The sequence below is a fragment of the Argopecten irradians genome, chromosome 10 (genome assembly GCF_041381155.1).
Source record: "Argopecten irradians isolate NY chromosome 10, Ai_NY, whole genome shotgun sequence".
Lineage (NCBI taxonomy): Eukaryota > Metazoa > Mollusca > Bivalvia > Pectinida > Pectinidae > Argopecten > Argopecten irradians.
The window spans coordinates 39,845,543-39,989,721 of record NC_091143.1 but is presented as its reverse complement, the minus strand read 5'-3'; the positions used below and the strand labels follow the sequence as shown (position 1 = coordinate 39,989,721).

Sequence of the window (144,179 nt, the reverse complement as noted above, 5' to 3'; positions counted from 1 at the left end):
ATATATTTCACTGGTAATTGCCAAAAATGAATGATATCAAACAAAAAATGTAATATATTTCTATGTCTTTGCTATCCTATGCAGTAATAATTATTACTCAGAAAGCTTACCATGTTCAGAAGAAATTAGATCCCTCAAAATTTCAATCTTGCCGAAAGATAAAACAATATTCCACTATAAATTTGATGAATGAATATAATGTTCACATATACTGCATAAAATGAAATATTAGTGTGTACATTTTTCGTGGTTGGAAGTGTTCAAACTCGTTCGTTTTATATAATCAAAGTTCAAAAGCATCCACGAAAACAATCGATGTCTTTGCACAGTGTACATTTCATTATATACAATAGAGCAAGTTCAGATTATCGGACTTTAACCATAAATTACATAAATAGCTATCCTTATATTAATAAACTCAAAAATTGTTAATCACAGACTTACCTAACGAAGGAGTCTTGTCCGAGCAGACAACAGAGGCATATGTGCCGCTTTCGCAGAACCCGATCCCCTTGTCTGAAGGACAGTCCGCCAGACTCGCTTCTCGTCCAGTGCACTGGATGTTGGTTCTGGCAAGCATGAAATCTACATCGCCGAACGCAGAGCAGCACATGCTTACCCCGACACTGTAGCCCATGTCTCGACAGGCCACTGTGGCATCTAGGTCGTCGAACCCGTCACTGCACACCATGCCGTGAGTACTCTCAGTTCGGATCTGAAGACCACCGTAGTCTTCTCCCGGGACGCTGCTTACTGAGGTAAAAAGTCAAAGTGAGATTCAGTAATTATTGCGCTGTTATGAGCATTGAATCTTTTTCTTCTCAGTTTTTACGTTTACATCACAGCAACTTTTAGTAAATATTGTACACATGTAATGTTTAAGCTACGTTTGTGCGTTCTATATTTGAGGGTTTTTTTAAATTGGTACTTTATTAGTGCTCCTACCTGGCCGGAAACAGAAGGCGCTAGCGTCGTGTCCGTGTTGCTTACAATAGTACTGCGCGTTGTTCCATCCCTCACTGATACAGGACAGTAAGGAAGGTTCAGAACTGTCACAAAACATCCCAGACAGGTACACAGGGCCCGTACCAGGCCCATAGTGCGACTGTTTGAAGGAGCGGCCGTCTGGAAATCCAAGCTGTCTACACAGAACCCTGGCATCATACTTAGTCCAGTCGTAATCACAGATGGTGCCCCAGGTCCCGTCGTAAGATACCTCCACCCGACCGTAGTGGCGCTTTCCACCCGCAAGACGAACTTGTACCCCTTCAAAATGAGAGTATTGATTTTAGTAGCATCATCTCAGATACTATACTATTAAACACTAATTGTATTTTGTCATCACAAATGCAGAAATGCATGTACATTAGGAATTTTTATATATTATAACTGTTAAATTATATATATATGAATGTATCTGATTATAAATGGCCAAATCTACTGACGGTTACTTTTTATAATAATGATGCTTATGGCAATATTGGAAATAACATTTTATTTATTTAATGTACCTTTTTTAAATCAGTGTCTCGTAAGTCTTTTCATGCTGGATATTTTAATTATCTTGTATGTACATAATGTGATGTTATGTATTATTGTGTTTAAAATATGTGACACTATAATAAAATATATCTTATCTTATCTTAATACGTATATGATTTATCGATCATGCGAAGAGAGTCAGCGGTTATCTTTAAATAGATATAACGCAAATTGCAACAATATTTATTTAACCAAAGGTATACTTCCTCTCGATGGCTTTTATCGTTTTAAAAATATCAGTATTCATCACAAGACACAATAAGAAAGAGATTATTACCTGTTCCGTTGTAGCAGAGTACCCCAGCGTATTTGATGGAATTAATACATTTCAAAGGTACGGTCGAATTAGCGGCGCAATCCGTCAGATCCTTTTCCTTTCCGCTACACTGGTAGTCATTAAACCAGACCGGCATCCCTCGTGATGCGTAGACATCAGACGGCCCTAAAACCACGCCCCCGGCGTACCCGAAGGACCGACACGTCACGTTCGCGTCGCGTTCGTCCCAGCCGTCCACACATATCGTACCGTTGATACCATATTTCTCCACAAGGACCATCCCATGATAGCCGTTTGTCAGATGTACTTTGGTGCCTATTTACGGGGGAAAGAAAAATGCACATCAATAAACGATCTTATATGAGTGGCTAGGTAATATGACATTTATTGAACGAGTTAAATAACTAGATATACCACGAACCTTTAAGCAAGTGACATACCATATTATTTAAGAAGTTTTAAAAGTTTAATAAATTCCTTATCACATAGCCACGAGTGTTAGATTCTATTTATCATAAAACCAGTATTTATGAAAATATAGACAAAACTTTTTAATTTCGTTTCTATATAAGAGAAGACGTTTCCGTCAACCGAGACAATCGTGCAACGTCATAATTTGATCATGACGTCATTATTGCTTGTGATGATGTCAAAAGAGTGTTATTAATTGTGTCTTACACGTAGCATGCAATGGACTGTGAATTGTGATGTGGATAAGTTCAATGAAGAATTTCTTCTTGCTCCTATTCCAGCATACAAGTAAGATGCTTTGTAATTTTACAACTGATCAACGTGTGTTTCTTTGTCCTTAATCACTCTCAATTGCCATGCTTTTCTGAAGCTTGTTTATTAATCTATCTATTTTTTTTAAAGATTTTTTTTTCCTTTTTTTATACATATGGCTGAGGATGAAATAGTGAAAAAGATATTTTAGTGCGATTTTCAAAGAGTGGTCGACATTTCAATTTATACTTCAAGTACAGGGGTGAGTGAGTATATTTGAATGTACTTGTACCGAATTACTAGTTATATCTGTATATAATTTGACTCTTTGGAAAAATAAAATAATGTTTCTTTATTAGACTAAATTATTATTTTTGTGGTGTCCGATAAAAAAGCGCCACTTTATAGAACGGTAGCAATGAAAATCTCTGTTGACGATAACCATTTCAATATCTCAAGACCTAGTTGGTAATATGGCGTATTAAAATTGGCAAATCCTCTTTAATACACTTCACTGATAGCAGAACAATTGGTTTCAAGAATTGGGGTTGTTAAGCGTTCAATATATAGATAATAACGAGGTGTAGGATAGTACGATTAAATGTAGCTACCATACAAAACAACTGTAGGATATGGGGTTCTCCACCAAAATTAAGGAATCTATTTCAAAACATTCAGAGATGTAACATTACCTGGATCTGCTCCGTCTTTGGTACATATCACACTAGCGTAATTCAAGGAAGGAGACACACACATCCCCTCTCTGTTCGCGGAGCAGTGTTGAAGCGAGTCCTCGGATCCATTGCATTTCACACTGGATATGTAATACATATGTTTGATGGAACCAAACGACCCTGGGGCCAGGACTTGAGCAGAGCTGAATCCTATCTCACGGCAGACAACGTCTGCCTCAGCTTGGCGGAAGCCGTCTGAGCAGATGCTAAACCATGTGCTTGTGTTTGCAAGCTTCATCTCTACTCGTCCTGCTAGGAATGTCGGTGTGTTTTTGCCACCAACAAGACGAACTATGGACCCAGAGAAAAATTTGGATATATGTTATTTTTAAAAAATTAAAAAATTTAAAAAAAAAATAAAAAGTACATATAGATAGAAAACTGTATTAAATACCTTGACTTTGAAGATTTTCTATCAAACCACATTTAAAAAAAAACAAATTTAAACAACAATTTCTAAATTTGTAGTGATCACATACGTTCCTCGACTCTTTAAACAAATTTTCTCCTCAATTTTCTTTGAGTGATAATATAGACTCTGTTCTTTATGTGAAAATGAATTTTCGGTTTTCGCGCTTAAATTGTAACTGACAAAATTCACTGTATGTTATAGCAGTAGTTGTATATAAATAATCTAGCTGATAGAGTTACTGATCAATGTCACGGACAAATACTGTTATTCTCAACATCTAAGTTCAACATCTATATGTTTATAAATATAATATATATATTTGTAATATTCAATTCAGTCCGTGCATTTATGAGTATAAATCAGTCACTTACCATTACCGAAACAATAGACACCGACGGATTCGTACCCAGTACCACAAGTCTGTTTGTCGGTTGAGCGCCAACCACTGGAAAGACACTCAATCAGTGAAGCTTCTGTGCCTGTACAATATACGTCTGATAGGAAAACTTCCCCTGTGGCAGGGGCCACCCTGTAACAGATAACATCACAAAATCGTAGTGACTGAAAACAATATACCATGCCAACTCTAATTGATAATTCTGTAAATGCATGCCACTTTGGATATGCTAATAGACATTATCCGTAGCCTAAGTACCCTTACTATGATGTTTAGAATGTCAAAAGACAGCACAGCAATATTTCTTTAATACGGTTTGGTTAATTCTGTGAAAAACCATGTTAACATTTAGCGATTGGAGTAATCGGATAACGATCTCCATGGGGTCAGTACCTTGCAACTGCTCAACGTGGGTTTAACAACTGCATCCCTGAGATGGCAAGTTCGTGGTTATTTATTAGATAATATTTTCTCCAAGGCAACCTCAGTATTAAAACAAAAACATCTATGTCCACAGCACGTCTAAGCATGCCGATCAGTACCTTTTGTAAAATAGGAACTACAGAAGCTTACTGGTATGGTTCCCCGCTGACGAAGCCGAGTTGTCTGCAAACAACTTCCGCTTCCTTTTGGCCCCAACTTCTATCACAAACAATGCCTTCTTCGTCATCTATTGTTAAAGCAACACGTCCAAAATAATGATCTCCGCCAACTAGCTTCACTGCCAAATCTGTTAAGGCAAAGGCGACATTTTAAACTCAATAACTCAGAAAATATCTTTTGGAGTTTTATTGATAAAAAGGGTCAAATATGTAAAAAAAAAAAACAAACAAACAATGCGGATAAAGGTATTCTAAAACTCTGATATTCGAAGTACAAATAAGCATCATACTGCTCCTTGCATGTTCAAAATATTTCTTAGCACAATGCAATGCAGACTTCTAGTCATGATCTTTGATATTGTAACCAAAGTTATAAAATTTGCAAACAGTATCTTTATGCTATTGATTTTAAATGACACCCGTTGATAACAAAATATGCCTACACAGCTCCTTACCATATTGGCTGTAACAGACAGCCCCTGCGACTGTGTTACTGTAGCAGATTCCCATCTCTTCCTTACACTCCGCGAGCGAAGATTCCGTGCCCTTACACATGAAATCTGTGACAACAATAGGTGCACGCTGGTCCCGTTGGTAGTTCGTGGCTCGTCCACCCTTGTAACCAAGGCTACGGCACAGCACGTCCGCATTACTGTCAACCCAGAACGAAGAACAAACATGACCGACCACGTTGTATCGGGATACAGACACTCGGCCATAACTAGCTTTTCCCGGCTCGCGCGACTGAAGTGAAATCACGGCTTCTGAAAAAACAACAAGTAACATCATTTAATTTGGCCATGACGAGAAGGCTAAACGAAATACAACGATGGATTATTTTTCATAATGCTTGCTTAAGATTTTTCTCCATAACAAGTAATGATTTTATGATCTGATCTGAAGTGACCAGGAAATAATATTGAGTCTGGTCAAAGAAAAAAACAAAAACGAAAACACACAAACCATGGAATACATGTTGATTGTTTGATCAATAGATATCTTTCTTTACAAGTTTTTGTATCGTTTATATATGTATCTCTTTACCCGGTTTTGAGCGTATATTGTTAATGCCTGACAGGTATAGTACAGAAGTGAACAGTTGGTGGTTTTAATAATTGTAAGCATAATGCAACAATAAAAAAGAATTATTAATAATATGAATAAATTATAGTGTCTTCACAATAACAGATATAACTGAATTCTTATGTAAACAGACTATTTGCTACATATTTAAAAAGCGCTTTGTATCGTTTGTTTATTATCAAAATATATCATCTATCATATCAAATAGCAGTGAATTTGTTCTTCTACACATAAATACACAAGAAATTTACCGTTCAGTATCATTCATACCTTGCGATGCTGATCCGTTGAAACAGGAAACAACAGCATATCCATGGTAACTGTTGGCACAGACGGTACCCTTTTTGTACGGACAATCTAGGATGGACTTCTCTTTACCAGTGCAGTTGATACCCGCCCGGATGATCATGAAGTAAAACTTTCCATAGCCTCCCTGTGGCAAGGCCTTTCCATTGTTATATCCTAACTGGCTACACACTACCCTGGCGCTGGCGTCAGAGAAGCCTGATCCACAGAGGCCGAACCAGGATCCATTCTTGTAGACCTCGACGAAGCCGACTGACTCCGACATGAGACGACTGAGACGGACTGAAAGAAAGTGATATGTTTTATGAAATTCGCTGCATGGAATTTGTATGTCACCACATTCGATGTACAAGCCACCACAATCAATGTGTATGTTACCATATTCAATATATATGTCACCATATTCAAGTTGTATGTCACCATATTCAATGTATATGTCACTATATCAAATTTGCATTTCGTTCTTCCCTGACAGATTTAATTTGAAGATTGAACAAATTAAGGTTTATATTGTATAACGTTTATTTTAAATGTCAAACTTGCTCATAGAAATAGATGAGCCGTCTTTGCATTTTTCTTGCACTATTGAATGACTCGTTTCATCGTAATCGCATGAATAATGACTGAAGTAATTGTCTTGCATTAGAACGTTTATTTCTCAATGAAAATCATACTAGATTGTCTTGCATTAGAACGCTTATTTCTCAATGAAAATCATACTAGATTTAAATTTCACAGGCAAAGAAACCTTCACGTGTATCAGTTTGAACCAATAAACAGGTTATGTTTTAAAAGCAGCTTATTCATTGGTCAGTATTGTTGACAACAACGTGACCAAAAAAAAGGTCAAAGTTCAGATAAAATTGAAAACATATTAGTTACAGACAGTGTTGATGCAATAGTACTGAGCGTAAGCGCAGTCTGTTGTCGTTTTGTGGTTAGAGTTATCTTTCTTTGTTAATAACTCTCTAATACTTACTGTGTCTGTAGCATTCCACGCCAACGTCAAGAGCATGTGTATTACACTCTGCATCTCCAGATGCTTGCCAGCCTGTGTTGTTACACATAAATATGGATTTCTCTGTACCTTTACACGACAGCGAGGACATATAAATGTTCCCTTTGCCTTTTGGCACACTTGCCAGGGCGTGCCCGTCTGCGAACCCTTTTTGGCGACACAAAACGGCCGCTTCTTTGTCTGTCCATCTATCCGTACCACATATAGTCCCTACTTGGCCGTCAAAAGTGATATCCACCCGTCCAATGTGTGTGTCCGTAATACTTATCTCGGGACCTGCAATGCAATTAGGGTTCTGAGGGTTCAAAAATACACAACAAAATGCAATTACAACAATTTAACATCCGAGGAAAACGATAAATGCATTCATTGAAATTATACTATATCTGTCATTGATTCGCGTGGTATGGTAGCTGTTCAAATTTGTGTTCTTGTTATGAATCTTATTAACAACTATGATCACCAGTTTTGCTTGCGGAACGACTTTCAAAGACCTAACGGTATGTTTGTAACCGGGAAACTGATTTCACGGCCCAGATTAGGAAGGCTAGTGATAGAACAATATCCCACCGCTGCCACCATTTGATGTTATCGGTGAAACATAGCATTTATAACAAACGAATTCCTCGTCTATTTCAGAAACAGAAGAAGCACCTATTACTATGTAACAGAATATGAGAAATGTAGTGGGCAGACCGGGTTCGACCCCGGGACCCCGAGACCTCGCGACCCCGGATCATTAGTCGGGTGCTCTACCGATTAATGAGCTACTGTACCTTGTTACCAATTCTCGACATAGTCAACTTCCGCTAAACATGTTTAAATAACTTTTTAATATGTAGGGAAAGCACGGGCACTTGCCGGTGTTATCATTTTATCTGACTGTTTGCAATATATTTACCTGACGTTTTGAAACACAGAACGGACGCTGCCTTGCAGTTAAACACTGGTGTCCAAACGCCTTGCTCATCCCCAAGACAAGCCGCCAAAGACTTATCGGTGGGATCACAATTACGATGTAATGTCCATCCGATCTGGTCTTGCGTCTGGTTACTTCCATACACCACACCCCCTGCATAGCCTCGTTGTTTACACGCTAGTGTTGCCTCTATCGGTCCCCAGTCATGGTTACAAACGTGCCCCCACTCCCCTAGGTGGCGCACCTCAACTCTACCATAATGGTCGTTCGATATCCGCATGTCAAATGCTGAAAAGTCAAATGTTATAAATATATTTTATCAACTAAATATGGAAGACATATTGTATAACCCCCAACCATCTTTCATTCCAAAGAAATATTGCAATCGTTCATGCAATGATCTAATTAATTCACCATTCTTGGACCATGTTTATTTCAGTGTTCTTATATTTTGTGTAAACGATTAATATCTGCCTTATATCAGTAAACAAACCGAGATCATTTTGATCTGTCAATAGAATACTGTTTGTACGAAAGATCAGCAGTTACAACAAGACAAATACAATAAATTATTTGTTCATTAGTATCGAAAACATCACAACTTGAAAGTTTTTAAATGTTACACGACAATGAACTTACGGTGCTGACATCCGTGAAAATTCCCATATTGTTATTACATGTATATTGGTTTGTTCTTATTCTCATTATTTTGTTGTCGCATATTAACATAGGTATTGACCGCTGGTCGATGGTTTTTCTCCGGGAACTCCGGTTTTCATCCACCATCTCAGTCTGACACGTCCTTAAATGACCCTGACTGTTCATATGAAGTTTTATTGATAAAACTAAGAAATTCAAACCAACTCTTTAGACAGAATCTTGCACTTACTAATGCATGATAGAATACTGACTTTAGTCGGTGTTAGACAAAGCCTTGTAATAGGCGGTGCCATGTAAACGGTAATTAAGTAACTACAAAATTCCGCAATCGGGAACCTTCGGCTCTTTCCGTTTTACTAAAACTACCTTAGGTTCTTGATTGAAAACATTCGTCTTGTATTTTTCTTTTTTTTTCTTTTTCTTTTTTTTTTTTTTTTGTGTAATCCTGAACTAGACAATAACATGTATAAATCTTAGACTGGGTTACCTGTCGTAGTATTTCTACCCTCCGCTAGTAGTCGCTCCGAAAATGCATATATAAGCGCATCCTAGCGAGAGAATTGGTACTAAGGCAGGTAATCCATTCTATCATAAATATACTTACTATTGTTGACCTGTTCTAGTGTAGTATTATAACATATTACTCCCGCCATAAAATTATGGTGACACGTTGATGACGTAAACTTTTTTCTCCTACAATCCAGCAATGACGTCTCATTTCCAAAACAAGTAAAGTTATAGTAGGCTTTCTTATAAAGAATCCAGATCTCGTATTCCGGTGAGTCTTTAGACGCGTTAGATAGGGCGCGTCCCGAGGTGTATCCGAGTTGACGACACACAACGCCTGCGTCGGTATCATCCCAGGAACGATCACTGCACACTTCCGCCCAACGGTGGTCCGAAAATATCTCTACCGATCCAACATTAGGCTGGAGTTTCGCATTGGTCAGTCGAACTGGAATACAAAAAGAGTGTGATTTTTGTTATATATGCCACAACTGGGCGAAAAATTTGACATGTTCCTTTTTTCATTAGTGATATATATTATTTTTTAAGCATAAGGTTTAATAAATAAATGGGGAAATTATAGAAATGGTCAGACAGACATAAATGATGCTTTATTAACGTTAGTTACAAAACAGATATAATGCAATGTGATATTCCTTTTTTTATACCTTATGTATGTTTAGATACTATTCCTGCAGAAATCAATTTACAAATACTCATAATACTGCACGAATGTGAAGTGAAATTGTCGACCACAACTTGGTGTCGTGGTATGACCGTATGTACTCATTTTACTGCAATGTAGATGTAATATAACGATTTTTGGCAGTACCGCCAAAAATCATTTTCTGTCTTTACTGTACAACTTTCACCTGTTTTGTTATGTGTTCTTTTCCAAAAAGAAACTGCTAATAGATGAATTTTAATCTCACCTAGTGTAGAAAGTTTTTTGTAATTTTAGAATTTGTTTACTGTATGTGTCAAGTATATTACATGTGTTTATCTAGCTTGCAGAAAGAGTTGACGTACACCTTCCATTTTCTTTGTTTTTTTTATCAAGTATTTCATCCATTAGTATTAAAAGTATGACCAACAATGTCGGCATTGTGATGTAGGCATTGCTAAATCGGTAGTGCCAGATTCGTCTTAGTGTTATATGTATTTGTGTCACATTGAAAGGTTATATAGGACATAATTAAAAGTCTGTGTTGTGTTTAATTAATCAAGCGTAATATGACTTCATCTTGTTGACACAGCTGTTGTATACGTATTAAATTTTATGGGTTTTTTTTCCTTTTTTTAATTTCTTATCTGTGGTATAAACAAATAAGGTCTGCACTTTTGCTTGAATATAGTTCTCTTTTCATCCAATGATTACACTGTGCAACATGAACCCTTTTGGAATTTGTAATTTCTAATCTCATTCTGCAGGTACCACGTTTCATATTAGCAAGTACACTTGAATAAAGACTTTCTATTTATATCTTTAATTAACTCCATTTCATATTTCTGACATCGATTCAGAACTTTTAATCATAAAATGATCAAATTTAATTAACATTTTTGAATAAATCAATATCTATTATTATCTTCATTCAAATAAATCCCCCCCCCAAAAAAAAAAAAAAAAAAAAAAATAAGTACCATTAATTATCATATACAACAGTAGAAAAGAAAGTTAAAATGCATACTCTTTTTTTATTTTAATTTATTCGTAATTAATTCTAAATTGATATTCATTTTAAACGTTTACTTCCTTCTAGCACTAATAAGGAACTTACGATGTTAACTTTTTTTTTCATTTTTATTTTGTATTTGCATTTTGTTTCAATGTCTTCAGAAAACATTTCACACCAAATATATAAATGTTATCAAATGGCTCTTTTCTTTAGTGTAGAATTTTATAACCTGAATTTGATTAGTCTTTGAAATATTAATACAATATTGTGTCTGTTTTCCAGATATAATTTATAACAGTAATTATGAATCTGTCATCTGGAATTGTGTTTAATTGCATATAAATATGCATATGTAATGTTGTTATTGTCTAGGATATCTTTAATTATAGTTATATTGCTTGTGTTGAGTGTGATATAGCATAAGGCAAATGTTCATACTGCAGGTATAAACATGTTCTTGATATAGGGAAGTTTATGAGAAAAAATATTATTTCTTCAAATATTCTCAAAATTCAGAAAATTGTATCTTTAGAATATATTTTCAAGTGACGCTGAACAAGGGAATGCGGTTGACATTCTGTGTGTAGGCTTTTTTTTTATTTTATTTTATTTTATTTTTATTTTATTTTATTTTATTTTGGGGGTGTTTGTTTCTACTTTGTGATCAGGAATAATTGATTAGATATACGGCCTCTTCATATGCGGTGTTTTTTCATGTGTGCGTGTTTTGGGAGACTGTAGTTAGTTCGTGTTATAACCCTTTGTTATAGCGATATACTCCATGTATACTAAACGGTAACAGAAACTACCATTTTTATAGACTTTATGGTTTTCTTGGCCAATACAGAACGTCAGGGCATGTCAACCAAGAAAGTAAAAAGAAAACAAACGACCTTCCAAATAGCAAAGCGGATGTAAAGGTCTGCATGGTAACCTTTCTATTTCAATGCCACTCATCTCGTATTTAATTTAGTATTTTTTACATTTGCACTATCGACGGCTCTTTTTTAAATAATACGCAACTACATCTTATGCTTACAAGGCACCTCACTCTATTACGGTTGTGGTATTTAGAAACACCTTCATCTTATCATTAAGTTGATGATGCCCGCGTGTTTACTGCAATATTTGAGACGTAACATTTACTAGACTCAATTATTTAGAACAAGATCATTTTAAATCAAGACTTGCATTTATGATTCAAGGTATCTTTGTCCATTCCACGTCTTCAAAAGGCCTATTTTTTATTTGTACCAAACAATTTTTTGAATATATCTTTGTAATTTTTGTTAGGTAGTCGATCACAAATACACAATTGTAATTAAATAACCGGTTATCAATTTCATTTTAGTATTTGTTCCAATGCCTCATGCACACCTTAGTTAAGTCACTGAAGGATATTATGAATATGTAGTAACCGCTGGTTTCCCTTTGTATATATATATTTTTGCGTTAAAGTGGTAATTTCCCTTAATAGACTATTTGGTGATATTTATTATTACTTAGTTCCATACTTAGTTCGCTGTCATATCTAATCAATTTATTATCTTTGTGAAAAATGTTCTTCAGGTTTGGTAAGGAATGCTCTATAAATGGTCATTTGAAACATTCATCGAAATAATTACTCGTGACGTTTCGATAAACACACTGTTATCTTTATCAGACATTAAAGGGCCACTACCTTTCCGAAACGGCTTTTAATTTTTAAATTAGGAATGTAAAACGAGATCAATAATTTTGTAGAGTCGCAGAAGTTATTAACTATACGTTTACAAGCAAACTTATCATCGCCTTCAGAACTATTTAATTAGAATAAAAAAAAATGTTAATTTTCATAACGCGGGTCGTTTTATGTTTCCCGCCGTCGTCCTAAATGCCGCGCGGTAGTTGACTATCACTGCGCCAGACGACAAAACAGCGAAATTAATCTCCACTGTTATCGTACATTAGACAGGAAATCTTGCATATTTTTGGTGTTGTAACCTCATCTTAAGCCATCGATATATATTTTCTTTTGTTATTAATGTTTTTAAGAAACCTTTAAATTTTGCTCCGGAAAGGTAGTGGGCCTTTAATGTAATATTGCACTGGTCATTTACGTCTGATGTCGTATGTAACGTCGCTTTTGATTGGCTAAAACAACGGGTTTATCATTCCATAGAAAAAAATTATTCTTCAATGAATTTGGAATTTTAAAGAGATTATCTATAGTGAATTAGGTTTAATTTGAATCGATTCCTACGTTATGAAGATATATACACAAAGTCGGAGTGTAATCTATATAATCTACAAAGCACTTTATGATGAGTGTGCCTTCAGATGTTTTGTGTTTTATCTCCATAACAAAACAAAAATATATTCAACGTAATCCTTATAATTCTTGGTTTATTGATGGGCTCTTTTTCTTTTAGAAATTATTACTCTGTGTATTAACCAATCAAATGTGACGTTATAAACGGTGACGTCATTTTTACGTTATGGGCTGATAAAATAATTGTATGCCAATGAAAATGATTGTTATAAGAAAGATTTAATTATATCGCAATAACAGTGAAAATATATTCAAATCGTCAGTAATTGACGCATGACGTAACGCTATGTTACAGTGTTATTATACCGTAATTACTCCATGCATATCCACGTAGAGAGCGTAATCTACATACATTTAGAGATGTGTTCTGTAATAGATTTGTTTACTGTGACAAATATCACATCTGTGCATACATCAAAACCTTCTGTAAGCATGAAGGTTAATTTAAATGTGACTATTAAGGCAGACGTTACGAATGCAACTCTCTTGATGATATGATATAATAATCATAGTAATTGAACCATTAAAGATATATAACGTTGCATGCATGACATTGAATTCGGTTAACAATATTCTTTATTGGGTTGATAAATTCAGGAATTGTCCTCAGTCAAAAGCTATAGCTGTATGTAGGTGATATTACAGTTACACGTATTTGCACAAACCGTGCGCATTTTGAAGTCGGTTAACAATAATCTTTACTAGGTTGATAAATTCTAGAATTGACCTCTGTCAAAGACAATATTTGTATGTATGTGATATTACTGTCATATTCATGGATGTGCTGTATAGATGAGAAAGTTTGTATGATGAAAAAGTTTTTGAGAAGATTTGTCAGAATGTCAAATTATGGTATTAGTTTTATTAAACATAAGAAATATGACAAACGGACATAGAAATTATGTAGTTCGTAAATATTTTTTTTTTAAACAGAATTCAAATTGTTTGACCGGCACGACATTTTCAGCCTATCATAAGATCGGCAAATGACGTCACTTTGCTTATATATTACGGAAGTGGAGTGATTGTATTCCCGGAAAACCGCAATTGAAAAAGCATTAGTACTGTATATTGAATATTCCGAAATAACATATAGCGCAGACAGGTAGTATATATATATATGTACCAGTAAGAGTTATTACAGACATAGCTTATAAATATTCATTTGACATAACTTATAAATATTCAACAGAGATAACTTATAAATATTCATCAGAGGGTTGTCAGACACTTTTTTATATATACATGTCGATTCTGACGAGGGATAATAAATATGGGCTCTTTAGTATCGTAGATGTCCCTGTCAATATATATACGTTAATCAAATTATTGTGCATAAAAATATACATTCATACTATATAGAAAACTAACAGTGCAAATTAAATGTATGAGTATAAAGAAATGTATTTCAAGTTTAATTATCGTCGTAAAGTTAAGGTATTTCAATAATCTTATTAAACATGTATATATTAAAATAACTGATCGTAAAAAAATTAAATCCAGTATCCTTTACATATTTGATTGATTGAATGATTCTAGTTCTTTTGTATTTCCTTTAGATAAGTGAATCAGTAATCCATAGTTTTTAATAACCGCAGTTATACTGAATACATTACATTCTTTTTAGTAAATTTAATTATCACACAAGCGAATAGTTAATTAATCAATCAGTTAGAAATAAAAATTCACATCTAAAGTCGATCAGAGGTTTTAGATTGAACCTTATAAACTATACATGTACACTATAAATATGTCTACATTTTAGCGGTCATAACGTTCAGCGCTTTTCGCGCCAGACCATTTACGACAGACTATGTCTGCGCTATATTGTCAATTGTTAGGAGTGTTTTGTTATGTATATCGTTAGAATCGAATCAATTACAAATGCGCAAACTTCGGTTCAAATCCGTTTTTTCCAATTCAATTTAATAGCGGCAAAATGAATCTGATATTCGCAAATAAATATGAAACTTTATTCTGTTTATACATTTCAAATACTCATAATGAGGAAAAACGGTATTAAACTAGTTTATTAATAATCCGAAATAAAAGGCCAAAATAAATTCAAAGTAAAATCAAAATCATTTCTATGGATGTATTTCAAATACTGTTTCCATAGTTATCTACCCTTGTGGGTAGGTATTGATTGTAATGTAATGTGTTTGTGAACGTAACGTCATACTTTTCGAAATAATGACGTCACAATGGATACCTACATGCAAGGGAGGTAACTCTGTACTATGCAATGCTGGGATACACTATGCCTACCTTTATCTTCGAAACACGAGACACCTGCGTCTTCTTGATGGTTACAGTTGTTCTGACCCCAGGGATTAGTCCGACACTCCAGCAAAGACTGCTCAGATCCGGCGCAGATGACTTCGTCTAATACTATAGGTAGATCATGTCGTCCGGGGCCAAAATAAGCAAGAGGGTGAGCCATCTATCCAAATAAAAGAAATAAAAACCTCTCGGTATCAATATGTTAAGTGAAAACGGCACTGAAATTCAGGCATAATGAGTTTCTGGTCTGACATATTCAAAGGTGGTAAATGCTACTGTTCGCGGATTATCAAAATCATATAAAATTTACTAATGGACGTTAGACGGATTTATCAGGTCTGATGTACTCCAATGTGGTACATTTGTATTTGCTCCTCTTCGCTGATTATTAAATCAGAATTTAAAAAATTTACTAATGGACATTAGTCGTATTCACTTCAATGAATCCTATATAATCGATCAAATGGATTTAATTAAATAAAAATGAATAAATGAAAATAGAAGTGAAACGGTCATAATATACTTGACGCGTTTATTTCAGTGCTAATGCAATATAATCCAATTGCATAAGTTACACTCATTTCTTTGGTTAGATCTTTGAGGTTATTTTTCCATAGACCGAAAGAATTGTACGCCAAGACGTATAATGACGTCATACATAAAGAACGTTTTCGCGGGATATTTAAATAGCGGCACATTTACTGGCCAAACTGAACTATTGGATAAGATATAACAGCGCTACAAATCAATTTGATTTATTGGAAAAGATATTAATGTCTAATTAGTATCTGAATGGGTTATTTGAATTAAATAGTATAAGCATTATCTTGATATCTTTGGGTTTATGAATTCATGGACAGAAATTGGGCGGACATTCTTTTTCATAGACACTTCGCGCCTGTGAAGAATGTCCATCCGTTTTTTTGTTATTGTGAATAACGTTTACATAACTACTTACACCCCAAGATAGCCCTAACTGTCGACACACTACGTCGGCCGCCGCGCCGTCCCAGAAATCGTCACACACTGTCCCCCACGTGATGTTGTCCTTGGATATCTCCACTCGACCATTCGTTCGGTCCGTTCCATCTCGTAATCTGAGATATAGCACTGAAAAGGGAGAAAGACAAATGTTTAATTAAAACAATGCAGGCCAAAGTTTACACTAATATAACAGTATATAACCATTGTAAATTTTATTTCGGATGTTCGCATGTTGGGAACAACAAACCGATGATAATATAAAAACTTTACCTATTCTTGCATTTTAACAACTCTAATCATGTATTCATGTTAAATAATGATACAATTTGGTCATACATTTACAAGGTATTTCATCAAAATATCGTCCATGAATACCACAGACTATTGTTATATGTAACGTCGACATCTTAAGTTGCCTTTGAAAACTACTGAATGAATCGTATCAACGCGGTTTTTTTGTTATATTTGTACATTGAGGAAACTATCATCTGATCGAGACACACCAAAGTCCAGAAAAGTGGTAGTTTATGCTCCTACTTATATTAGCGCTCAGAAGAAAGGGGTGTGAGACGATTGGCTCGCCCGTTGTCAGTATAATGTGACCGGCTGGGGTATGTTGCTTGGTGTCTTCGGCATCATGCTTCAGTGTTATAGCACTATAAAAAGGGCAACAGTTCCACTATATAAGAGGACACAACACGAACATACCGCAGTCCCCCAAAACACACACCTTGCACTACATACACGCTACACATCGCATACTAGGCCGTCCTTACATAATCGTGGCTGGACAATTTTATTTCACATTTTTATAGTATTTCTACTAATATTGTGAAGTGATTCATGCAAGTATGTTTCCATCTAAACATACACAAAGCATAAAACCATGAACTTTACAATGCATAACATTTTTGTTCTAACTAACGTTTTAAAGGCATCATATACGTTTGTCTCTCCATTGGAATGATTTTCGCAGCTTTATTCATCAAAACAGATGGTTTTTAATAGATTACTGAAGAAAAAATAGCATGTCAAATTTTTTGTCCAGGTTACGGCACATATAACTTTAAAGTTCCATTTTTTGTAATGTTCACCATCACAATGTGTCATAAAACATACAATATGTGAATATGAATGCTTATATATGATGGTTCAGACCAATGAAAAAACCAATACACTATTGACATTGTGGTAAGTGTCGATTGAATATCACACGTTTTGAAGGAACCGCCACAGTCAACGCTATGTTTCAAACTATCGGGTAATATTGGAAACCGAGTTGTATCATGTGACCAACATCAATAATACTCGTTTAGATTTGAACTTTCCAAGTCATTTCACGTGACCAACATCGGCAATATCCGTACAGATCAGGATAGATCGGAACAGTTCGGAGATTTCCGAGCTATTTTAAACGTGTACATCAATATCAATATCAATAAAATCAATATTTAAACTTAATTATTTGATAATTTTGCGACTACGAACTTTACAAAACTCGGTATATATGGGAAGTTTAAAACTTAGAGAGGCGAAGAAAAATATGTAGAACGCTTAAATGGTTTTTCTATGACAAACTGAGAAAGGAGTTATAGACCATACAACATAACATGAACCAGTTTGGTTATGAAAATAATTAATAGGAAGCTGAAAAGTTATTAAACATAGTGAGTTTTTGTTGTATTTTCAATTTTTAGGGACTATTCTTTATCACATTGACCTTGGCTGTTAAGGTGAAATTGCTGAAGCGGAAGATTTATGTGTTCACTTGCATCTAAATAATGTTTTATTTTAAAATAGAAAACAAAATGTAAATGTAACAATTAACAGGCGCGGTGAATATTCATCTGCCACCCAGAATGCAGCTGCATCTCCAATAAATGTAATCTAACAATCTTTTCATTGTTAATTAGGGCCTTAAACCCGGGGTGGTTAAGATTTCCCGACATATCACCACAAATTCTTTATTTCTGGGTTTCCAGATATGATCCGATATGGGGCAGTTTCCAGATACTGACTGCAGTTTGGTGGCTTTCTCTTGGTACTCCGGTTTTTTACATTTACTAAACCTGACAAGCACTTAAAAAGCTCTGGTTGTTTTATAGAACGCTAATGTTAAATCAGGCAAATCCAACGAAATACTACCGATTATGTACATAGACTTGTACAAGTCCGAGTGTCTCCATACCGGAGGGGTTTTCTAATTGCTCCGGATAGATCCGGACCTGTCTCTTCTTTCAGTGCACAGGTGTTGGCCACTCCGATAGAATAATAGAGCATCCTAAGGAATTACGTTCATAAATAATTAATCTTTTATTTCCCTATCCAGCATCAAGATAAACTAGTCCGCAACAATAGCGGACATTGGACACGGGCAATCGGTATAGTCGTGGACCCAATTATAGAGACGACAGGATATCTTATTTTATACATTCCTTACAGAATATTTTACAAACCAATTAAGATTAAAACAAAACCTACAATATTCATCACATTGCCGGGCGGGTCCATTGATCAGATTTTGCCCCCTGCCGAGCAACAAAGCTACATTGGAATCTCCGCATGCCTCGCCAATCCGATCGACTCTGTTAAGGATGTGTTACAGAGTGTTGTTGAAGCGAGAGTTCTGACAGAAATACAAACAATCCACGGTTGGAATGAGAGCTCAGTTCAGACTTAGACGGGACCTAAAGTTGAATGTAATTAGTAGTGTTTTAAATATCGGATGCTGCCAAATTATTAACTGTTTCCTGTCTAGGAGAGGGTCTCTTGCATACAGTGGCATGGTCGTGACCTCGAGCTTGATATATTCGCTGTTGAAATCGCGTACAAATATGTACGACTTATGTGGAATTTATCTTACATGATATAGAGAAGATATTTTAATCTGAGATATATGATTCCTCCAGAAATTATCTGAAATCTCTACTTTTTAATCATGGTTAAAAAGTCAATTCATTGTTTTAAGACCCTACAATATACCAAACGACGCCATTTTTCTGACGTTGATCGACTGATCACAAAGAAAACCATTAACAGTAAATGTTCCAAGTCACCAGGTCTTGACGTTGCAATAAACAGATGTTACATGCTATCAAAATACCATGAGCATATTCAGCAATTACGGCATTTGTAGGTTCTTAAGATTCAATGTTTGTTACAAGAGGTCATAAAAGAAGAAAACAAGTAGACAAAGAATAAAGAAAAGTAAACAAATAGTTTGACAGAGGTGAATGATGACATTCTGTAAGTACATGTAAGTGAAGACAGCTATTTCAATTGATAGCATTGAAATTCAATGTACAATATGTACATAAGTATATATAGAGAGAATAGCATGCAAAGGCGAGTATCGTATGAAAATGTGAGTATCGTTTGAAAAGGCGAGCATCGTATGACAAGTTGAGTATCTAATGAAAAGGCGAGCATCGTATGACAAGTTGAGTATCGAATGAAAAGGCGCGCATCGTATGACAAGTTGAGTATCGAATGAAAAGGTGAGTATCGTATGAAAATGTGAGTATCGTTTGAAAAGGCGAGCATCGTATGACAAGTTGAGTATCGAATGAAAAGGTGAGTATCGTATAAAAATGTGAGTATCGAATGAAAAGGTGAGTATCGTATGACAAGTTGAGTATCGAATGAAAAGGTGAGTATCGTATGAAAATGTGAGTATCGAATGAAAAGGTGAGTATCGTATGACAAGTTGAGTATCGAATGAAAAGGTGAGTATCGTATGACAAGTTGAGTATCGAATGAAAAGGTGAGTATCGTATGACAAGTTGAGTATCGAATGAAAAGGTGAGTATCGTATGACAAGTTGAGTATCGAATGAAAAGGCGAGCATCGTATGACAAGTTGAGTATCGAATGAAAAGGTGAGAATCGTATGACAAGTTGAGTATCGAATGGAAATGAGAATAACGCATGAAAAAGAGAGTGTCTATTGAAGAATCTTGGCAAGCTGCGATGCACTCTAAAAATGAACAGTTTTAAAATAGAAATATCCCGGAGTTCTCTGAGTTCATATTTAAGGTTTCTGTCAATAGCTAGAAATGACAATGATGGACTATCTGTTTGAAGGATAACTAAATATTAATTAATATAAATGATGATACGGACCTAAAAGTTAATTGACACGGTTATTAGTTGATATAAGGCCACCTAGCGGCAGAGTGTCGCCCGGAGCCTAGTCTCCATTAAATCATCTTTTAGCGACGATGGTGACAGATAGATGATTGACAGTAATACAATGAGACGAGACGGACCAATCAGTGATGAATTGTAAGGTCACCCCAGACGGGTCATCTCGTGTGATCTTTGACCTTAGAACGACAACACGCGACAATTTACGTGCTTTTCTCACAATCTGCTGATTCATTATCATGTTATCAGACAAATCAATTACGTATTATTTTTTTCTGATTATTTACTCGTTGGATTATTTCACTAATTATTCAATGATTTATTTATATTTATCGATATGTACTTATCTATTTGTTTATTTATTTAGAATTTATTTATCATCAACTGATTTGTATTTTTTAACTTACGTTTATCCGTTTTTTCAAGTGCAATATGAGTTTTATTTTTGGTACTCAGTTTATTCTATTTCTTATAAAGCATCGTCGTTCTGAATTTCTTTGTGATTATTCAAGTTACAATTTTGACCGAGGACAGAAAATACCTTACAATATGACTAGCACCAAACAGGTATGAATTTTGATATAAATACAGAATAAGAATCATTAAATGCATGTTATTTTAATTAAAATAAGTTCTTAGTGCGCCCCTGACACTATCTGCATACATTTGTAACAAATTAAGAATTAGGATCTACATTTTAAACAGATTACATAGAAATATATGTATATGTATTTTAACAATTGTAAACGTTGTTATGGTCTCTATGGCAGCAAGATGAATAGCAGACAAAATATCCTCGAAACCGAATCAACACCAATCAAATGAAAGCTAGGGCGTTGAGAATTTTCATACTGAACCAACATTATACATTCCAATACATCATTGTGTATGATAATGTAAACAATAATTAGATAATTATTGAGATTTCAAATTAGTGTTTCACGGAAGTTTTTAGTCGTGTATTGGGAAATGTTCGTGACGTCATTTTATAAATCGCTGTATACGTTCATGTAGTTGCCACGATCTCATGGCTTCGTGTAGAAGGAAAATACTACATGCCCGTGTGGACGAAGTCTGCTTAGAGCGGATCTTGATGTACAAAGTAGTATGTATGTCCAGACCGAGGAATGTGGCACTTACATGACGGTATAGGGAAGTTGAGCACGTGACCAATAAACATCGCAAAGAACACCAATAATCGGTTGTACAAGTTCGGTAATGTGTAGTTAACGCCCACGTTCTAGCTGTCACTGGTACTATTGCACTCCGGCCTTTGTGCTGCCTACGGACATATTCTGGTCAGTTAAGAGAGGTCAGGATTTATACTTTTAGGGGAAATAAGATCTCTGTCACTGACCGCTGTTTAACACGCGGGGACCTAGGGAAACAATGCAATGTCCATTTATATTCGGGCGTTCTTGATGGTTTTTAGAACAAATCCAGAAATCTATATTTGGTTTTGTTCAGGGCCAGGTTTATGGAGGAGGAAAAGTCAAAGTACTAGGAGAAAAACCACCGACCAGCGGTAATCACCTGGCAACTGCCCACAAGGGGTTTGAAGTCGCAATTCAGAGGTGATGGGCTGTGGTAATATATCGAACCATTTTAACTACGTGGCCCGGGGATGTTTCGCAGTTTTTGTATAAGTACGCATTCATCGGTCTATTGGGTCTATTGTGAGCCGCAAAACCAGTGACGTCAGCACATCATGTGGTCGAGGTCACATATCGGTCTATAATAATCGAAGTGTTGTGTAACGTATACATGTACATACAGATTTTTTTGTTTATTTATTTTATCCAAAGAATCCAGCTAATCCACATGGATGTTATAACAGTCTAGTTTATTACATGTAAATGAGCTTGGGTTACTGTTTTTTTGAGAATATTCATTTCTAATTGGGGTTAATACATCATCCATGTGTAAAAGAAGCGGGTCGGTGTGATTTGTACATAGTGTTAAATACGGTCTCTGTCACTCAGCTGACGGAGCGGGTCGGTGTGATTTGTACATAGTGTTAAATACGGTCTCTGTCACTCAGCTGACGGAGCGGGTCGGTGTGATTTGTACATAGTGTTAAATACGGTCTCTGTCACTCAGCTGACGGAGCGGGTCGGTGTGATTTGTACATAGTGTTAAATACGGTCTCTGCCACTCAGCTGACGGAATATGCTTCTTTAGTTCAGTCGGTAGAGCCGTAGATTTCCACGCCGGAGACCGGTTCGATTCCTGGTCGGGGCACTCGACAGGAATGTGTATTTCCCATATTCTTCTACATTGGCGCCCAACTAAATAACCCATGGAAGGTGGTTAAAGAGTCTCGGGTTGAGATTTAGGAAATCCCAAGAAAAACAGGGGGAGTAATGTAAAAGGAGCGGGTCGGTGTGATTTGTAAATAGTGTTAAATATGGTATCTGTCACTCAGCTGACGGAACATGTTTCTTTAGCTCAGTCGGTAGAGCCGTAGATACATGTATTTCCATGCCGGAGATCCGGGTTCGATTCCTGGCCGGGGCACTCGACAGGAATGTGTATTTTTCCTGTTCTTCTACACATAAATGATAAGAGATACACGTGGAAATACAACCTTGCTTTTACAGTCCTTAAGTGCTGTAGAGTTCGGGAGTATAATGTATAAACTGCTAATCGTGAGATTGTCTACTAATGTAACAATAATTAATTAATCAAAGAAAAAGACGAACTAGTCTACAAAAAAAAAATCCAGGAAATGAGAGCACGTGTCTGAGTGGATTAAGAGGTCATGCGCTCTAGATCGCGCGCCATCAGGTGCTCGGCGTTTATATAGCCGCATATCGATCAGGTTTTATGACCCTTTTCTGTTTTCCTGGATATGACTGTTTACAAGATTATAGATGACATGAAACAAGATTAAATTGTTCTATGTTTCAACAGCTCTGTCATAAACTAATGTCACTGGGCTGGGCAGGGATATAGCAGCTGCTTTATCATAGTCTGGTGAGTGTTTATCAGTTCTCCGTGACAACAGGCAACGACAAAAAGGATCGCCCTGTATCATACCAATATTCGAAAGAAAAAAATAGTTGCTAGTTTTATAACGTTTCTGATGTTCTACAATAAGCGTTTCAACTCTCTTCTGCATGTTTTGTATGAAAGTATACATGTATTGACCGCATGCGTCAGTGCTTTTTATCGGGTACTCTGGCTGATATCTTCACCAACGCCACACAGAAATACATTCTCTGTATATGTAACTCTAGTCGTTGTATTTTACATGTTTGAAATGTAGCAATATTTGGTGTACGGCTGTACACAGTAAATAAGGTCACCAGTACTGTAACTTAGCAAGGGCTTATTTCATACTATTTACAATTGCCACTGTTTCTGTATCGATATTTCCCAATAACTTAAGTGCAGAACGTCACCCGATTCGGTGCGTATGGATACATGTAAACATTGGCGGACTTCCTTTGACATTCCACAAAATCACGTGTCAATGCTTGTAAATGACATATACGAGACAATCTGGGGCAAACAATGAAACAGATTTAATTTCTGAATGTGTTATTGCTATTTGACCTGAATAAAATAACTGAAATATAAGAACTATTTTTGTGACGTCATAGAAAAAAGGGCGGATGAAGCTGTCAGTCAAGGGCGCGCTTTTTCTGAATGGCTGTTGGACGGTTAAACATGACGGCAGTATCATTTTGACGGCGAATAACACACGGTAAAAGATTGTATCTGATGTTCTAGTTGATTTTATAAAATGTATTTAAAAAATATTGTAAATATAAGGATAATCCTAAATTAACATCAGTATTCTATTTCATAGTCATACTACATTCAACATAAACAAAAATGATGTCATAATGTACCGGAACAACACTTAACATATACATGCGATATACCGCAGTATAACTGCAGTTTAAATTTTAAAAAATGTTTAATAAATTGTTGGTAAATGGCAATTGTATATAAGCAAGGTCGCAATTATATCGTATGCATTATTCGAAACACGGATACACAGATATATATTTTTGTCTAGTTTGAGTTGCTATCGTATAATTTGCACTGAATTACCCTTGGCAGGGCATAAACCCTTGTAAAATTACAAAATTAATATCAGTGCGCGTTCGCCAGAAAACATTCTCGAGACATCCTATGGTTAAACCGTATGACCAATGTTCATCAAAAATTTAAATTTTTGTTTGATATCATATCACAAAGCTGTTTGTATATACTAAGGTCATAGGATCAAAACAAGGTATATTTATATTAAGAACGAATATGCAGATGAGCAATCAGTATACAAAGTTTATCTAACTACTGACAGATCGTTATAGAATTCGTTATATCATAATATGAAAATCACATATATGTTTTTAACCACGTCTATTTCGATGATGTATTAATTATGATGAAATTAAATTTTGATTTCACATCAGCTGTCGTTTGTTTAACCCAAGCTGTTTTCCATGAAATTACATGGAAATATTCTCAATTTTCAATTCTTTTATTTTACTTAAGTTTACAACTTATTGGAATTGTGCATAATACGCACATATACATATATATACAATTACATAGTAATTGGTACAATATCATAGACAAGTTACAGTTGTATTATACATTGAAATCAAAATGTGTATTATATAAAGGCTCCATAACTTACAGGTAACGTTTACAACACTAAAATAACTATACTGAAATTATTGGAGGCGGGATCGTATTTTCATGACCTCAAATATAAATTTTGCTAATTTACGTAGATCCCTTATAGTTTCGCAACATAATAATTGTATCAACTTGTACATAAATGGTTTACGCCAATAAAAAGGTTTTACATATTTATTTTTTGAATCATGATAATTAATACATATTAAAATAAAATGGTATTCGTCTTTCACATCTAAACTGCAACCAGGGCACAATCTTTGTTCTCTAGCAGTATCGGTATATCTGCCTGTTTCGATGGCCAAATTATGAGCAAATAGATGAAATTTAGATAAAACGATTCGGTATTTAGGAGGTATATATTTGGTCAAACAGTATTGTATAGTAAACTGATTCACAATATGCTTATATAAAATTGCAGTACCCAGCCTGACACGCTTTGTCAAGCAACCCAGTGTCCGCCATGAGAAAACAAAATGGAGTTTAAACAACACTGTCAAATATTTTTGCGAGTTTCTCTCTTCGTTTTTACCAAAGTAGGGATATCATTTCGGTGTACTTAGTTTTGGGTTTTCCGCATTATCTAAGCAGTGATAATTAATGAAATCCTTCACATTAATTGGGCACAGGTACAAGTTCCATACACTTTCATTTAGGGGAGAATCAAAGTCAACGAATCGTCAACAGAGTTCGTTATTTATTTGAATAACAACTTAATAATTGTATGTTTATAAACATTTTCTCATCAATGGTCAATTATTCTATATTTTGTATTCCACAGTATCTGTGTAAAATAGCTTCATATCTTATACAGCAAAGAATTTTATTTTAAAATATGGTTTTAACTTATATCAACTGTGTAGATATTATCTCATAATTCATTCCCTAAGATTACTGTACAAACATACGAACTGCACAGAGGGTTCATAATATTTAAGTGCCATCTCAGTGAAGCATTCACGAGAAAGCACTACTATGGAGCCGACAATGGGTAACCAGTTTCCCCTTCTGAAAAACTGGTTACTGACAAAAGAGATTAACTTCTAAGTTAAAAGGTAAATAGATGACATATTGGAATAATATATATGCGGAAGTTATCGATTTTCAACATTTAAAGCATTTTCGAGAATAGTGGAAATCGATATTCACAAAATTTACCTCCTGAAGGCTTTGGTTTAGTTTGTTTTAGTCCTATCAACAGAAATATAGTGAAAGACCTATAAGATTCGAGAATTACAAGAAAACCGCAGTGGCCGGGAAAATTCATCGAGCTACGGTCAGTCCCTTGCAACTGCCACAAGATTTGGTGACTGACACTATCAACGTGGTAGACCGTTCGGTGTTTGAGGAATCGTTCGTTCTAGTCAATGCCCAGACAATCTCTCCCCTTATTACATGTTTGATTATTCATACGATATTTACGTCCATGACCCATGAACTATTACTGTAATTCTTCACTAAGGTTATCAGCATTCCCTTTGTAATTCAACACCTGTCTGCCGTAATGTTACTGACCCAAAACATTATACATCATATACATTAGCAAAGAAAGTGATATTCACATCATCATTCACCGTTAAAAAACAGCACCTTTTAGCCTCTTGCATCCGGGCTACATAAATCAGTCGACGATAGAGACTTCAAAGAAAGGGGAGATCACTTCGTATCTACCATCCATTCCAGTTCGATCAAACGTTGTCGTCAAAACGATTAAGAAGGCGACATAGTATAATATACAAGTTTTAAAGAAAATGATAGAATATATTCGGTTTCACATCAATCATGAAAAGACTTTCAGCTCAGCTGACAAATCAACAAAGAATGTCGTTAGATAAAAACTGAGTAATATAAAGCAACACAGATATATCATTGTCTTAATGTTTATAACACGTAAAACACTCTATTGCGTTTGTGTATTATCGTCATGCAAAACGTTATTGAATTAAATGTTTTACAAAACAAAAAAAGTGCTGTTAAAATCATCGCTTCCATCAGCTGATACAATGGCGTAATGATTTCATAGAAAAAATAATCCCTCAATAAATTTGGAAGTTTGAAGAGATTACCCATATTGATTTATACATATTGTCATCTGACCCCGTATAGATACTTTTGAAATAAAACCAGTAACATTAACATTTAAGGATGTACTCCTCTGAGAAGTCAAAATTTTCTTGTATTAAACTTTTTTTCTCATATAGATTTTTGGTAATAGGAGTTCATGTTATATACGAAAATGGAAGAAAAAACATATGTCCGTGTGCTCGTTTTTGAGATATTGTCACTCAAAGATACCTAGTTTACAAAATATTGGATTTTATGGGAATTTTGCGGTTTTGACCATATACACATGAGATTAAAGCCATAATTTTCTATCGAGGTGTTGGATATGTATGGATGTTTGTAGAATTTATTTTCCAGTAGTCTTCTTTAAAAACATACCAGTTTTGATTAATAAGACTAATATTTTTTCTCAGAATAACAACATATGCTACCCCTACCCCTTAATTTTGAGCTAAAAAATGCACCATTTTCAGCCATTTTTGCCAAATTTAACCCTTTATAGAAAAAGTTCTGGTATTAAACTTTTGTTCATATTTTGCATATCAACAGGGAAAGGGTTGTTCTTTCTAAATCAGGCAGAAAAATGGGGGGTCCGTGTGCTTACTTTTTTGCCCCATTTGAATATTTGTTATTTTTCAGTATTTTGGAGTAAAAAATAAAAGTGCCCAAATTACCATTAAATGTCAAAATAAAGTGACAAAAGTGTATCATTTCACACATTAATGCTCAATATTTTAATTACCACGAACCCAGTAACGATTTACAGCAAAAATTAGTTCGATACAGCTAAAAATACTGGCGCAGTGATGATTTAAGTAAAAACAATTTCAGTAAAAAATGGTAAAACTGTGGCGCTATTCAAAGCGAAAAAAGACACAATTTCAAAATGGCCGCCAAATGGACCATTTCTTAAAGTCCCCGTATAAAAAAATCTACTAAAAATAGAAATGTAATTTTTTGACAGAATTTGCAACTGGCAACTTGCTAAAGATATTGATAGATTTTATCTTAAAATCTCATAACTTCTTTGATCTATGTCGAAACGAGACTTCAACGGGACTGAAACCTCAGAAGAATACAACCTTAATACTTCAGTTATTATCATGAAAAACTCCTACTTAGTACATCTGGAATGCAAATGCTCTACATAGTTGCTCGCTAGATAGATATTTTATTGTCAAAATGTCACATAACAAAGAGACTGGCTGACCAACTCTTCTGAACCCTTCTAATTCAGCTATGAGAACGAACTTTCATTTTGTCATTTCAGGGATAAAAGTAATAAAGAATAAAATAATTAAATAATAAAAAAATATTTTTCTTCAGTTTCAAAAGTTACTTACTTTACACCATTACCATCGTTTGAGCTTCTAATTTTACTTCAAGTTTAAATATCGAAATAATTAATTGCATCCCGAAAAAAACCCCGTTGCACTATATCCTATATGGAATGATGTACTGATTGCGCATGCACCAAAGGCAAAATAAATTATATTATATTTTGTGCTAACTAGACATATATATACACGATTAAACACCAATTATTGTTCAAATTGTGAATATCATTTATGCTCTGTCGACGGTGGAGCATCTTTAAAATACGCAGGTTTATCAAACAATCAACCTATTATTTTTAACCTTCTTTTGTAATGAACGTGTCAAATGACTAACATCACTGACGCATGTTTTAAATTTTTGAAACGACACTTCAAAGTCAAAGTGCGTTATAATGAGCATTAATACAACAAAGGTCAAAGTTCAGACTATCGCCCGCGGTGCTTGATACGAAAGCCGTAACCAGAAGTTTTTTGTAGTCATTAATATTAGAGAGATCATCAGTTAGTCGTACAAGGTGAGAGCTTGCGATGTCTGCTCGGTAACACCGCTAGTGACAAACTCATGAAAGGAAAAGGTCCACATATACAATAGATAAAAATCTTGTAATAGACCAACTGACCTGTTTACACCTCAGGCAAACGCCGAAATACATCTTAGCTGGCCAAGAGGTCGGTTTAAGGTATTTCTAATGATAGAGATAACGATGGGCACATCAGCGCTACGTTGTATTTTCTTACAAATTCCTGGCATTGGGATCTGGAGATGTTAATGCGCACTTGTCAATGACTCTCCATATCTGTAAGTTCGAAAGGCAAGTGTGACAGTTCCAAAGTACTGAGTTCGTGGTTTTTCAACTGGTACTTTGGCTTTTCTTTACACCATAAACCCGACACGTCAAAAAATGCCCTGTAAGGTTATAAGGTTAACCAATAAACTAAAACTAAAACCCTTCAGTTTGTTTATATAATATTGTATATTTTCTTAACACGATTTGAAGAGTAAACAGTACTCTTTACACTTACTCAATCCACTCACCCCTGGAGCCACACTAAGACTCTTCCAAATCAAGGACTATAACAGTTCATTATGAAATTTCAGGGGTAAAAAAATAATTTCATTATCTCCTATCGTATTTTGAACTAGTGTTAATAAGTCTCTAGTGTCAAGAAAAAGAACACAGACGTGTTTTATAGAATTACATTTACAATAAATGTATAGAGACCATCTCCTTGATAAGACGACAACCGTGGAATATATTGGTTTCAACGTACCTGATCATGAAAACCACAAAGACCACTTGGCCACAAAGACCAAACTGGCATTGCCTTCGTCCCTTGGACGGTCTAAAGAGCAGTGTAAATAATAGTGATCATAATACGTAACAGATAAGCTTTCGTTAAACGAGAACATTCCAACCAGCATGTTCAAGAATTGCCTTTCTCTCATTTTGTTTTCATTTCAAAATAGCATTTAAGACGCAAGCTTACACCGGCTAAGGAATTTTCTGGGGTTCAAAGATATTTGACAGAGTATTTCCTGTGGTCCTCCATCTGCACTTTGAAAAAGGAAAACGAACCCTCCTCGGGAGGCGCCATGTATCACAAGCCATGTCACGTGTGATGAATGAAGACAAAATACCAGGAAACATACATGTGTGAAATCGAAGTCATTATTCAATTTCACTTTTTTGTTGTTGTCGACGTATACAAGGACTTAGTCGTCTACATATCTAGGTAATCCATTCAAGTGTGTTTACGGCTTTTGAGTTTTACGGCCAGTCAATCCTTTCACTATCTATTCACAGCCACAGAGATAGCGTCGGCAATGTAACACTTTAAAACTTTACGTTTGTTATTTTTAAAAGATAAAATCAAATTATTGTTACAGTCTGACGTCCAGTTAAACATTTTTCTTAAAGATCACCTAGTTTGCAAAGATTACATTTCCATTTGAGTTTCTGATATTGCATAAGAGTTAATTTGATTTAAACAAAATTTACTTCTATCAAAAAAATCGGAAAATAATATTTTTTTACAATAAATATCTTGGTCTAGAGTTAATCGCAAATTGTGTTCAAAATAACAAATCCTTAGGTCTGCATGACATTAACACAACAACATATAACCCAATTAGAAATGGCATAGGGTCCATACAAATACGGCTTGTTACATTATATTTATATCATACTTAAACACTCACATAGCTCCGCTTTCCATCACGTTGGTTATAACAAAACATCAATTATATATTAATGTGCTTTACGAGTTGTTGATGGCGTGCTTTGATTAGTTTAACGTCATATTAACAGCCAGCGTTATTTAAAGACGCATCAACTTTAGATATCGGCGGAAATTAGGAGTACTCAACCATCAACCATCGACCAGCGGTCAGTGCGTAACTGACCCACATAGGATTACCACGCGGTTTGGGAACTCGTTACTTAGAGGGGCTTGTAGTAATTTGTCCACGGGACATCTGAACCTCTCGGCCTCTGCTGTCTCATCTAGTCTTTAAAAAGTTTGAAGATGATATCGGTACTTACGTATGATAATACTTCGTCATTGCTGATAATAATTGACCATTATAAAACATTTTTGTACAATCACCCGCTGTTGCCCTATACTTTTAAGCAAATGGTTAACCTCTTACATTTAATGTAGTTTCAAAGAAAATATGACATGTTCGAAATGTCATCATAAACATATTGATGCGTCAAATCCAAAATACATTGAGAAAAAATGTTCGTTGTCGAATGACAAAACCCTGAAAACAACTTCAATATCTATATAATCTTCTTTAGAAATGCTAATGACTTTTCTACGTACATCTTCGTACACATTTTTACACACGTTCTTACAAATAATATTGATGTATTTCACGTAAATTTCGGTTAGATTCCCGCTTTTGGAAATGTGACTCTAAACAATTAAATGTCAGTAAGTCATATCTTACGCGAGTCGTTCAATTACAAGGAGCAAGAACATTAAAATGATTGATTTCAGTGTTAACTGAGCAGCAGTTATGCAGAGGAATGTAATAACGGTGTTATTTTTAGTTAGGTTTAAATAAACGAGAAAAAAAATAATTACATTGTGTTTCCGAGTTGTTATACATGTCATATACACATTGCAGAGAACAATGAACATACAAAAACAATCATATATATAACAATAGACCCAGTGTCATTTATAATACAAATTCATTTCTATCCATTTCACACAGGGTCCATTGCACCAAAGGTAAAAAAAGAATTACAAATATGCCTATAATCGATCCAACTGACACAACTGAAGTTTGTAATAAAAGGTTCATTTTATTTTTGTAGAGTAATTAAAATCCTAACTCGATGAAAAATAAACAAGCAAAAATGGGCACCAAAAACGTAAGGTTTATTTAACCTTCAGACGCCTTCAGTGTCAATTTCAATTATGTTTGGTGAAAGACAAAAACCGAAACAAAACCAAAAAGATATCGACATTTATCGAATGTAAGGCAAAAGGTTATATCCAAATTTGTGTACGCATGCTGCTCAACGACATGCTTGAAATTGAAGTCATTCTTAGTTTTATGGATCCGTCAGACATTTGAATAAATAATGCATTGCATGCAAAAACGAAAAGAATTCATAAGAAAATTCTTGCATAAAGCATTTGATACCATTGTTCGTTCGAATGTCAACAAAAAAAATCGAAATTAATTTTTTTTTCAGATAGAATGACAACTTTGTTATTCTATTCCAAGGATAAAACTTTTTGTCTTGCGTAACGTTTAATTCATATTCCAAATTTTCGAGTTGATGATAGACACATTCCGATCTCCATCGATCTTAGTTTTTACTTATTGCTTTAAATTATCATATATAAAAGGGACTTTCCTTCGAACGCGTGATAAATCTGTTAACATTTTAAACTCTAATAAAAAATAGAAATTTGATAACAAGTGTTGAAATCATTTCCTGTAACAGACTTGCTAGCAGTGGTGCGGGAAATAGGTGTAACATACACAAACAGACGTGGTTTTTAACCGTTGAACCTTTCTTTTGACGATTTTTTTTTTTTTTTTAATTTAAAACTTATAAGTTTGTAAGTTTATAAACTTTTGATTAACCCGAGAGTATTGACGTAGCATTTACGGAAATATGATAGTTTTCACTTCACAGAAAAAAAATCTTTTTGTTCCTATTTAGTATCGCTCCGACACGCTAAAACCTTTCCAAACGATGTCCCTTAAGGCTACCTTACCTAAACTAGTATTTGTCTGTTTTTTGTTTTCGGAATTTTCCTGATTTTTTATCTCAAAATAACAGCGTGATAGTGATGCTTTTTTATAGTGTTATCTCAACGAACCACACATCACTACTAGGACACCTCGTAGTACAAGTCGTAAGAAATGAGTGGTACAGAGGGGAAGGTCTTGATAACGGAACTATTTATATAATTATAGTGCTGTCACGCTGAACTATACTGACAAAATAATTAGGAAACCTCACAAGGTCATATTATACTGACAGAGACATCTATCAAGATACCTCACAAGGTCATATTATACTGACAGAGACATCTATCAAGATACCTCACAAGGTCATATCATACTGACAGAGATATTTGTCTGGATACCTCACAAGGTTATTATATACTGACAGAGATATCTATAAGGACACTTCACAATTTCATATTATACTGACAGAGATATCTATAAGGACACATTATAATGTGATACTATACTGACAGAGCCAACAATCAGAATACCCCACAAGGTCATATCATACTGACAGAGATATCTATCGGGACATCTCACAAGGTCATATTATACTGACAGAGATATCTATCAAGATACCTCACAAGGTCATATCATACTGACAGAGATATCTAACGGGACATCTCACAAGGTTATATTATACTGACAGACACATCTATCAGGATTCCTCGCAAGGTCATATTATACTGACAGAGATATCTATCAAGATACCTCACAAGGTCATATCATACTGACAGAGATATCTATCGGGACATCTCACAAGGTTATATTATACTGACAGAAATATCTATCTGGACACCTCAAAAGATCATATCATACTGATAGAGATATCTATCAGGACACATCACAAGTTCATGTTATACTGACAGGGATATTTATCAGGATTATAATATACTTCCAAGCGGCGACCGGCTGTTTTAAACTCTTATCATCGGTATCATAATAAATAAAACAGGAAGGGACAATCTTAAAGACATTCCTATTTTCAACCGACTCGGACCCTGGATACAGACTATTGTTGAATGACGTGGGGGTGGGTCGTATCGTAATTTAAGAATTATTGTATGATAATTGGTCGGTCTCCTAACAAAATACACAATTGTATAGCCTTTGAACGCCGTTATGTATCCTTTAAAAAATCCGATATTTGTTTCTATCATGCATGGAAAATAAATTGGTTTAAATACGACCACCAATTTACAAGAATTCGTTTCTTTGTACCTGAATATGTCTATTGTGACGTCACAGCATCCAGTACACATAGATGCCTAATATGTAATCCCTTTCTTAGAAAATCATAATTGATTAATAAATGTCATATTTAATTATCTGACAACTATTATCGTACAGCCTGGTGGTTAAACTTATTTATGAACCTCAGCAACTTTACGACCAGAGGATAAAAATCAATTAAATGTTAGGGTGATGTGTGGTTGTTTTGGACGAATCATCATGATGTTACAATTTTAGAAAATTAAAAAATCCACCAAAAACAAAAACAAAAAATAGTTGTTGCGTCGCAATAATTTATCACGTGACTAAGTAATACGAATTCATACCTTAATGAATAAAATTTATTTTGACGCCGCCAAGTCCTATTTGAAAGTTAAATATGACAGGCATCATTAAGTTATTGAACATATTATTAATTTCAAAATCAATATCATGTTGAATTGATCCAATGCATTTTCAATTATATGATATAATCTTGTTTTGACAAGAATATTAATCGTTAAAACATTATTTAATCTTTTCATAACGTAAAAAAATGACTGCAAACATTGCATTTCAGTGACTTGTTGAAACCATAGTGTAAATTAAATTGGAAAAAAAATTACTGCCAAAAAAATGGAAATTCTCCGGATATTATAGTGCATCGTTATGAAGGATTCACTTGAAATGGGTGACGACGTCGTCCTAAACCAATGATTTCAAATGTATAAACTGTAAACGTACAGGGTGATTGCGTGAAATCATGATTTTGTACAGTTTTTGTACAAAATCATATTTGCGCTAAGAGTATTTGCACCAAGTTACTAAACAAAATGTTTGCACGGAAAACTCCTGATAAACTACTGCGTAAGTTTTAATGACATTTTAATGGCGGAGACCATGTATGTCATCCTCGATACTCCAGGGATTCCGGTCACTTACGATCTCTACACCCCTGGTATGTATGCGTCGCAGGTCTTTATTGTCCGAAAATATTGGTTTCCATGGTAACCAGCTCACTTTATACAGGTTTTGCTCAACTGCCAACAACTTATCGACTTTGAAATCAATTTTGTTTAAACGTGGTCAGTTATTGTAACATATGGAGGTCTATGATTTGACACAGCCAATGCTTCAACAACGGCTACCGGGGGGAAACAATGGAGGAGGGAGAAAATTAGTTGTTGTTTTGTCAAATAAGCGATAGCCGGCCGCAGATCTAAGTTTAAAGATGCTCCACCGTTGACAAATGGTATTTTTTTCACTATCTAAAACAGAAGCTGACGATTTAGTATTTTTCTTCGGTTACAAAAAATACTGTTTACCATTACCACCATTGACAATTTTCAGATTCTCATATTACTTTTAATTATTTTTTAATTAAAAGTATAAAAAATAATTAATTGCATCCCGGAAAAAAATCCTTGGCACTATATATCCTATATGGAATGAAGTACTGATTAAGCATGCACCAAAGGCAAAATAAATTATTTTATATTATATTCTGTGTTAATTAGACATATAAATACACGATTTAACACCAATTATTGTTCAACTGATGAATATCATTTATGCTCTGTCGGCGGTGGAGCATCTTTAACGTTCTTTTAAAATTGAAACAAACGGATGAAACGCAGTGTATTTTGATGTACCCCCAGCACCATGACTGACTCCACGGTATCGGCGGTAAGTTGTCAGCTCAGCTCTGTTTATGTCAGGACGTCACACACATTAACATCATGAACTGTCAGTTTTATTATTTTTTAAATCATTGTACAACCCCTCGGAGAGACAGTACAATTAAACCATAATGATGATTACTGTTTTCTTTTCACTGTAACGACCGTACTTTAATGACACCTCATTAACAGCCTTGTCGATAATTGCTTTTAAATTATCATAAAAAAATAAAACATGTCAAGCTGTTCTCTTATCTGGGTTATTTGCTACCATTAAGACATACGTGTAATGGGAATTTGTCTACACGCTTAATGTAGAGTCAACGCTGAATTTAACTTTATAATAAAAACTTTATATCGATCTTCATGCAGGCTTGAAATTATCAAACAAAATCGATCTAGAACAAAATTAAAAAGTCAAAGAATGTTAGGTTAAACAAACAACAATAATGAAATAACGAGTTTTTTCTTTATTAAAAAATACCTTTACTATTACTTTAAAATTCAGCAATATCAAAATAATGCCTTGAAGTAGCGTTTTATCATGTTAAAACTCTTTTTTTTAATGAACTTAAAGTTAAACTTTTTTTTATTTGATTAAACATCTTATTTGATTTAAAAGCCAGAATTATTTCAGGACATTCCATGTTAAGGAGGTGAATAAAAACCGGAGTACCCGGAAACAAAACCACCGCGTGTGAAGCGATTTGGAGGTTTCTTAGATTACTTAAACGCAACACATGTTAGCAGGAATCATGCATTAGCGATTTTTGCGACATGCATGTTGCGCTAATTGTGTTTTGGATATGCTATTAGTGCAAACGTATTCAAAATCACCTTCGCGCTTTAATTGAACCATCCACAGTGTATTTACCATCCTTTAGTTCAAAATATCAAAATGCTACTGTGCAAAAAGCAGTATTGGTGAAAGAGGGGCTTAACTAATTAAGCGAATGGTGAGAAAACACCCAGGTGCTCCTAAAAGAAAGCGTCCTCTTCGTTAATGAAAGACGTCAAGCGACTGGAACTATGGTTCATCAGAATGACAATTGATGCTCTGATGGTGGTAACGTGTTCACTGAGCACGTATCATATTTGACCTTACACCACAACTGAAAACAATGCGTTTCCAAATGAGCTTTCATATTACAATGTCAACAGGAATATTTTAAATGTCCTCGTCTTGATAACTTTTATGTTTTTTGCTGAATATCATACACATTTTATCTTAATGAAATGTAGATCTATGCAGAATTTATATAGATTTGATTTATCCAATAACAAAAGTGTTGGTGGTTAATCTAATTCTTCGCATTCCAATGTTACACTTCCTCCATAAAAATAATGACGAGCAAACGTATTTTCATTCATTTTCATTTATAAATCATATTATCCATTACTAAATTTAAGCTTCTGCAGCCTAATAGTTTAGGTTTTTTGTCTCTTATAAATGGGTATAGTTTATATTTTATTTCCTACTTTCTACCGCTTCTCACATCCAAACAGAATTTTAGATATAAGATACGCAGAGCAGCCATTAAAGTTTACAGACGTCAGTTATCAACAGCATAATCTTGCATATCAAACAACACAACAGTAGTCTCTACCCAGAAGCCTAATTATGTCCAAACCATTTATGGACAAATATCAGCATTATCTTGTACATAAAACTAATAAGAAATTAATATTTTGATATTTCATGACTGATGGCAAAAGAGCTGAATTTCAGTATATACTTATGTTATATTATCGACTAGTGTCAAAGCCCAAGGATATTCTTATATCGGATCTCTTAGAGTATAATTTATTCGTCACCTCAAGAGATTTACACCTATCGTCCCCTATACACTAACCACATGGGTACCCTGCGGTCGATGATTTGATCAAAACCTTCTCAACACATGGCCTGTCTCTGGTGACGTACTCGGTACAGTCACGGATCATTGACCCGGGTCACATGACCTCCTATGGTCTCGCTATCAGAACACCAATCAGGGACGTCGTGACATATCCTAAGCCGTCTGCGTTAGTTTGTACGGGGTATATGAGTAGGAAAATGTTCCTGCATACTGTAGGGTTCATAATATTAACCTTTACAAAAATCCATTACCTTATAAAAAGAGTGCAACCAGTAAACCCGGAAGAGTAAGCGTCGCCACTGCCATCTTTGCCATAAACTAAGCTTGATATGATTTATGTAACATTTTTTTATCAGTTTTTAACGTCCTTTTAACAGCCAGGGTCATTTAAGGACGTGCCAGGTTTGTTGGTAAAGGAAAGTCGACATTCACAGAGTATAGTTTTTTTACCTGGTTACCATTCTCATATACTTTTTCAATACCAAATTATGATATAATATGGTCAGAAAAGGCACAAGAATCGAAACAAACTATAACAATATATTTTTACCTGGTTACCAATATGTTATAGAAACAAGAAATATAACAATATATTTTTACCTGGTTACCGATATGTTATATTAAAAAGAAATATAACAATAGATTTTACCTGGTTACCAATATGTTATATTAAAAAGAAATATAACAAAAGATTTTACCTGGTTACCAATATGTAATGGTAAACAAAATATAACAATAGATTTTACCTGGTTACCAATATGTAATGGTAAACAAAATATCACAATACATTTTACCTGGTTACCAATATGTTATAGTAAAATGAAATATAACAATAGATTTTTACCTGCTGACCAATATGTTATATTAAAAACTATAACAATTATTGTTTAAATTGTATCTGCTACTAATATAGTAAACAAATTATAACATTGTGCTGTTTACACCTGGTGATCAATGTTATACGGTAGCATGTGGAGAATTATACTTCAGATGTCAATGAAAAGATATCTATACTATGCGGCAATAACAACTTTCCATGATAAGGGTTCGTCATTTGTTTTATTTTGACGAGGTATAAGTGACACCAGTATTTTCCTGCTCCCGCTTCATGAGTATATGTGTTGACATTTCGCTGCAAATGTCTCTCAAACCCTGGCACCAATGAAGGGAACATGTGTTCCAAAGTGATATGTCCTGTTGTGTCCCCTAGAATACTCGACTTTCTTAAGTTACAACTTTCTTTTCTATATTTTCAAAATCTTCGGTTTAAAATAATTTAAGATTCTTTAGCCAAATTGCACAATTTGCAAATTACCCATAAGCACTTCGGAATAAATAAAGATGGCCATATTGAATTACCGTTGTCAAGGTTACATTAATTTGTGTGTTATATGACAATTTTGGTATATAGCCTATCATGATATAAGAGAATTATTTCCTCTTATGACCTGTAGCGCGTGCCTGATGGCCCTTGGGCGGCTTTGCCGATCGTAGGATTACATATGAAACCTGTCCCTTTCGGGCTTTGGATTGATTGTCCTTAAGCCATGTGAGATATGCTAGCAACATATCTCAAAACTCGTATTTACTGCCTGGTTTTTATCACAAACGAAGTTGTCTAAGGTTCCCAAATTTAAACCGGATATAGCAAAATATCCTCATTATATTTTGGTTAATGATGTCATCAACGTCATATTTTGTTTCATTTGTAATTCAAATTAGACGTTCTTCATTCATTACATAATAATATAATGTGTGCATTGTTTTTGTAGTTACACTTTCGAGTTGTGTTGTCTTTTTATATGTCCTTAATACTAAAACAGTGTAATGTCCCGAGAGTATTCCGAATGGTTCGATGAACAACATTAGAGATAAGATATAGGGAAGCATGATATGTAGGAGAAGGAGGAAGCAGATTCCATAATCACATACGTTTTGGACTTGTGTTAGCAATATTAGTTTCCTACAGTATACGATCTAGATCGATCTAACACAACAAGGCATTAGTAAAACTTAGAGATAAGTAATTAAATTATTTTAAATATAAAGTAGATTTTTACAGAGACGTATAGATTGGTTCAGGTCAAAAAAGATCGGTTTTCATAACTCTTCCAAAGTTTGATCACTCTTCGTCCCATCTAGATCCTCCAATGGTCCGATATCATATATACTTGAAGTAAGCAAGGAAACTATTCTAGTTTGTTGCTTATGAAAAATCGTTAACTACAAACTTCAATACGCGTAGGAAACATTACCAATATAGCTCAAATCAGGATGAACTGTCAGATCGTTAAGATGTCGTTTCCCCTCGTACGATGTGTATGTTAGAAATAGGATTTAATGTTATAAATCCGGGCTTTTGTTACCTTATATCCACTCCAATGAATAGCAGTATTCATCAGAATGGGGATGTTTAAAGGTCAACGTTGACCAATCTAGTTTGTGAAGTCAAGTCTGATGATGAACCACAACGGCTACTGTGGCCTACAGCATATTTTGCTCTGTTTTCAGAAACAACAAATGACCGCTTCAACGTGTGTAAAGGCATAACAACTGCATCCAGAAAGGACACCGACTTACATCAATCATCACTGACTCAGCCTTGCAACAAACATCGCTTTATTTACACATATCTTCCTGGTGACAGCGCACTTAGTCGCTCTTTCGTTTAACGTGTAATTCATATGCATATGTTTGCCTATAAACGTTTTATTCAACCGGGGTTTACATCATTGCCAACTGAAAATCTGCGAAAGGTCAGAAGGGCCGTAAAATTGATTGCGTAAGCAGTTATTCAGCTATAACTATGGACATTTATGTTGACATGCTAATAACTCCTAGTAGTTGTAGTGTTCAAACCATCATTATATATTCTGATGTATAGTATGATGGGTTCATATGGCATATACTTAGGTAATACACATACGATAACACAGACAGGTAAGATAGTAAGGAAATGATGTTTCAAGAAAGCATAATAGTGTCCTGGAAAAAAGAATATCTACCCAAGAAAGTTAAAAGAAAACAGCATAATGGAATTTTAATTATTTATACAATATAATTTAAATTTAGATGAAAACTTTGTGGTGTCAAAATTATATAAATAATGTCTTCAAAAGGTTTTGTTTTTCTTACCTTGAGATGATGGTTTGGCAGTCTGACACCAGACTGTCTCCAGAACTAGAATGGTAACACAGAGAAGAAACAGTGTTCTGTAAAAGCGTGCCATGTGGCCTGTTATGCACATACAGGACCATACGACACACACTCACTGAAATACCGGCACAATGTTTTAACACAAAATTACAGGTGACAATTCCTATAAAGTAGTATAGCATCCATGTAGAATTATGTATATTCCAAGGTTTAAGTTGTTTTGTAGAATTCCTGTATTTTCAGCCGTTATCACAGTATCACGACAGCAGACTTCAGCTTTAACAGTCCACTTAGAGGATCTAGGAAAGGCCTCAAGTTACCTGATAAGGTATGATACGCTTCGCTGAACACAGATGTCAGGCTAGTGTAAAAACATGCAACCGATGATGACACCGCTAAGACATACAGAGATAGGCGTAGCTGCTCAGAAGCGGCTTTCCGACTCCGAGCATACCTGTATGGTTGTAGAGATCTATAGACTTAAATGGTTAGTTTTTAGTGTGCTGTACAGGTAGTAGAGCCTCTAATGATAGTGCTAGCCTCCGGTGGCCTCGCGACCGCTCACACAGATCACCGATAAAACGTATAGACCTCGGGCGGACTGATACACCTCCGGCCAGGTAGTGGCCAGTCACTTGACCATCAGATGACATGTCGTGCATAGACAGATAAAAAAACAAGAGCTTGACCCCTCTCGGCACTGTCCAGATTGACGCAAACATCAAAAGGGTTTTACTCTTTTTGTGGAGTATCCGATTGTTCGTAGCATATGTCATTAACTTTGTTTTCTGTGCTAGATTACAGAGATACACAGTATCGCTGATATATTTGATGAAATGTCGACTGTGATCCACAATGCAGCTGGTAACATTGGCCCAATTCTTAATCATATAACGTAGTGATCATAAATATTTTTGCCAATATTCAACAAATACTCTGTCCATTTTGAACACATAATATTTAATAATAATAATAAAAAATATTAGAAAAAGGTGATGCATTTTTCGTTCTTTTTTCATTCAGTTGGGTATATCAAGGATTTAAAAGTGACCATCTACGTTCTTGGGTAGTTAGCATAAAGTAGCAGTGTAAAGTGAAAAAAATGATTTATATATGTATACTATTGTTTAATCGTGTATATATATATATCTAATCTATACAAAATTACATAAAAAAATTGCTTGTGGTAAATCTGCAATTACTACTTCATTTTGAATAGGACACAATGCCACGGATTTTTGTTCGGGACGCCATTAATAATTTTTAATATTTTTTATGTTGAAGTAAAGTAAGAAGCTAAAATTTGTCAATGGTGTTAATGGTGTAAGGTAAGTAATTTCTGTAACTGAATAAAACTGCTAATTTGTCTGTTCCTGTTTTTTGATAGAGAAAATCTTTAAATATTTTCTATACAAACAAAAGTTATATTGTCAATCGAATCTACATTTGCAATCATTATACTGTGCTTAGATAAGTCATGTCTGATTATCATGATTTTTAAGTAATGGTCCCAAAAAGAAAAAGATTGCAAAAATCGTTTTCTGTTTTAATTTAAATGAACCCCCTCTAGATAGAATTGCTTTCTTGAAAAACTATTGTCTATATAGCGGAAATGAGCCTACTTCGATATAGGTTGTACAGTTATTCTTCCTAGCAATCGTACCTCGTACCACGGTTATCAATGTCTGCAGCTGGGGTTTTCCGACAATATCAAGATTTTCTAGTTTATATTCGGTTAGATTCTACATCGTTTAAATCATCTATTTCCAACAAAGGAGGAGTGTCAATTTGGGCCCTCTGGTGGCCATGACCGATAAGCATTCTTTTTTGTTTACAGTTACCCGGGGATTAGGACATCATGATATGACATACGATTAAAGTCAGCTCTGAGTCCCCTTGTGAGTTATGGGGGTTAAATGGGAGGGGCATTTTTCTGTTTTGTCCCGTTTTGTTGGAACCAAATTATATTTTTGAATATTTTTTCATGAATTATGATGCATTTATATGTTGAAACAAAACATTTCGAAAAATATAACTTAATGTCAAAAAATAGGTCACAGTAACCTTATTTTGTTAAATGTCAATTATTCAAGAATAAAGTTCATCTGGTGCCATAATATACCAGAAAAATGTTATATATATTATATTAGATTGCATTAAGCACTGGACAAAACAGAAAATTGCTCCTCCTTTTTAATCCCCCATAACTCACAATGGACTCCGACTTGACCTTAATCATAATTCATATCATGATGTCCTAAACCCAGGGTATCTGTCAACAAAAAATAATGCTTATCAGTCATGGCCATCAGAGGGCACAAATTGACACTCCTCCTTTTATTCGGATGTATATGGGGGGACCCTTTATGCAACAAATTTGAGGCCTGCACAGAACTTTCCATATTGAATACATCCATTATATAACATAGATATTATTTTTATGCACATATTAAAACAGGGGCTACGTGCTTTATAAAAATATCACCCATGACCATTCGGTCGTACCGTGCAATACATTTTACTATCTTCGTGCATTAAATCGTGAATTGAAAGTAATATTGGTGTCATATCATTGACAACATAAGATTTTTGAATGCAAATTTCCTTTTTTAGAATTTCAAAATTATTGTGTGGATATTATTTTCTTTTTCGAAAACATGAAGATATGGAACCGTATAAGCTTTAACTTTAAGCTTATCATTCAATATCAATTACCAAATATTTTATTGACAAAAATGTTCGGTGTCAATCGGATTAGATATCAGGCATAACAATGTTGGTATTGAATCAGCCTATTATTTAACAATCGATATAAAATGAAGACATCATTTGGCCACAAGATATTCTTTGATAAAACTTTTCATTTTTAGAATTCGCCTGGTATCTATCTACGGCACAATTAACGATTTTGCACTTGTCAAAGACGACATTTATTATGACGCCACGTTACGAAAAATGACGTATAGTTTGGATTCGAAGATGACGTTACAAAAAACCTGCTTCGAAACCTCATATCCTAAAACCTCGATAATTAGCCGCGGCTTATATTCTTTTTGGTAGGAAATCCCAGGGTTATTTTCAGGTCGTGTCTATTTTCAAGTCCGTTGTCTTATTTTCGTAGTCATTTATGCTGTAAGGTAGGGTTCTCACGAGTCCGGCTTACTTTCGAAATATTTCATTTGGGTTCATAACCTCAAACCGTATCACTGTTAACGGTAATTACAAAGTAGCCTGTTTTACACATTTCAATCTTAACATACATAGGTCATCATTTTTAATATATTTTTTGAAGTCCGCATTGTTACCTCTATTTATGAAGCATTGGTTTCATATTTGTCATCAGCTTTTAATGATTTCTGTATCTTAATATTTCACCAATAAAATGAAATTTTAAAGAAAAGAATATGTCAAACTTTCCTACCAGTTATAGTTTTGCTGATATTGATCGCAAAATTATGCGTTGGTTCGTTCTTTTATGACTAAACGCTATCCTTACCGTAATCATCGTAAATACCCATTCGCGTAAATTTCCATGTTCACAGTATATGCTTAACGCAATAATTGTTTTAAAATCAAATACTCGAATACTGTCCAATTATCCTGACTGATACTATTTATTTATATCACGATGAAAATTTCTGATAAATCAGAATAAAAAAAAATAGAAAATCTATTCGATAACAAACTTTGGAGGGGTATCACTTTGGGCCGTTTTACGGCCACTCAGTGATAAGCAAAATATTTTGCATGAAGATACATTAGGGTCAGCTCCATATTGTATGCTTTTCAAAATATCCTATTTTTTTCTGCGCTCATGGTTATTTCAGAGGTCAAAGGGTGAAAATTCACATTTTCATTGTAATAGAGATCACATTTTTTGCAGATTTTGCCTGTAAATATTGTGTCTGTGAAGTTCAGTTCAGAAAATAATGAAAAAATCAAAACGTAGGTCACAGTGATCTAGTTAAGCATTTACTGTATTTTTGCATTAAAAATGTAAATATATTTTTGCTAATTTGGATTGGTTTTTAAATCAGAAAAAGGAAAATAAATAAATGAATAAATAGATAAATAAATAAGATATAAATAAATTAATTAATGAATAAATAAATAAATAAATAAATAAGTAAATAGATAAATAAATAAGACGTGATAAAGTACATGAACCCTTTATTATTATGTCTCGTATGTGATGATGAACAGAACATAATCTAACATCACTATAATAGTTTTAAGTCTGACTGTTATGCATGAAATTATATCAAGTGACAATAGCTGAACATATCATGATATAGTGTGTGGCGCTTACAAGTATTTACAAAAGAAATTATGGATGTGTATCATCCTAGTTAAAGTTATATGTGCCGTAACTGGGCGAAAAATGTTCTTAATCTTCGGTAATCTATTGAAATTCATTAAGTTCTGATGAATTACGCAGTGAAAATCATTGGAATGGACAAAAAGATGATGCCTTGTAAACATTACTTACAACCCTGAATTTATGCACAATAAAAATCATTTTATGTCGTATACATGTTTAGATGGAAACAAAAGATCTTTTAGTTACTATGTAACTTAGTAACACTGTGAAAATGTGACATGAAGTTGTAGACCGCACATTTGCTTCATTGTCTGACCGTATGTGCTCATTTCAATGCCCCGTAAATGTACGTATTATGATTTTAGCAGTACTACCAAAAAGATTTTCTGCTCTTTTTTCACTTGTAATAAAAATTGCACATATAACTTTAATAATTAATTGATGATACATGCGATAACACAAATTATTTGACGACAGTTATTATATCTAATGTCTATAGTTAAAATGTAGTATTGCTTATTAAGTTAAATAAACATCATAAATGTAGATACTAAATGTAGATGTAATTAAAATATTAATATATATTTACAATTATTTCTCTCAAGAAAGACGGTAGGTTTTACTGCTATTTGCAATCATAAAGCTTATGAAATAATAAAGTCGTTATGCATGTACTTATACAAAGGGAACTAACTCTTAATAAACCATGCTTGTATTTACACATGTATTATCTTTTTTTATATAAATTATGATATTTTTATATCTGAAGTTTCTTAATAGCTTCCATTCATCATGCTTGATTAATCAAACGCATAATGAACCTTATTAGCATGTACTAATTAAAATAATATACTCTCTGTCCATGCTCTTTCGTGGAATAAATCCACTTCTTATTTTACTTTCGCTTTTACGAGGTTTTTTCCTAGAAATTCCCACAAATGCATGACAAGTATTTCTGTAAGAATTTAGTTCAAAAAGCAATTTTAAAACATGATATACATATACATTCAGTTTATCATGGTTATAAAATCTACCAAAATACACGACTTTTGTCTGCATATGCCCTTGTACCATCCATATAGTCACTACTAATACATATCGATACGAGTTTAATAGATTAAGTCTTGCATTTTTAAAAATCATTATTGTGCTCTAAATCTCATATACATATTGGTATCAGAATCATTTGTGATATGTCGTGCGTCTTTGAAAAGACCTATTGGAAGCCTCGGTCGATTCGCGTACAAGACAAAATTTATTTTGGCTTATCTCCCTTTGATTATATATTTTGCACTCTTCACTGGGTATTTTAAATATTAATATCATGCTTTCAAATACACTTCAAATAATTGAAAAAATATTTGTGTTTTTAAACAATTTCAAAGTTTATATCTATACTCTCTAGCGAACATCCAGATTAGAAATGTTCAAGCTAGGAACAATAAGTCTTTGGCTTTGTTTTGTGATAAAATTGTAAAACAAAAATAAAATTTGTAGACAAGATTTCAGTTAAAATCTACTATTGGAAGAAGAGTTATAAATATGAACGGAATAGACATGGATAGCTTATATGTTTTAATGCTTTAAAAACGTTCTTTAGTAATAGAGAGGATTAAAATTGTTGATAATAAAATCACAATTGTTTTAAGATAACTTTTATTGGATTTGAAACAAAATGTTAATGCCAAACTAAAAATAGAATTTAAGTTTCATAAAGTGTGTACTGAAGAGATATCTTTTCAATAGAGATGTTCAGACGTTGGCATGGCGGTCAGACACCTTTATGACGTCACGAGAGATGGCTGTTGACGTTGCTAATCCGTCCTTGACGATAATGATATGTTTATTCAATATACCTTTTGATAAGATGTTATAAAGCCATTGCCAATTATACTTTGTAAATAATCAACTGCTTTCATTAATAATTACGGGATGGTTAATGTCAATTGTACAACGGCAAATTCAACATTAACTTGACATCTATTATCCCACAATTACCAAATGATGGCAGTTCAATGCTGAATGAAAATTCTTTAGGTACGAAAAAGATACCTTTTTAGCACCGAACTTCATATCAAACATTATCAAAGACTATAGAGTCAAAATGATTTACAGAGACCAAACATTTCGTTTTGCCAACTTTAACTCCTAATATAAGGTCTGCTCCATATCAACGCACCACAATGTCATTTGACACTAAATACTTGTAGGCTAAATCTGTCTTAAGCATTAGTTTTTTGTTGCCTAATAAATATTACTCAAAACAAACCAATAATATAGGCAGGTTAAGCGGACTAACTAAAAACATACGCAAAAGAGTATACGGTTGAAGTATTAAGATGAAAGATATGTGTGATGAAACTGATTATCATGTAACAACAGGGTCAGTTTTTTACACATATGAATGATTACTAAAATATCATGTAATGGAATGTCTCATAATAGTAATACCAAAGAAAGATATACTTAAGTACGTCAATTTAATATTGCTGAGGTTATACTAGTATTAATGAAAGTAATACAAGAGTATTATCAATGAAAGTAATACTTGATTGATATCAATGGAAGTAATCTGGAGTTATAGAAGTAATACTAGAATAATATCAATGAAAGTAATACTAGAGTAATATCTAGGAAAGCAATACTAGAGTAATATCAATGTAATACTAGAGTAATATCAATGTAATACCAGAGTAATATCAATGAAAGTAATACTAGAGTTATATCAATGAAAGTAATACTAGAGTAATATCAATGAAAGTAATACTAGAGCTATATCAATGAAATCAAATACTAGAGTAATATCTATGAAAGCAATTCCAGAGTAATATCAATGAAAGCAATACTAAAGTAATATCAATGAAAACAATACTAGAGTAATATCAATGTAAGTAATACCAGAGTAATATCAATGTAAGTAATACTAGAGCAATATCAATGAAAGTAATACTAGAGTAATATCAATGAAAGCAATACTAGAGTAATATCAATGAAAGTAATACTAGAGTAATATCAATGAGAGTAATACTAGAGTAATATCAATGAGAGAAATACTAGAGTAATATCAATGAAAGTAATACTAGAGTTATATCAATGAAATCAAATACTAGAGTAATATCTATGAAAGCAATTCCAGAGTAATATCAATGAAAGCAGTAATATCAATGTAAGTAATACTAGAGTAATATTAATGTAAGTAATACTAGAGTAATATCAGTAAAAGTAATACTAGAGTAATATCACTGTAAGTAATACTAGAGTAATATCAATGAGAGTAATACTAGAGTAATATCAATGTAAGTAATACTAGAGTAATATCAATGTAAGTAATACTAGAGTAATATCAATGTAAGTAATACTAGAGTAATAATATCAATGTTAGTAATACTAGAGTAATATCAATGTAAGTAATACTAGAGTAATATCAATGTAAGTAATACTAGAGTAATATCAATGTAAGTAATACTAGAGTAATATCAATGAAAGTAATACTAGAGTAATATCAATGTAAGTAATACTAGAGTAATATCAATGAAAGTAATACTAGAGTAATATCAATGAAAGTAATACTAGAGTAATATCAATGAAAGTAATACTAGAGTAATATCAATGTAAGTAATACAGAGTAATATCAATGAGAGAAATACTAGAGTAATATCAATGAAAGTAATACTAGAGTAATATCAATGAAAGTAATACTAAGTAATATCAATGTAAGTAATACCAGAGTAATATCAATGTAAGTAATACTAAAGTAATATCAATGAAAGTAATACTAGAGTAATATCAATGAAAGTAATACTAGAGTAATATCAATGAAGTAATACTAGAGTAATATCAATGAGAGAATACTAGAGTAATATCAATGAAGTAATACTAGAGTAATATCAATGTAAGTAATACTAGAGTAATATCAATGTAAGTAATACAGAGTAATATCAATGTAAGTAATACCAGAGTAATATCAATGTAAGTAATACTAAAGTAATATCAATGTAAGTAATACTAGAGTAATATCAATGTAAGTAATACCAGAGTAATATCAATGTAAGTAATACTAGAGTAATATCAATGAAAGTAATACTAGAGTAATATCAATGTAAGTAATACTAGAGTAATATCAATGTAAGTAATACCAGAGTAATATCAATGTAAGTAATACCAGAGTAATATCAATGAGAATACTAGAGTAATATCAATGAAAGTAATACTAAAGTAATATCAATGAAAGTAATACTAAGTAATATCAATGAAAGTAATACTAGAGTAATATCAATGTAAGTAATACTAGTACAGTACGAGTAATATCAATGTAAGTAATACTAGAGTAATATCAATGTAAGTAATACCAGAGTAATATCAATGTAAGTAATACCAGAGTAATATCAATGAAAGCAATACTAGAGTAATATCAATGAAAGTAATACTAGAGTAATATCAATGTAAGTAATACTAGAGTAATATCAATGTAAGTAATACTAGAGTAATATCAATGTAAGTAATACTAGAGTAATATCAATGTAAGTAATACTAGAGTAATATCAATGTAAGTAATACTAGAGTAATATCAATGTAAGTAATACCAGAGTAATATCAATGTAAGTAATACTAGAGTAATATCAATGTAAGTAATACCAGAGTAATATCAATGTAAGTAATACTAGAGTAATATCAATGAAAGTAATACTAGAGTAATATCAATGAAAGCAATACTAGAGTAATATCAATGAAAGCAATACTAGAGTAATATCAATGAAAGCAATACTAGAGTAATATCAATGAAAGCAATACTAGAGTAATATCTATGGAAGCAATACTAGAGTAATATCAATGAAAGCAATACTAGAGTAATATCAATGTAAGTAATACCAGAGTAATATCAATGTAAGTAATACTAGAGGTATATCAATGAAAGTAATACTAGAGTAATATCAATGAAAACAATACTAGAGTTATATCAATGAAATCAAATACTAGAGTAATATCTATGAAAGCAATTCCAGAGTAATATCAATGAAAGCAATACTTGAGTGATACCAATGAAAACAACCTAGATCTACAACATGGTCAAAAACTTTCTTACAACAGGTTTTCTATATTGAGTGTTAATTTACCACGGTTCTGCCTCTCCTCCGAAGTGGTGGCCTTAATAGATATGTAGATACCACACTTAAGTTCTTTTCGTCAATGTCCGAACCATTGTTCATAGTATTAGAGTCACTTGGTGGTAGTTCATGTGTCTCAGTGGATGACCCAAGTCTCGAAAGTTCAGCCATAGTATCCCCTCTTTCTGATACATGATCAGGTCGTGCCTCGACTTCAAAAGACTCTTCATATGCATTCATGAGATCTCTGATGTAGCATTTCAATACCTTATCAATCTTTACATCAGGTAAAGTGATATCTTTAAGAATGACATTGCTCAGAATATAGGAAATCACGCCTCCCCCTATCGATTCAAGTGGCCTAGGATTTTGGTCGTCTGCTGTCAAGTGAATGACTATAAAAGCTATAAAATTCACGATGATGTATATGCAAATAAATTGCCACACACATGCTGCTAATATCTGAAAAGGATTGCTTTCTTGACAGTTCCTGCCAATCTTAACACATCTGTGGAAGAAAGATTTCGATAACATCATACTTCCTTCTATGCTCATAAAGATTGGCGTTCCTTTAATTTTTATGTAATGGTCATTTACTTCCGATGACATCCAATTCGGTACAACTCGAAAACTATATTTTTTGTAGGAAATCATTGTTTCAAGTGCACTGTCATTTATACTTGGTTTTGCAATATCAACAATGTTTTCAAAGAATTTTTTGTACCAATTACCTAATGCAGAAGACATTTTTATCCAAAATATAATGATTGTCATAATAAAATGAATACCTACTAAATTGTCCATTGTTAATATTGTTAATGACATAAGCATTCCTAACATCATTACAAACGACACCTCAGATATGACGAAGCAAAGACCAAGCCAAATCATGACAAAGACAAATCCAAAGACATATTTCAGTACATAACTCGTCCAATTGGACAAACTTCCATAAGATAAATTTAAAAAGCTAAAATCGTTGTGACGGTACAGATAATATACTTTATAAAATGGCCAACAAATTAGAGATAGAATTTGAATTGCTATTCTTACGAGACAAGGGTATCCAATTATATCGCCATAAATCATTTTGACACACTCATTATTGCAATGTATGAAAAATACTACGGAATCAAGACATTTGCCACTGAAAGATAACAAACTGACGAGCAATGCTACAAATATGAGTGATTGATATAACGTGGAGGATATACAATAGAGACAACATGACAAAAGTGGTGGTATCATCCAATAGAACCAAGAGATAGGTCGTCGTATTGCTTCTTCTGTGTTTCTTTCCTTTAAAAAACTGTCAACTGACGGGAAAATGCTTGAAACATAGACGTCGAATAATACGGATGAAACTGTTGAAGGGACAGTGTCGTTCCCGATAAGGTAACTGTCATTTACGGCCATTTTGATATCAGAGTCATCAATGCATGTATACGTATTACGTTGAGAGTACATAATCATGGCGAACAAATTAGTCTTCAAAAACCGATATGACCGGGTCACTACAAAGTAAAATGTAATTAATGCCATAAGGATTCGTAAACGAACAAACTCTAGAGGACGTATAGTGTCCTGTACCACTTTTCCATTTTTGTCAGTTTTTATGCACGTGTAAGACCAATCTTTTCTAGGTAGACAAACTGGTTTTGTAGAATATAAACTTCTAGATTTAATGGCATGTTGAATTGATGTTCTGTTGAAGTCATTTGATATCAATATCACCGGTGCGAGCATCACCACATTGTTTTTCAGCGAACATCCATCTGTTGAATTAAATGTCATACTTAAATGTTCTATTCCTATTAGTCCAATTGTTTGTCTAATTCTTTCAAAATCAACGTATGTTGCCATTCTCAAAAGAAACCTTGATGTGGAGTCATTAACCTTTATGGCATTTACCTGTATTCCAGTGTACGTAAAGTCAACCAATACCATTAAGGGTTCTTTTTTACTCATATTATGAAACAGTTCCACTTCTGAGCTTGGAACGAGAACAGAACAGTTTGGAATTATCTGATACTGTGTGACTCCAGAGATCACATCAGTGTCGCCGTATACTCCGTATCCCAACACCACAGAGACCCACAGAATCACCATTATGAAAGAGGCCATTTTGCTCCGACTAACATGTACCCAGACGTTGGTAGAGTTGTGTTTATGCAATGTAGTTTGTCGTTTTTTAGTAGGACATTACATTGGGTCTATATATAGAAAAAAACGTCATGGTATTGTTCACAAAAGGTTTTTGTCCACTAACAATACCACCAACCTGCATCGTGTCCTAACATCATTTTTTCACATAACCAGGGTATTATTTAATGTATATGTATTAGATACTGATGCGTAAATTGTGTTCTACTATACCATTACCACAAATCGAATGTTTTAACAAAGGATTGTTCATTATATATTCATGGCTACGTGTCTGATCACCGTGATATGATGTAGGACCGCCGATCCCCTTTGTGACCTTCACGGTCATTTCACTTAAATATTAGTTACAAATTTCCAATTTCAAACTGGTGCATGGTATAGAGTAATGGGACCAAATGGTCCAAATATACTATATGCACAACTATTACCTAGAGGGACCGACATATAAAATTTGAGAAATATTCCTTTAGAAACTTCTTGGATATAGCGAAAACAAGAATTCGAATTGTGGACGGAAGGCCGAAAGGCGATTTGGGCTAAAAATAAAAGCGATTTGGGCTAAAAAAATAAAAGCACGTGTGTTTTATAAACAAAACCAACCATGCTTTACTCACAATTTACCTGTAGTTTTATAATCTGTTGTATTCATGATTTCATAATATATGACTGATTTACATGGATATAAATTGTTTCAACTAGAAAAATACTCGGCAAGAAAACTAACCCTAAAGAGTGTAATTATGGTAAAGGTAAATGACTGCATTTATATTTCAGATAGAATATAATCTTAAAGTTATGAAACAAATGATTTCGCCAACAATAATTCAGTTAAATTACAGGCCAGTGTGAGATAACGAAGATACCCAACGTCTATTTATAGTAAATTACCCAGCACATATTTTTAGAACAAGTTGGAAATTTCTGCAGTTCTATTTTTAGTTTGTAAATAGGGTGGGTCTATCCAGATCTAGATGCTTCACGCATTTCTAAACGCGGGCCTCCGTGATTGGTTTATTTGTAAAAGGTCAGGTCATTTGTTAATAATAATACCATACATCACTGACGTCATTACTATACAATACCTATAGTTCTTTGTGTATTCAATGCCCTTTAACCTTTCCTGTTACACATATGCTTTTGTGTGTAGGTTGAGTACAGAGAACGTGCTAATAAATATAGGTCTGTAATACATGTTGAAAAAAACCCATCTTATCTGTAAGCATCCAATCAACAAGGTGCATATCAATTATCTATATCCATAGCAAGAACACTAAGACAACAAACATGTGTTAAATGTCTGTTAAAATGGTGACATTTACCATTTATTATATATTGTCATATAACTTTAAAAAGAAACACAATCCTTAAAACATATAATGACATCATAAGCATACTCTAACTGCAGTCTATTACTGTATATAAACAGAACGTAGTAATACATGTACAATGTCATCTGTTCAACATAACCTCCGCCCCCGATTTCTCTAAATAAAAGTAAATAAAAGTGTAGACTTAAGTCAAGACTTAAGATATTCTCCGTATGTAACTTATGTTAAAATTTATGACTTTTCAACAAAGTCGCCATCTCAGAAACGAAGTACACTGTAGATCCACACATGGAAGTGAATTACGCGAAAAAATAGAGTGGAATATTATAAAATCAATTAAATAAGCATATTTGTTCATTACTACTAAGTATGCTAGAAAACCATCATATCATACACCAGGATAATGTTTACTCATTCTTGATCTCGTTTATCAGAATTACCATAGACTTATATATATAATCAAGTACAAATATGATAATATGTTGGTGTAATATATTAGTGGGATAACAATTTTGCTTTTGTTTGAAATATAACAATAGGGATGGGGGCTTATTAAGGCACAGCCTGCTGCCCAAGTCAGAATCATTATAATTCAAAATATAAAAAAAAACATATTTCAAATTAAAAATTACAATATGTTATATATGACCAACGAGTAAATTAGGAATTACATTTAAATTCTAATGTTCAATTTTGGAGTTCACATGTACTAGATAAATCGTAGGCTTTAATAATAAGATAATTCCAAATAAACTGTGAATGTAATATTTATCTCTTGGCATACCGTGTACTTTTTACACACAATCGAACAAGTCAATGTCCAAAATAGTCAGGTAACTTCCTCATCTATCTTTACTTATCAACGATCTTCGTCTCCTACGAGGTGTTTGCCTTAATAAATATGGCGCCCTCAAAGTTGAGTTCTGTTCGTAAGTAACCACTTCAGTTCCATTATTGAGAGCATTAGAGGCGGTTGTAGACAGTTCCTGTGTCTTAATTGGCCTGGAATGTTCGGCTGTGGTGTCTATTGTCTCTGTATCGTGATCAGATAAGGTCACGACTTCAAAAGACTCTTCGTAAGAATTACACGATGAATCTGTAGAGGTCACGAGGGTTTTGATATGGCATTTCAATATCTCGTCAGTCTTTACTTCGGGTAATGTCGGAATGCAGTTGTTCAGAATTAATGATAGCAATACACCACCTATCGATATACTGGTAATTGATTTTGAAAGTTGTTCTTCCGTCCCGAAATACGATACATTAAAGGCAATGAAAATCAAGAAAACATTCGTACAAATATATCGCCATATACATGCAGCTGGTATATCAAAAGGATTGTTTTCTTCGCTTTCACAACGCTTAACACATTGATGAAAGAATGTCTTCGTCAACATCAAACTTCCTTTTTTATTGATAAATACTGCAGGTCCAACTGTTTTAAAACGGTTTCCGTATATTTCCCGATTCGGTACGATTACGATATCGTCTTTTGACAGATAAACTGTTTCAAGTACATTTTGATCAATAGCTGATTTTAGGATATCTAAAATATTTTTCAAATAACATTTATACCAATTTACCAATCTAGTAGATAATGTTATATAACAAGTAATGCTTGCCATTATTAATGGTAAATAACGGATACTGGCTAATATTAAGACGGTAAGCGTTGGAACTATCCAACCTCCAATAAAAAAAGTTGTCCAGAAGCAAAAATGAAGCCAAATAAAGACACATAATATTCCACCTTTTGAATCGCAGTGTAAGGGCGACAAATAACGACTGAAAATGCGAATCTATGGAAGAGAAACAACATCACAACGAGGTATACCAAGTAGAGTAATATAAAAACCCATGATATAATAAAGAACTCAAACATGTATTTCATAGGTGATAGCAACAACACTAACGCAACCAATTTCTGCCATGGTGCTTGTTTTGTACTTATATATGTATTTTTAAATTTCAAGTCCAGTGATGGAAAATTACTGGAGACATAAATGTCGGATAACACAGAAAGAGCCGTTAGAAGGGACACTATCAATCCCTATTAAATAAATATCATTCACTGCAATCCTTATATCAGCGTTATCGTTACATTTATACACATTACTCTTAGAATATACCAACCTGGCTATTATATTATGTCGTAAAATCCAAATCGACACTTTCAATAGATAGTAAAGAATTATAACCAAAATTGACAGAATAAGTGGGATAGATTCAGGTGTTTCAATGTGTTCAAATTGTCCATCTTTTCTTTCACAGTTGACAAAAAATCCACCAAAGAAGTTTCGTTTAATACAGACCAAAGGGTCTTGTCCAAATCGTTCGGAACGATTCATTGCTGATTGATTGAAGTCATCCATACCAGTCTCTTGACCACCGAATATACCTCTAACTCCGGATACATAACGTAACAGTTCCTTGTTGCGTTTAAGGTCATGCTTAAAAGTTCACATCCTGGTGGGAGAAAATGATGGAGATATCCTGTAAATTCCTCAAACTTTGCTAATTTTATCAAATATTTTGCACTGTGTTCAAGAACTTTTATTACTGAATATCGTTGTCCATTATAGTTGATATTAACATATATTAACTTGGTCGCCTTTTTTATCTTTTCTTTATACAGTTTCACTTCCGAGGATGGAATGTCGACGAATTCGAAGCACTCCCGATCGGGATACACCTGGTACCTTCGTAAACTAGCTCTCCCATCACCTTTGTCATATCCTAAAGCCATCGACACACACATCAGTATCACAACAAAAGGAATCATACTGCTGCAATTGTATAACACCCACATATACCACAATGTCTAATTGATTAATGAATGGAAGCCAGTAGACCGCTCTACGTCATCGCTCTTTAAGCTAGTTCGGATATAAATAGATTTTATTTTTAGCTTTGAAAACTAAAGCTACATGTATATTAAGGGGATATACATGTGAAGTCTGCTACTTTTGTTTATAGGATTTTGAAAATGCTAATATGTTTCCTTGAGTATTGATGAATAGTATAAGACACTTTCATATGTGGATGCACAGGAACGGATAGGGTTATTCAACCAGAGTGTCAAAAAATGTAGGAAAACCCGAGGCTTGTCGAGGATTTATAGAAATGTGATCCCAAGTGTATAATATCCTTATCTATCTACAATTGTATGAAAGAGTATCTATGAAATGTGATTTGTCGTTTTATTTGAGTAAGGCATATTACATAGGGTCTATATATAAACGTCATGGTGTTGTTAACAAAAGGTTTTACCCACTAACAATACCACCAAAATGTATCGTGTACTAACAACAATGCTTTTAATCTTTCGTATTCATGATTTCATAATAAATGACTGATTTGCATGAATATATTTTTTTTTCAACTGGAAAAGTACTCGGTAAGAAAATCAACCTTATAGTGTATAATTATGGTAGAGGTAAATGACTACATTTATATTTCAGATAAAATATAATTAAAGTTATGAAAACAAAGGATTTCGCCGACAATAATTCAGTTAAATTACAAGCCAGTGTGAAATAACGAAGATACCCAACGTCTGTTTATAGCAAAATTACACAGGACATATTTTTAGAAGAAGTTGGAAATTTCTGCAGTTCTATTTTTAGTTTGTAAATAGGGTGGGTCTATCTCTAAACGTGGACCTCCGTGATTGGGTGATTTGTAAAAGGTCAGGTCATTTGTTAATAATAATACCACAAGTATTAGCTTCCCAAAAAGCTAAGAAGGCTACCATGCAGCATTATTTATTAGAAAGCAATAATAGGAAAATTTGTAGAATTTTTCTGTTCATAGTTAGCTGTCATAGTTCTTATGACAATTCATTTTTGAAGAATGATAATTAAATGCTTTCACATTCAATGTAAAAGATAATCAACTTCATGATATTCATTTAAAGGGTCACTAGGCTGCCTCTTCGAAACAAAATAAATAAATAACTCTTTAAAACAATTATAACATACTAAAATTGATAATGATGGCCAAAGATAAGGTTACAACACAAACGAAGTTGAAGTTTTGCCGTTTGGCGCTGAAATAGTCAACTAACACGACGTCGGGAAACATAATACGACCTGCGTTATGAAACTTAACGTTTTGTCTATTTCAATAAAGTTGTTCAGAAGGTGTAGTGGGCCTTTTCTTAATGCTAACAAGTTTTCAGTCTAATATATACTGTACTGATATACATGTACATGTACTTGGACAAGTTGGTGAAATACACATATAATACGCATTGAAACAAGCATAACATTTCGTTTAAAACTGTACTTTACTTTAGCGCATACAGTTACACAAATATTCCCTATACGTAAAGCTTAACTTTGTTTCTTTACAAGTAGGTCATGATCATCTAGCTAACAGTACTAGTTAGGCTATATATAGATCCTCCACGCGCTCTTGAAAATGTTTCTATTCAGTACGTGTGTAACAGGAGAGGAGAAAATGTAGCGGCCAGACCGGGATTCGAACCCGGGACCCTCAGAACTCTGGCCGAGTGCTCTACCGGCTGAGCTACCTGGTCACCGATGATCGACCCAGTCCAATCCCGCTACACTCCTCCCTCCTTTCTCGAAGCCATCGCCCTCGAAGACACACGAGAGACCCTTCCAAACACCACCACCGTGGGTTATTTAGTTGGGCGCCAATTCTGTAACAGGAGAGGAGAAAATGTAGCGGCCAGACCGGGATTCGAACCCGGGACCCTCAGAACACTAGCCGAGTGCTCTACCGACTGAGCTACCTGGTCACCGATGATCGACCCAGTCCAATCCCGCTACACTCCTCCCTCCTTTCTCGAAGTCTTCGCCCTCGAAGACACACGAGACCCTTCCAAACACCACCACCGTGGGTTATTTAGTTGGGCGCCAATTCTGTAACAGGAGAGGAGAAAATGTAGCGGCCAGACCGGGATTCGAACCCGGGACCCTCAGAATACTAGCCGAGTGCTCTACCGACTGAGCTACCTGGTCACCGATGATCGACCCAGTCCAATCCCGCTACACTCCTCCCTCCTTTCTCGAAGTCTTCGCCCTCGAAGACACACGAGACCCTTCCAAACACCACCACCGTGGGTTATTTAGTTGGGCGCCAATTTTGTAACAGGAGAGGAGAAAATGTAGCGGCCAGACCGGGATTCGAACCCGGGACCCTCAGAATACTAGCCGAGTGCTCTACCGACTGAGCTACCTGGTCACCGATGATCGACCCAGTCCAATCCCGCTACACTCCTCCCTCCTTTCTCGAAGTCTTCGCCCACGAAGACACACGAGACCCTTCCAAACACCACCACCGTGGGTTATTTAGTTGGGCGCCAATTTTGTAACAGGAGAGGAGAAAATGTAGCGGCCAGACCGGGATTCGAACCCGGGACCCTCAGAATACTAGCCGAGTGCTCTACCGACTGAGCTACCTGGTCACCGATGATCGACCCAGTCCAATCCCGCTACACTCCTCCCTCCTTTCTCGAAGTCTTCGCCCTCGAAGACACACGAGACCCTTCCAAACACCACCACCGTGGTTTATTTAGTTGGGCGCCAATTTTGTAACAGGAGAGGAGAAAATGTAGCGGCCAGACCGGGATTCGAACCCGGGACCCTCAGAATACTAGCCGAGTGCTCTACCGACTGAGCTACCTGGTCACCGATGATCGACCCAGTCCAATCCCGCTACACATGTATGTATATTTCTCAATTAGAATGATGTTCGACAACCAGAAAAAACATTCGGACTTCTCTGGGTTTATCTATAATTTGTTTGCAATCATTTCCCCACTGATACTCCTTTCATAAATGAAATTTTCAACAACAAGTAACCAATCAGCACACGTAGATCGTTTTGGCCAGCCAATCAAAGTGAACAGACTATTTATAACCATGTGAAATCAAAACAATATGGCAGGCAAAGCGACCGATTCTAATAGCTACCATCCTAGGATACAATAAATCGCTGACGTCATTACAATACAAAGCCTATAGCTCTTTGTGTAATTAATGCCGTTTAACCTTTACTGTTACACATATGCATTTGTGTGTAAGTTGAGTACGGAGAACGTGCCAATAAATATAGGTCTGTAATACATGTTGGAAAAAAACATCTTATCTGTAAGCATCCAAACAACAAGGTATATTTATTATCTACATCCTTAGAAAGACAACTAGGAGAACATGTGTGTTAAATGACTAGAAATTATGACATTTAATATTTATTATACATTGTTCTTTAATAAGAAACACAATCCTTGATACATATAATGACATCAAAAGCATACACTAATCTATTATATAAGCATAATGCTCTACAACTCACTTATACAAAATGTAGTAATACATGTACAATGTTATCAAGTCTAAGTGACCCTGCTAAAAATCAACAAAGCCTGCGGCCCCGAATTCATGAAATGTAAGTGTAGACTTAAGTCAAGATATTCTCCTTATGTAACGTATGTTAAAATTTGTGACTTAAGATCATTTTTGACTTAAGTTTGTTTTTTACTTAAGTTCATTTTTGACTTAAGTTTGTTTTTTACTTAAGTTTGATTTTGACTTAAGTTTGTTTTGACTTAAGTTTGTTTTGACTAAGTTTGTTACGAGATATCAGGGCCTGGCCTTCGTCGCATCAACTTATAGTCGCCATCTCAGAAAGTACATTACGGCGGCACATGGAAGTGAATTACACGAAAAAAGAAGTCAGATTTTAATAGATAAATTAAATAAGCATATTAGTACTACTAAGTATTCTAGATGACCATCATATCAGACAACAGGATAATGTTGACTCATCCTTGATCTCGTTTATCAGAATTACCATAGACTTATATATTTAATCAAGTACAAATATGACAATTTGTTGGTGTAATATATTAGTAGAATAACAATTTTGCTTTTGTTTGAAATATAACAATAGGTAGACGAGGGATTATTTAGGCAAAGCCTGCTGCCCAATTCATAATCATAATAATTCAAAATAAAAAAAAATATTTCTAATTAAAAATTACAATGTGTTATATATGACCGACGAGTAAATTAGGAATTACATTCAAATTCCAATGTTCAATTTTGGAATTAACATGTACCAGATAAATATCGTGGGCTTGGATAATCAAATAATTCCAAATAAACTGTGAATGTGATATTCATCTCTTGGCCTACCGTGCACTTTTTACACACAATCGAACAATTTCAATACAAATAAACGATATATTTTCAAACTTAATACACTTTGTCCAACATGTTCAGTAACTTCCTCATCTATCGTTACTTATCAACGATCTTCGTCTCCTACGAGGTGTTTGCCTTAATAAATATGGCGCCCTCAAAGTTGAGTTCTGTTCGTTAATTACCACTTCAGTTCCATTGTTTAGAGCATTAGAGGTGGTTGTACATGTAGGCAGTTCCTGTATCTCAGTTGGTCTGGAATGTTCGGCTGTGGTGTCTATTGTCTCTGAGTCGTGATTAGATAAGGTCACGACTTCAAAAGACTCTTTGTAAGAGTTACACGACGAATCTGTAGAGGTCACGAGGGTTTTGATATGGCATTTCAATATCTCGTCAGTCTTTACTTCAGGTAATGTCGGAATGCAATTGTTCAGAATTAATGATAGCACTACACCACCTATCGATATACTGGTAATTGATTTTGAAAGTTGTTCTTCCGTCCCGAAATACGATACATTAAAGGCAATGAAAAACAAGAAAACATTCGTACAAACATATCGCCATATACATGCAGCTGGTATATCAAAAGGATTGTTTTCTTCGCTTTCACAACGCTTAACACATTGATGAAAGAATGTCTTCGTCAACATCAAACTTCCTTTTTTATTGATAAATACTGCAGGTCCAACTGTTTTAAAACGGTTTCCGTATATTTCCCGATTCGGTACGATTACGATATCGTCTTTTGACAGATAAACTGTTTCAAGTACATTTTGATCAATAGCTGATTTTACGATATCTAAAATATTTTTCAAGTAACATTTATACCAATTTACCAATCTAGTAGATAATGTTAGATAACAAGTAATGCTTGCCATCACTATTGGTAAATTGCGGATATTGACTAATATTAAAACGGTAAGCGTTGGAACTATCCAATTTGCAATAAAAAAAGTTGCCCAGAAGCAAAAATGAAGCCAAATAAAGAAACATAATATTCCATTTTTTGAATCGCAGTGTAAGGGGGACAAATAAAGACTGAAAAATGCGAATCTATGGAAGAGAAACAACATCACAACGAGGTATACCAAGTAGAGTAATATAAAAACCCATGATATAATAAAGAACTCAAACATGTATTTCATAGGTGATAGCAACAACACTAACGCAACCAATTTCTGCCATGGTGTTTGTTTTGTACTTATATATGTATTTTTAAATTTCAAGTCCAATGACTGAAAATTACTGGAGACATAAATGTCGAATAACACAGATATAGCCGTAGAAGGGACACTATCAATCCCTATTAAATAAATATCATTCACTGCAATCCTTATATCAGCGTTATCGTTACATTTATACACATTACTCTTAGAATATACCAACCTGGCTATTATATTATGTCGTAAAATCCAAATCGACACTTTCAATAGATAGTAAAGAATTATAACCAAAATTGACAGAATAAGTGGGATAGATTCAGGTGTTTCAATGTGTTCAAATTGTCCATCTTTCCTTTCACAGTTGTTAGAAGATCCACCAAAGAAGTTTCGTTTGATGCAGACCATAGACCCTTGTCCTATTGGTTCGGAACGGCTCATTGCTGATTCATAGAAGTCATACCATACCAGTCTCTTGACCACCGAATATCCCTCTAACTCCGGATACATAACGTAACAGTTCCCTGCTGCGTTTAAGGTCATGCTTAAAAGTTCACATCCTGGTGGGAGAAAATGATGGAGATATCCTGTAAATTCCTCAAACTTTGCTAATTTTATCAAATATTTTGCACTGTGCTCAAGAACTTTTATTACTGAATATCGTTGTCCATTGTAGTTGACATTAACATATATTAACTTGGTCGCCTTTTTTATCTTTTCATTATATAGTTCCACTTCCGAGGATGGAATGTCGACGAATTCGAAGCACTCCCGATCGGGATCGGTAACCAGGTAACTTCGTAAACTTGATTTCCCGTCACTTTCGTCATATCCTAAAGTCATTGACACACACACAAGTATCACAACAAAAGGAATCATACTGCCACTATTTTACAATCCTCGGATATCTCAACCTAATACTGATTGATAAATGGGACTTATAACCGAGCCTTGGACACACCTTAATCTAAACTATGGTTAAGGTTTTTGGGTGTAACGTACCTTCCTGATAAATATAACGAGCTCCAACATGCATCTGATGGCGATGGCACAGAATATCATCCACCTAAAGGCGAATCCGTCTAGTTTCTTTTAATCATTTATCGGTTATATTAACCTGAATTAATGTAACACATAGACTTTCACTATACCTTCCATAGGAAATAGCATCCAGCTTAAGGAGATTTACTGAATAATATATAAATGTAAATATCACCCAGCTAAAGGAGATTTACTGAATAATATATAAATGTAAATATCATCCAGCTAAAGGAGATTTACTGAATAATATATAAATGTAAATATCATCCAGCTAAAGGAGTTTTACAATGGGCCGACTTGATTTGGATACACCTTTCACACTTTTGCACCACCTGACGTCATCACAATATAGCCACCGAATCAAGTCCCACGGTGTAAAAAATATCTGATGATGGATTGGCATCGCTATGAGGTAATTAGACCACCACATGCTTGTCAGATGATTTTCATGCATAGTTTGTCGTATTTAATATAAACAATGCTGAAAAATATGCCTATAGTACAGTCTCGGTTAGACTTTCATTTTATATATATATAGCATTATCACAGCGTTAATTTTGTATAATTTTGGTATCACGAAACAACAAAAAAGTAAATACAATTTTCCATTTATTTTGCATGATTAGTTTTGACATATTTAGTGGAGTATGAAAATGTATTTCTTCGCTCACGTGCATTCATTTAACATATTTTATTGATAACAAAGGGATCAGACAACAGGCAAGCCTATCCTATAAATCTTCTCCCGTGCCGGAGGTCACATTGAATACATATTTACATGCATTCTATCATTCATGACGCCATGTTTCCCTTCTACACCGCCTGCACCACCCCTGTAGGAAGTGTAGACGGTTTACACAGGGTGTAGCTACACCCAGAAACATATATACATATGTATATATATTTCTGCTACACCGCGATACTTGATTCTAGATCGGTGTGAGTTGATCATGAGCGTCCGAATCAAGTCGGCTCATTGTATCTAGATTAAGGAAAATATAGTCGATAAACAGTGTTTTGAACTCGATAGTACTCGAACTAGATCGGCGACTGGTCAGGTTTACTACCGACAACAGATCGACGACTCACACACGCCTGTACACGCTTGTGTACGAGTGCATAGGGTCTCGATACTGTTTGTCTACGCCATTGTTGTGTAAACATCATTATAGTCGGTGTAGAACTCTCGGCCATACTCAATACACGAGTATATTTCCAGACCCTACGAACGTGGACGTGGTTCTACTCAGGTCCTATATATGTTGGTGTTGGCAAAGGTCCTTAATATTTTGTAAACCCCCACCCCCACGCCGCGCCGCACCTACAGGAGGAAATTGATTCAACACACAACCATATATACTTTTTTCATATATCATTAGATATAATCCTTGTACACATCTATAGACAGTGGGGTCGCTAAATGGAAATTAACGAATACGCAAATTGGCCAAATTCGGCGCGTGATTTTGGGGTCTGGGGGTCAACTCCGAGAAAAATATTACGATTTAGAATGAGTGAGATGAGTTTTACAATGTATTTTGATGATTTTGCGAGCGCCCGAAAGCGCGAGATTTTGGTGTTTGGGGGGTTCGGGAAAAATATTATGATTTAGATTGGCTAAGATGAGTTTTACGATGCATTTTGATATTTTGATGAATTTGCGAGCGCCCGAAGGCGCAAGGTTCTGGTGTTTGGGGGGTTCGGGGGTCTCAAATATTGTTTGAGTATATTCTTTGGGTATATGGGGGCATCGTACTCGGGCCTCAACCACCCTGCGCCGGATAGTTTGTAAAGTTTTTTTCAGACCAATATGTACCCATACGTTCACCATACATATCGTCGATTTTGCTTGATACTGAATCAAATTCTTTGATAGTATCCGAATTGATCAGTCCATCCTCGCCAAAGATAGACGACACATTCATGCTCTCGAAAATATACGCAAATATTTTATACAAAAATGTACAATAAAAAAAAACATATAATAGTGCATTTCCTAAGATAACATATGGGAAGTATATATAAACACAAGGATTTATAAGTAAGTCTCATATACGTCCTTGATAAACACCATATGTTTACATAACAATAAATACAATCGCGAACTGTAATCACACTGATAATATACACACGTGTGTGCTCTTCAGTATTAAGCCTATGTGTAGCGGGATTGGACTGTCCTACGATTTCACATTTTCAAGAGGTACCGCGAGCTGACTATATATTAGGCAAAAAAAAAGCCTTATAATATACTGTAGGCAGGTTTAGCGGACTATCGTTGACCAGCGGCCGATTTCCGAATATTCAAATCGCTCTAATTCCTTCATTTTTGCTCCAATCTTCATAAAACTTGGTAAAAATATTCATTTTAATGTACTGAATAACATATCTTGTGTTGTCACTAACTTTTCCTTGTATTTAACGTGTTGTTGTCTGTTGTCGTTTCTTGTCGTTATTAAGTACTTTTGGCATTCGGCAAACCTCGGCCGATTCCTGTACCAGATGTAGGGTACCGGAATCGGCCGAGGTTTGCCGAATGATACTTTTGGGTTATGGCGTTTTATTTCGTGTATGCCGACTCTGCTCCCGCTCCCGGTCTCCGTACCAGAAATTTCATTTATTACCGATTAATCGACAATAAAATAAGATACAGTAATAATTTTGGTACTATAAGATTTGGAATTTAATTTTACATGATAATATTATTATTGTGTCAAATGTCAGCGAAAACTTTTACTTTTCTCGTAATTGCAGACATTATTTTCAATCGGGAATTTCATGTAACGCTGCAATCAACAGAATCATGAACTTTGGTGGATATCAAATGCTTAAAAGTCTTTCCATATTTTTCCATTCTGATAATCAATTGTATGATAGGAATTTCAAAACTATTTTAAAGATTTCAGTAGTTACTTGCTGCATGCATGCAAAATCTGTTGCAGAGATGACGTACAAGCAGTCTACAGTATAGTAAAGGTCGTGCTTTTTTCTTATCTAACTTCTTCCGTTGAAGTGTTAGAATTCTAGGCCTCAGATACTCAATCTGATTAAAATACAGATCTTTATTACCACTATGTTTGATAAGAGGATCTGACAACATCATATTAGGAGTTATCCTGGTGACCTCTGGAAATAACCAATCAAATTTCTGCCGCCAGAATCTTGACTGGGTACGAAATACATGTAGTTTGAAAAAGCTGTCAAAGTTACATGTATTTCGTGTATATATTCATCTCGCCCAAAGAACACAACAAAGCTAACTGTATATATATATACTGGGACGAAATGGAGTTATCAATTGATATAGCAATGTGTAGAAAATGCATTTCATCTAATGTGCACATGGTAAAAATGGTCATCCGAACATGACCCCTTATATGGGATGTTGTCAGATGCTCTATTGAACGGAGTGGTTATAAGGATATGTATTTTAATCAGATTGAATGATTGTGAGCAAGGGAATTGCAAATTGACACTGTTGGAGAAGGTTCAAGTATTTTTGGAGGTGGCAATGTTTATTAATCATAGCAGAAAGTGGTAATTCAGTATAAACAGAAACATGTGTTTCTGGTATAAAAACTACAAATGTACTAGTACTGTACATGTACAATGAAAGTTCAATGTGATAAAGGTCAGAAGAGAGAGGGATTTAAGCTCAAAATCGGGACAGGGTGAAGAATTCCATGTGATGGTTTGTAACTTTACCTGCATCCTTAGCTTGGATTACTCCAACGAAATCCAGAGGAGATGGGGACCCCGAAGTATTGGGGTAAGGACGGGAACGGGGACGGTGTACATGATTTCTCTCTGCCACTTTTTCATGTCTAAATATATGAACCAATCATAATGCTTAATTTTGTGTTACTATATATATTGAGAAGAAATCCCCCAAACAAAACAACATGGCGGCATCCACCCAAAAAAGATGATGCTATGAGTACGTTGTAGTTTGTGGTGAGTGTCATGAAAGATAAGATTGAGACATCATACAGAAGTTAATTTTCCCAGTCTTGCCAGGTCAAATACCGTATTTAGAGAATGCTTCGTCAGTTAATCCAACGCGTAACCTACAGTACTTGTACTGTGCAGTCTAATCTTAGTACTGAAATACAGGCGTCTGCATGAGTTAAAATAATAAATGTTAACTAGAGGTGTAGCAAAACAAGACATCTTTTAAACATTACGTTGCATTATGCCAGGCTTGTTCAAATATACCATAGACTTATTGCCTTTGCAAATAGTCCATATGAATAAATATTTACTTCGGTTAATGAAACTAGGCTGCATAGAATCATGGGCAAGTTTAAAAATCAGAATTAATGACAACAAATTACAGATTTATTGACCTTTGTAGTAATGTCATTATTGAAAATTGAGAACAAGATGACATTAGTTAAAATTCACTGAATGAGACTTTGAATGCTGTCTTTTTTCATAAAAGGTAGGTTTCTCCCAATGAAATATAAAGACTATTGAAATTTATCCTGTACATAGATATAATCAATTATTAATCTTCAGATCATTTTCGATGCATACAGCGAACAATATGGGTAGTTAGTTGCCTAGCTTGACCAGGAAAATACTCCTCAAAAAATAGTGCGCAGTCAAGCTTTACATAAAAAATGACGTATTTTTTCCAAAACGAGGCCGCATCAACAAATGGAAGTGTGCAACAAAATGTCAGATAGAAGTGACAGTCTTGCCACGGCATGTTTAGTAAAAAAAAACCAACAACAAATCTAAGTACGATGGATTGTTTGTACATGTCATATAATCTATAACACTTCAAGTTACTTACTTACACTCGCTAGCTTAGTACATCAAACATATATGTAGTTAGTCTGTCACTGTATGTAATTGCTAGCATCATGGCATATGTATTGAAATTCGCAACAGAATCCGGGCGAGTTCCGCTTGAGATGTGGCTTCTGTTTCTTCTATTGCTACATGCCATCTCTGAGTTTCATTCCCTAGAGATATTCTAGGGTGCTACCGATTCCATTCGAATTTCCTACTCTTTGATGCAGATTCTGATAAAAAAAAAATCTCACTCGCTTTCGTTCAGCCGTTTTATTTACTTTTAGTGCGTAACAATGCACATGCGCAAAACTTCGACAACACAATCCATCGAAGCTTCATTTGCATACCATCCTGTCAGCCTGACGTTTGTAATAAATCAAGGATTTCCTTCAATTTTGTATTCAAGACACATTTGTCCAGTCTCATATGCATATATTTACACTTGCTAGGCTTGTTCACTATACGCAAGTACTAGCCGATTTTGTTAACCATAACTGCATGGTAACATTGAACTTTGAACTTGCGTATGAAAATGTTCTATGCAACGTAAAGGGGCTACTTTTTTTTTTAAAGAAATACATGGCTTTGTTAACATTTTGACACAACATTACGTGTATAGAATTTTGGGAAAATGTAAACAATACATATATGTTTTATATTTAAACTGTATATGATACCAACATTTTTCAAATTAACAATTGTATAAAGAAACGGGAAAAATATCCCGACTGGGGCGAAGTGCAGTGCTGTCAAATGTAAACATTACCTCTGTGTCTGTGTTCATCCTACGATCGCATCTTTGGACGTGAGACCCTCTGACAGAGGTCAGTTATAAACATATCCTCTTGTCTTTGTTCTTTGAGAATTTAATCATGTGTATTATAAAACATGCACCGCTAGTAATCCACGTATTGACAGTTACGCGTCACCACAAATACATTGTACCCATTGAAAATGTTCTGTCTGTAGATGGCGATGGATCTAAGCGTACATTATATAATCACATGGCTCCCAAGGATGTAATATCGTCAAGTCAGACGACAATCTCAAACACGTTGAGCTACTTGAACATCAGTGTTTTGACTACTTCGGCAAACTCCAGTGTGTAAGCGTGCGTCAGCTTCGCCTTGCTGTACAAAAACGGTCACCGAGTTCACACATGTGGTCGAGTACAAATACTTTATGTTATTACGCTATATATTAACTTTTAGCAAAATTTAATATATATTTAAAGTTCTGATCTGATGAAATAAAATTTTCTCTGAAATTTACTTTGTTTGTCATGTTTATTTTACAATGAAATATTGAACTTTATTGTAGTCGCAGATGAATAATTCTACCTTACGTGAAGAGTCATCTTTCGCTGTTCAATTGAGTGAGCTCCTCTCACTTTTGACCGACTTTTATTGAATAATTACGTCAAATTCAAATGACGATTTCATAGCATAAAACATAAATAAAAAAGTTGTATGAGTGTAAATATAGGGATTGGATTTCGTGTTTGTGTTTACCATGCTTGTATGGAACAATTCAGCTAAGAATATATTCAATATGTGGTGCGTTTACGAAATCCAATCCCTATTAAGAAATAAAATTGAGGTATTTTTAATAAGTTTTTTCACCTTTTCTTCCCTTATCAGTGTTTACAAAAAAAAATATTTATTTGGTTGGGCGAAACCTACCTTTAACAATATTTGTTCTTTTATCTAGGCAGCAGGCTCATTTTACCTTTGTTAATTTCGTCTTTAAATATTTTACAGAGTTAACTCCCCTGAGGAGAGGTCTTATTGTTACATTGTGATTTTGTGAGCGAAATTCATGTTGTTTTCTCCAAAATGTATGATTTAACGCTCGCATAGACATGACGTCACAATTAATACCTAGCCGTAAGGGCAGATAACCTCGTAATATGCAAATACAGAATACAGCGAAAGAGGAAATGTTGGAGTATCGGTAAAGTTCATTCATTTGTTATATGTTACCTTTGGAAAAAATATTATTTTCCCATTTTTTCTCATTATATTCTTAAAACTGATACATTATTTTCAATTAATTTTGTTTTCTGTACTTAGATTTTCTGATGGGTGCCTGGCTAAGCAGATGCCTATATAAAACATCCAAGTCACTGGGACGAAGTCAGAACAACTGAACGGACCAAATGTGCAGTCAACCGAAAATGATTCCATCATTGATGGGTCAGGCCCATTTTTCCCTGTGTAAATATGGGTCACTGAGCAGACCCTGGAGGTCAAAAGTTCAAAAGATCAAAGGTCAAAAATATGAAACTATCCATTTCAACCCTTGTAGATCTGTACATGCAAGTTGCACATGTTCGAAAGATCAACAGAACAGGACTGTTCGAAAAAATGAAATTGGCATTCAAATGTTGTCTCCTAGTCTTCGTGAGCAGCTATTTGGCAAAGAAAATGAGCAATATAGGACTGAAAAAAATGAAGAAAGTAATGAAGTTCCAATCATGGCTACAATTAAAAAACATTTGTCAGAACATGGCTTGTGGGGGCGAGATTCTACTATATTACCAGATGTAAATTTGAAGATTCCAGAGCTTAAAGGGGGTAACATAGCACAGCACATGGAAAATTTGGCACAGCAACAGGTCAAAGGTTATCAACAGCTAGCCAGACTAATGGCTAACCCAGAATTTAAGTTTCCTCCAAAACCGGAAACCTGGGTCAAGTCTGCAGGATGGACAAAATATGACAGTGAAAGTGGCAAGGCTGTGAAGGTTGACTTTCCCAAGGAGAACGTTCTAGTGTTTGATGTAGAAGTTTTAGTTCCAGAAGGAAATTATCCGACCTTGGCCACAGCTGTGTCGCCTAAACATTGGTAAGTCTGGATTTAGAGGTACATACTAGTTCCAGAAGGTAATTATCCTACATACATGTATGTATCTTGGCCACAGTTGTGTTGCCTAAACATTGGTAAGTCTGGATTTAGAGGTACATACTAGTTCCAGAAGGTAATTATCCTACATACATGTATGTATCTTGGCCACAGTTGTGTTGCCTAAACATTGGTAAGTCTGGATTTAGAGGTACATACTAGTTCCAGAAGGTAATTATCTGACCTTGGCCACAGCTGTGTCGCCTAAACACTGGTAAGTCTGGATTTAGAGGTACATACTAGTTCCAGATGGTAATTATCTGACCTTGGCCACAGCTGTGTCGCCTAAACACTGGTAAGTCTGGATTTAGAGGTACATACTAGCTCCAGAAGGTAATTATCTGACCTTGGCCACAGCTGTGTTGCCTAAACACTGGTAAGTCTGGATTTAGAGGTACATACTAGTTCCAGAAGGTAATTATCCTACATACATGTATGTACCTTGGCCACAGTTGTGACACATAATACCGGTGAATGTTTAAGGGAGATTACTCTAGGCTTGGAAAATGGCTGCCAGTGATGTTATAGAGGTAATACACGATGACCCAGAGGCCAAAACAATTTGTTTTGGCCTAAACTTCATTTGTGCCAAGTTTCATTCTTTTATCTTAATGTGCACAATTTGGCCATATTTCTGAACTTATCTGCTCACTATCATGATTGTTTGGTCATCAGGGCCCAATTTCATGAACATTCCTTTACTTTAAGGAATTCTTTAACTTAAAATTCCCCATAGGAAAGCATTATTGAAGTTAAGGAAAAAATCTGAACTCAATGAGCTTTCCGTAAAATCTGTATTGCTTTAAATTTCCTATTGAGAATTTTAAGTTACGGGTTATTTCTTAAAGTTAAGGAATGTTTGTGAAACTGGGCCCAGGAAGCAAAAAACCTCATTCAAATTATTGAATTAAGTTACAAATGTACGAGATTCTAAACTGCAGGTGATTTCCATGTTGACGTACATTATACTTCTTAGTGGCCTTGTGGTTAAGATGTCTCCACATATTACCCCATGCCCACCACCTCTGGGTCGCGAGTTTGAATCCCATGTGGGACAGTTGCCAGGTACTGACAGCTGTTGTAAACATGTGTAACTTTATTTACACATTTTAGATATATTTTTATCTGATCATATTTATTAAACATCAAAAAGAAGCAATTTTTAGAATGTATAAAATCTGTATTGTGGCTTTTTACTTATAAAATATTTTAAGTTCATACATGCTCAGTCAGGCTATGTTATGATATTTATATTATCTATTACATTTATAGGTACTCCTGGTGTAGTGAACTTGTGTTGAAGGACCGCTATCGCTGGACAAAGGTGCCATTTCTTTCTGACCTCATCCCTCTGGAGTCTGGACCTAATAGTAATGGTCAGTCGGCCAAGGACTGGCCACAGCGACTTGTCATTGGACACAATGTCGGGTTTGACCGTTCTTACGTTAAGGAGCAGTATTACTTAGAGGTATATAAATATAAACTTTATTTGTTGTACATCGATTTCGAAAACAAGTTAAATTACTTATACAAATCACTTTTGATGGCCAGGATGCTAGCGCGCGGGGGATGTTAGATGTAAGTGCTCTATATAATAACAGTAAATTCATATCTAACTTTTAAAGTTCTGTAAAAAGGAACATTTGTAGAACAGAAGAAAAAATATTATCATTCTTATCTAACCTCCAAATATAGAGGTTATATCTCTTTCAAAATATTTTTTCTCAAAATAGTATCTGCCAAGAAACATGTTTGTGACGGATATTAAATTGGGGTCCGTCCCTCTGTCTGAGTTAATTGACCTGGCTATAAGAACTCTAAAATCGTTCAACTTAGATTGATGAAACTTTCTGTAGATATCAGGCTAGTACCCTAATTTTGCTTTTTGCTATTGGAGACCTTCCATTTTTGACATTTTTCCTGTTACCATGGAAACTTAATCAAAAAGACCAAATTACTACTCTAGGCTTTAACTCCAACTGTTCAACTTAGCTCCATGAAACTTTCTATATATAATATCAGTGCTGTACTAATGTTTGGGGCTGGGATAGCCAAATGGTGAAGATATGTCCCAACATATTACCACAAGCCCTCCACCTCTGGGTTGCAAGTTCAAATCCCATGTGAGGCAGTTGCCAGGTACTGGCTGCTGGTTGGTGGTTTTTCTCTGGATACTCCGGCTTTCCTTCACCAACAAATCTGGCATGTCCTTATATGACCATAAAAATTGAACCTCTGTAACTATTACAACATTCAAATCTGGTCTAGGAAAACACCAATCTTTAGATAGATAGATAAATTGAACCATGAGACATAGGTTCTACATCAAAATATACGAACTGCACTAAGCCTACTACAGGTCCAGTGGATATTGGCATGCTTTGTGCTACCTTTGATTTTTCATGTTTTTTTGGTGAAGTAATCTTTACTTATAGTTAAATGAATCCCTGTAATTCACCATGTTGTTTTAGACCAGCAGTCTATGGAATTCAAATTTTGAGTCATTTCTTTATTCTTTTATTTATTTCTAAATTCACCCTCAAAGTCATCCTTTGCAATTTCTTAAATGAGGAATTTCATCCCAAAGAGGATGACGCTGAAAATCACAAAATTTTCTTTCATATTGTAAACATTCGTCAATGTTAAGGTCAATTGTCGATCATGTTATCAATGTTTTGATAATCAAATGAATGGAGCTAATTCATGTATCAGGTGATACCCGATAGTGTTTGAGCGGCCCTAGTATCTCCAGTGGTGATGGAACGTAACTCTTTGTAATTTATCCGCTGAAATGACGATAGTAAAGTAATCATCTTATATTTACATTTCCGTTTTCTCTTTACTATATAACCTTACCAACTGCGAAATTGTTTACACTTGCGTAAACGCAGCGGTTGCCGCGCAAGAATACACACACCGGAACACTGACTTCTGCAAGTAGTGTGAATGCGCATCCAATTAGACCTATTGCATCTGTATGACAAATCTTCAATATTCTGCATGTATTGATGTAATGTAAATTTTAAATTATGTATCAGCAAATAAAATATTTAACAATATTGTATAAATGGAATGAAAAAAGATAAAGGTAATGTGGAACTATATTTTGTGTACTCTCTGAAATTGACATTTCCCACCAAATTGAAGCCAGCTGTTCCGGGATTCCACTTGAACACTTAATGATTAATGAAATGGTTGGTCGAAATGTTAATATAAGGAATGAACGTGCGTCATGTTGAAATATCTGTACATAAAATGCAATTTACACACCAGTAAACAACAAACAATAAAAATAATTTCTTAATTGAAGTCATTCCATCACCAATAGAAACAATAGTCCCGCAGAAACTTTATCAGGTATCACTAATGGTATTTTTCGTTACAGTATGTGTATTTGTTGATCAACATTTTACAGAAATCTAAACTTCGATTTTTGGACACGATGTCGATGCACATCGCAGTATGTGGGCAGACGACATACCAGAGAATTCTGTACCAGGCCACCAACAAAGCGAGCAATCGAAAGGAAGTTCAGGAGCATACGGCCCGTACCAAACATATGCATGTATGTAAACTGACTAAGATACACTGTAAAAGGTACCATCATAAACCTACTTTCTATCCCGGTTACTAAATTTCACAATTTCTGTTTCAAAACATTTTCGCAGTGATTGAGTTTTGTGGATTTCAAATTGAATGGACATTTCTAGGAAAGGGACTCTAGGGAGAGGGATTATATGAGAAGGGGCTATAGCGGGGCTAAAAGGATGGGGGCAGTTTAGGTTGATGATGGTGATATCATTGAATTCACTCTTGTTTGGCATCTAAGGTTGATGATGCAGCATTGCATTCACTTTTGTTTGGCATCTTAGGTTAATGATGAAGCATCAAATTCACTCTTGCTTGGCATCTTAGGTTGATGATGGTGATACCATTGAATTCACTCTTGCTTGGCATCTTAGGTTGATGATGGTGATACCATTGAATTCACTCTTGCTTGGCATCTTAGGTTGATGATGAATGGAAGATGGTCAGCACACTGAACAACCTGAACGATGTCCACAAACTTCACATCGGAGGAGATGACCTAAAGAAGGAGAAGAGGGACATCTTTGTTAAGGGGACAATGGAAGAAGTCAGGACGAAGTTCCAGGTAATCAATCATAGCCCTTCAGTCAAAATGTCTATTTTTTTTGTAACAATAAGCCTTGACAATTTAACTTGTAAAACATAATCAGTTAATGACTCATAATTAACTTCAGATAAACCAAACAATTAATGTTTTCCATTGTGCTGGTTAAGTGAAGTTTTTAAGCCTAGACATTCATCACTAATTGTGAAGAAGGTCATCTCCCATACATGTGAATAAAAAATTAAAGGTCTAAAATCTTGCTGAAAATTCAGGTAAGGGTTGTCATCTTGTTATGAAATTGCACTCTTGATTATCTCCCTCTAACTACCAAAAAGATCATAAATTTCACTCTTGCTTATCTCCCTCTAACATGCAAAAAAAATCATAAAATCATACTCTTGATTATATCCTTTAACATCCAGAAAAAATCATAAAATCATACTCTTGATTATCTCGCCTTGACTTAAATAAATGGTATAATTGCACTCTTGATTATCTCCCTCAAACATCCAAAAGATTGATAAAATCATATTCCTGATTATCTCCCTCTGCTTCCAAAAAAATCATAAAAATCATACTCTTGATTATCACTCTATAACATCCAATAAATTCATTAAATTGTACTTTTGATAAAATTCATAGAATTGCACTCTTGATTATCTCCCTCTAACATCCCCAATTTTTTTTTTAAATGTACTCTTGATTACCTCCCTTTGACTTGCAAAAAAATAATATAATTGCGCTCTTGATTATCTCATTCTAACTTCCAAAAATTTCATAAAATCATACTGTTGATTATCTCCCTTTCACTTAATAAAAATCATAGAATTGCACTCTTAATTATCTCTCTCTAACATCCAAAAAATTAATAAAATCCTACTCTTGATTTTCTCCCTTAATTGACTTCCAAAAAAATCATATAATTGCGCTGTTGATTATCTTCCTCTAACTTTCATAAAATTATAAAATCATACGGTTGATTATCTCCCTTTAACTACAAAGAATTTAAAAATTTCTACCTAGCTAGATCAGAAACATATACATAGAGATTGGAAACTCCTTCTTTGTCTTTGTTGACAGGCAGCGGGCCTCCGGTTTATAAGCATTTTCCCTTGGCTAAATACTTTTAAGTGTATTCTTTTAAACATGATGTTTTTGCATCAACACAAAGTTTAAACATAATATCATGGTTTGATGTGATCAGTTGTCCCAATTGATGTTATTTAATATGATTTTTGAAAGCATGAAAATAAGCAATTTTACTTGGTTTTTTGAAAATCAGACATTCAAAACTGGAAGTGCATTTTGAAAATTAGAAAACTTTGATTTATTCTGCTGTATTTAACTATTAAGAGTTTATCTAAAAATCCCTAAGCACATACAGAGGTACATCTGCCGATCGTAAAATTTGAGGAGTTGCTGATCTCTATGTATATATGTTTCTGGCTAGATACCCTACCAGCACTGTCCAGCAGGCTCCAAAACGTTAACCTCTCTATGAAATCTTGGATTTACAGAAATCTGTTTTTGGTTTTGGTTCTTCAGTTCCTGTAATATGTTACTTGTTAACTAATAAGCCATAAGGCACAGTAAAAAGCTTGTTTGTTAATATATTTGTTAATAGCCCATCTTTTTCAGATTATCTTTACAAAATTATGTGTTCAGAAATATGTCTGTGAAAGTTTGGAAATAAGTTATGTGTAACATTTTGGGTATGATTTTCGTCAAGTTCATAAATTATGAGTTTTCTACAATTTGTACACAGGAGTTGATGAATTACTGTGCAAGTGATGTGATCGCTACAACAAAGGTTTTTCAGAAACTCTATCCAGAATTTATACAAAGGTAAGGAAAATTGAATTAGAAATAAAAAAAAAATGTTTTAAAAGATTTGTAATTCTGTTTGATATTCACTGTTATAGATAAAGGTTAAGGTCATTAATTTGAAATTCACTGTTATAGATAAAGGTTAAGGTCATTAATTTTATATTCACTGTTATAGATAAAGGTTAAGGTCATTAATTTGAAATTCACTGTTATAGATAAAGGTTAAGGTCATAAATTTGATATTCACTGTTATAGATAAAGGTTAAGGTCATTAATTTGAAATTCACTGTTATAGATCAAGGTTAAGGTCATAAATTTGATATTCACTGTTATAGATAAAGGTTAAGGTCATTAATTTGATATTCACTGTTATAGATAAAGGTTAAGGTCATTAATTTGATATTCACTGTTATAGATAAAGGTTAAGGTCATTAATTTGAAATTCACTGTTATAGATAAAGGTTAAGGTCATTAATTTGAAATTCACTGTTATAGATAAAGGTTAAGGTCATAAATTTGATATTCACTGTTATATAGATAAAGGTTAAGGTCATTAATTTGAAATTCACTGTTATAGATAAAGGTTAAGGTCATTAATTTGAAATTCACTGTTATAGATAAAGGTTAAGGTCATTAATTTGATATTCACTGTTATAGATAAAGGTTAAGGTCATTAATTTGAAATTCACTGTTATAGATAAAGGTTAAGGTCATTAATTTGATATTCACTGTTATATAGATAAAGGTTAAGGTCATTAATTTGAAATTCACTGTTATAGATAAAGGTTAAGGTCATTAATTTGATATTCACTGTTATAGATAAAGGTTAAGGTCATTAATTTGATATTCACTGTTATAGATAAAGGTTAAGGTCATTAATTTGATATTCACTGTTTATAGATAAAGGTTAAGGTCATTAATTTGAATTCACTGTTATAGATAAAGGTTAAGGTCATTAATTTGATATTCACTGTTATAGATAAAGGTTAAGGTCATTAATTTGATATTCACTGTTATAGATAAAGGTTAAGGTCATTAATTTGATATTCACTGTTATATAGATAAAGGTTAAGGTCATTAATTTGAAATTCACTGTTATAGATAAAGGTTAAGGTCATTAATTTGATATTCACTGTTATATAGATAAAGGTTAAGGTCATTAATTTGAAATTCACTGTTATAGATAAAGGTTAAGGTCATTAATTTGAAATTCACTGTTATAGATAAAGTTAAGGTCATTAATTTGAATTCACTGTTATAGATAAAGGTTAAGGTCATTAATTTGATATTCACTGTTATATAGATAAAGGTTAAGGTCATTAATTTGAAATTCACTGTTATAGATAAAGGTTAAGGTCATTAATTTGATATTCACTGTTATATAGATAAAGGTTAAGGTCATTAATTTGAAATTCACTGTTATAGATAAAGGTTAAGGTCATTAATTTGAAATTCACTGTTATAGATAAAGGTTAAGGTCATTAATTTGAAATTCACTGTTATAGATAAAGGTTAAGGTCATTAATTTGATATTCACTGTTATAGATAAAGGTTAAGGTCATTAATTTGAAATTCACTGTTATAGATAAAGGTTAAGGTCATTAATTTGAAATTCACTGTTATAGATAAAGGTTAAGGTCATTAATTTGATATTCACTGTTATATAGATAAAGGTTAAGGTCATTAATTTGAAATTCACTGTTATAGATAAAGGTTAAGGTCATTAATTTGAAATTCACTGTTATAGATAAAGGTTAAGGTCATTAATTTGATATTCACTGTTATAGATAAAGGTTAAGGTCATTAATTTGAAATTCACTGTTATAGATAAAGGTTAAGGTCATTAATTTGAAATTCACTGTTATAGATAAAGGTTAAGGTCATTAATTTGATATTCACTGTTATAGATAAAGGTTAAGGTCATTAATTTGAAATTCACTGTTATAGATAAAAGTTAAGGTCATTAATTTGATATTCACTGTTATATAGATAAAGGTTAAGGTCATTAATTTGAAATTCACTGTTATAGATAAAGGTTAAGGTCCTTAATTTGAAATTCACTCAAGCATTTTTTCACTCACACTGCCTTACCTATTAACATTTTCTGTTAATGGATTGTCTCCCTTAGCTTGCAATTTGGACTCGGAGAGCAGATAATGCTCAATTTAAAAAGCTTATATATACACATCCAGTATATCTTATCACCTCCATACACACATGAACTTCATTGATTCAAAGGCTGGAAGAGTGCTTTATGAAATTTCAGGGGTGAATAAATTAATAGTAGATACTCTATTGAATATATTCTGACTGTACAACATCCATCTGAAGATTTTAGCATCTGATCGTGGTACCATTAAACTTTCTCAGACAGATTTTTCTAATCAAGTCTATGTATAATCATATATTTGAGTAAAATATTTGTCTGAGAATAGTTTTATGATGCCATGCCCTGGTCTTATTCCATTTTGCATGTAAGAGTTACCTACCCTTGAGGGTAGGACTCTATTTGTATGTGACTGTTTTGTGTGCAAATTTTGCATCAGTTTCATTGAGATTACGAAGTAAGTTATGCTCACAAAGACATGAAACACTTTCTTGCAAGGGCAGATAACTGTAATATTATAAACAAAAACTATTTTTGTGGGTGGACATTTTTCATTAAGTTAGCTTTAAAACTGTTTGCTATGTGCTATGTTCATGCTATAATAAAATAATGTGTATTTACATGTGAAATTTGCATTTTTTAATATGTTCATGAGGGGATGTACTCGTGGACATATAAAGGAAGGAAAAAAGTGAAAATCTCAACGAGTATCAGCTTTTACAGTATACAAATAGAATTATGAAATCACTCTATATTGAAGGTTTCCACATCCTGCCACCTTGTCCGGTATGTTGGAGATGGGAACAGCCTATCTCCCTGTCAACCAGAACTGGGGTCGTTACATTGATGAATCAAACAGTATTAACAACGACTTACAGAGAGAGCTCAAACTTTTACTGATGAAACTAGCGGACGAGGCCTGCCACCTTCTTCACAACCAAGGGTATCACAAATTCATCTTTACATTCTTATATCTTCTTTTTTAGCTCCCTTTTCGCTGTCAATCTGTAACTATACAGTGTATGTTGTCAAAATTGGACCTTTTCTAATCTGGACACCTGTCTATTTTGGCTAGATTTTATGGTAGTTTTCTTCTTACTTATAGTAATAAAAAACTATAATCCGTAAACCTGTTTATACCGAACAAATATGTTGGTCCTAATGACAAAGACAAGTTACACTGTACCACCAGGCCATGCAATAAGTCTAAAAGTTAATGATCTATCCATTAGAGCTATCTCCCTTTGGTTCAATATTATTGGTACAGCAGGTAATGATAGTTTTTAATGAGGACGGTGATATAACGATTGGTAATGTAGTATAGGAGATTTCAGAAAAGATGGCGTGACGTCACAGAAAGTTTACATCCGGGTCCTCAAAGGTACAAACACAGTATGGCGACTAATAAAAACAATAACAGATACTCACATCTCTGCTACACAATCGATATTTTAACAAAAGTATACACTTTCATACTTTCAAATTCTTATTTTAAATGGTTTCTCATCGTTTCAGAGGTTATAGACATTTATTTTTTTGTATCTACAATTGTTTATTGCTGAATACATTTGTGTAGATTTAGTGTTGAAGCCAGCTTGCGAAGCGGTGCTGGGCCGCCACTCGTACCCGTTTTTTGTTCACAAGTAGAATTCCATGTTGTGAAAAAGTGATGACTAGATAGTTTATTTTATTGTGTCATGTTTCTGTTATACACGAAAAAGCTGTTCACAACACTTTTTAATATAACGAAATGTGGACCATATCTGGCCAGACCACGGTCGCTCGTGCATGGCTTCGCTGGTAGATCACTTCAGGCCACAGCCCATAGTTGGAGAAATTAATAATATTGATACGTAGTTACCAACACATATCTCAATAAGTACTTGTAAAAGACATATGTTTCGTTCTTTACCGTGTATATCTTGTTCTGAACCACTGTATTACACGTACATACAGATCTACATCACGTACACGTATGGCTGTCAATATCACGAAAAATAAAATGGTGCAATCTTTCAGTTTTCATGGTTCAGAGTTTATTTTTTAAATTTTCAGTCGCTTTTATTTCATGGGCTGTTATGTGAAGTCTGAAATTTAAGTGATGTTACTTTTAAGTAATTTAAATGCATGTTAGATAGGCTACATTTAGATTTATGAATACAGATCGTAGTACTGTAAATGCCGACCAGGACACATTGCGCGTCCAGGCTTCGAGAATCCTAAAATACTCAAAGTTTTGTATCAAAATATGATAAAAAGTGACAATAAACTGACTCATTTGTATGTCATAAAATAAATTCCAAAATTTCTGAAGAAAATATTATCCAGGATACACATCGTAGGTGTTTTACCAAGTAAGACTTAGAAAACAGTACCGGTAATTGCTTATGAAAATGTCAGTATGATATTTTGGGGAACTTTGAATTAAATTTGTAATATCAAGTTGATATTCGCAATATATCTGTCAATGTTTATACGTAATGGCGACTGTGTTTTCTCGCGGCGGTCGAAAATGGAGTATAAACAGAGTAAAATATATGAATACCGTATGTTTAAATCGATATGTTATTGTTAAATATTTTTTATTTACACTTTTTGAAATTAAAATAACGCAATAGTTCTTGGATTGCCGTACTATTTATTACAATAAAATGTAAACAAACATCGCAAGCGGCGGTGTGCCCACCATGTTAATATGTACAGATATACAGAGTTGTACCTTTGAGCGCCCGGATGTACCTTTGTGTGACGTCATCGCCATCTTTTCTGAAATCTCCTATAGCGATGCCTTGATATGGAAATTTAATTTTATGATTTAAGTTAAAGTAAGCTATATATAATTTGATAATATGATTGACCAGTGTGAATATTCTTCAGGCACATATTTCAGAAATATATATGATACGTCGTGTATATGTCCCCAGGCCATAACATGACAGATTTGTCAGTATTATATGTCCGATTAAATGTTCGTGTCTGGTCAATTGTGACATATACATGTAATATGTAATAACCTTAATATGTTGTATTGACAAGTATGTTCTGTGTCGTATCTATTCTGGCAAACATTTACACGTAGGCACATATTCACTTAGGGTATAAAAAGGCCTGACAGAGATAGGCAGATAGAGTCTTATTTCTTTGGAAATATACAGTATATGGAACCTGCAGAATAACAGTTATGTACTGAATAATTCATAAATCAACACATTGATTTGATTTCGACATTCCTAGCTATATATATAGTGCACAGTAAGTTAGGCCTACCTCAATACGACAACAGACTGGCTGTATTTTGAAAGCATCAGAAACAAAAGTGACACAAACATCCATTTAACATTTAAAGTGCAATCTCTTGATCATCTCTGCATTCTCGCCGAGATAATCACTTAAAAGTTATGCAGATAAATTGATAGCAGACTGAGGATTGATCTGGTAACAACCCCTCCATTTGTTTAAAATCATTTGTAGAGAAAACACTTGAATAGTTACGTTTGACTTTCACCGCATCATCAACTTTTAAACTGGCGTAAGGGAAACAACTCGTATTTTAAAAGATGAAAATGCATTTCATTTAATTTTAAGTATTAAAACGATTTAAGTTCATTTTACACAACAAAATTAGCAAGTTATATGTAGTTTTATGATAATGCAATGGTATAATTATTTGAAGAGAATGCGTATAAATTTTGAAGCGAGGGGGAGAGCAGCCATATTGCACCATAACAAAATTTACTGACCCCCTATAAAGTGATAGGGGGTCACCACGTGACGGCGCTCTGCCAATCATTTGGGGACATTTTTGTCTGAGGTGCAATAATTATATGTATGAGGATACAAGGGTTGCTTTGTAACCTTTGATTCGTAAAACAAAAATTCAATTGGTATTTATTGTAACCAGGATTAAATGATGATTACATCTTTGTTCTTGTCAAGTTGCTTGTAATTTGTATCACGTCAAACTGCACTGTGGCCTTTTGAAAAAAAGATGTGTTTTTATAGAATTTTCTTTAAGAATTTATGTTCCAACAATTTTTGTATGATTTTTGTAGGTACAAAAACGATCCTTGGTTGTGGGATTTGGACTGGAATGTTACAAACATCAAAATGAAAATGGAAAAAAAACCTGGGAAAAAACAACAAAAACAGGTAAACATGGATCATACTGCCGTAATTGTCAGAAAGTTTATGGGGAGAAATCTACTATACAGTGTAGTTTATGAAATGTTTACGGAACACATGTTTTAAGCATTATTTGCTCTATTTCCAAGGGACATGAGTCAAATGTGATAAGAATTATTAGCCAGAGATATCATTTTAACATCATATCTAAATGCCTCAGGGGCCTGAGGGATGAGACCAAAAGGGGTCGAATTGACTAATATTTTAAAACTCTTAATCTGCATATTTTCACAGATGTAATAGAATCAATAATCTTCATACATTTAAAGGTCAGATTGATAAAATCAATTCATCTATGTAAAAATGTTGGGGGTTTTTTAACAAAAGATTTAGAACTTTTGTCAATTTGGTGCCATTTTTGGCATTATGTAAATTTAAATGTTCACATTAGTTCTGACTGACTGCAATAGTCGGATTGGTGGAAGGAGGTAATATAGTGATTACATGTCTTTGTTACATTCTGTGTCAGATCACAGGTGACGTTAGGCCCCATGGGCCTCTTGTTTTTCTTCAACTCTTTTAGGATTAAGGATGATGAATAGCATTAATATATTCCGTCTTTGTATATTACAGAGTAACCTCCCTTTTGGGTAGGTATCCATTGTGAAGTCAATATATCGGTGCAAAACTTGGGTCGTTTTTCCCTGAAAATTATGACGTTACCCTCTGAAAAATGTCACGTTACAATCAATACCTTTTCTTCAAGGGCAGATAACTCAGTAATAAGGAATATATGTATTTGGTTGTGTGTTACTGTGGAAACAACAGTGCATATAATCTATAAACATTTCATCATAGTTTTAATTGCTTCTCTCAAACTCTCAAACTTTAAATAACTTATATACATGTGTACACGTAAAATGAAACTTAATCCAGACTTTGTTAACAATACATTAGACTTTGAGATAATCTAGTTCACAGTTAATTTTAAAAGTTCACTGAGGTTATTTGCTTGTCAGCAGGCAGAAATTAGATGTTATCTTACTAGGAATGCTGGCAGCTTATTTCTGTGTTTTATTACCAGGAAGATGAAAATGATGTTGAAAAAATCATAGCCAAAGTCTACGCCACAGAAAGTCGGATTCCTAAGAGACCAACACATGTACCAGGGTATCCTAAGTGAGTACAAATCAGGTGTTTACTAATGGAAAGGTGTAGAGAGGCACAACGTCTTAAGGAATGGTGAAAGCCTAGTATTATTTCTATTGCTATCTCTGGGTCACAGAGGCCAACTGGTTAAGGTGACATTTTGCCACTATCCCCCACCCTCTGGGCTGTAGTGGCTGAGTGGTTAATGTGTCTGACATTCTACCACTAGCCCTCCACCTCTGGGTCATGGTGGCTGAGTGGTTAAGGTGTCTGACATTCCGCCCCCATCCCTCCACCTCTGAGTTATAGTGGCCTTGTTATTAAAGGTGTCTAATGGAAGCGTTTTTATCAATGTAATCTAATGTGAAGGAAAACTTATCACCAGATTGCCACTTGATAAAATTTCAACTACTGCTGAGTATGCTGACACCAAACTCATCGAACACCGGTAAAACTACACATTGCTTTCACCAACATTTCAGGAGTTTGATATAGAAAAACATTTTACATTTTACACCTTATCTCTATGTTTGATGTTCAATCAAATTTTTTTTCCTTTGTAGCTGGTACCGTAGTTTATGTCCGAAGAATTCCGATCCCAACTGGAGTGTCGGTCCTTCTTTGATCAGTACTCAAATGCGGGTCACTCCAAAGCTAATGAGAATGACCTGGGATGGCTATCCTCTTCATTATAGCGAGAAATATGGCTGGGGTTATCTCATCCCTGATAAGATAAAGGCTGAAAAAGATCTGAAAAACCTTGAGGAGCAGGAAGGAAAGCCAAGATTTCCTATTGAGTATGTGAATCTGTATATATCTGTGTATATGGATACATTTATATTAGCAGAGTTCTCAAATATTTATTAGGTATAAAATCAGTTGCCATTTCATTTTGGCTTACCTCCAAATATTCTAAGATATTCTAGTAAGCACATGCTGTGCCATATTTCCTGTAGGAATCAATCTGTAAACAAGATGGGCGACTGACAGCCATCTTGGATTTTGATAGGTAAAGTTTGTTACCGCTATTTCTCAGAAAGTACTGTAAGGATTTGTCTAAAATTTCATATTTAGTCTCTCCTTATTAATTAACTGTATGATTGATAAGAAAACCAGATGGCCAAAAGTCAGCCATTTTTTAGCTCACCTGGTCCGAAGGACCAAGGTGAGATTATGCCATATCGTGGCATCCAACGTCCCGCGTCCCGCGTCCATGGTCCGTTCTTCAACAATCCAATTCTTCTCCTTGACCGCAGGTCGGAATTCAACAATATTTGACTGGTAGCATCCTGAGGGGTTAATGACTGTAAATTGTACAAATGATGGGGCTGACCCCCCAGGGGCCTGAGGGGAGGGGTCAAAAGGGGTCAATTTGGCTATTTCCATATAAATGACTTCTTCTCTGCAACTAAGCATAGGATAGCACTCATAATGCAATGGTAGCATTCTTATAGGGTAGGGATTCAAAATTGTACAAATGATGGGGCTGACCCCCCGGGGTGATACAATGCATGTTTTTCAATTGGTGATAAACTCCATAGCAGTAGTTTATTGTTTATATTTACACACTCCAGTGTTTAAAGACCACCTGCGAATCGCATTGATCAACTCCAATATCACTTGAGTCCGATTGGCTTTCAACTTTAGATTACTTTTCATAATGCATATTCTATTAAATTGCATTGCATTTAGGTACATCTATAGATGTTTATATGAGAAATAAAAACAATAACGACTGACTAGTGAGCGCTTTATATATGTATGTATAAGATATAATATTGGTGATTGTGATGGAATTATCTCCCTTTGTAAGGCTGTGATTATGATGAGATTATCTCCCTTTGTTGTGGTGTGATTGTGATAGAATTATCTCACTTTTCTTGGGCTGTGATTTTGATAGAATTATCTCCCTTTGTAGGGCTCTGATGGAATTATCTCCCTTTGTAGGGCTGTGCTTGTGATAAAATTATCTCCCTTTCTTGGGCATGATTGTGATGTAATTATCTCCCTTTCTAAAGCTGTGATTGTGATGGTATTATCTCCCTTACTCAGGTTGTGTATAAGATATTATTGTCTAACATTTTAGGGCTGTGTTTGAGATGTGTGGGATGTCCATATCAGAAGATTCTGAGACAAACCCTGCCCTCAATGACCTAGAAGAGAAGATGGAATCAGTGAAAAAAGATGCAGCGATAGATCTAGAATGGGAGGAAAGGGTTCGGCATTTGGATAAAGCAAAAATTAAACGCGAGAGGAGACCATCGATCCTACGCAACAAAGAAAAAGGAGTACGGCTGTTCTGTACCAATGCTCATTTTTAACTTTTAAATAACTTTCATTCATTAGAATACTTAAAAAGCAAATGCGAAAACTGTAAATTATGATTAATTACCAGCACATTTTAGTGTTTCAATACTGGAGGGATGTTGTAGTACTTTAAAGACAATGTGGTCATTTTGAAATACTACAACTGATATAAGTTTGTTTACAGTAAGTTTCCAACCATTTTGATAAAATGAAGTAATCGTTTAATTACAGAAAAAAAAAAAAAAAAAAATATTAAAGGGTCACTACCTTTCCGAAATGGCTTTTAATTTTTAAAATAGGAATGTAAAACGAGATCAATAATTTTGTAGAGTCGCAGAAGTTATTAACTATACGTTTACTAGCACACTTATCAACACTTCAGAACTGTTTAATTAGAATAAATAAAATGGTAATTTTCATAACGCGGGTCGTTTTATGTTTCCCGCCGTCGTCCTAAATGCCGCGTGGTAGTTGACTATCACTGCGCCAGACGGCAAAACAGCGAAATGAATATCCACTATTATCGTACATTAGACAGGAAATCTTGCATATGTTTGGTGTTGTAACCTCATCTTAAGCCATCAATATATTTTCTTTTGTTATTAATGTTTTTAAGAAACCTTTAAATTTTGCTCTGGAAAGGTAGTGGGCCTTTAAGAGGTTTGTTTTCACTAATATGACCAAAAACAGAGTTTTTATATTTTCTATATTCAAAAATATTTATTTTAGAATAAGCAACATTTCTTAGTTTAAACCTTTGTGAAAGTTATGATTGCTTTCATTGAATTCAAGTTTTGCAGTTTATGACAACTGTTTAAAATGCAGCATTGCTTTGATATGCATCTACTTCACCATGCACCAGAGTGTAAATATTGTCAGAAAATAAAGTAAATACTTCTGTATAGTATAGATAAGAGAATTGCTTGGACAGGAAGCGTTACTAGGTTAAAGTTTTAATTGATGTATATGACTTTGTAGGTTGTCTTAGAACCGAAAGACGATGAAAATATTCCCGGATGTCACTTCATTCCACTTCCTCACAAAGTATGTATGTCAGTAGCTCAAGCATATAACATCATGACATGTTAAATATAAACAGATAATAACGCATAAAATGTTGTTATTACATTAGAGTAGAAATTGTAAAGAGAGCCTGCTTTGATTTTGCCAAATTTGATGTCAGTACTCGGTTTCATGTTTGACACATGTTATGCCAGAAGACCTGTTTTATGTTTGACACATGTGATGTCAGAAGGCCTGATTTATGTTTGACACATGTGACGTCAGAAGGCCTGTTTTATGTTTGACACATGTGACGTCAGAAGGTCTGTTTATATATGACACATGTGATGTCAGAAGGTCTGTTTATATATGACACATGTGACGTCAGAAGGTCTGTTTATATATGACACATGTGATGTCAGAAGGCCTGTTTTATGTTTGACACATGTGATGTCAGAAGGCCTGTTTTATGTATGACACATGTGATGTCAGAAGGTCTGTTTATATATGACACATGTGATGTCAGAAGGTCTGTTTATATATGACACATGTGATGTCAGAAGGTCTGTTTTATATATGGCACATGTGACGTCAGAAGGCCTGATTTATGTCTGACACATGTGACGTCAGAAGGCCTGATATATGTCTGACACATGTGATGTCAGAAGGCCTGTTTTATGTCTGACACATGTGATGTCAGAAGGTCTGTTTTATATATGACACATGTGATGTCAGAAGGCCTGTTTTATGTCTGACACATGTGATGTCAGAAGGCCTGTTTATATATGACACATGTGATGTCAGAAGGTCTGTTTATATATGACACATGTGATGTCAGAAGGCCTGTTTTATATATGACACATGTGATGTCAGAAGGCCTGTTTTATATATGACACATGTGATGTCAGAAGGTCTGTTTTATGTCTGACACATGTGATGTCAGAAGGTCTGTTTTATGTCTGACACATGTGATGTCAGAAGGCCTGATTTATGTCTGACACATGTGATGTCAGAAGGCCTGTTTTATATATGACACATGTGAAGTCAGAAGGCCTGTTTTATGTCTGACACATGTGATGTCAGAAGGCCTGTTTTATGTCTGACACATGTGATGTCAGAAGGCCTGTTTTATGTTTGACACATGTGATGTCAGAAGGCCTGTTTATATTTGACACATGTGACGTCAGAAGGCCTGTTTATATTTGACACATGTGACGTCAGAAGGTCTGTTTATATTTGACACATGTGACGTCAGAAGGCCTGTTTATATATGACACATGTGATGTCAGAAGGTCTGTTTATATATGACACATGTGATGTCAGAAGGCCTGTTTATATATGACACATGTGATGTCAGAAGGTCTGTTTATATATGACACATGTGATGTCAGAAGGTCTGTTTATATATGACACATGTGATGTCAGAAGGTCTGTTTATATATGACACATGTGACGTCAGAAGGCCTGTTTTATATATGACACATGTGATGTCAGAAGGCCTGTTTTATATATGACACATGTGATGTCAGAAGGCCTGTTTTAAGTTTGTCACATGTGATGTCAGAAGGCCTGTTTTAAGTTTGTCACATGTGACGTCAGAAGGCCTGTTTTATGTTTGTCACATGTGACTTCAGAAGGCCTGTTTTATGTCTGACACATGTGACGTCAGAAGGCCTGCTTTATGTTTGTCACATGTGATGTCAGAAGGCCTGTTTTATGTTTGTCACATGTGACGTCAGAAGGCCTGTTTATATATGACACATGTGATGTCAGATGACCTGCTTTATGTCTGACACATGTGAAGTCAGAAAGCCTGTTTTATGTCTGACACATGTGACGTCAGAAGGCCTGTTTTAAGTTTGTCACATGTGACTTCAGAAGGCCTGTTTTATGTCTGACACATGTGACGTCAGATGACCTGCTTTATGTCTGACACATGTGACGTCAGATGACCTGCTTTATGTCTGACACATGTGACGTCAGATGACCTGCTTTATGTCTGACACATGTGATGTCAGAAGGCCTGCTTTATGTCTGACACATGTGACGTCAGATGACCTGCTTTATGTTTGACACATGTGATGTCAGATGACCTGCTTTATGTTTGACACATGTGATGTCAGAAGGCCTGCTTTATGTCTGACACATGTGACATCAGATGACCTGCTTTATGTTTGACACATGTGATGTCAGATGACCTGCTTTATGTTTGACACATGTGATGTCAGAAGGCCTGTTTTATGTCTGACACATGTGAAGTCAGAAGGCCTGCTTTATGTTTGTCACATGTGACGTCAGAAGGCCTGTTTTATGTTTGTCACATGTGAAGTCAGAAGGCCTGCTTTATGTCTGACACATGTGACGTCAGATGACCTGTTTTATGTCTGACACATGTGAAGTCAGATGACCTGCTTTATGTCTGACACATGTGAAGTCATAAGGCCTGCTTTATATCCGACACATGTGATGTCATAAGGCCTGCATTTTGTTTTACAGAATGGTGTAGGGAACCGTGTAGGAAATCCAGTGGTGCGTGACTATATCAGTAAGATCGAGGAGGGCACCATGAAGGCCATGTCGGGGACCAGCGCCACTCGTATTCTAACACTTGGTAGTATGTCCTCCTACTGGAAAAACAACATGGAAAGGATAATGTAAGTCATTTCAGGTGGTATTTGTCTGGTTTTGTTTGACGTCCTTTAACAGCTGGAGTCATGTAAGATTGATGATTAAGGAAAACAGAATTACCTTGTGAAAATCCACTGACCTACAGTAAAAAATTGTGTTCATTATTCCTTTACTGGTACAATATATTAGCAGTACCTGTATTGCCATGGGTATTTGTTGTCCACTCTGGCGACAGTTGTAGTTGTTTAGTTTCACTGTGTATGAATTTAAAACATTAAAGGAAGAGAAAAAGGAGAAAAAAAACCCACATTCTTTCCTTTGACTGTTATAGATAATTATATGGTGGGCTCCATGATCTATAATCTGGGAGATACATGCATTGTTTATGGGATTTTTTTATAACTTAATATCACAGGAGCCAAATGGCCCTCGGTTTGACCCCTGATGACCTTCCTGATACAATCACAAGGTAAGTCTCTCTTTTTTTCTTGTTTTACATAAAGATTAACTAGTTTTTTACTGCTTTCTCCTTAAAGAGCCACTCTATCCTTTCAAATTCTCAGTTCAGTTTTTAGGTCATCTGACCGAAGGTCAGGATGACCTATTGTCATCGTGTTTCGTCCGTCGTCGTCCGCCGTGTGCCGTGCGCGCGTGCGCCGTCCGCCGTCCGCCGTGCGTCGTGCGTAAGACTATTTATACAAAAGCCTACTCCTCCTTCATCCTTGGATGGATTTCATCCATATTTGGTTTGAAACATCATTGGGGAAGGACAATCATATTTTATATAAATGAGCCTGGTCCGACCCCTAGGGGCTGAGGGGTGGGGCCCCCAAAAGGGCAAATTTTCTTAATTTAAGCTTTAAAATCCTACTCTCCTCCTTCATCCTTGGGATGATTTCATCCATATTTGGTGTGAAGCTTCATTAGGGAAGGACAATTATATTTTATATAAATGAGCTTGGTCCGACCCCTAGGGTCAGAGGGGGGGGCCCCAAAAGGGCAAATTTTTTTAATTTTAGCTCTAAAATCCTACTCCTTCTTCATCCTTGGATGGATTTCATCTATATTTAGTGTAAAACAATATTGGGGAAGGACAATCATATTTTATATAAATGAGCTTGGTCCGACCCCTAGGGTCAGAGGGGCGGGGCCCCAAAAGGGCAAATTTTCTTAATTTTAGCTCTAAAATCCTACTCCTTCTTCATCCTTGGATGGATTTCATCCATATTTAGTGTGAAACATTATTTGGGAAGGGCAATCATATTTTATATAAAATAAGCCTGGTCCGACCCCTAGGGGCTGAGGGGTGGGGCCCAGAAATGGGCAAATTTTCTTAATTTTAGCTTTAAAATCCTACTCCTCCTTCATCCTTGGATGGATTTTCATCCATATTTGGTTTGAAACATCACTTGGGAAGGACAATCATATTTTATATAAATGAGCCTGGTCCGACCCCTAGGGGCTGAGAGGTGGGGCCCCAAAAGGCAAATTTTCTTAATTTAAGCTTAAAAATCCTACTTCTCCTTCATCCTTGGGTTGATTTCATCCATATTTGGTGTGAAGCTTCATTAGGGAAGGACAATTATATTTTATATAAATGAGCTTGGTCCGACCCCTAGGGTCAGAGGGGCGGGGCCCCAAAAGGGCAAATTTTCTTAATTTTAGCTCAAAAATCCTACTCCTTCTTCATCTTTGGATGGATTTCATCTATATTTAGTGTGAAACATTATTTGGGAAGGGTTATCATATTTTATATAAATGAGCCTGGTCCGACCCTTAGGGGCTGAGGGGCGGGGCCCCAAAAGGGCAAATTTTCTTAATTTTAGCTTTAAAATCCTACTCCTTCATCATCCTTGGATGGATTTCATCTATATTTAGTGTGAAACGTTATTTGGGAAGGGTAATCATATTTTATATAAATAAGCCTGGTCCGACACCTAGGGGCTGAGGGGTGGGGCCCCCAAAAAGGCAAATTTTTCTGAATTTTAGCTTTGAAATCCTACTCCTCCTTCATGCTTGGATTGATTTCATCCATATTTGGTGTGAAACATCATTGGGGACGGACAATCATATTTTATATAAATGAGCGTGGTCCAACCCCTAGGGGCTGAGGGGTGGGGCCCCCCAAAGGGCATATTTTCTTAAGTTAGCTTTAAAATCCTACTCCTCCTTCATCCTTGGATGGATTTCATCTATATTTAGTGTAAAACATTATTGCGGAAGGATAATCATATTTTGATGTAAATGAGCATGGTCCAACCCCTAGGGGCTGAGGGGTGGGGCCCCAAATGGGCAAATTTTCTTAATTTTAGCTTTAAAATCCTACTCCTCCTCCATCCTTTGATGAATTTTATCCATATTTGGTGTGAAACATCATCATTGGGGAAACACAATTATATTTTATATAAATGAGTCTGGTCTGAACCCTGGGAACTGAGAGGTGGGGCCCCAAAAGGGCAAATTTTCTTAATTTTAGCTGGCCCACTTCCTGTTTTTAAGGTTTCAGTCTCCGATCTCAATGAAAATTGGTCTATAGGGGTTTTAATTGATGCCGAACAACATGCAAACATTTTCGTAAAGATTTTGGTATTCCAAGATGGCCACTGGCCCACTTCCTGTTTTAAGGTTTCAGTCTCCGAACTCAATGAAAATTGGTCTATAGGGGTTTTAATTGATGCTGAACAACATGCAAACATTTTCGTAAAGATTTTTGATATTCCAAGATGGTCGCTGGCCCACTTTCTGTTTTAAGGTTTTAGTCTCCGATCTCAATGAAAATTGGTCTATAGGGGTTTTAATTGATGCCGAACAACATGCAAACATTTTCGTAAAGATTTTGGTATTCCAAGATGGCCACTGGCCCACACCTGTTTTAAGGTATCAGTCTCCGATCTCAATGAAAATTGGTCTATAGGGGTTTTAATTGATGCCGAATACCATGCAAACATTTTCGTAAAGATTTTGGTATTCCAAGATGGCCACTGGCCCACTTCCTATTTTAAGGTTTCAGTCTCCGATCTCAATGAAAATTGGTCTATAGGGGTTTTAATTGATGCCCGAACAACATGCAAACATTTTCGTAAAGATTTTGTTATTCCAAGATGGCCGCTGGCCCACTTCCTGTTTTAAGGTTTCAGTCTCCGACCTCAATGAAAATTGGTCTATAGGGGTTTTAATTGATTCAGAAGGGGGAACTTTTGGTAAGGACAATCATATTTTATAAAGGACCAAGGTAAGACCCATGGGGATAGCATGGCCGAGGTCCAAAATGGGAGCTTTGCTGAAATTTGGCTTTTAAATCTGACTCCTCCTTATATTAATCCTTGAATGGGTTTCGACCATATTTGGATGAAGGGCTACCAAGTTTGTTCTACAAATGACATTTACCTTTTTCAGAAACTTACATATTCAACTAAGGAGTTCCTTGTATTGTTTATATTAATCGTTAACCAATACTTTATACTGTGACTTTGTTGTTTTGTGCCATGAGTCAGATGACCGTTAAGGCCCATGGGCCTCTTGTTTAGCCCACAATCTGTTATTCAAATCGTCTTTTGTCGGTCCGCCAATACGTTTGTTAACAATTCTTATTACCGCTATTTCTCAGAGAAAATATAAAAGGATCTTTCTCAAATTTTAAATTTAGATTCCACCAGAAACCTAGATGTACATATTGTATTTTGTATAACATCAGTCAACAAGATGGCCAACAGACAGCCATCTCCAATTTTGATAGTTAAAAATTTGTTCCCAAAAAAGTACTGAAGGGAATTTTCTATTTCATAAATAAACTCCACATGCCTACAACACTATCAACTGTGACCTATGGCACTTAAAATCTTAATTAATTTGAAACATTAATTAGCAAGTTTTGAATAAAAGTTCATACACTTTACAGTAACCCAGAATATGATGAAAAGGATTTTCTTGGTGCAATTGTCCCTCGAATCATCCCAGCAGGAACAATCACCAGACGAGCTACAGAAAAAACATGGCTGACAGCTAGTAATGCTTATGTAAGTATAAAGAGGCCAAGTCTATGTTGATTGCATTATTAAATGTTTTGAGGCCCGTAATTTTATGGCTAAGTGCATTGAGGCCCCTGATTTCATCACTAAGTGAGTTGAGGCCCCTGATTCCATCACTAAGTGTGGTGAGGCCCCTGATTTCATCACTAAGTGTGTTGAGGCCCCTGATTCCATCACTAAGTGTGTTGAGGCCCCTGATTTCATCACTAAGTGTGTTGAGGCCCCTGATTCCATCACTAAGTGTGTTGAGGCACCCGATTTCATCAATAAGTGTGTTGAGGCCCCTGATTTCATCAATAAGTGTGTTGAGGGCCCCCTGATTCCATCACTAAGTGAGTTGAGGTCCCTGATTTCATCACTAAGTGTGTTGAAGTCCCTAATTTCATCACTAAGTGTGGTGAGGTCCCTGATTTCATCACTAAGTGTGGTGAGGTCCCTGATTTCATCACTAAGTGTGGTGAGGCCCCTGATTTCATCACTAAGTGTGTTAAGGCCCCTAATTTCATCACTAAGTGTGTTGAGGCCCCTAATTTTATCACTAAGTATGTTGAAGCCCCTGATTTCATCTCTAAGTGTGTTGAGGCCCCTAATTTTATCACTAATTGAGTTGAGGCCCCTGATTTCATCACTAAGTGAGTTGAGGTCTCTGATTTCATCACTTAGTGTGTTGAAGCCCCTGATTTCATCACTAAGTATGTTGTGGCCCCTGATTTCATTACTAAGTGAGTTGAAGCCATTGATTTCATCACTAAGTGAGTTGAAGCCATTGATTTCATCACTAAGAGTGTTGAAGCCACTAATTTCATCACTAAATGTGTTGAAGCCCCTAATTTTATCACTTAGTGTGTTGATGCCCCTGATTTCATCACTAAGTATGTTGATGGCCCCTGATTTCATTACTAAGTGAGTTGGGGCCCCTGATTTCATTACTAAGTGAGTTGAAGCCATTGATTTCATCACTAAGTGAGTTGAAGCCATTGATTTCATCACTAAGAGTGTTGAAGCCACTAATTTCATCACTAAATGTGTTGAAGCCCCTAATTGTATCACTTAGTGTGTTGATGCCATTTATTTCATCACTAAGTGTGTTGAGGCCCTGGCCCCGCTTGTATAAAACATCTCAAATCCTGAGATTTCCTCAAATCTGAGGATTACCTCAAATTGCTTGAGATTCCTCAAAATGGCTTGCAGAACCATTCCTCAACTCAGTTCTTTCCTCAACTCTTAAGATTTATCTCAACTTTTGAGATTTTCCTCAATTTCACTTGTTCAAACGTAAAAACTCGCGTTTTTCCTCAAATATATTTGAGATTTTCCTCAATATTTTGAGGGAAGTACTTAGCAACCTTAAATATGGCGACTTTAGCGAGACTTAGACGCCGGCTGAAGGGAAAATGAGAAGGAAGCGTGTATTTTTACAGAGGACAACCCTGATCGGCATGTCTGCAGATGAGATATTTGAGAGATACAGCGTTTCTCGGAACCTTCTTTGGGTATTTATCGCCAGTGTTAGCAGCCATAAACATTTCAAAATGTCAATGAAGTATCATTTACAACATGCGCCTATTGACCCCTGAATTCCATCACTAATTTTTTGAAATGATTAAATTGTACTAAGTAATAACCGGCCCCGGATTGGCAATAAACATTAAAAAAGTGATTGAGGCCAATGTGTTCATCATTATACTAAAGTTGTTGAAGTAAGTACATTATTTTTGAAATTTCATCAAAGTGTGTTGAGGCCCTGATTTCATCATGTAAACTTCAAATTATAGTGGTGTTTTTTGAACCCTGATTCCATCACTAAGTTTTGAGTACCCCTCTTTCCATCACTAAGTGTGCATCACTATCACTGTGTTGTTTATTAAATTGCTGATTAAATCACTTAAGTGTGTTGAGGCCCTGACATCACTAAGTTCTTTGTAGCACTAGTACCCCTGATTTGAAAATCAACAAATAAAGTTTGAAGCCCCTGATTTCATCACTAAGTGTTGAGGCCCCTGATATTCAAACACTAAGTGAGTTATCTACCCATTTGATTTCATCACTAAGTGTGTTGATTTTCCCTGATTTTGTCAACTGTAAAAATTGTGTTTACAGCCCCTGTATTTTTCATGAACACAGTTTTACAATCACTGTGATAGCGGAAATGAGCCTATTTTGCATAGGTATAACACTAAACTTTTTAGTAATCTTACCTCATACCATCGACTATTGTTTGAAGCCCCTGATTTTCATCACTAAGTGTGTTCAATATCCTCTAAACCATTAATCAAACCATTTTGATGATTTCATCACAAATGTGTGAATAAAAGCCCCTGATTTCCAATTTCACAATTTTAGGACATACACATTTCAAAATTTCAAAGTGTGGTTGACAGGGACCCCTGATTTCATCACTAACCTTTGAATCCCCCCCCCTGATTAATCACTAAGTGAGTTGATTCCCCTGATTCCATCACTAAGTGTTTTGATTTCATCACTAAGTGTTGAGTACATGTCCCTGATTTCATCACTAAGTGTGTTCAAAAATGATTTAACATCACTAACAGTTGAGGCCCTGATTTCATCACTAATTGTGTTGTTGATGCTTCCACACAAAAATTGAATTAAGTGTGTTATGTGGTTTCCCCCAAAAATGCATCAAAGAGGCCCCAACAATATATTATCAAATCAAAATCAAATGTTTGAAGCACCACACAGATACATTTATTTGATTTCATCACTAAGCTAGTGTGTTGATCAGCCCCTAATTTCATCACGAACTTTTTAAGTGTGTTGAGGCCCCTGATTTCATCACTAATGAGTATGAACAATTTCAGAAACATCACTTAATTTACACTGGCACTATTTCCATCCTAAGTGTGTTAAGGCCCCTGATTTCATCACTAAGTGTGTTGACGCACCCTGACTCTCCTCAAAACTAACTTCTCGTCTCTCTGTCCATATAGCACTTCTCATTCCTCCGCCATCACTAAGATAGTATTGCTCGCAGTGAATCTTACCTTTCGTGTTCCTTGACATATTCGGGATAAAAATCTTTTGCACAAATGAGTAATCGACTCCTTTCCAAAGTTTCTCATTGCCCGGAGCGGGCCCCTACATCATTTTGCAAAAACGTCCAAAGTTTTCCTCCTTACTGAGTATACCTTAAGTACCATAGTGAGGAAGTTTTATACAAGCGAAATTTGGAGGAAATTCTCAGGTAAAGTAAATCTCAAATTGATGGAAATCGTCAATTTGAGATTTTTTTATACAAGCGTGGCCTGAATCCAATCACTAAGTGAAGTTGAGGTCTCTGATTTCAGCACTAAAGTGTGTTGAGGGCCCCTGATATCGTATCACTAAGTAGAGTAAAAGACCCCAGATTATCACTAAGTTTGTTGAGGCCCTCCTGATTTCTCAACACTAATTGTGGTGGAGGACCCAGATTTCAGATTAGACGATGTCGTGTTGATGGACCATTGATTTCATTCCACTATGTGTGTTGAAGGGGAAGTGTGTTGAAGGGGCCGCCCCTGAATTTCATACGGGAATTGAGAGTTGAAAGGGGGCCGAGGCCCCGCACTGATGTTCCACCAATCACTAGAGTGTGGTTAGGACCCACCCCGATTACATCACTTGTTGTGTGTGAAGGTTGCACCGCTACATTCCATCACACAGTATGTGTAGAAGGTCCAGGAGAGGAGATCCCCTTAAATTTGTTTCATCACTAAGTGAGTTCAGGGAAAGGGGCCCCAGGTTAAATAGGTGTTGATGCCGTTTATATCCATCACTAAGTGAGTATTGATGCCGCCTGGATTCCCCTCAACTAAGGTGTTTTGAGGCCCCTGATTTCATCACTAAGTGAGTTGAAGGCCCCTGATTTCATCACTAAGTGTGTTGAGAAGCCCTTGATTTCATCACTAAGTGAGTTGAAGGCCCCTGATTTCATCACTAAGTGTGAGTTGAGGCCCCTGATTTCATCACTAAGTGTGTTGAGTGTTTGAAGCCCCTGATTTGATTTCATCACTAAGTGAGTTGAGGCCCCTGATTTCATCACTAAGTGTGTTGAAGCCCCTGATTTCATCACTAAGTGTGTTGAGGCCCCTGATTTCATCACTAAGTGTGTTGAGGCCCCTGATTTCCACGATTCATCACTAAGTGTGTTTGAAGCCCCTGATTTCATCACTAAGTGTGTTGAAGCCCCTAATTTCATCACTAAGTGTGTTGAGGCCCCTGATTTCATCACTAAGTGTGTTGAGGCCCCTGATTCCATCACTAAGTGTGTGTGGTGTGAGGCCCCTGATTTCATCACTAAGTGAGTTGAGGCCCCTGATTCCATCACTAAGTGTGTGGTGATTCCCCTGATTTCATTCACCTAAGTGTGTTGAGGCCCCTGATTCCATCACTTAGTGAGTTGAGGCCCCTGATTCCATCACTAAGTGTGTTGAGGCCCCTGATTTCCATCACTAAGTGTGGCCTGATTCATCACTAAGTTGTAGCCCCTGATTCATCACTAAGTGTGTTGAGGCCCTGATTTCATCACTAAGTGTGTTGAGTTCCCTGATTTCATCACTAAGTGTGTTGAAGCCCCTGATTTCATCACTAAGTGTGTTGTGGCCCCTGATTTCATCACTAAGTGTGTTGAGGCCCCTGATTTAATCACTAAGTGAGTTGGGCCCCTGATTTCATCAGTAAATGAGTTGAAGCCATTGATTTCATCACTTAGTGTGGTGAGGTCCCCTGATTTCATCACTAAGTATGTTTAGAGCCCCGTTTAATCTCTAAAGTGTGTTGAGGCCCCTAATTTTATCACTAATTGAGTTGAGGCCCCTGATTTCATCACTAAGTGAGTTGAGGTCTCTGATTTCATCACTTAGTGTGTTGAAGCCCCTGATTTTATCACTAAGTATGTTGTGACCCCTGTTTCCTGATTTCATCACTAAGTGTGTTGAGGCCCTCTGATTTAATCACTAAGTGAGTTGGGGCCCCTGATTTCATTACTTAGTGTGTTGAAGCCATTGATTTCATCACTAAGTGAGTTGAAGCCATTGATTTCATCACTAAGAGTGTTGAAGCCCCTAATTCCATCACTAAATGTGTTGAAGCCCCTAATTTCATCACTTAGTGTGTTGATGCCCCTGATTCCATCACTAAGTGTGTTGAGGCCCCTGATTTCATCACTAAGTGTGTTGAGGCCCCTGATTCCATCACTAAGAGTGTTGAAGCCCCTGATTCCATCACTAAGTGTGTTGAGGCCCCTGATTTCATCACTAAGTGTGTTGAGGCCCCTGATTCCATCACTAAGTGTGTTGAAGCCCCTGATTTCATCACTAAGTGTATTCATCACTAAGTGAGTTGAGGCCCCTGATTCCATCACTAAGTGAGTTGAGGCCCCTGATTCCATCACTAAGTGAGTTGAGGCCCCTGATTCCATCACTAAGTGAGTTGAGGCCCCTGATTCCATCACTAAGTGTGTTGAGGCCCCTGATTCCATCACTAAGTGTGTTGAGGCCCCTGATTCCATCACTAAGTGTGTTGAGGCCCCTGATTCCATCACTAAGTGTATTCATCACTTAGTGAGTTGAGGCCCCTGATTCCATCACTAAGTGAGTTGAAGCCCCTGATTTCATCACTAAGTGTATTCATCACTAAGTGAGTTGAGGCCCCCTGGCCCCCGATTTCTCGAAACAAACTTAAGTCATAAATTTTCATATAAGTTACATAAGGAGAAAAACTTAAGTTTTGACTTAAGTCTGCAACTTAAGTTTCGAGAAATCGGGGCCAGATTCCATCACTAAGTGAGTAGAGGCCCCTGATTCCATCACTAAGTGAGTTGAGGCCCCTGATTCCATCACTAAGTGTATTCATCACTAAGTGAGTTGAGGCCCCTGATTTCATCACTTAGTGAGTTGAAGCCCCTGATTTCATCACTAAGTGTGTTGAGGCCCCTGATTTCATCACTAAGTGAGTTGAGGCCCCTGATTCCATCACTAAGTGAGTTGAGGCCCCTGATTCCATCACTAAGTGTGTTGAGGCCCCTGATTCCATCACTAAGTGTATTCATCACTAAGTGAGTTGAGGCCCCTGATTTCATCCATAAGTATGTTGAGGCCCCTGATTTCATCACTAAGTGTGTTGAGGCCCCTGATTTTATCACTAAGTATGTTGAGGCCCCTGATTTCATCACTAAGTGAGTTGAGGCCCCTGATTCCATCACTAAGTGAGTTGAGGCCCCTGATTCCATCACTATATGTTTTGAGGCCCCTGATTCCATCACTAAGTGTGTTGAGGCCCCTGATTTCATCACTAAATGAGTTGAAGCCCCTGATTTCATCTCAAAGTGTGTTGAGGCCCCTAATTTTATCACTAAGTATGTTGAGGCCCCTGATTTCATCACTAAGTGAGTTGAGTTCCCTGATTTCATCACTTAGTGTGTTGAAGCCCCTGATTTCATCACTAAGTATGTTGTGGCCCCTGATTTCATCACTAAGTGTGTTGAGGCCCCTGATTCCATCACTATGTGTGTTGAAGCCCCTGATTCCATCACTAAGTGTGTTGAAGCCCCTGATTCCATCACTAAGTGAGTTGAAGCCCCTGATTTCATCACTAAGTGTATTCATCACTAAGTGAGTTGAGGCCCCTGATTCCATCACTAAGTGAGTTATGCCCCTGATTCCATCACTAAGTGTATTCATCACTAAGTGAGTTGAGGCCCCTGATTTCATCACTAAGTGAGTTGAGGCCCCTGATTTCATCACTAAGTGAGTTGAGGCCCCTGATTCCATCACTAAGTGAGTTGAGGCCCCTGATTCCATCACTAAGTGTGTTGAGGCCCCTGATTCCATCACTAAGTGTATTCATCACTAAGTGAGTTGAGGCCCCTGATTTCATCACTAAGTGTGTTGAGGCCCCTGATTTCATCACTAAGTGTGTTGAGGCCCCTGATTTTATCACTAAGTATGTTGAGGCCCCTGATTTCATCACTAAGTGAGTTGAGGCCCCTGATTTCATCACTACGTATCACTACGTATGTTGAGGCCCCTGATTTCATCACTAAGTGTATTGAGTGTATTGTATACAACAATATATTTCTGTTGTTTATTTCACAGCCTGACCGTGTCGGCAGTGAACTCAAGGCCATGGTGCAGACTCCACCTGGGTACAAGTTTGTTGGCGCTGATGTTGACTCTGAGGAATTGTGGATAGCTGCACTAATAGGAGATTCACATGCTAAAATTCATGGTATGCAATGATATGTGATTCACATTCTAAAATTCATGGTATGCAATGATATGTGATTCACATGCTAAAATTCATAGTATACAATGATAGGAGATTCACATGCTAAAATTCATGGTATACAATGATAGGAGATTCACATGCTAAATTCATGGTATACAATAATAGGGCATTCACATGCTAAAATTCATGGTATACAATGATAGGAGATTCACATGCTAAAATTCATTGTATACAATGATTGGAGATTCACATACTAAAATTCATGGTCTACAATAAAAGGGCATTCACATGTTAAAATTCATGGTATACAATGATAGGAGATTCACATGCTAAAATTAATGGTATACAATGATGATAGGGGATTAACATGCTAAAATTCATGGTATACAATGATAAGGGATACACATGCTAAAATTCATGGTATACAATGATAAGGGATACACATGCTAAAATTCACAGTATAAAATGATAGGGGATTAACATGCTAAAATTCATGGTATACATTGTATAATGATATAGAATTCACATAATTAGTAGGTAACGCAAAAGTACATGAATCAGAAAATAGATGTATTAATGTGTTCTGTTTTAGGATGCACTGCGTTTGGCTGGATGACACTGCAGGGTAAAAAAGCAGATAAAACCGACCTTCACAGTAAAACTGCGGACACGGTGGGCATCAGTCGAGACCATGCAAAGGTAAATATGTGCCTATTGGCCTTTTGTTAACAATTATATCAAATTGTGTTTTCTTCACATTAACATGGTATCACATAAGACTCTTTTATATGTGGATATGAAGGATAGGGATATTCTACCCTCAGGATCATAAAATGTTGTAAAACCTGAGACTTGCCGAGGGTTTTACATTTTGTGATCCCGAGAGTAGAATATCCCTATCCTTCATTTCCAGGTATGAAAGAGTATTTGTCTCTCATACCTCGACGTTATATAGAAATTTTACAACTATGATATTACCCAATTTTGAAATAAATTCATAAAAATCTTGACTGCGAATCAATTCTCTATATATGAAAATTGTGTAAAATTTCAAAACAAATCCTGCTATTTAAGTAAATCCAGCCTCTGAAAAAAATGTTTAAATTGTACCGAGAAAATTGTGCTTTTGTTGATGCTGTGACCTCATGAGCCTTTTTGGATGGGTAGCCATGTAATACAGCTCAGGCGACATGAGTGTATTGCCCGGGGTCAGCCAGTATTACACCTGTAGGTATGAGAGAAATATTGGAATAGCAGCATGTTATATATGGTGAAAGGCAAACACTTTGAATTGTATAATAGGAGAGGTTAAAATTTAGTGGTCAGACCAGGGTTTGAACCGGCAACTTCCAAACATTAGCCAGGTGCTCTACCGATTGCACTACCAGGTCGTCGATGATTGACCCTGTCATAATTAATCAGTATAAAAGATCCTGACTTTATTTCATGGTCAAGGGGAATAAGATAAGGAAAGTTTACTTTTTAAACCAAAATCTATCAACTGTCGATCATGGTCATTTTGTTTTGTATGAGAAAATAAAATGCTTACCCGGGTGTGGTCATTTTGAATATAAAGAACCAAGGATAACTTTACTTAATGTTGCTTCCGCTGAAATACTTCAGATATTCAACTACGGGCGTATTTACGGAGCTGGAAGAATGTTTGCTCAGCGATTGTTGATGCAGTTCAACCACAGATTGACAGAAAGTGAAGCCGAGAAAAAGGCCAACATTATGTATTCCAGTACCAAGGGTCGACGGTAGGACAGTAGTAGTGAAACTATAAAGCATTAGATAAATTAATAACTCATTTGCATAATTAATTTATCATATTAAATAAATGTAATTATATGTATATCAAAATTCACCTGGTTTCAAAGGGAAGGCTTGTAAAGATAAAAGAAGCAAAATATATTGACATTTTTTTTTCATTATTTAGTCAAATATTACTGTTTATTTAGTTAATTACAAAAACACTGCTAATAACTGGATATGCAGCCATGTATGATAAACCTGATATTTGCTTTAATCTTTCCTGCATCAGTTGGATATTCTAGTTTGTGGATTTTTCACTGAGTAAGCTTTTGAACTGTTGCACTATGCATCTATAATGATATTGATTCACATGTCAAAATTTGCACTTAAAGCTATGTAAGTGTTCCACACTATAAAAAATTCCACATTTATATTCCTATAGTTTAGTAGTACGTGTTTATGGAGCTTATTACAATTTCTACGCAGGAATGGAGAAACTCATTTTCAGTGCAAAATTTTATGTGACCTGCATCTTTCATCAAACATCCCATTTAGTATAATGTGAATTTATTTTAAACAATATTGTATTTGTATATTACAGAGTTATCTGCCATTGCAGATAGGTATTGATTGTCACATCATGTGTTTCAGAGGGTAATATTATACTTTTCAGAGAAAACTACATGAGTTGTTCTCACAAAATAATGACGTCACAATGCATCCCTACCAGAAAGGGAGATTACTCTGTAATATGCAAAGATGGAATGTCCATCATTAGCTTTAATTAAATCCTGTCTTCTCATACCGTGTACTCCAAAGAGCTGTAACAAATTAATCAAATGTTTCTGATGTTTTCAGGAAGAAGAAATTACATGAGAGGGAAGACGGAAGTTTGTATTACAAAACCATCTGGACTGGGGGCAGGTAATGACGATATAAACTGATCTAATCTCCCAAAAGCTTGGGTGATTGGGTGGTGTAGTGGTTAAGCCTTTCACCTAGCTGACTCGGGCTTGATACTGCCCGTTCCCATGATTTTCTGTTTCTTCCTACTATAAGACCCATCGCATGCTTATATCCGAGTCATTGAAAACAGATTTGTAACTGTAACCTTTTTAAACTGTTTTGCCATCGATGTAATATATATACACATGTAATGTCTATTTTAAAAGAAGCTTAATTTTGAGCTCGAAATAAACTTGAAACTTCAATTAAATTAAACATTTGACACTTAAATAGTTAAAAGTTATTAGTGATAAGTATTTAATTTTGGCTTTTATATTGTAAAATCTTTATATATGGGTATTTAAAAAGTGTCGTCCTTATGTAGGTTTATTCTGTTACAGTGAGAGCGAGATGTTTAACCAGTTAGAAGACATAGCGACTAGACCCAGCCCCACGACCCCCGTCCTAGGCTGTCATATCAGTAAGGCTCTGGAGCCTCAGTTTGTTGGCGATGATGTAAGAAGGCAGAATTTTATTAAGTATTACCCCGATTTAAATACAGTCAAGACTGAGTTATGTGACTTTCCAAGGGACCATTACAAAAAGTCACATAAGACAGGGAGTCACTCAGACAGTCATGACTGTATGCCAAGAATATCTCATTAGCCATCTGTACCATGTACATATATGTATAGACAGAATTTGTATTCTGCTATACTTCAAATGGATATTCTGAGGTTGCTAGGGAAAAGTATGAAGGATAGAGATATTTCATTGGAGGTCATGATACAAAATTAAAGTTTTACCTCAGTGTGTGTCTTTATTTCTATCTTTGCTGTTGGAAGGATGTAAAGCAAAAACAAGTTTCAATACGTATATTACTTTGTATCTGATTAATATAATTGGATTGGTGTACTAGATATTGAAAGGAAAATAGATATTGTATCATAGATATCTTTGGCTGAAATAATATCGATTGGCCAGGGAACACATCAAATGTTTTATGCTGATCAAAATGTTCATGGTTTGCATTTGAAATGAAAACATAAATAATTATAAGGACGCGGCCCTTCGTGCCAAAGGCCACTCTGAGGAAGCACTTCTAAGGTAACAGATACACGAAAATATAAGAAAAAACACAATCTTCAAAATTCAATCCAACACACTGACAGCTTCAGTTTGCGGCCGCCATTTTTTCATACATATGGGGAGGTTGTGCGTTGCTTCGGTACTGCTCTCCCCAGTAAATATATAATTAACTAATGCAAATGCATAATAGGAGTAATTAAACATTTTTTTTATTTTTAAATAATAATAATAACATTACTTTGAAAATTAAAAGCTATAGAATGCAGTCAAAATATCCACCAAGGCGAAGATGAGCACAAGGAATCATGACGTCACATAACGTCAACAAATGGCGCGAAATCATAGGATTCGCATACGCGGCACTCCAGGCCTTGAATGGACACAGAGAAATCCGAATCTTTGAGTTCATTTCTTTGAGTTTATGCTAGACAATTATTACATCATATACTTCTATAGTTTAAAGTGTGTCCTTTTATTTCTAAATTATGTCTTCTACATGAAATAGAAAATAAAATAAACAAGTAGAGCTTCGCTCTTCCTATGCCGTGCATGATTCATATTAAAACATCTGGCTGCGCCCTTTTAAGGCCTTGCCTTCAGTCATATTATTGATATTTCATTATATGGCTTTGTATCTGTTTAATATTGGATCACTGGATATACTAGATATTGAAAGCAAAATAAATAATGTATCAAAGTAATTTTGAAAATACAGGATTGGCACGGGTCAATCTCAAGACCACTCTGAGGAAACTTCTTGAATCATGAATCCTGAAGAAGGGCCCAAATTTTAAGGACTCTGTTTTGAACCAATCAGACGATATACATAACTTTCTCTTTTATACCCACAGTTTATGACAAGTCGTGTGAACTGGGTTGTCCAAAGTTCCGCAGTGGATTATCTCCACCTGATGCTGGTCTGTATGCGTTGGCTGATCGAAGAGTACAATATAGATGCCCGATTCTCCATCAGTATCCATGACGAAGTGCGCTACCTGGTGGCAGAAAAAGACCAATACCGTGCGGGTCTGGCCCTGCAGATCACCAACCTCCTCACACGATCCATGTTCGCATATAAACTTGGCATGAAGGATTTACCAAGGGTAAATAAATAGGTCTTATTACTTTGTAATCATTTATCTTGTTGTAATATTTTAAAATGTGCTTTGAAAATCTGAAAAAATGAAGCATCTGGTACAGTCTCTATTTCTGAATTATGATTTTTATCCAATAATTTAACTTTGCGTCCGTTTCTTTCTCATAAAAAAAACAGGATTAGTTTCGATTTCCCTAGCGATATTTACTTTAGAAACATTTCTTACCTTAGTTACCAAACATATTTGGTTACATGTATTTCTTCATTGCCATCATAAATGCTTATTCATTTAGATTTCTATTTTATAAATCCCTGTGTTTATTTCTACCCTATCTTTATATTTCCAGTCAGTGGCATTCTTCAGTGCTGTAGATATTGATACTTGTATCAGGAAAGAGGTGATGTTGGACTGTAGGACGCCTTCAAACCCTCGAGGCTTGGAGATGGGCTATGGTGTGAAAAATGGTAAGTATGTTCAAACTAGCTACTGTAAATTTATTTATCTCATAACTGTGCATATTACACAATGGAAATCCCATGTGATAAATTCCATAGCAGTTGGTTATCGTTTATGTTTACACACTCATGTGTGTAAACACCTACGGCGACTCTGATTGGTCAACTCCAAGATCTCTTGATTCCGATTGGCTCTCAACTTCGGGCTACTTTTCACAACACATTTTCTTTTAGATAACATTGTATTTAAAATATTAAACAATAGAATATTGGCTCTCTGGTTATCACTACACATTGTATGGTGGTAAGTTTCCCTGAATGAAGACGAGAAAATGGTCACCACGGTATAAATATAGAGTTAAAGTTATGGGATAAATAAGTTCCCAAACGCGTGACTGTTGTTTATCATGTTTATCAAAACTCTCGCTAAAGCTTGTGTCTTTTCAAAATTTGAAAATTAACTCGCTAAAGCTTGTGTCTTTTCAAAATTTGAAAATTAACGGGTTTGATAAACATGGTGAACAACAGTCACTTGTTGAAGAACCTCTATTTATCATATTATGTGCTCATTGATGACTTCTTTCTGTTGTTCATTTACATATTATTTTCGCAGTAAGCATTTACCAGGTTTTATATAATTATGTCATGGCGCAGTGTCTGTCGGGGAAATAGGGGAAATAGAGATAAATCATTTAAATCGCTACTTAATAATTGAACCAAATTTGGCCAGAAACATCTTTTTATTTTCGTTCACCCCTGAAATTTCATAATGAACTGGTCTGGTCTTTGATTTAGAAGAGTCTAAATGTGTCTACAGGGGTGAATGAGTTAATGACATCAGCATAATGAACTTATTTATTCAATAGTATAATATACTCTTTGTATGGATAAATAGCATCATTAAAGTGCATGAACAGTCGAGCAAGGAAAGTTAAAGTCGGTAAAAATGATGTAAATGTATCCAGTATAATTTTTTATGAAATAGAAAAATAAGATCTCCCGTCAAAATCTCTCTTCCTGCAAACAATTTAAAGTATAGGAATCCTAAAACGTCCTCCCGACTGACTATGTCCGTGGTTACCTTTCGACGCAGCCTCGCTTTCAAAAAAGTTAGGCAAATTTGTTTTTAGAACTTTTCCTTTTTTCAATGGTCAGAACTGGCTAATGTAAGCAGAACTTGACAGTCGTTTTAATATGTGAGAACATTTATAAGGCCAATGAATGCATTTAGACTGGTTTTCTTTGCCCGACTATTCACTTTAAAACTTCTGGAATTCTATGTTTTCTTAAGCCATGCTTCTATAGACATGCTAACAATTTTGCAGGAGAGGCACTGGACATTCTGGAAATCTTGGAGAAAACTAATGGTGGCCAGTTAAGGGAAAACTCCGGAACTGGTAATCAGGACGGGAGAAAACTAATGGTGGCCAGTTAAGGGAAAATTCCAGAACTAGAGGTCAGGACAGGAGGAAACTTACGGTGGCCTGTTAAGGGAAAATTTCACAACTGGAGATCAGGACGGGAGGAAACTAATGGTGGCCAGTTAAGGAAAACTCTGTATGTGGAGGTCAGGACGGGAGAAAACTAATGGTGGCCAGTTAAGGGAAAACTCCGGAACTGGAGGTCAGGACAAGGGGAAACTTACGGTGGCCAGTTAAGGGAAAACTCCGGAAGTGGAGGTCAGAACAGGAGGAAACTTACGGTGGCCAGTTAAGGGAAAACTCTGGAACTGGAGGTCAGGAGGGGAGGAACTAATGATGGCCAGTTAAGGGAAAACTCTGGAACTGGAGGTCAGGACGGGAGAAAACTAATGGTGGCCAGTTAAGGGAAAACTCTGTATGTGGAGGTCAGGACGGGAGAAAACTAATGGTGGCCAGTTAAGGGAAAACTCCGGAAGTGGAGGTCAGGACAAGAGGAAACTTTTGGTGGCCAGTTAAGGGAAAACTCTATATGTGGAGGTCAGGAGGGGAGGAAACTAATGGTGGCCACAAAAAAGGAAAACTCCGAAACTTGATGTCATGAGGCTGAAAATGATACAATTTCAGAAAGACAAACCCAGGAAGTGATATAAAATTAGTTGCCACAGTATATGTGATGTTATGGATCTAATGCAAACTACAAATGTGCCAAGTGATATGATAACTGAAGATAAATGTGCCTTCTGTTGTACCACTATTGTGTTCATGCTAACTTTTTACTTTTTACCATTTTGTGTTCATTGACAGACTGTTGTGAAAAAGAATAAAAGTATGAAGGCCGATTGATATGGTGCGAATTACGCATGTGTGCATGGCAGGGTTTAAATTTTAGCGGATATTTCACATTATTATCCCCAGCAATACGCGTTTGCTGGGGATATTAAATTGGGCTCCGTCCGTCCGAGATTCTTTTTCTGGGCTATAACTCAAAAACCGTTCAACGCATCTCCTTGAAACTTTCTGTATACATCAGACAAGTGCCCTAGTTGTGCCTTTTGCTATTGCGGACCTTCCATTTTGGGAATTCTTTCTGTTACCATGGAAACTTAGTCAAAAATTCCAAATTACTGTTTCATTTTGTTTCCTGACAATAACTCCAAAATCATTCAACGCAGCTCCATTAAACTTTCTGTATACATTAGACAAGTGCCGTAGTTTTGGCTTTTGTTGTTGCGGACCTTCAATTTCTGGAATTTTTTCTGTTACCATGAAAACTCAGTCAAAAATACCAAGTTACAGTTTCTTTTTGTTACCTGCTGTTATTTTTTTCAGTTTTACAATAGTTACTTTGACCATGATATATTTGGGTTTTTATATCAACTGCGGGCGCAGAGGATAATGCCACACTTTGCGGCTCCATGTTTTGTTGTTTTGAAAATAAAAGGCACAAAATTATATCAAGTATTTTTTTTAGTTTGTTGATAGCAAAATGGAAGAATCCGATAATGATACAGGATTCCCATATTTAACACCAGCCAAATTGAATAGGTTGTGATGGTTTAGTAGATGGTTTTCACAAACTTCAGAGGCCATCTTAATTTGTGCTCTTCTCAGAAAGAGTCTGTCCAGGAGATCTTCCAGCTTGTGGATGAGAAGAGCTATCATTCAAGTGACAAAGTTTTGGGAGTAGAAGAAGTTATAAAGCGCTTTGGGCTCTGTAGTCTACATCTGTTTTTGGTCATTAGTAAGGATGAAAAGAAAAATGATGAAATTCAAAAATACCTGGTATTCATAACAAGACATGATAGGATGGTTGTCAAGGTGAAGTCCATTTACAGTAATTTATTGTTAGGGGCTATGGTACTTATTTGTTAGATAGTAGATTGTTATGTTACTTATAAATTTTGGCAAAATATGCAAAAAATGTATATTTAAACAAGTCCAAAGGATTCTGTACATATTTCTGTCACCAAATAGCCAAACAACTAGTGTCTATAGTAGGTACAAGGTGCGCTTGTTAATGAAGATTCAACTTTACAAAAGTATACATATCGAGTCTTGTTTGACCTTGTCGTACAAATACTAATAACTGCGTTTCCACTAGTCCTCAATTATGTTGGGTTGTTGTCGGGTAATGCTTGTAGGTTTTCTCTGGGTGCCTCAGGTTTCCTGTTGATTGGGTGCTAAATAAAGTAAACCCTAACCCTTACATTGATTCTAATCACCTTTGTGACCCAGATACCATGGAAAGTGTAACATAGTTAACCAATCCTCCATTCAATAATCAATGAATTGGAATATGGTATTACATTCAACCCTTGAACCCACCATAGTGCAATGGAAGGACTGCCTTGCTAATCACAGTAACCATTGTACCAGATAAGTAGAGTTACCTACCTATTTTAACTGCTGTTATTTACTACTGAAGGAAAGCACTTATAAGAACATTTCCACGTCAAGTAGTGGTAACAACTCATTTGCATATTGAGAGAAATTATGAAAGTTACCATAAGGCAAGGTTTTTAACAGGGGAGATAACTCTTTACACATATTTCTTTTATCCTTATTCTAGCTGAAACAGATGTTGTTCCTTGGAAATTAGTCAGAATTACTCAGATGATACTTATATCAGTTTTTATAATATTGGGTCTTGTGAGACATTCATCTGATAGACATCAGAATAATTCAGACTTCAGAGCTATGTGGTGTCATAATCAACAACAAGATGGAAGTTAATACCTTAAATATTGCCTTCAAGTAATTTTTGTAATATTGTTATACATGTACGACCTTAATGGATTAGATCCTGTTATTGATCAGCAGTCAACAAGCCTCAGAATCATTGGATTACCTGGTATTCACCATGTCAGGTCACAGAGATTAAGAAAAAGATAGTGCTTTGTGGTACAAATACTGTTGAAATTGATAATTTGGTGTTGCTCTATATAGTTAACAAGTCTCTGAAACTCAAAATTCATCATGCTTGGTTCACAAGCTCCGAAATCAGCACAAACTCTACTTACAAGATTTTTATCCCCCACTTTCACCAAAACGGGGGATATTAATTTGGGTCTCTGTCTGTCTGTCTGCAACGCTTGGTTTCCGTGCAATAACTGCCATTAATCTAAAGCAATATTTGTAACTTGGTCACATATTAACTGTCATAGATATTACCGGATTTTCTCGTATGTTGGTAACATGGTTAAAGTTCTCAGAGCATTGGCCAAGTTTGATCGAGACTTTGATTGGACCCTATTTAGTGGAATTTTGATGAACGAAAAACGCCATTTTCGGCTGTTTTCAGCTGTTTCCGTTCAATAACTCTCGCAAATATTATCGGATTTTCTAGAAACTTGGTAACATGGTTAAATGTCTCATGGCCTCGGCCAAGTTTGATCAGGACTTTGATTGGACCTTATTTGGCTGAGTTATGGTCCTTTGATTAACAAAAGAGGGGGGTATAAATTCCATGAATTTGTTTTTTTTTTTCAACCGTATATTCATACACTTTTGCCGGCCTCAATGCTACTCTCAAATAAGTTTTCTTGACATCATCATGGGTTTATTGATCATTTCTATGTCGGACCATGGCTCTTTCACCAAGTTTGTTCATTCCCCAAAAGATTGCCTAAGTTGCTGTGTTGAATTCAGGTCTTTTATATAATTAACAGTAGTTGGATGCTGCTTGTACCAGATTTTGATTAGGGGAGATAACTCTGTTAATGTTTGAACTTTCATAGTGTCTGAAGGATACAGATTTGGATAGGGGAAGTAACTTTGTTCATTTTTCAGTGTCTGGAGATTTGGATAGGGGAAATAACCCTGTTTATGTTTTCAGTGTCTGGATGCTACTTTGACAGATTTGGAAAGGGGAGATAACCATGTTTATGTTAACTGTGCCTAGGTGCTACTTGCATCAATTTTGGGTAAGGGGTGATAACTCTGTTCATGTGTTGTTACAAATATCATTCAGTCAACGTTACACCAGATTTATATATTAACAGTGGCTGGATGCTACTTGTACTAGGTTTTGATAAAGGGGAGACAACTCTGTGTTGTTATACCCTACACTTTATTATTATAGTAGCTGGATGCTACCAGTGTTTGTAATGGGAAATAACCCTGTTTATTTTTACACCGTTATTGCATAAAACCCCTTGTGGTTTAGTGTTGTGAAATGTCAATGTTATTGGAAATAATCCCATTTATGTTGAGTGTTGTTACAAATATCATGGCCACTCCAGTTTCTATATTAACATGGACAGTGTCAAGATGTTGCTTGTAATTGGACTTCGATCAGGGGAGATAACTTCAGTTGTCAAGTATTATATACAGGGCTGATCATCACCTTTTCTGTCAAACAGCACAGTTTTATGATTAGGAAATATAAATTACAAGGATAAATTGTTTGTATTCATCCTGTCAAGTAAATATGTGTTTATTTACTTCAATTTTATAAATTTGATTTAAAATTGAATTTTAATTAAAATATGAAAGGTCAAGAATTATTGATTGATTTACTTTTAACATGTTGCAAAGTTTGTAAAAAGTTAAAATCATTTTGTTGATCTTTTTGTTAAATCTTAATATGTTATCTTATAAAGAAAACAGATGAATATATTGGTAAAGTCAAGATTTTGAAAGAATCTTTGCATCTATATCATGAATATCCCAAGGTAAAATATGTACTACAACAGTACAACTGTATGCAAATTTTGGAAGAAAAAAAACAACCAACCTCATGCTTTTTAGGTTAAAATGTCATAAATATAATTTATAAATATATTACTACAAACACTCCATTTCTTTGAATTTTAAGTTTGAACCCCTTAAGATCCAACTCATCCTTAAATGACCATAGCTGTTATTCAGTGTTTAAAAAAAAAAAAACCAATTCAATCTAGATTATTTTTTTTGCATTTTATCCAATGATCTAAAATTTCACAAAGTTTATTTAAGGTGTTGGTTTTTTTCTGTTTTAAATGATGTGTAGTATACATTGATTTTCTTTCGATTACCTTGACTTTATTCAAAAATCAAATTACATTGTAGTTAGAGATTGAATTTGTTCAAATGAACATCAGTATTATCGAAGTATATGCTTGTCAAATGTTATTTTGCAATTGTTGCAGTATTACACACATACATATAATGTTATAAATAACATTGTTATTTATTCTTTTTTGTTTGTTTTATCTTTGATACATCTACACTACATCATGGATCTCCAGGCTTGATGAGAGTACATGTGAACTGTGGTCGTAATTCCTAGAGATGAAATTAAAGTGGTGTACAACCATCTGACCTGCAAACCTTATCATATATTTAAGTCCATTGTCAAAGCATACAAATATATTTGTAATAAATATTCATCTTTTTAATATTGATCTTGTGGTTCAAAAGGTAACTGGTTATCAACTAAGAGCTCATATTTGAGTTCGGCTTACCATATGTTATATATGTTTGAATAAACAGCAAGCTATATATAATTAAAAGCTAACCTTAAATTCTACTTCACTACGATATGCTCCAATACAGAATTACAAGTCTAATTTTAAATTATATTAAATACACAGAGAATCCTGCCAGTATTTTATAAATGCTTAATTGTTGGTTTAAATGTTATGAATTTCAGCTTGTTAAATTGAAAACTTTACCATTTATGTGAAGTGTCAATATATTTTATTGACATGATGTAATTTGACATAAAATAGAGACGAACATGTACCACAATTGTAACACATCGTTCCCATGCAGTTATTTTTAGCTTAATAGCCTTTTTAGTTTAAATTATTCATGGTTTCTATCTCACATAATCACTAATGAATGAATAATCTATTAGTTTTCATAAATTTACATGTTCATCATCTCCACAAGTTCAAATAGTCCAAATGTCATGAATGTATACATCTGTTATTGTTGCAAAGATCATGATCATTTGGACTGTAAATTCCGGTTTGAATCATTATCGAAGTTCAAAATTCATATGCCGCAACCAACATGTATATTACATGCGAGTGTTCAAAAATAACTGATGACATCCCCGCAAGAAAGTGAACATATCGCTGCACTGAGTTTAGCAAAACAGTTGATAAGTCTCTAAGACATGTAAATTGTTCAGCTTCCAGATCAAATTAAAACTGAAGTTTAAACTGTAGGTGTTAACAATCAACTTCATCGATGAATTTGAAAGTCATTGAATCTTCGAGAAATAATAAATATCACTGCGATGAGTTCAGCGGCTAGCGGCCATGATTCCAGAAACACTTTCGAATGTGATTTTTTCTGTGATATTTTTTGTTTTGACATTTTCCTCCTGGTTCAGGATAAAGACGTTGCCATCATTCTGGAGCGTCCAGCCATATTTATTGATCCACTGTCGTACCTGGTCTTCTGCTACATCGCCTAACAGCTCCATTAGTGTGTGGACGGGTATCGTCTGGTAGGTAGCCCCGATGACATGACACACGAATTTCCGTATGGAGTCATCAAACCCTTTGATGTTAGATGTTACTAAAGGGTTGGTTTTTAACTCTTTCCAGAACTCGTGGAACTGACATGTTTCCAGTAGATCAGCTAAATGTATGACAGGTAAAATAGCCTCTTCATCATGCTTAGAAGATTCTATCAGACATTTACACAATGTGAAGTCTGTGTGCGGTAGGTTGGTAAGGGCTTTTAGCAAAATTTGAGCAGCAACAGCCGGCTGGTAGTGATTTGGGTTAAACTGGTATAACTTAAGAACAGCTAGGTTAGCCTCTAAATCATACGTGTTCTCCTGGGCTTGAGCCGCTATGTACTTCTCAAGAGTTTGTAGATTTTCTGGGTTGTATCGATCAATTCCTTTCAATAAAGCCGCAACATTTGCTCTCATTGCTTCGGCCATTTTCACGTGTGAAGTTTTACTTCCGGCGCATGTGCGTGTGGTATAAGCGTCTGGTTGACATTGATGGTGATGGATAAATTGTGTATCCCGTGCCGTGCCCGCGCTGGCGTCAGCGCCGAGCTTTGATTATTAATACTTTTTTTTCCTAAACGGCAGCATACATTAAAACCAATTTTTGCAAAACTATTCTTTGAGTTATCTGTCTGTATAAATGGATACTTTTTATATCTATCTATCTATATATGATATGTTGTAGAACCCGTCTCCTGTTTTAAAACAATGCTAATAAAATAAATAAATTCTATATCAAAAGACATATTAATATACAATGTAATATCCGTGTTCATTCCTAATTTGCAATAAAAAATAATAATTTCACTCTATTAAAATAATATCCTTTATTTATGCGATACCTCTGTATCGTCATTTCATTTTTTTTTAATTTTTTTTTTCATTTCAAAATATATTTTTAAATCAAAAGATTCAATCTTGGATTGGGCAGCAGGCAAAGCCTATATATAATAAACTGCATCATTGACAGATGGCATACACCCCAAGAACAAAAAGATTTTCTCCAAATGAAAATATTGGATTGTAATACAGTAGTATGTTTTATTCAATGTCAATTACCATTAGATGATAATTTTATTCAATGCAGTAAGCTGATACGTCGTAACTTAAACAAAAAAACCAAGCAGTTATTACATTTTAGATCTAATTTCACTTTCTTTATAGCATCTTACTTATGTAATTGTAAAGAGGCTGTAAGACATCTTTTCATCTAGATATATAATAAACATCAGAAATATGAGTTTTTGGTGGAATTTTATATTGTTTAACTAATGTTCAATTGAGTATAAAGCATCATAATTAAATGCTTGTCCTTGTCTTTGAATTATTATCACAGATTATGCATCAAAAACTTTTTGTTTCAATGGATTATTGAAGAAAAAATGACAGTTCAACAATTATCGCCTAGTCATAGCACATATAACTACTGTGTAAGAGATGACCTTATAGTAAGTTTACATGTTCACCACAAAAAGACAAGGTAAAGGGAGATAACTCATATCAGGAATGCTTATTTGTCTATTTTCTTTAGCCACTCCTCTAAGGCAAATTTGGTCCCTGTGCTGACACGTTCTCCATCAGTTGTGTCACCTGACGTATTAAACAATGGACGGAGAGGAATGTCACGGTTCACCTGTTTCTTATCTTCATCTTGTATAACAAGCCCACTGAAAAAAATTATCAAAAGTTCAAGCTCGTTTAATTTATCCAAAAAATAAAGACTCAATTTTCAAATAATCGAAAATGAAAGAGTCTACTTGTATTATATCAGCTGTCACCGAGACATTAGTAATTTTGTTGATTCACTTTATTGCAGAAATAGCCACGACAATGTAATACAGCCTCAAGTGACATGGCGTTGGAGTATTAGACCCGCAGGTATGAGTGAAAAACATTATCACGCACAGGTTTATAGTCTCATGCAAGCCTATATCTGATTCTAGAAAATATGACAGAAAACTAGATCTGTCGCCAGAGTTGCATGCCGACTGATAACCCCGCTGCACAAATTTAGAAATAACTCCATTAATAGGTGACATTGCAGAACCTTATATAGTTGACTCCACTCCGCTTTATGTCACATGATTCTCTGAACCAAATTTTATCAAAATCTGTCAAGTAGTTTAGGAATTCGCTGGACAAAGTTGTCTGTATAGACAGACAGACAACCCGATTCCAGTGTACCCTCTTAACTTCGTTGATGGGGTATCATTACCTGAAAGTTTCTGGTAAATTCAACTGCTTGAAGTTTTGTTCCGACTTTTCTTCTTCATTGCAAGCCACAATACCCTGAACACTTCTCTGGTCAAGCCATAAACACGCCTCTGCTTCCTCTGGCTGCAGTTTTATTCTCTTGGTGAGTACATCGGATGTAAGGTCAGAGGTCAGTTTTCCATACAGGTAAACAACAATATGGTGTCTTTTCGGAAGTCCAAGGGTGAGCTTTGGCGGGAAAACCGACTGTAATACAAAGCCAAAAATACCTGTCTTAAAATCCAAAAAATGACATACAAAAAAAACCCCAACATGTTATCAACTTCTAAAGTTTTGACTTCATCAAATATTTGTTTTCTTCACAAAAACTAACACTTTGTAGCCTTCCTCCCAACAAACACACAATTTTAAATTATCAAAATCTTAAATTTTGACTTCACCAAAGATCTAGTCATCTTAACAAAAACTAATGCTTTGTAACATACCTCCCACAAAACACACAATTTAAATTATTAAAATCTTAAATTTTGACTTCACCAAAGATCTGTCATCTTAACAAAAACTAATGCATTGTAGCCTACCTCCCACAAAACACACAGTTTAAATTATTAAAATCTTAAATTTTGACTTCACCAAAGATCTGTCATCTTAACAAAAACTAATGCTTTGTAACCTACCTCCCATAGTGCCAAAACCTGTACATTGCCACCAACACACTGAGAAGGTAAAATCTTCAGTCCAGTCTCTTCATGCAGCTCTCGTAATCCTGCTTCAATGAACTAGATAAGAGAATAAGAAACAACATTCCAATTGGTTAAAATGACGTCACATGATATTCTATATATAGTCATATTTGGTGAGTAGTTATCTTATTAGGACAATTAGAGTTATCGGTCTTTAATGTCATCATAACGTTGTCAGCAACAATATGGCAGCCAAGAAATGCTTTGCACAGATGGCAGTGAAAGTTTATGCTGATGACACTATAAACCGAATCAAAAACAAGGACAATCAGATAGAATTATTTTTCCTTGATCTAATAAATTTCTATATCACCCCGTAAAAAACACTATCATATAACTAGCTTCAACTAACACCCCATACTTTTATTGTAAGACCTAATCAATATTCTTCTGTATTAGGTCACTTCAAACTGTGTAAGTAATAATATTTTGTTTTATCTTAATTTTTTTATTGTCCGAAAAGTGGTAAACTAGCTATTACAACTATCAATATGAATTAAACCATGTAATATATTAAAACAATGGTACATTGTTAAAAAGATCATCTTTCTGTTATAATTACCCATTTTAATTCATAATTTGCTTGCAAATATACCGAGTAATTATAAATTGTTAACTGCAATACAAAACTTACTGTTTCGTCTTTTTCAACATGTCCACCTTTAATCAAACAAACAAAAATTATTCAAAATGTTTTTTATATATACAAAATGTATTTTGTAAAATTTATCAAAATCATCTTTATCATTTTTTAAATATCTCAAATTCATTCAGACATATAAGTAACAATATTGATTCCTCTCGAGGAAAAAGAAAATTCTTTACCTGGTGGGACCCAGATTCCAGGGAAAGTCCTCAGAGTTTTTGCACGACGTGTCAATAAAACTTTATTGTCGGCCGATTCTAGGATTACAGCTGCCCCGACATCAATCCCTCTGTTTATAATGTCCTCAGGTAAAGCTGCAAGCTGATCTTTCTGCAGATTGTGTATGGGACAAAACGCTGGCCGCTAGTATAATGAGAAGATCAGAATCTTTCTGTGCACATGAAGATATTCAACATTGGAAAGAAAGAAGAAAAAAAATTTGTCCTAAAAAAAGGGAGAAAGGAATAAAGGTTTCTTACAGTAGAATCTTAATTGTAAGCTTGAACTTATATACTGTGGACATGATGTAGCATGAACTGTCAAACACTATAATATATATGTATACATACATATGGATATGTTAATTCTTGCTTACTCTGATTTCGATAGCCCAATGCCGACACATAAACTTTGATGGCCCAATACTTACCCTGATTTTGAGAGACCAATGTTCATCCTGATTTTGATGGCCCAATGTGTACCCTGATTTTGATAGCCCGAAACTTTTAAAGTTCAGGTAATACCTGAATTTGATAGCTCAATGCTCACATTCTCACTGATTTTGATAACGAAATACTAACCCTAATTTTGTAAGCCCAATGCTCATCCTGATTTTGATGACCCAACACTTACCTGATTTTGATGGTCCAATACTTACCCTGATTTTGATGGCCCAACACTTACCCTGATTTTGATGGCCCAACACTTACCCTGATTTTGATGGTCCAATACTTACCCTGATTTTGATGGCCCAACACATACCCTGATTTTGATGGCCCAACACATACCCTGATTTTGATGGCCCAACACCTACCCTGATTTTGATGGCCCAACACTTACCCTGATTTTGATGACCCAACACTTACCTGATTTTGATGGTCCAATACTTACCCTGATTTTGATGGCCCAACACTTACCCTGATTTTGATGGCCCAACACATACCCTGATTTTGATGGCCCAACACTTACCCTGATTTTGATGGTCCAATACTTACCCTGATTTTGATGGCCCAACACATACCCTGATTTTGATGACCCAACACTTACCCTGATTTTGATGGTCCAATACTTACCCTGATTTTGATGGCCCAACACTTACCTGATTTTGATGGCCCAACACTTACCCTGATTTTGATGGTCCAATACTTACCCTGATTTTGATGGTCCAATACTTACCCTGATTTTGATGGCCCAACACATACCCTGATTTTGATGGTCCAACACATACCCTGATTTTGATGGCCCAACACTTACCATGATTTTGATGGCCCAACACCTACCCTGATTTTGATAGCCCAACACTTACCCTGATTTTGATGGCCCAACACTTACCCTGATTTTGATGGTCCAACACATACCCTGATTTTGATCGCCCAACACATACCCTGATTTTGATGGTCCAACACATACCCTGATTTTGATGGTCCAATACTTACCCTGATTTTGATGGCCCAACACTTACCCTGATTTTGATGGTCCAACACATACCCTGATTTTGATCGCCCAACACATACCCCGATTTTGATGGCCCAACACATACCCTGATTTTGATAGACCAATGTTCACCCTGATTAAGATAGCCCAATACTTATACCCCATGCTGGATAGCCAAATGCGTACGTCCTGCTTTTGATAACTCTATACTAACCCTGATTTTGACAACCTAATACTAACCCTGATTTTGATAACCCAATATTTTACCCTGATTTTGTAAGCCCAGTGCTCACCCTGATTTTGATAGCCCAATACTAACCCTGATTTTGTAAGCCCAGTGCTCACCCTGATTTTGATTGACCAATACTAGCCTAACCCTGATTTGTAAGCCCAATGCTCACCCTGATTTTGATAGCCCAATACTAACCTGATTTGTAAGCCCAATACTTACCCTGATTTTGATGGCCCAATGCTCACCCTGATTTTGATGGCCCAATGCTTACCCTGATTTTGATAGCCCAACACATACCCTGATTTTGATAACCCAATATTTTACCCTGATTTTGTAAGCCCAGTGCTCACCCTGATTTTGATAGCCCAATACTAACCCTGATTTTTAAGCCCAATACTCACCCTGATTTTGATGGCCCAATACTTACCCTGATTTTGATGGCCCAATACTTACCCTGATTTTGATGGCCCAATACTTACCCTGATTTTGATGGCCCAATACTTACCCTGATTTTTAAGCCCAATACTTACCCTGATTTTGATGGCCCAATACTTACCCTGATTTTGATGGCCCAATACTTACCCTGATTTTGATGGCCCAATACTTACCCTGATTTTTAAGCCCAATATACCGTGATTTTGATGGCCAAATACTTACCCTGATTTTGATAAATGCTTACCCTGATTTTGATAGAGTTGTGTTTAGATTCTGATTTGTCATCTGTGACGATGAGATGGTTGTCTCTAAGTTCTGCAAACACTTCTGATTGGTTGATGTTCTTCTCTTCAACAAAGTAGTCCAGCACACTCTGTAGATACAGTTATTCTTAATGAAGCTTAAGTTGTTAAAGGGACAATTCAGTCTTAGATCATGCGTAGATTAGAATTTTCACATATATCAGAAAAAAAATAGTTCTAATGAAAGTTAGATTAGATGTTTTTACTGTGATATGTAGCTCTGGTTAATTAAATGCAAATTTATATTGGCCCTAATTTACAGTTATTTAAAAGTGGGGATAAGTAAGGTCTACTGACCACAGTATACTGTAGGCCCTAGTAACTAATGAAAAGTAAATTGACAAAGTTCGGTCTGCTGACCACAATATACTTTAGGTCTTAGTAACCAAAGAAAAGAAGGTGGACAATTCTCGATCTCTACTAACCACAATGTACTGTAGGCCTTATTAGGTAGCTAAAGAAAAGTAAGCTGACAAAGCTTTTTAACTGTACGACTGACCAGAGAACTCTGTAGGCCTACATGTAACCAAAGAAAAGTAAGTTGACAATGCTCTGTCTACTGACGAGAACACTTATAAGCCTACGTAACTGATGAAAAGCAAGTTGAGAATACTGGCCAACTGTACGGCTACCAGAGGATAATATTATATCTTTAAGTAACTAATTGAAAAGTAAGTTAACAAAGCTTGGTCTATTGTACGGCTGCCCAGAACACTTGTAGGCATACCGCTAAGTAACTAATGAAAAGCAAGTTGACAATGCTCTGCTTGCTTTCAATTCTGCATCTCATACATCATACAGTATCTCGTCTTGACAGATAACACAAGTTAGGTATAAATATACTTCCTGTCACTTACCTGTGTAAACTTGCCAATAGATGGGGTCTTATCGTGTCCTTTCCGTTTCAGGTGCACCAGAATTCTTCCACTGGCGGCCATCTTTTCTAAACAAATGCGAGTTACTTCCCTTCTCTATCTTTCAGCAAAAGTTATTTCCCTTTGAATTGCCCAGTAGGCCGACATTGTAACATTGTATTAATTATTATCATAAAGGAAATTCATATAGTTTGTTCTTACTGAGAATTAAATTAACTTGTAGAAATATGCGATACTATGTGGTAGCAGAGATTTGGATAGTCTACTTGTACGTGCATGCGCATGTATGTATTTTTTTGTATAACTAGTCTAACAGCTAGTATCTAAATTTATTTTAATTATTATAAAAAATGTTCCTTTGTTTTCTATCATTTTCTATTGTTATTTCTAGTATCTGTTTGATATGTGTCTTCAAAAAGAGGCAAACTGCCTAAAAAATCAAAAATATTTTTTCAGCGGTGTGTAGACACGATAGTAGGCCTATTTAATTTATCAAGGGAGCCAATAATATTATTTTGGACTGATATGAAGCAACTTGGACAATTTAATTAGGATAGATATATATTTCTCAAAATGTACTAATTATTGTAAGAGACGTTTTTTAATCACGCGTGTCTTTTTGGACTAGATCAAACTTTGGAGCTTGATAGCTGAAGTTTGTTACCGATATTTCTTAAAATTTGTCTTGATGCAATCTAGGACTGATCAGAAAACAAAATGGCTGATAGATATTCAAGGCAAGGATTTATAAGTGAGAAGGATTCGTGACTGTCTCTTTACATTACTAAACACCACGCGAGACGCCTATGAACCGGGAATAAAAACCGTTTTTCTCAAATACTTGTCTTATCGAGTCAAACGAAACACCATTGTAAAGTTTATTAAATTTCACGACGTATATTACTTGCTTTAAAGACGGAATATTTAAAGGATATGTCTTAAATTTTCTTTAAAAAATAATCGACAGCTCATGAAATGACGGCCTCGCTTCAGAAAGTAAGACGGTAACCCTCGCACCCACAAGCTACATCAAAGGCTGCGCCGGCGGATATCAAAGGAAAATCAGTCGTCGCCCAACGTCACGGTCAGTGCACAAACACAAAAGCGCCTGCCTTGGACTTCCCCAAAACCCAGTGTGACTTATCCTTCTCATATACGTCCTTGGTCAAGGTCATTTTGAATTCTGACAACTTAAGTTGGTTATCGCAAATAATAAGCAGACATGATGGGGCATCTCAGAATTTTTAACACTTTCATAAAGTATTGAAGAGGTTTTCCTTAAAGATTTTTCTATATCAAAAACAGGAGCAGACGAATTATTATTTTTATTCAGTTACAAAAGTTACTTACTTTACACCATTACCTCCATTGAAAAGTTCGAACTTTTGATTTTTTTCAAGATAAAATATCAAAAATTTAAGTGCGTCCGAAAAAAATCCATGACACCATGTCCTTTATGGAATGAAAAACTGATAGTGCATGCACCAAAAACAAAATAAATTATTTCATATTATCTTTTGTGTTTATAAGACATATCTACACACGATTAAACACCAATTATTGTTCAAATGATTAGTATCGTTTATTCTGTGTTGGCGGTGGAGCATCTTTAAATCATAGGAGTTATTTTGAGATTATGTTATCCTGTTGAGTTCTTCATATATATCCATTTTCAAACAAACCCAAAGACAAATATAGCCGATCAAAGGGCAGCAAGAAGCCATATTGAATTTGACACCTAAATCAAGTGCCGCCCTGTTATTGCTATGCAAGCTAATGTAAAACATTCTCGTTGTTTTAAAACATTTCAAGGGAAAGCACAGAGAAAATATATTTCTTTCCATTGATTGATACATGTATTAGTCAATCAGTCATTCTATGGTGGGTGCCAAGACCCTTCGGATATCTCGTTTGGTAATTTGTATTAAAACGAATAAAAACACTTTCCTTAGTAAACGTTGATCAATATATTTTCCCAGTAGTATGTAGAATTTTCTCACATAGTTAAATTATCTCTGAAATATGCATGTATATTTCGATTCATAACAAGAGGCACATGGGCCTTAATACCTGCACTATTGTAGCCATAAAGAAAATGACAGTAGGCCGGACACTGTTCTAGGGCGTAATTTGAATATTGGCAAAATACAACAGGCGACAGAAATGGCAAAATGGACCAATACAAAAGAATCAAATAGACTGAAAATGCTCACCTTTCCTTCGACTAACAATTTAACCATTGCATACTAGACCTCTTCTGTAGATGTTGAAAGTTTCGGCTATATATGGCATATGTGACCTTGAATGAAAGTCAAGGTCATCAATTTGAACAACCTTAATGGCTCTTCACCCTAGCATGCTAGAGCTTGCATTATCTATCTGGGCTCTTCATCTTTGTAAAGAAATTGTTTAGATTTAAGCCTATTTGACCCCAGTGACCTTGAATAATTGTCTCAGCATGCTACAGGCACAATATTAGGACCCTGCTTCATAGTTTTTTTAAAAGAAGTTATTTAAGAAGTGTAGCCTTTTTAACTCATTCATAAAGATCAAGGTCATTGATTTGATAAACTTGACACAGCACTTCGTCTTAGCATTCTACAGGTCCAACAAAAGGTCTCTAGGCCTTTTGGTTATTGACCAAAAGTCATTTAAAAATTTCAGCCTTTTTGACCCCTGTGACCTCGAATGAAGGTCAAGGTGATTGATTTGAACCAAAAAGCCCTTTATCTATACTAATACATGGAAATGCAACAACACAAGCTTGCCTCCTCTGTCACTCGGAAGCTCAGCTAAAAACAAATCTACTACAAATATTTTTGGTTTATTTTCTTTTATTGCAAATTGATTACTCCACACATAATCTAATGTCATCACAGATAAATTAATAAAAATGATTTTTTTAAAGTCCCCAGGGTGATAATTCAGCACTAGATATATTTATACCATATATGACTCAATAAGCGCCAAATGCACTTTTAAAAAAAATGAAAAAAAATAAAGCTAACATCTCACAAATTTATTACACATACATGTAGTAAGCCATTAATCAATATTCAAAAGAAATCAAATGCAGAAACCTACACAGATTTCATATTTTCAGATTGCATTGAATTCCGGGTAATTATATGAATGGAACTGAATCCTCAAAAAGGGGGGAGGGGCACTTATAGGGACAAGGGGTGTTTATTGGGTCAAATATGGTATGTGTATTGTACAAAGTTTTCACAAAAGTGTAAATTCTTGGTAAGGGAAACAACTCTTGGTGAAACAATATCATAATATAAACAATTTTAATTAGTTTCATCTTTGATCCTTGTAAGATTATCACAACATATCAGGGTCTGAAGCGGAATGTGTAAGATGAACAACACCATGGCACTTAAAGCAAATCAAATGTCACACACATATAATTATATCAAATCGGAATATAAGATATGGTTCATTGTATGAATGTTGTCATTTCACAAATAAGGTTACGCATCTACTTATAGAAAACAAAAATGCTGAAAAATCTACAATCATAAAAATGATCAAAATCCACATATATAATCACAAAATCTAAAAAAATTGATGTAATTACAGTGAACTCAGCATACATTTATTTATTACACCATACCTTCAATAATTAAAGGATTAAACTACAGCCAAACTTCATTTTTGATTTGTATTGGATTTGACACCTGAAACAGAGTCGGCTGTAACCATAGGATAGTCCATATAATCTGATTAGTATATAGAGTTCACAGTGAATTAATTACATACATAATCACAGTAACAAGTACATGTACACCATATTTTTTAAACATACCTTTGTGCTAATATTGGACTACTTGTTGTACAAACAAATTTCTTTGTTAAATATTGGACATACACCTTAAGGTAAGTGACACCTTGGAATCTAACCCTTATTATCAAAATCAACTCTTCCATTCATACACATATTTCCTCAATTAATAATCATTGGCCTCCTACAGGTAATATTCTGGTACCCTATAATTTAAATGGACTGTACATTAAAGGCACATAATTCGCCTGTTCTTCACATTATTTCATTCTCCAATCTTATTAATATTAAATCTTCTAGGTTGTTCCCTGTAGACCAACTGCTCATAGAACGGACAGTTATAAATCTAATTTTAATTAAATTTGTTTCATTCTTCAGCAGATATTCAGACATTGATGACATATTGCTCTGCAATATCATAGGCGGCCAACTCAATGAAAATGGATGTTGCCAAACATTTTTTGTATTTGGTGGATGGACTGATGATTATATATGACAGTCATGTGATTTTTTTTCCAGAAAATACGAGATTTGAAAAATTATTAAAAAATCAGGATATTTACTATGATAATTGGCCCCCTGTGTGCAATATAAGGAAACCAATCCAAATAATTTTATGTAAGTCATATACTGGTATCAGATATTGAGGTTGGGATTCCAGCACAGTGGTAATGGGATAATGTATTTTCCACATTAAAATGGATTAATGTTATTGATACATTTATACTGGTACTATAGTTTGGTTTTATTAGTTTAATGTCCGTCCATTTAACAGTCCAGTGTAAATACAGACTTTAATTACCATATTCGACCCAATAAGCGCCCATGTCCTTATAAGCACCCCTCCCCTTTATTTTAGGGCTCGATTTCAATTGCACAGGCATAAATAAAGACCAAAACTACACAAAAACATAGTTTTGCAATAATTTCGTCTGAATAGTACCTTTTCATTTTTTCAATTTTTTAAACACCCTGGGTGCTTATTGGGTCGAATACGGTATATTAGAAATCAAATTAAATTTTAGATTTATCATACGATCATGAGTGCTGGAACAATTTCATCACTGTGTGTATACATACAATGGTGTGCAATATGTGGAAAGTATTATTATCAATATTTCTGGGATTATACACAAATGTGCGAAGGAATTACAAATTAGTTCCTCAAGTGCATAAATATTGTGAGGCAAGGAAAATTATTGCCAAAATTATACGAATCCAATGGATATTTCCTGCTGGAATGTGTCTGTTATACTGAAGTGCTTTGATAGATGTTTTGAATTTGTCCTCATTTTAGATTATTTACATGTATGTGGAGCATACAGTCGTTGGAATTTACATGTTGATATCTATTTGTAGTATATATTTAAGTAAAAAATGTAGAAAAATAGAGATGCAAGCACTTAAATGCATTACCAAGTAATTTATAAATCTAGAAACAAAAGTTAAAAACAATCATCAAAAATGTCTTCATAGTGAGCAGAAATAATAATTTAAAAAACCTGGGCCATTTTCATGAACATTCGTTAAATTGTAGGAATCCCATAACTTAAAATTCTCCAAAGGAAAGCAATACAAATTTTAAGGATGGCTCATTTACTCAAGATTTTTCCTTAACTTCTGTAATGCTTTCCTATGGAGAATTTTCAGTTAAGAATTTCCTTAAAGTTAAGGAATGGTCGTGAAATTGGGCCCTGATCAAAATTCTTAAATGCCAAAGTACTTTGTACTTTTCTCTTCATGATTCAGCTATATATAGTATGATAGATCCGGAATGTGTCAAATCTTCACCCAATAACATCCCTCTGTACAGGTGAGCAGTAATGATACAGGTGATGATGTATAGGTATATCCAACTGATTGGCCACGACTTATTACACACCTCGATATTCGTGCTCGCAAAAATCGGGCCCGTTGATAGGTTCTGCCTGAAATCCTCGGCTGTAAATGAAATATGAAAAAGTTCCATTTTTTTTTTGCAAATTCATTTATGAAATCCATAATTTTGAACTTGTAAATTGAATTAGTAAGACTACCCTGTCACTCACCCTTCGCTGTTGATTATTACGCATCACTGATTTTCGTACTCAAGTCGCCATGTTTAACACTTTGCTGAAAGTTGTAAACTCCATGCTGATTTGATAAATTGTTTTACTATAAACGACCTTCACCTTTGCTAGCCAATCAGAATGGAGTTTACAACTCTCAGCAAAGTGTTAAACATGGCGATCTGAGTTTTCCTCTTGTGTCATGTTGTCTTATGTGCCAGACAGATGAGTGTTCCATTAACCAAAATTTGACAATTATCCGATGTTTTATCTAGTATAACAACACTTCTACATTATGGTTTATGATAAACTATATACCAAATTAAAGAGAAATTATCTGGCTTTCAAACAAGACTAATGCTAGCCGCATAACTTCAATGGTTATTTCACAAACATGTTTTCCCCGAAATTGGGTCGTTTTATCTGGCCAATTTAGTAACTCACTTTGATTATATACTGAAAGATGAGTTTAATACCTATGGATGGAGCGTAACGTAGAGGATCATAGTACAGAGGAATTACAAGCCTGATTTATATTAGATTGACCCACACCCACTGCAACTTCACTATAGAGGGTATAATAAGGGTTAGGGGCACATGATGTAGTACTTACCTGATAAGACGACACCTGTGTTCAGCCATGCGTGGAGCTGCCTTAGTACCATCTCTTACATCTTTATTACTCCAGAGTCGTTCACCCACAGCTGCAGCTCGTGGCCTAAATACATAAATAAAATTGACACATTTTAGTGTTTTTTTGGGGTACCCACCCGCAAAGCACACATCTATGATATTTTAAAATAAATGATTATATTATTTGCTACTTCTTTTCATAAATTTCGCCATGAAAATAAACTAAATATTACGAACAACAATATTAAATTTGCTTGGTGAAATATGTACTTTTATCCTGCCTCAACCAAGAATCTTGTATTCCTATTAGTGATAATGACGGCATGTAATATCCAAGATATAGTCATGATAGGCGAGTAGATATCTTATTGGGGTTTGTCAATAATTGGCCCTAATGTCATCGTAATGTCATCATCAACATGATCGCAGTCAAGAAATGATTCGAGCAGATCACGCTTATGGCAATGATAGTTTACGCTGATGACATTATCTAAAACGAGAGTGTATAACAGAAATGGACCATAACAATATATTTAAGTCATTTGATGAGGAAAATATTACATATTAAGTTCTGAGTCATCTGATTGGTCATTTTTTTATAAACATAAGATATTACAAATGTTGACAAATCGCCAGGCAGTACTCGTGCTCGCACATGCACATATTTCTAGTCAATGTTGTAGCAAATATCGTAGCATATAAAATGCACAGTCACATATGGTTTGATGGACATCTGGCAATCCGTCAATAGGATGTATGCTTTAACAATAGTATATATACATTCTGTCAAAATTAATTATAGATAAGAAATCACAAAATTTGAACTCACCAGGTACGAGAGATAACGTTAGTGTTGTCTACATATTCTCCCCACATACACGCCTCCCCACCAATCACGAGATCCAGTTGTTGTTGGGTACCTATAAAAACAGGTCATTGATATATACCCCTTCATTCATGTTGATTTTGATGTAAATTGGCCTTCTAACATAATCAAATATAGCCTCTAGTTTTAAATGCTATCTCAATTCTTGAAATTCAAATATTTTCTCTTGTATTTTGTATGAATAATTAAAGTTTAAGCATTTACATATAAAGAGATATATATCAAGATTATGGATTACTGTCATGGCTTTACTGACTTTACATGTATTTCAAATGGTTTCATGACAAACTATTTTCGAGATTTCTTATCAACCATGAAATCCAGGAATATAATCATGCATGCAAATATGTTGATTTACATATACCTCGTAATACATTATTTTTTCTTTTTCTGAATTCAATTTAATACATATACCTCGTAATACATTATTTTTTCTTTTTCTGAATTCAATTTAATACAACTTGCATGGCATTCTTTTAAAATTGAATTAGTGTATTAGTAACAAGGATATAAGTTGCACAACATGCTGTGTATTTTAGCATTTTTTCTTGATTAATCATCTAAACAAAGTGACAAAAATAGGGCTACACGTCTATACAAGCAATGAAACAGGAAAATCAAGCTTTTCATGCCTAACATTAATATGAATAAAGGAATTGATTACAAACTGTCAGTCATACTGATCATACTAAAGCTTAGAAAATACTGTTTGGCCACTTTTCACAGGATGTTATTTAATGATTTCGCGGATAACTATCACAGTCGCAAACATTTGGTCCACAAAATTTTGAGAAATAATTTAATCATACATACTGTATTTGACTCAATAAGCGCCCCTCCCCCTTTTGAGGCCTCTTTTCAATCGCCAAGGCATAAGACCAAAACTAATTAAAAACCTTTTCATTTTTCCATTTTTTTTAAACGTCCAGGGCGTTAATTGGGTGAAATACGATATCCTGAAATTTAGCCAGATCACAAAAATATTTAACTGTCTCATTTTATTTTTGTCCCTTAAAATCTTTTAAAATTTTGATCCGTGAAAATGACCAATTCAGTATATGATACTGTCAGACGTACTAGAAACAAAGAGAAATTATAAGGCTGAATATGTAAAGAGTCTTAACTATTCCACCACCTAAAATTTTGTTACATATTCTGCAATGTATGCTGATATATTTGGAAGACTGTATCTAAATGTTTTGAATTTAGAACATTGTTTCAAAAGTTCGTCTATAACATATATTATGATGTAATAACTTAATCGTAGACAAGTTACACATGGACACCATTATTTTAGTAAACTGGAGACTTTTTATCATTTTTGTTTATCAATGTCCAATCGTTCTAGGAATTGCCATAGAAGAAGCATGATAAACTTTAGTTATGCACCTATCAGGATCCATGGAGGTAGGACTAGCATATCGTCTTTTTAAGATTACTTTTTATTAAAAGGATTATCATTAAAATTAATGACACAACAAAAAACTGTTAGGCATGAAATCGCCACAAAAATGAGTTTTTATGAGTTATATTTTCTATTCATGTCCAAGCATATATGGGGCACTTATGGGGAATTTAAGAGATGCAATTACCAAGAAATCCCCATGGGTCACAACTGTAGTACTTGTACCAGTCAGTACCATACGATATGTAATTAAGATACCAGCATGCGGACAGAATCGTCTTGTAGCCTTTAAGTGTAACCTTATTGAGCTCTTCCACGTAACCGGACTTCCAAACCTCCACCACTGTGTCCGGACGTACCTACAGAAAATATAGATCAAACTCTTACAAAGATCTGACGTACCTACCGAAAATACTGGTCAAACTTGTACAAATGTCTGATGTACCTACAGACAATACAGGTCAAACTTGTACAAATGTTGTCAAACTTGTGCAAATGTCGTCAAACTTGTACAAAGGTCGTCAAACTTGTACAAAGGTCGTCAAACTTGTACAAAGGTCTGATGTACCTACAAAAAATACAAGTCAAACTTGTACAAATGTCGTCAAACTTGTACAGGTCTGATGTACCTACAAAAAATACAAGTCAAACTTGTACAAATGTCTTCAAACTTGTACGAATGTCTGATGTACCTATAGAAAATACATGTCAAACTTGTACAAATGTCTTCAAACTTGTACAAAGGTCTGATGTACCTACAGAAAATACAAATCAAACTTGTACAAATGTCGTCAAACTTGTACAAAGGTCTGACGTACCTACAGAAAATACAAACCAAACTTGTACAAATGTCGTCAAACTTGTACAAAGGTCTGACGTACCTACAGAAAATACAGATCAAACTTGTACAAATGTCGTCAAACTTGTACAAAGGGCTGACGTACCTACAGAAAATACAGGTCAAAAGCAGTAACTAAGATATTAGATCTAGATAAAATCAGTCATAAAGGTGATAGTCAACCGTACTCAACGACCACTTGTCCAGATCACCGATCAGTCAGCCTTGCTTGACTCATTAGCCCAAATATACACTATACATATCAATGAACTTTTTTCTTCAAAAATATTTTCTGAATTCCATTGTGTAAATGCAATATGTCATTCGGGAACATTGTGATTAGTTGGCAGATAATAACAAAGCGAGAATCCAATACACCAGGAAAAAACAAGTTCAAATGTAACAGTTCCCAAGGACAGATAACTCTGGTAGACTTCATTTTGGCCAAGGCCTGTTTATGTTTTAGCTGCCTGAATCTCTATGTAAATCTGGAGATGATTTTTATGTATCATTTTTATCTTCATTAATTTGAGAAGTGGAATTTATTGTTCATCAAACCACCACAAATATCCTCTATCATTGATTTCCTCACCGCAACACATGCACTGGATACATGTATCTGCTACCTAGATACGTGTATCTGCTACCTAGATATGTGTATCTGGTTCCTAGATATGTGTACCTGCTTCCTAGATATGTGTATCTGCTACCTAGATATGTGTACCTGCTCCCTAGATATGTGTACCTGCTTCCTAGATATGTGTATCTGCTACCTAGATATGTGTACCTGCTCCCTAGATATGTGTATCTGGTCCCTAGATATGTGTACCTGCTCCCTAGATATGTGTACCTGCTTCCTAGATATGTGTATCTGCTACCTAGATATGTGTACCTGCTCCCTAGATATGTGTATCTGCTTCCTAGATATGTGTATCTGCTACCTAGATACGTGTATCTGCTACCTAGATACGTGTATCTGCTACCTAGATATGTGTATCTGTTCCCCAGTGTGTACCTGCTCCCTAGATATGTGTATCTGCTCCCTAGATATGTGTACCTGCTCCCTAGATATGTGTACCTGCTTCCTAGATATGTGTATCTGCTTCCTAGATATGTGTATCTGCTACCTAGATACGTGTATCTGCTACCTAGATATGTGTATCTGTTCCCCAGTGTGTACCTGCTCCCTAGATATGTGTATCTGCTCCCTAGATATGTGTACCTGCTTCCTAGATATGTGTATCTGCTACCTAGATATGTGTATCTGCTCCCTAGATATGTGTACCTGCTTCCTAGATACGTGTATCTGCTACCTAGATATGTGTTTCTGTTCCCCAGTGTGTACCTGCTCCCTAGATATGTGTATATGCTCCACATACCTGCGTAAGTAAAACAATTAATAAAGCACTATAGGCAATACTACCACAAGCAACACATACAATAGTCAAACTTCATTATTGTATCCAGTCGTGAAAAAGCTAGATTTTTACCATGAACAACTCCATCATTAGTCTTTCTACTTATTTCAGACATAAAAGTATATTTACAACATTTAAAAGAATGTTTGAACAGTATTTTTCTTTTTAAGTTTACCAAGGCTATTACATATACATGTATACAGGACATGTACAATTGTTAACATGTTATGGTCATATAGTCTATATATTTTACTTACATTAAACATAAATTATGGCAACTTTTTCTTTTAAAATAAAAAGAATTGAGATGTACATATGTAGCCTCACCATATTTGGCAGGATTCTGTGAGGTCTCTCTGTTTGTCATAAAATTCTCCAAAAAATTAAATTTTGTCTCGCACAAAAAATTTACATCAGGTTATATGAACAAGACTAATACACTCAGTCAATGAGTTTAAGGTTTTTATCCAGCTTCTTCACTCTAAAACTCTCAAGTTTGACTATACATATACAGTACATGTAATTATATAAATTTCCATGCAGCAAAGAGTGCATCCTTGATACTCCATGGGTTACTGTCACTGTCGTTATATCCACCCCTGGACTAATGTCAAAGTGTTTCATGAGAAAAAACTGAACAATTACAGCCCTGCAGAGACTTCTTTGAAGATTACAGGGAGCAACGAAGCAATAGGGTCTACTGATATTTTTATTCTTTTGATATACCACGCTACATATACCTGTCTTATCTCTTGTCGCACACACAGCCTTCAGATTTGTTACAGTACAGTCCAAGTGTGGATGCTATGACAGTGATAGTAACCCCTGGGATATTGAGTCAAAGATATAATGACTGAAGCGATCATGTGATGTACCATTGACCATGTCCCACGGGTCACAGGCATAGTAACGCTTCCAGTCACTGCCGTATGCGATCAGATTCAGATACCAACAGGACGATAATAGGGCGTGGTAGCCCAGCTTTGTAACCTTGGCTAATTCTTTCTGGTAACCACCCTTCCATACTTCAACAATGGTATCTGGTCTCACCTAGGAAAATACATCTTCAGCTGCAATTTAACTGGGTCAAAATTCAACGGGGTCAAAATTCAACTGGGTCAAAATTTTATCCATAAATCTTTGATACTAAATATGCATGTACACCAGACTGGACTAAGTCAAACATTGGCGACCAGGTAGCTCATTTGGTAGAGCTTCCGGCTAGTGTTTGTAGGTCCCGAGTTATAACAGCCTCCATTCTGTACCTGCTGTTTACTGATTAACGTATTTGACACAGTAAGTGTCGAAGACACTAAGAAGCAAGAGAAAACTGGAGGGATGCTATGTAGGGAATTATTTCAAGTAGTGGATACTCAGCTATTGAAAGTGTCATTGATATGACAGCGTGTGCTACACATATCCATGACTTTTGAAAAATTCTGCAGGGTATTAAATTTCGCGACTTTGGTGGAATCCAAAAATTAAGGAAAATAAAACCCCCAAATATTAGCAACGCTACAGTACACAAAACCTTACACGTACTAGCTAACATGTACATGATTCGTTCATATTTTTTTTATTAACATTTAATGTTACCGGTTTATTATCTAAATATAACTGATAGGTAGCATACGTCTTTTGACATGCCAGAAAAGAGAAGAAAGATGAGGAGGTCAACGTCACTTATTAAGTAAAATACAGTATTTCAGCATGTACATAAGTCCCCAAAGAACTTCCAACTGTTGTCCTATTGATCAACATCCTCAACAATCCAGGGGTTATTATCATTGTCGTTATATCCACCCCAAAACTATGTCATAACAAAATTGAAGTTTCTGTGTGTGATAACAGATGAATCAGGAAGTTTGGTTCTTAGATATACATCAAAAGAATAGAATAACGAACAAATGTGATGGACTCTTTGTAAAGAAAAAAGTATTTCAAAGAAAAAATCTATAGATCATTGATTGGTCAGTTTTTCCTTCTGAAATGCCTTCAGTTTCACCATAACACAGTTCAGGGATGGATATTATGATAGTGATAGTAAACCCTGGAATATTGAGGATGGTAGATTGAGGGGCATGGGTAAAATCTTGTCCATTTAATTGAGGACAATTGGTACATGAGACCACGTATGTTAATACTTACTGTAGCGCCATTGTCAATAACCTCCTGCCAGATCAGATAGCCCTTATTCAGTGAGTTGATGATGGACAGTAAGCTGTAAAAATAGACACATTTCAGTATTTATATTGGTGTTATAGTCACACTATACACAGCATCCCATTACACTAGCTCTTATTTCCTATTGAATACAATCAAATTTGTATTACCGTAATTCATCGACAAAAGACCCTCTCAGTAAATCAAGAAGCCCTTCCCCTTTTTCTCAAGCCTTTTAGAACTAGGGTCAAATCTGGCAACAAGCAACCTCTCTATGTTTCATAAATGTCTGCTTGCGACTTCATTCATCGATGTACCTATGTGGGTCAATCTGACTTTGAATAAAATCCAAAGTATTCTTAATGTTACAAGTTATAGCGAAAATAAAAATAAAAATAAAAAAACATTCATTGACACTTTAGGTATGGTTTGCTTTCATTTCATATACTGTGTATATTAAATGTGGTCAAGCCAGAGTGCCTGGAGTAAAAACACAAAGCAACAGCTAGTATTTCTCAACTACCCTATGTAGGTTTCAAACAAGACTCAGAGGTAAGGTTATTGGTAATATGTTGGACCATTTTAATTTATTCACCCCTGATGACACATTTAGGCTCTTCTAAATCAAAGACTAGACTGGTCCATTTTGAAATTTAAGATGTAAATGAGTTAATCACATGACTGCCAGTGAAGGCATGAAAAGATGAAATCCAAAATTAATGTGCATTTTATAAGGAAAAGAGACCATTACAAAACCAATCCTTGATTTACATGAAACACAAACAGTAGTATATGATCAGATTTAGGTGATGTTCATTTTCTTACTTTTGCATGTAGTACTGCTCCAGTTGGGCGTAGTTACTACCAAACGACATTTTCTTCATGAAGTCGGTGATCTGAGGGTTGCTTTGCCTGTAGAACACAGAACACAAAATTACTTCTTTTATATTATGTGTTACAAACACTACAGAAAAAAAATGTTGCTTAAAGAAATAATATATACCCCGGAAGCCGGTTATTTTCCAAATTTGGACTTTAACAAAATATTTCAGCGATTTTGAAATTTCAATATTTGGCTAATCATTCTTTTCACAATTTTTCAAATCAAATTTTCGCAAGCATATCAATGTCCCACAAAACCGCAAAAATAAATGTTTATTTTGATTTAAGTATACTGTATAGTCTAGCCATTCAATAAGAACGTTTACATTTTTTTTCAATATTTTTTTTTAGTCATTATATTTTTATGTTCCCATAACAAACAAACAAGTAAACAAACAAGTAAACAAACAAACAAATAAACAAACAAACAAACAAGTAAACAAACAAACAAACCAGCATGAGAAGGACACTTCGTCGCCACCTAAGTGAATGTAATGGTCGGGGAACACCTCGGCCACCTCCCCAAAGAATTTCTTCAGGAAATCGTAGGTCGAGTTGACGGAAGGGTCAATTGGGCCAAAGTTACCGTTGGGTTTGCCGGAGGTGTAGCACTTTGTCAGCAAGTTCTGTATGGCCTTCCCCCACGATTGGGTATGACCTACATGAAAATGAGATAAGATAATTTTAAGTAATATCAAATTAATTTCAATTTTGATAAAAATTTTCAAATTCTAGGGTAGCCATCTTGCCATCCTTTCCATTTGCTGGTTCGTACCAGTTGTACCAGTACAAATCTCCTGTATCTATAATGGAACAAATTGTGTTTACCGTATTTCTTGAAGCTTACCACTAGGATAAAAAAATGGTAAACCCATAGTTGAAAACAAGACATAATAGATTTGTTTTCAATGAAATTTGATTAATAATTTTATTATTATACTTTTTAGGTATTGCGTTTATATTTGTAATGCTCTTAAAATAGAAATAATTATTTTTGAATTTTAAGCTTATTTTTTTTATATGTGTGTCACCATATTGAAAAAAATCCAACCAAGTTCCATTAGGCAGTGTCGTATTAATTCAGTACAACTAGCATGAATCCGCAAAAGGAAGAAGCACACATAGAGTTTGCTACCCATTCCAAATATGACCATGATATTGCTCCCAGTATTCCAAAATATGTTGATTTGTATCAGTTGTAAAAGCTTAACACTTTCAACTGAAGTCAGACATAATTTTGAAACCTTTCGATCCTATAAACAGTAGCCAGTATGGAATTTCACAGAAAAAGTTCAAATCCCTTTTATGCATGTATGTACTTTGTACAATTTTAAAACATTATCAATGTTTCTTGAGCAAATCTCTGGAGATTACTACAAGGGCTCTTGATTAGAGTCCATACAAAATACCCTCCATTGCAAACTTCTGTGTGACTTTGATCAAAGTGAATTTACCTCACGTATCTTTAGCACAATCTTATTTTAGTGGATTTTTGTCTATGTAAGAATTGGCGAAAAAACAACACTTATGTATAAAGATAAACAAGAGGCCCGAGGGCCTTAACAGTCATCTGACTACCTTGGCAAACATCACATAGGAAATTAATTAGATATAGTGTCATGGCAGCCATCTTCGATTAGGGATCAACCAGAGATGTAACAACACTTTGTCAGGACCATGTTAGGATAATTTCATGCAAGTTTTAGCCAAATCGCACTGGTAGAACTTAAGAAGAAGTTCAAAATGTGAAAAGTTAACGCACGGCAGACGGTGCACGGCGACGGACGAAACATGACAACAATAGGTCATCCTGACCCTTTGGGTCAGATGACCTTATAAAATATGTTTGACAGATACAAAATATTTACCGGGTGTGTCAAACTCAGGAATGACCCGGATTCCCCTGAGACGTGCATACTCTACGACGTCTTTGATGTTGGCTTGGGTGTAGGTGTGAGACAAACCAAAATAGGACCCCTATCAGTAAACAAAACACAATCATAACTTATTTCAGAATGTAACTGTTGGAATTATATTCTATATTGAAGTTCAAATTTCTACTTCAATTTTATTATTTCACTATAACTGCGAAAAAATTAAAACCATTGATGAATGCAACTTCCTCCATTACAATTTTTTCTTTCCTGGCTATAAAACAAAAGGTGATAATGCATTTGAGAGTAAAAAAGATACTTGGAAAATGGCTACCGGGTATTCTGTATTTACATATTACGGAGGTATCTGTCCTTACGGGTAGTTATTGATTGTGATGTCATGTGTTTATTACAATAACATCATACGTTTCAGAGAAAATGATGTAATTTGCGTTTAAAAAATAATGACGTCTCAATTAAGACCTACCCAAAAGGGAGGTAATTACTTTGTAATATACAAAGTTGGAATATCCTCAATTCATCATGTACTGTATGTTAAGTACAAAACTTACCATGGCACTCATCTCGGGGAAGAGGACACTTTCGTAAGGAAACGACTGGTCATCAACAATGTGCCAGTGGAACACATTAAACTTGTTGTATGCCATGGCATCCTGTAAAGAAATAGGTATTTACGGTATATATTATATGTAATATTTACTTTTTTTATATTACATATTGTAATAGGATAACTTGATAAATATCTGCAAACATACTTTCCTCATAGTTTAACTTGTAATCTCTCTTTTATTTGTTATTGTAAGTTATCTTAATTTCAATAAGATGCAAAATACATGTAGACCTAGACCGGTATACCATTTAGCTGAATGTTAGCTTGTTTTTCATACGTCACAGTGTATTTTAAATGACTTCTTGTTTTTCATACGTCACAGTGTATATTAAATGACTTCTTGTTTTTCATACGTCACAGTGTATATTAAATGACTTCTTGTTTTTCATACGTCACAGTGTATATTAAATGACTTCTTGTTTTTCATACGTCACAGTGTATATTAAATGACTTCTTGTTTTTCATACGTCACAGTGTATATTAAATGACTTCTGTTTTTCATACGTCACAGTGTATATTAAATGACTTCTATTTTTCATACGTCACAGTGTATATTAAATGACTTCGTGTTTTTCATACGTCACAGTGTATATTAAATGACTTCTTGTTTTTCATACCTCACAGTGTATATTAAATGACTTATTGTAGATAACTCTTTCCTGTTCAGTTTTCTCTCAATGCAATTTCTTCATTTTCATCTTTTGTTCCATAATAAATTATGAAATCAAACATATAAATTCCTTGAAAATTTTGTTTTGAATATGCATTTCTTTCTCTATTTTTTTTCAAGGAACCAAAAACAAAGTTTCTTTACAAAGACAAGATATTGATATTTTGTGAAAATGATTAAGATTGTCTATAATGTTGGTTTTAATAAAAACTAAATGTTATATTAGATGTCAGATGGAGGAGGCTGTTGATCTACAGAAAATTGGAGATACTGACCAGGTTCTTCTTGAGGATGTCGACGGAGAGGAAGTGACGAGAAGAGTCGAGTAGAAGCCCACGGTACTTAAATCGTGGGAAATCCTGAATGACTGTCTTATTCATCTCAAACTGAAAATGGTGTAGGAATGTATCAGATCAATAAAAACAATCTGACAAAATTAAAGATCCTTATTATCACTATGTTTGATAAGAGGATCTGACAATATCCCTTTAGGGGTTTCATCCAGATGACCTTTGGAAATGGCCAATCCAATTGCTACCTTCAGAATCTTGAAAGTGAATTTCAGGAGACAAGAAAGTTTGAAAAAGCTGTCAGAATTATTTTCGTATATATAGTCATCTCGCCCAAAGAGCACAACAAAGCTAAATGTTTAATGTTTACTGGGACAAATTAGTGTTTTCAATTGATGTAGCAATTCAAGGTGTAGAAAATGCATTTCATCTGAAGTACAGGTGATATAAAGGTCATCTGAACATGACCCCTAATGGGATGTTGTTAAATCCTCTATTGAACAGAGTGGTTATAAGAATTTTAATCAGATTGCAATAAAAATCCCATAAATTAAATGTAATGATGTTCATTAGGAAGCTGATGCTGAAATATCACTAATTGAGATTTTGGGCCATTGACATGTCCATGTGATGTTTGAGAGCTTACAGTCTTTTATTTTATCAATTCTTTAAGTATACCCCTTAAATAATGTTTTAATTTATTTATTCTAAAACAAGAACATGAAGTCCTTCCATTTCATTTTTCCTTATACACTTCAATCTTTAAATGTTTTTTTTTTTTTTTTAAATTATACCTATGATACTCATAGTAAGAAACAACAATTTCAGTAGATAATGTAATATTACCTGCCCGTCCAAACCTTCGTAAATCAGCTGACTGAATGTTTCCAGTCCCCGCATAGCTCCCCATACTGTGTTGGAAACCAATTGAGAATCAGGGCTCGCCACTGTTAAGTTATCTGGAATAAAAGATATTTCTGTAAGTGATACAAGTGTAGAAGAACAGGGTAATACACATTACTGTCGAGTGCCCCGACTAGGAATCGAGCCTGGGTCTCCGGCGTAGAAATCTACAGCACTGCCGACTGAGCCAAAGAAGCATGCTCCGTCAGCTGAGTGACAGACCGTATTTAACACTATTTACAAGTCACACCGACCCGCTCCTTTTACATTACTCCCCCTGTTTTTCTTGGGATTTCCTAAATCTCAACCCGAGACTCTTTAACCACCTTCCATGGGTTATTTAGTTGGGCGCCAATGTAGAAGAACAGGGGAAATACACATTCCTGTCGAGTGCCCCGACCAGGAATCAAACCCGGGTATCTGGCATGGAAATCTACAGCTCTTCCGACTGAGCCAAAAAAACATGCTCTGTCAGCTGAGTGACAGATACCGTATTTAACACTATGTACAAACCACACCGACCCACTCCTTTTACACAAGTACCATAGCTGTAATTATAGATTCTTTCTTTAGATGTTTTCCTATGGTAGTATTAAAAGCAGTTGATTATTTTATGGTATACAAGTGTTTCCTGGCCACCTCGGCAACTGCTCCACACTTCATCAGCTATTAGTAATAGAAACCGTATATGCAACACTATTTATATTAATTCAACACATCGACCCAATCAAACTTTTATGATAAAGAGATTCTCACAGTTTGCAACCAATTTTCTCCTGATAGGATTTAAATTTGAGTACTTGCCCACCAAAATGATGTATCGAGGACCTATCCCCAACCCAATATACAATATGTACACATTGGAGGTTGCAAATTGAACTCTTCCAAATTCTCATAGGAAGTAATTGTGTTTACAAAATGTTCAACCCTGAAACCAACAGAAATGTCTGTATATCACATAAATCTAAAAACCAAACTCTAAGCAGAGATAATACTATAGTTATAAGTATTTAATAAGTTCAAACAGAAACAGATGTATGCATATGTAGCGTGATATTGGTCTGCCAGCTCATTCATTGGTGACCATGCAGGTAGCTCAGTCTGTAGAGCACTCGGCTAGTGTTCAGCTAGGGTCCCGGGTTCGAATCCCGGTCTGGCCGGTACATAATTTTCTCCTCTCCTGTTACAAAATTGGCACCCAACTAAATAAACCACGGTTGTGGTGTTTGGAAGGGTCTTGCATGTCTTTGAGGGCAAAGATTTCAAGAAAGGACGGAGTGTAGCGCAATTGGACTAGGTCAATCATAGACCGAATCATCTGCCTCTTAAAACGAGCTCCTTTTCTTTTTGTTGGTTTTATTGTTATGCTCATTTAAGATCTAACTTATTGAAAAACAACAACTTATAAAGGTTAAGTGTGCAACCGGAATGGAAATGTATCAATCCACGTTAACGAACTAATGTTAATGTATTTTCAACAGAAACCTGAACTGGCTTTCGATGATTCAACCCATTGACTGATTGATCATGATTGATTAATAAGAGCGCAGCTCTCTGCGCGGCCAAAGGCCGCGTAGAGCGAAGCTCTACTAACCATAACACGTGTGTGAGCATATAGAATTCAATATATTCCAGTACCCCTTGGACTTTGAAATCGTGTCCCGCGGGGAAAGTCTCGAACCTCCATGCAGGCAGCCATGTTTTAATTCTCGTTATCAGCACGACGAGATTTTAAATTTTCTCTGTAGGCAAAACGTTTCACCAGGATACACTTTGAAATTATTGTAATTAGTTTTAGATAACTACAAAAGGATAAGAACCGAACAATAAATGTACTGGTCAAAATGAGATACTGTCTGTGTGTTGTCAAGTGCACGGCACCGTCAGCCGTGACGTCAGGAAGCTTGATGCTAAAGATGACGCCACATATTCCCGCGCATTTTTGATACATGGAATGTTGCCAAGTTTTCCGCATTGGAGAGAAACAGGATCGAAAAAAAAATGAAATAATCCAGTTGAATATTTCTTTCTGACCTGTACATGACGACTGCTAGACAATAATATTGGAGAATAGCATTTACTAAAAATTAATGATCGGACTACAAGTTAAAACAGTTTTAATATCATTCTGAGGTTATAATCCTAACAATATTTACATTTTTTAAAAGTAGCTGCGCTCGTCTGAGGCTTTGCCTTAAAATCATATTATTAATAACTAATTAATTAACGTACATGCTTCATTGGACTCCAGAGCCGGGTATTTATTTTCAGTAGTATCGCATGCTTCTTGAACGTGCACACTGAGTGAATTCACGCTCCCGTCGGCGGAACTGAATCTCTGAGACCCTGAAAAGAACTTAAGACGGTTGTCAATCTTCGAACGCTCCCCGAAAATTAGTTCTTCATAGCGTCTGATAGCTGCAGTCAGTGTGTCGCAGGTTGAACCAGTCACCCGGAACTCAAACGACAAATAATTCAAAGAGAATGTTTCGGCACTTGGTGTGTAGCTTTGAGGTAAAGGCCATGGTTCCCCTCTTGTTGGTTTTGCTCCGTGAAAATCGTCTTGGAGAGGCAGCTGGCTATTTCCGAAAACACAGTGAAAGTTGAGGACGATGAGCATAAACACTTTTGTGTACGCCGCCATCTTTACCGACGATCGAAGTCACATGAGGTTAATCATGTGACCATAAGTTGGTCATGTGACTATACTACTAAAGAGGCCCCAACGGGATAAAGCAGAGTTTGACCAGATAGCCGAAGTTTGACCAGAGATCAAGGACGTTGGCCTACATAAGAGACTGTCCATACTACACTGACACTTTGGAGGGGGCAAATTTAATTCGTTATTTTATTGTGGTTAGTAGATTAATCCAGTTGACTTTAGTTTGACCAATGTGGTCTATATTCAGAGAGAGAGCAAACAAAAATATATTTATTTAAAAGAAAGTTTGTTCAAATTATAATGGGGGTCAAATTTATCGCCTTCCTGGGGTGCCCTTCAACTCATAGAAAATAACAGCATTTCTCTCCACCAGAGTTTAGGTTAATGAGACAAATTAACAGACCTACAATAATATTTCAATTTTACAATAATTTTCAGAATAATTTATGTAGATTTATAAAAAAAAAAAAAAAAAAAAGGCAAATAAGTTTCAGTAACGGACGTTACTATTTTCCGTCAAAACCAATTGTAAATTAAATATAATATTACTTACTAGCGTTAATATTCATATCGATGTAAAAAAAGGTTATGTTATTCTCTGTAAATTGAAGTTGATAAATGTCTGTATAGTTGTTTGCCTTATACTAAGGTAAGTAAGAGAACTGATTTGTAAAAAAAAATAACATACAATTCCGTCTAAAAATCACGGGCGTTATCAGTGTATTTCGAACGCTGTAAACGTAAGAATTCGCGTATTTCGAAACTGAAGCAAGTAGTTTCTGTCATTCGGCTGTGCACAGAAATCAGCGACGTAGTCGAACATAGAATGTACTATCTAGGTTAATTTTACTGACGATAATTATTGTAAAGACGACACACATAGTAACTTCTAATATCTTGTGTAAACACTAGTGTGCACGTGTATTCCTCCGGACGTGGTTCTTGACATGTATCATGCACAGGGATCTGGGAATTAGTTACAGATTATATAATCATGGACCCACCAGAGTGTCCTAAGACCATTTTTAGACGTTTAAGAGGTCTAGATTAAAAAACGATAAATATCATACCTATATGGTACTATATATCAAAATATTTTTGATTTTACTTTGAATTTATTTTGGCCTTTCATTTTAAAATTTCACGGTCAGAAATATTTGTACATTAAAATACAGCAACTTCGCCTAATTCAGTAAATAAAATGTCTCCAGCTCTCTGTGTCCTAAACAAAATCACGCAGTGCCGGTGTAACGTTGAAAATGGACCCCCGTTGAAAACTGACCTCGGGTCATTTTTCAACGTTGAAAAATGACCCCGAAAACCGTTGAAAACTGAACTTTAAACGCACTTTTTACACCGACCCGTTGAAAATAGACCCCGTTGAAAAGTGACCCCATAAGAACTCGTTTTTACACAACAACACACGACACCACAACACCATGAA

General features: G+C 35.2%; 5 protein-coding genes across 7 annotated transcripts in view; 1 reads left to right on the top strand and 4 right to left on the bottom strand.

The window, feature by feature from the left end:
* The window catches only part of LOC138332705 (uncharacterized), a 30,348-nt gene extending 14,735 nt beyond the window's left edge, over positions 1-15,613 (bottom strand). Inside the window, exons 1-12 of the mRNA XM_069280696.1 lie at positions 15,439-15,613; positions 9,278-9,628; positions 7,996-8,301; positions 7,056-7,370; positions 6,041-6,358; positions 5,143-5,451; positions 4,659-4,815; positions 4,060-4,217; positions 3,235-3,567; positions 1,820-2,134; positions 946-1,266; positions 445-753 (exon numbers count right to left, since the gene is read on the bottom strand). Of these exons, the coding sequence (XP_069136797.1) occupies positions 445-753; positions 946-1,266; positions 1,820-2,134; positions 3,235-3,567; positions 4,060-4,217; positions 4,659-4,815; positions 5,143-5,451; positions 6,041-6,358; positions 7,056-7,370; positions 7,996-8,301; positions 9,278-9,628; positions 15,439-15,613 (3,367 nt within the window). The remainder of the gene's footprint in view (positions 1-444; positions 754-945; positions 1,267-1,819; positions 2,135-3,234; positions 3,568-4,059; positions 4,218-4,658; positions 4,816-5,142; positions 5,452-6,040; positions 6,359-7,055; positions 7,371-7,995; positions 8,302-9,277; positions 9,629-15,438) is intronic.
* Positions 15,614-63,396: 47,783 nt separating this feature from the next.
* On the top strand, positions 63,397-109,543 carry LOC138333885 (DNA polymerase subunit gamma-1-like). 2 transcript variants are annotated; one of them, XM_069282531.1, is made up of 23 exons: positions 63,397-63,508; positions 69,969-70,743; positions 72,073-72,268; positions 74,216-74,365; positions 74,810-74,953; positions 76,698-76,777; positions 79,627-79,809; positions 82,919-83,015; positions 84,073-84,167; positions 84,701-84,934; positions 86,224-86,425; positions 87,423-87,488; positions 89,943-90,100; positions 90,490-90,543; positions 93,973-94,090; positions 101,197-101,329; positions 101,922-102,028; positions 102,953-103,089; positions 103,943-104,008; positions 104,431-104,545; positions 105,970-106,221; positions 106,562-106,679; positions 107,996-109,543. In XM_069282531.1, the coding sequence occupies exons 2-23, from the start codon at positions 70,055-70,057 to the stop codon at positions 108,103-108,105; spliced, it is 3,504 nt and encodes a 1,167-aa protein (XP_069138632.1). In that variant the 5' UTR covers positions 63,397-63,508; positions 69,969-70,054; the 3' UTR covers positions 108,106-109,543. The 2 variants fall into 2 exon arrangements, with proteins under 2 accessions (XP_069138632.1, XP_069138631.1); XM_069282530.1 differs by lacking the exon at positions 63,397-63,508 and adding an exon at positions 66,977-67,050.
* A 3,900-nt stretch (positions 109,544-113,443) lies between these two features.
* On the bottom strand, positions 113,444-115,102 carry LOC138333887 (eukaryotic translation initiation factor 3 subunit K-like). The gene has a single exon (XM_069282533.1). It carries the CDS (start codon positions 114,972-114,974, stop codon positions 114,324-114,326), a length of 651 nt encoding a protein of 216 aa, XP_069138634.1. The 5' UTR covers positions 114,975-115,102; the 3' UTR covers positions 113,444-114,323.
* A 132-nt stretch (positions 115,103-115,234) lies between these two features.
* LOC138333886 (nucleoside diphosphate-linked moiety X motif 17-like) lies at positions 115,235-121,771 on the bottom strand. Its single transcript, XM_069282532.1, has 7 exons — positions 121,628-121,771; positions 120,713-120,841; positions 118,328-118,511; positions 118,137-118,162; positions 117,437-117,538; positions 116,761-117,005; positions 115,235-116,212 (listed from the first exon to the last, which is right to left on the bottom strand). Exons 1-7 carry the CDS (start codon positions 121,706-121,708, stop codon positions 116,056-116,058), a joined length of 924 nt encoding a protein of 307 aa, XP_069138633.1. The 5' UTR covers positions 121,709-121,771; the 3' UTR covers positions 115,235-116,055.
* Positions 121,772-124,461: 2,690 nt separating this feature from the next.
* On the bottom strand, positions 124,462-142,749 carry LOC138333884 (beta-hexosaminidase subunit alpha-like). Of its 2 annotated transcripts, none has more exons than XM_069282528.1 (12): positions 142,306-142,749; positions 140,017-140,129; positions 139,156-139,266; positions 138,152-138,253; positions 137,574-137,682; positions 136,159-136,363; positions 135,649-135,735; positions 134,809-134,881; positions 133,536-133,710; positions 128,943-129,033; positions 128,094-128,198; positions 124,462-127,373 (listed from the first exon to the last, which is right to left on the bottom strand). In XM_069282528.1, the coding sequence occupies exons 1-12, from the start codon at positions 142,715-142,717 to the stop codon at positions 127,307-127,309; spliced, it is 1,650 nt and encodes a 549-aa protein (XP_069138629.1). In that variant the 5' UTR covers positions 142,718-142,749; the 3' UTR covers positions 124,462-127,306. The 2 variants fall into 2 exon arrangements, with proteins under 2 accessions (XP_069138629.1, XP_069138630.1); XM_069282529.1 differs by lacking the exon at positions 133,536-133,710 and adding an exon at positions 130,592-130,763.
* Between the last annotated feature and the right edge of the window lie 1,430 nt (positions 142,750-144,179).

Bases quoted from the DNA above. Each gene is read 5' to 3' on its own strand.
- LOC138333885 (XM_069282531.1), top strand. From the start codon at position 70,055: ATGTGCAGTCAACCGAAAATGATTCCATCATTGATGGGTCAGGCCCAT. The intron at 79,810-82,918 runs GTATCACAAATT...TGATTTTTGTAG, and splicing joins CACCTTCTTCACAACCAAGG to GTACAAAAACGATCCTTGGT. The intron at 84,168-84,700 runs GTGAGTACAAAT...TTTCCTTTGTAG, and splicing joins CATGTACCAGGGTATCCTAA to CTGGTACCGTAGTTTATGTC.
- LOC138333887 (XM_069282533.1), bottom strand. From the start codon at position 114,974: ATGGCCGAAGCAATGAGAGCAAATGTTGCGGCTTTATTGAAAGGAATT.
- LOC138333884 (XM_069282528.1), bottom strand. From the start codon at position 142,717: ATGGCGGCGTACACAAAAGTGTTTATGCTCATCGTCCTCAACTTTCAC. The intron at 129,034-133,535 runs GTACATCACATG...CTGTTTTTATAG, and splicing joins CCCGTGGGACATGGTCAATG to GTACCCAACAACAACTGGAT. The intron at 127,374-128,093 runs GTAAGTACTACA...TTTCATTTACAG, and splicing joins CACAGGTGTCGTCTTATCAG to CCGAGGATTTCAGGCAGAAC.
- LOC138333886 (XM_069282532.1), bottom strand. From the start codon at position 121,708: ATGGCCGCCAGTGGAAGAATTCTGGTGCACCTGAAACGGAAAGGACAC. The intron at 118,163-118,327 runs GTAAAGAATTTT...GTTTGATTAAAG, and splicing joins TGGAATCTGGGTCCCACCAG to GTGGACATGTTGAAAAAGAC. The intron at 117,539-118,136 runs GTAAGTTTTGTA...TCTCTTATCTAG, and splicing joins ATGTTGAAAAAGACGAAACA to TTCATTGAAGCAGGATTACG.